The sequence below is a fragment of the Aquarana catesbeiana genome, unplaced genomic scaffold (genome assembly GCF_042186555.1).
Source record: "Aquarana catesbeiana isolate 2022-GZ unplaced genomic scaffold, ASM4218655v1 unanchor224, whole genome shotgun sequence".
In the NCBI taxonomy this organism is placed as follows: Eukaryota; Metazoa; Chordata; class Amphibia; order Anura; family Ranidae; genus Aquarana; species Aquarana catesbeiana.
Window position 1 is genome coordinate 898650 of NW_027362651.1, and position 144179 is coordinate 1042828.

Consider the following 144179-nt stretch of genomic DNA (forward strand, 5'->3'; position numbering starts at 1 on the left):
TGATATATGCAGCTAGAATATCTGATATCTATTTTCAGACTGGAGGAAGTGGTATATGACGTAAGCACTCAAGCGGAGTGTGGGGGTCGATTCTGTTACATTGGTGGCATACAGTGAGATGCTTCCTGCAGTCTGGTACATTCAAACCTCCACCTGGATCCAATGTCTAGATAGCAGGAGAGGAGAGATACAGATACCAGCCACCATGGAAGAGGAATTCGGAAGGAGGTTGCGAGAGATACAGCACAGAGGACCAGTGTCAGAGCAGGCCCTGCTGGGATGGTATGATTCTGTCCGCTGGGAACTCTGCAAGAAAGCGCTAGCCCGTGAGCAACGACACTGGGGAAACAATCTCTCCTCCTTCCAGGAAAGGTACTGGTCACAGTACAAAGTGCGCACAAAGAATGGAAAGCTGAGTTAACCAGGCTGGTCCAGGCGGAGATGCAGTTGGACGAGACCTACAGAGCCCTCTGCTGGTATGTAGCCCAAGTCTGCCTGTGGACAGCAGACAACACCCCAACAGAAGGCTTTGGCTACGGCGGTCTCGGGCTGTTTTTAGAGAGGCTGTCTGAGGACCCTGACTTTGGGAGAGATTTGGAGTGGCATTTGGAGGTAATCTTGGAATACAGAGAACGGAAGCTGAATGTCTCGGAAGTTCTCTGGGCACTTTTGGAGTTTCTATCCAATGAGGAATGGGAGCTGGAGATCGCCTACAGACGGCTGCTAGACTCTGCTCAGCAGCAGGTCTGAGCACCCTTTGCCTGGGACTATCAGGAAACACCAGATGATAACTCTGATATCCCGGCTGAGTCGTCAATGTGGCATAGTAATGCAGAGGTCTTATGGCGGATGCAGCAAGTACTGATTGACCTTGACGATCTTGTTTCTGCATGGGACGATCTTGGATGGAGGAATGCGTCCATCCAGCAGCCGGATGAGGGTAATAGGAGATGAATCAATTGGCTCATGTCTCCAGCTACAGATCACAGAATGTATCAGTTTAATTGATTTTTCATCTGTGGATGTTATGGATTATGAGTCACCTGCCAAAGTGTTGGCACAGGGCCCAAGTGCCACCAACCCGTGTCCTGGATTTTCAGAAATTCCTGAGACTAGTGATTTAATTGACTTTTCAGCTGAGGAAGAACAACCAGGTGAGCTTCCAGCAGAAGAGCTAGCATCAGGGCAGAACATCACTGAGCTCTGCCCAGCACCAATAACAGATTCAGCCTTCATGAGAGAAGAGATAGTCAGCCTTTGTCCCACAACACTGATAGAGACATGAGATTTCCTGCCAGCAGCAGTTGTGGAGTTACAAGAAACTTCTCCAGCTGAAGCTCTGGGAACTGGACAGAGGGTCAAAGACCTCTGCCCCACACCTGCGGCAGTTCCGGAGGCCCAGGGTGAGAAAGAGACAGTAACTTTCCAGCAGCAGATCAGGATCCAGGGGGAGAAGGGAGAGGAGGTTGTTGTCCACCCTTTCCAACAGTCAGACAGAGTGGAGGAAATTGTCTTCACTCCCCAGCCAGGATTTGTGCACTTGGGAGACAGTGACAGAGAAATGTCATCCCAGCAGCCAGACGAGGGAACAGAAGAGGAAGCAACCAGCTTATCTCCCCAATGGTGGATACTTAGTTTGAGAGAGATGGAGGTCATCCTTCCTCCCCAGCAGCAGATCCACAGTCTGGGAGTGAAGGAAGCCGGCCTCCCACCCCAACGGTTAGCCAAAGCGGATGATGTGGAGTCCCCAGCAGAAGTGCTGGCAACAGGGCAGAGTGCTACCAACCTCTGCCCAGCACCGGCAACAATTAAGGAGTTCTAGGGAGCTGGGGCAGTCGACCCCTCTCTCCAGTGACTAGCTGATGTAGTGAAGCTACTACTCCCAGCTGAATCACTGGCAACAGGGAAGAGCACTCTGTTTAGCACCTACTGTGCCTCCACAGCTTCAGGAAGCTGGGTTAATCGGCCCCTCTCCCCAGCAGCAGACCAAGTCCCGGAATGTTACAAACCACCCAGCTGAAGCGCTGGCAGCTGGACAGAGTCAATGACCTCTACCCCACACTTACTGACGACAACTATTCCTTGCACTATTCCTTGCAGCCAAGAATAGAGATCATGCAGACTATGTGAATTCTCTCTGCCTGACTAACACATGTCCAGACCAGGTGGAGGTCTAGGACCTTGTTAGTCGACGTTTGATGGGGGAGAAGTGTGATAGACCTAGCTGGGACATGGGTTTTTGGAGAGGACTGGGAGCAAGCCTCTTACCCACTGACTATGGGCCCTGGCATTTAAGGGAACACTACTCTTTGGAAGGTGTATGCCTGGGAGATCCGTGGAGTGGTCTTGTTACTTTGTATTAAAGTCTATGTCTCCCCAAGACACATAGACACATAGACTCTGGGACTCTAAGCCAGGGGTCCATGTTAGGGGCCTAGATGCCACATTTCCAACAAGGACTGCTCCACACTATGGAACTCATAGCAGATGTTGATGTCATCAGCAAGCCACCAGTTATAATGTGTTTATTGCAAGTAGATGTAGTGTGCTTCCTAAGGGTCTTTCAACCATTATTAATTGTGTTAATTAACTCACCTTTTGTCTGTCTGCTAAGCAAACCATTGTGGGTTGTGTTTATACTTGTGTAGCACTGACCCCGAAGGAGCTGCTGATTTATTTGGGCCTGTACTCTGCTTTGTTTCCCCTTTGAATATCTCAGTCCCCCTGACACAGCTGTGGTGTAATAGTGTGCAGTCAAAACGAAATCATAAAGGCAAGTTCACAATACTCAATATAATATACCTGTCTGTAGTTATCTTACCCTCCTCTTGGCTGGTGATGAAGAGAAAAACAACATTCACACAGTACATACTTGAATAATAACCTTATTTACTGTAATTGTTTTAGAAGGTTTTAACTACAATGGTTGTACTGTCAGACCAACATAGTCTGACAGTCAATTGAACTTTATATTACAAAGATACAATACAGGTATAAAATGTCTGAAATAATATATCAGTGGTGTAGCAAAGTAAATTGGATAACCGTCAGAGTGAATTTATCTCACTATGAGCACTATCCTATTTCCTGCGTGCTTTATTACTATACTAAATCAAAGACTAACTTGATAAAGTGTATTACAACAATTACAGAGCTCCCTCATTTAGTATCATACTACCCCAATATAGTAAAGAGACACAAGGTCTTGTGTTTTACTAAACAGTCCTTCTTTTCTTCTTTTCTTCTGCCAGCAAAAACAAGGTAGATTTGTAATCCAAAGGGTTAATGACTCCTGATCAAAGTAGACTGAAAATGTGAAAGTAAGGTTTTGGTGCAGCCGCACTATAACTAACTTTGATGCCAGGGACTCAGTACTAAATCCTCTTGACTTTGCTTGTGGGACTATGGGTCTCAGCAACTCTGTCTTGTGTAGACGGATGTATAAAAGTGCATCAAGAAACTTTCGGGCAACAGCCCTCTCACCCAACCAGGACAGTGTTGTCAGAAGACTCCGTTCTGATGTACAGGGTTCTGTCTCTGGCCAGCCGGCACTACTGCACTGCTCTGCTCCACAGTTGAAGATGCTCCGAAACTCCCAGATGACTCCGACAGGCTCCTCTGGCTCCTTCCCAGTTCTGCCCCATCGTCAGTCCAGCTCTCTGGTATGTCACAGTACTGCTGCTTGGATCGCTCTTCCGTGGAGGTAGGCCGCGCTGTGCTGGAGACCTCACACAGATCCTCCCAGTCTGACCATGCGTGTCCAAGAGCCCTAAGATGGCCGCTCCCAGGCCTTTTATAATCTTCCCACAATGCAGTTCTGTTCACTGAGGTTTGTGGGAGTTAATGAGCATTTTGGGTAGGTCAAGTTAATGTCCCAATGTAAACAAACAAAACACCTCCATGTCAACTTCTGAATAATAAAAGAATAAAGATGCAGTCTTTTTATATTTTGGCCACTAGATAGCACCAAATACCAACTTATCAACATTATAGTATTACATAGAATCAGAAGCAAAAATTGTCAGCGCTACACTTGTAATAATGTGTATTGTCCAGTACACTGTATTCAGTATTGTAGAAGTCTGACCTAGAATGAAACCTCTGAGTCATCCAGATGGCTAATTAGCATAATGTTTATCGTATATGTCTGCTGTTCTAATTATATTTCTGTGTACAGTTTGTATTGTTAGGATAATATGATCAGAAGAGGGAGGTCCTCCTGTGGGGTATATATTAAGTGTTAGTTTGTTCAAATAAAAAAGTTACAGCTTTGCAGCCAAACGAGTCCTACCTTGTTCTTGGTTACAATATGCAGCTATAATATCTGATATCTTTCTGCAGACTGGAGGAAGTGGTATATGATGGAAGCAGTCAAGCAGAGTGTTGGGGGGGCGATTCCGTTACATTGTCTATAAATATTTATGTTTTTGTAACTTCTGTCCTGTCTCGCCAATGTATGATCCATGCTTGCACTTGCTGCATTGAATGAAGTACATCCCATTACTGGTGGCCAAGCTGTATGATCCTGTAATACTGAAGGTTCCTTTTGTTTATGTGACAATGTTTAATGCATTTATGTAGATGCACAGTTTGCAGCATTAATTGTTGCAAGGTTTTGTTCCTTTTTTGAGTCCCTGTCCTCAGAATGAAGCTTCCTGCTGATTAATGTATGTCTGAGGTTGGGTGGTTGCCTGAAGGTCAGCACTGGGGGTTGTTGGAATATTCCTTTCAGGGTTCTGTCCTCTGTTATGATAGGTTTCATCTATTCCATTATCTCTCTCATCCCTTCTAGTGCTGGATTGTATGTGGTTATTAGAGGTACACGGCTATTTGTTTTCTTCTCTTTGTATTGTAGGATATTTTCTCTTTGGACTTTTAAGGTAGCGTTTATGCTTGTACTGATAGTTTTGTTGCTGTAACCTTTCTAATGCAAGGATTCTGCTAGTACTCCTAGATGTCTATTTCTGTCTTCTGGTTCGGAGCATGTTCTGTGGTATCCAGACTAATGAAGGGCCACCTTCTGGAATGGTCCATGTTTTTCCACCAAGGTATGCATTCTACATCGTACACACCAGAAGCTTGGATTTCTTATACTATTATATCTGTAGTTTTGCTCTTAAATAGTTCATATTGTTCTATATTATCTTAGGTCCCAAGGGGTCGATGCTCTGAGGAATGTCTTCCAGGGTTCAGAAAATCTGTAAGAGAAGGCTATCACCCATGTTGTTATAATTGTGCTCCATGTTCAGAAGGAGAAATATCAAACCATTCTGGTAAGCTTGATTTTTTTAATAGAAACTCTGATATTTGATTAGAAAATGAGAACTTTTAAAGTCCTTTAAAGTGATTCTGTAACCACTTTACACTTTGCACAAGCAACAAGAACCATCTTCCTCCTACTGTCTGTCTGAGAAAGCCTCCAACATTTATGTAAAACTAATGGTCAGGAAAATGATTACACTGAAGAGGCCAAAACTGTCAAATAGTTTCATTCTCAGTATACTATGCTTAATGTTATTTTCACTTATTTTCACTCTACAGACAGTGAACTCTGCAAGAAGTGTCCTGAAAATGAATGGCCCAACAAAGCTAAAAATATTTGTATTGACAAGATCAATGAGTATTTATCATACGAGGAGGACATTCTAGTTTTATTTTTTTCTATAACTTCAGTCATATTTTCTACAACATCTCTCTTTATACTTGGACTATTTGTTTGGTTTCGGAGCACTCCCATAGTCAAAGCCAATAACCGAAACCTCAGCTTCATTCTGCTCCTCTCCCTCATACTGAGCTTCCTTTCTGTATTCCTGTTCCTTGGGCGTCCTGTGGATATTACCTGTATGCTGCAGCAAGTCACTTTTGGAATTCCCTTCACTATATCAGTATCTTCTATCCTAGCCAAAACCATCATGGTCTTCATTGCTTTCAAAGCCACCAGACCTGGAAGCTCTTGTAGAAAATTGGTGGGAGTCAAACCTCCCAATACAGTCATGTTATTCTGCTCATCCATTCAGGTTATGAATTGCATTCTCTGGTTGTCCATCTCTCCACCATTTCAGGAGTATGACATGGACTCCTATCCTGGGAAGATCATCATTCAGTGTAATGAAGGGTCAGTTATCGGGTTCTACTTTATGTTGGGTTATATGGGGTTTCTGGCAGCTGGAAGTTTTGTTCTGGCTTTCATGGTGAGGACATTACCGGACAGTTTTAATGAGGCCAAGTACATCACCTTCAGCATGCTGGTGTTCTGCAGTGTCTGGATTGCCATGATCCCGGCCTATCTGAGCACCAGAGGGAAATACATGGTGGCTGTGGAGATATTCGCCATACTGACCTCCAGTGCTGGAATATTATTGTGTATGTTTTCTCCAAAACTGTACATTTTGCTTTTCAAACCTGAACTGAATACACAGAAAACAATGCTGGGGAAAAGAATGTTGTAAATATAACACATTGATACAATGTATAATACTGTAGATCAGATTAAACAAATTCAGCCATATTGTTAAATCTTCATCATCATTATGAATGACTTTATCTTTGTCATTATGATTTTTGTGTATAGTAACTACCTTCTGTCTGCCTATTGTACATATGTGGATGGAAGGTGGATGTTACAGGGTGGGAAACTATATCACAGCTTCATTTTTTTCTTGCTCTTACATGCCCCCTAGCCTGCACAAGCAAAGTACTGTGACTGCACTGTCCATTGGATGGTGCCAATCACAAAAATATGCTATGACCAATCAAAGCATCACACAATGTAAAGGAATTACATCCATATCACAAGACAACATTGAATTTATGAAGCTTTGTAACAAGCAAAGCACTGTCATTCTCGACATGTTTCACTGCGTAGAGTTTCTTCAGGAGATTGATGGTGTGACTTTTGTTATATACTGAGAATGAGCAAGGCATAAATAGGTTTCTCATTAACATATTCAAAAATACATAAACATATCCAAGATATACAATTATAGCATATAAAATCTATGTTTAGGTTACTTGAAATATTGAAGCACAAGGACATCAAAAAAAAATCAAAAACAAACAAAACAAGAACCAACCTTACCAGAACTGCTTCAAAACAATGATTGGTATGGATGTAGCGATAAAATCAATACATATAACGTCCCTATTGTCCTGCTTGGGCACCTTATCTGAAGCACTAACAGGGTAATATTTCTGAAATATATAAAACAAAATTCTTATTAGAAAAATGATGAGGGATGGCCAGGGCAGTGGGTATCTAAAGGTACCTTTCCACAAGCCAAAAACATGAAAAGTGAATGAATTACCTTGAGGTAATTAAAAAGGTAGAATCAATAGGGTTAAACTGGTCTTGCTAATGGTCAAAGACCAAAGGTATTCGCCCTTGGTGCCCGATTAAATTAAATTTCTCCCATAGACTTTTAAAGGGTGTTCCGTGGCTTTCGAATTTGCCGCGAACATCCCAAATTGTTCGCTGTTCGGCGAACTGGCGAACAGCCGATGTTTGAGTCAAACATGAGTTTGACTCGAACTCGAAGCTCATCCCTAATCCAGACCCATCATGAAGGAAATTTTATATATATATATATATATATATATATATATACAGTATCTTACAAAAGTGAGTACACCCCTCACTTTTTTGTAAATATTTTATTATATCTTTTCATGTGACAACACAACACAACAGATGTAGGAGCTCAAGGTCTCTTACATCCACCAGTTCTGTGATGTCATCATAGAGGAGTGGAAGAGGACTCCAGTGACTACCTGTGAAGCTCTGGTGACCTCCATGCCCAAGAGGGTTAAGGCAGTGCTGGAAAATAATGGTGGCCACACAAAATATTGACACTTTGGGCATAATTTGGACATTTTTAATGTGTACTCACTTTTGTTGCCAGTGATTTAGACATTAATGGCTGTGTGTTGAGTTATTTTAAGGGGACGGAAAATTTACACTGTTATAGAAGCTGTACACTCACTACTTTACATTGTAAAGTGTCAAAGTGTCATTTCTTCAGTGTTGTCACATGTAACCTATAATCTAACATATAACCTTCCAAAATGGAGGGTCAAACAAGGTCCGATGAGTTGGACGACATTCACTGTACAAGCATCAAATACTCACATAAAAGAACACAATGTCATTCCAGTTTTTAGCAATTACCATCCTGTATAAAAGTCCCCATCATACTAACTTGTGTCCTCATTAACCTGACTTAATGATATCCTAAAGTTACACTAACAATTTCCACAAACCATTTTCTTCCCCGGCGTTCATCGTATCACCGAAAGGAGAATATCGCTCTCTGAAAGTAAAGCACGGGTCTTCACTTTGAGCTTTATTATTCCGATATGTCATATAAAAGTCACACTGGTGTGATATCATTTTAATTAGCAGACCCTGATGATTATTTTGTGGGGTAAATTTATGAGGGTGCGCAAATTTTTTAATTGTTGCTTTGGGAAAAGTTACAAAAAACTCACAGAAAAAAATCCCCTTTTCTACTTTTTTAATATTTATTCCCTGTAAAAAAAAAAAAAACAAGGAAAAAAAGATGTGTATCCAGATTTTCTACCAAAATAAATCTCTGTCCCCAAAAAACGATGATTCAATAATACAATAGGGAAGACAAGAATTGAAAGATTTAATGTACAGAATTGAGACATTGTGGAAACTTTTGGGATTTGGGGAGAAAAGGTCTGGAGGATCAAATGGTTACCATGGTCACCACAAAGAGACAAATTCTAAAAATACAATAAAAGTTCAAATCTACAAAACAATTGTCCCCAATCAATGACTTTATTGTGTGACATTGGGGAAGTCATAAAGGGGCTCCTAATTTCCTACAAACATCACAAAATCATGTAACCGTCTTTTCAAAAGAGTAGAGACTGCAAAGAGGGGGAGGGGGGCTCTGTATTAATGATCATATGAAATGAGATGTCCAGTAATCTCTGATAGGTGTGATGTCTGAAAACCACTTACCATATAGTGTGTGGCCACTAGAAAGGGATTTGTCGGAGGACATAGGTGGGGGATGGGAATTGAAGGTGGCCACATTTAGAGGAAGAGTTTGGACCACATTGTAATGTTCTTTTATGTATTAAATATTCCAATCCATCTCTTCCATATGTCCCATCACCTGCCCCTCCCCCGCACAGCAGTCTAAGGGGTCTCTACAGTGAAATACAGAATGATTTTTAACATTCAGCTGATGATGATTTCTGCAGAAGATTCTCAGTTCATAGATCTTCTTCATCAGGAGATATAGGAGGAGGAGAGCCTCCAATATTATAGAAATACTGACATAACAATGTCATAGAAATGATTTACAAACTTGAGACACATTATCATATGTAGAATATTCCATACAGTATCCACCAATTACTCCATGAAGAAGAGACTCTCTCCTACCCACAGGAGACTGTAGGGGGTGTACAAGGGGTCCTGGAGAACAAATCTTATCTATGTTTGAGTCACTCAGCACTATTCTGTCTGGTGAACCTGAAAATAAAAAGACACGTATGGGAGTTGTTACATAAACAGAGCTCAGAATCCCAGTTAGGACCACTGCGGTGTAATGACCCCAACTTGGTAATTCACCAAACTTCATGGTTTTTATAGAGCCAAAATTATATCCTCCCCTCCCCCGTGTGTGGGGACATCATCCAGGGCTATAAATCGAAGATCAAACTCTGAATGTCCAAGTTCTGCAAAATCCCCAGATACTGGCAGAGAAGGTGATTGGTTCTCGTGGAATATCTATGGTGGGTGATACGGTTCTTACATTTTTGGGGTCATTTCTCAAACATAGAAAAGATTGCTTGGGCTTGTAAGTGCATGGATGACGTGTGAGGAAAGGTATGTTAGATATTCCATACCATTCTGGGGGGGTGGGGGGTAAAATCACTGCCTTTGACCATCATTTTGCATTGAATATATGTGTCACGTACCTTACAGCGGAGCCCGAAATGATGAGGGTGGCCTCTTGCACGGTTCCGGTCCAAGCACCCCTGGTGGTGGGTACAGGGAGTGTGAGGGCAACGAAAGGGTGCAGGTGCCTGCAGGCAGGAGGCAAGAACTTGGAGATACAGGAACCTCTGCTGAGGAGATGTGGAAACTATTCACCAAACTTGTTCAGCGGGGGCCAGATCAGGATCAACTGCAGAATCAGGAACAGGCAGGAGTCGGCAACAGGCTGGCAGCGGGGTACCAAGTAAGAAGGCAAAACCGTAGTCAGGAACAGGCAGGGGTTGGCAACAGACGGGGAGCAGGGTATAGAATCAGGAGGCAGAGCCGTAATCATAAGTTCAAGCCAAGGTCAGTATTGCAGGTAGAGGCAGGTTCAGCAGGCAGGGGAGATCCAAGAGAATGGTCAGAAGATAGTCGGGTTTTCAGGAACAAGGTCAATCAGGCAGAGTAACAACAGGAACACAGGAACAAGCTGAAGACAATCCAGCACTGATGCTAGGCAGACTCTCTGTTTATATAGGGTGCTGTGTGCCAGGATTCACGCCAGCGTGCGTGCGTACATGCATACGCATTAGCAACTTAGCACATTGGCACATGCGCGTTAGCACATTGGCACATTGGCGCATGCGCGTTAGCACGTTAGCGCTTTGGCACTCGCGGGCACGCGTTAGTGTGCGTGCGCGTTTGCATAGAGGTGGCATTGTGCATGCCCACCCTGGATCTCATTTGTCTCTGGCTATGGTTCCGTGCATGCACCTTGGCATTAGCAGAATGAGGATTGGCAGCTGCTGCATGGAGACGGGTGCTTGCTGTGTAAGTTCTCTGACAATATGTTAGCAATGGAAAGGGAGCCAGTCAGTTTTGTGCCCAAAAACATACATTTCACCATGTAGCACTACCCCCGAAGAAGCCACTTGGTAATTTTGGTTTTCTGTTCTTCACCTCGACTCCAAGAACAACCTCAGCCCCTCTGACACACCTGATTGGATGAAAGTTACTACAAGCACTTATAGGAACACAAGTGTAGAGACCTTTAACTTAGTTGTGAATTAGTACCAGGAAATGGACACAAGACCCTTTAGTGGTAAATATTGGTACAGGTTAGAATTAGAGATGGGTGAACGGTTCGGCCCGAGCATGAGTTCAGGCCTAACATTGGCTGTTCACCTGAATTATCTGGGTGTTTGACAGTTTGTTCAGCCTGCCGAACAACCACAATGCACTGCACCACAGTACATTGGAAGCCCTGATTGGCTGAAGCAATGAAAACTTTGCTCAATCAGGGCACAGAGCACTGTCAGAGACATGATTGGAGAAAGTAATGATGACTGTGTCCAATCATGGCTCATTGCTCCTAGTCCCACCCCACAGTATAAAAATATTCTCCTCATAGCCGCCATTTGCAGTGTGATATTGGCATGGAGAGAGATAGAACAGGACTCTGTTCAGTGCTACTAGTGAGATTGTGTGCTATTGTGATTGTATTGTCAGTGTAGAATATGAGTTTAGTGTGAATCTAGTGCAGTGTGAGTGTAGTGTGACCGTTCATGTTTACTTTAGTGTCATTTTATATTGTCAGGGCAGGTTTCCTGCAGTAAATGTCTGTGTTCTAGTGCATGTTTAACGCAGTATATTGCAGTGTGTCAGTGCAGTTTTACTGCAGTATAGAAATGTGCAATTCATTTAGTTCTGAATTTTTTTTTCCTAAATTTCAAAATTTCTGAATTTTTCAACTTCAAAAATTTAAAATTTACGGATTTCGAATTTACAAATTTACGAAATTACGAATTTCATATTTCCGAATTTTCACATTTTCGGAATTTCAGGATTTCTGAAATTCGGAAATTCGAAATTTTGGAAATAGGAAAATTCGAAATTTCGAAAATTCTGAAAATCGGAAATTTGACATTTCTGAAATTCGAAAAATCTAAATTAGGAAATTTGAAATTAGAAAATTTGAACATTCAAAATTTCATAAATTTGAAAATTCGAAAATTTGAAAATTCGAAAATCCAAAAATGTGAAAATGTGAAAATCCAAAAATTTGGAAATTTGAAAATCCACAAATAAGAATGAAAATGCAAAAGAATAAAAATCTGAAAATTCAAAAACCTGAAAATTTGAAATAATACCTAACTAATAATAATTAACTATTAAATTATAGGTATTGAATTTCTTTTCAAATTTGGCTGTTAGTGAAGATAACAATCCAAAGTTATGAATTATTTAAAATAACAAATGCTGCATCTAAACGAAATGCAACAATCTAATAAACATAAATAACAATAATAATAATAATAAAACCTTTTATTATTATTTATTATTAATTTGTTCCATTCCATTTGTTTAGATGCAGCATTCTTTATTTCGGATAATTCGTAACTTCAGATAAATTTGTATTCATTACGTTCACAAACAGCCAAATTTGAAAGGAAATTCCAACACCTATAATTTAATAGTTAATTATTATTAGTTAGTTATTATTTCAAATTCTACTGATTCTCTTTCTTTTTTTCATATTTTTGAATTTTCTGATTTTCCGAAGATTTTGAAATTCAGAATTCGAAAATTTAGAAATTCGGGATTTGAAAATTTGGAAATTCAGAATTCGAAAAAATTAGAAATTCAGAAATTTTGAAAATTCGGAAATTCGAAATTTGAAAAAATTCGGAAATTCAAAAATTTGAAATTTGGAAATTCGAAAATTCGGAAATTTGAAATTCAGAAATTTGAATATTCGAGAAATTCAGAAATTCGAACATTCAGAAATTCAAAATTGGGAAATTCGGAAAAACAAAAATTCACAAGTTTGAAATTTGAAAATTCGGAAATTCAAATTTCGAAGTTTGAAAGTTAGAAAATTCTAAAATTACCAAATAAGAAAATTAGAAAATCTGAAAATTAGAAATTCAGAAATCCGAAAATCCGAGTTTTCAGGTTTACAAATTTCAAATTTCCGAATTTCCAAATTTTCAAATTTTCAAATTTCCGAAAAAAGCAAAAAAATTAATGAAATGAAAACGAAAATTAACAAATTTTTTGTCAGTACACATGTCTAATAGGGCTCCCCTTAGCCACTTCAATACACTATATTATATATTGTACACTGCACTATATACCCTGCACTGTATTATATATTATTATTAAAATTACATATATATATATATATATATATATATATATATATATATATATATATAATTTTATATATACAATTATTAAAGCCTTGTTTTACCTAATCTACTACCCTTAGAGCGGCGCTGCCTTTTTTCTGTTTTGTCTTTCCCATATCACAGAGTCCCATCTACTCTGAGAAGCTGGCTGCCGCTCGTCATATATACTAAGACTGTTTTTAACTGTTTGTTACCCCCTGGATATACCCTATTGCCTCCTCCCCTGTTCCACACTACTGCCCCATACCTGTTCAACAGCGGCACCTGTCAGCGCTCCATTCCCCCTCTGTTTCTGTATTATATATACTACACTGAGGGCACTATATACTCTGAACTGCAGTATATATACAATATGGACTGCACTATATACTCTGAACTGCAGTATATATACTATATGGACTACACTATATACTCTGAACTGCAGTATAAAAAAACTATATGGACTGCACTATATACTCTGACCTGCAGTATATATACTATATGGACTGCACTATATACTCTGAGCTGCAGTATATATACTATATGGACTGCACTATATATACTTTGAGCTGCAGTATATATACTATATGGACTGCACTATATACTCTGACCTGCAGTATATATACTATATGGACTGCACTATATACTCTGACCTGCAGTATATATACTATATGGACTGCACTATATATACTTTGAGCTGCAGTATATATACTATATGGACTGCACTATATACTCTGACCTGCAGTATATATACTATATGGACTGCACTATATATACTCTGAACTGCAGTATATATACTATATGGACTGCACTATATACTCTGACCTGCAGTATATATACTCTATAGACTGCACTATATACTCTGAACTGCAGTATATATACTATATGGACTGCACTATATACTCTGACCTGCAGTATATTTACTATATGGACTGCACTATATACTCTGATGAAGAATTGGGTCTTAGGTGTTGGTGGTGGCAGAACACGGTGACCCCTCACAGATACTCTTGTTGGGCTCAGGAACGATCCCGGCTGGTAAATATTATTTCATAAATGATAATTATGAACATGGAGCTCATCTCTAGTCATGACTTCATATTGTGTGCGAAACATCCACACACTTTGTACTCAGAATTCTCCATACTTTACACTTTAAAAGTCTTTATTTGTCAGTTTAGTTACTTTTTTGTCTTTATTATTTGTTACTTTTTTATATATTTTTTCTCATGTATCTCTTGAATTGCACAGAAGAAAGATAATGGGGTACAAATAGTTGTGTATGATCGGCTTCCCTGGACACTTCTGTTGTCGGTGGGTTACTATCAGACATGTGCGCTTCATTTCATTCCCAATAGAAATTTGGAGGAAATTTCTGTTATTCGGAGATTCGGATGTGTCTGAATTTTACAATTACAGTAATAACAAATTTCAACCAATCCAAAATAAGGAAATTACATTTTTCTGAAATAACAAATTATTTGAATAGAATTAAATTTGAATTGAATTAGAAAACAAATGTAAAATGCAATCTCATTGCTTGCTGACTATTAGGCCGGGTTCTCACATATGTGGATTTCCTCGCATCCGATTCACATGTCAGGAGAGTGTGACCGGCTCTCAATGGAGCTCCAGGGGGCCGCGCTCCACATATAAAAAGGGTCCTGTGTGTCTTCGGTTCAGATTCAGGTACAAATTCAGACAGAAATGTCGGATCCGATTCACACCTGAATTGGTGAGCGGGGGACGCACCGGACCCCATGCTGTGCTCCGCGGCTGCAGCGTATGTGACCCGGATTACTGATCTCCTCCATAGACTGGGTGTGTATTAGTGGACCTAAAAGATCTGATGAGGTTTTGGAGACAAAGAATATTCAAATATTGATTGGATTTGGATTTTTCTTCTCCTCGCTCACTCTGCATTTTATAAATGGATAAAAATAAAGAAGTAAATCTGTAGATATGAAATCATTTGTACTTTACATTATTTCTTCACACCTGCCTAAAACTTTTGCACAGTTCTGTACATAGAGACACAAAATGTTGAAGTCGGATGTTTCTTTTATAACTTAGAAGACGTCACATATTGGGAATAAATCTTATTATTAATACAAATAAGATGAACGTGTCTTGGATGAAACGGACAGTTTTTCTGGTGAATGGATGATTTTCTCATCATACAGATCATTCATAAATCCCCCTTCACTTCTCTCAGGGTTGTTATGTTGCCCCCGGATGATACTACAGATGTTCCATTCATTCCAATAACTGTTACTGATATCAATCACCGTAAACCATTTCATTTCTGGCTTCAGCTTGGCAATCATTTCAGGGTAAGCTGCTATCACCGGTGCCATAGTTTTAGCATATTTGTTTAAGGCCCGGTAATCTATCGTCAGACTGAACGACCCATCGGGATTGATGACTGGCCAGGCTGGTGAATTACATATTGGTGCGCCCCTTTTTCATGTTCCTTGCGCCTCCAATTGTTTTATAGCTTCTGTTATCGGTTTAATGGCCTCTTTTGGAACTGGGTATTGAGAGGTGCCGGATCAGATCCTTCCAATAAAATCATTGTATTCATCCTACCAATATCGAGTTTATGTTTAGCCATTATGTCTTCAAATTCCCCCATCGGACTATCCCAACAGGGGTCCCGATCTCCATGTAACACACCGACGGGCTTTACTGCTGCTGTTACCAATTCCATGGGAGGATGCCACACATGACCCAATCCGTCATTTCCAGACATCATCCACAACTTCATGTTTGTAAGGTCAACCACCAGACCCCGCTGTACACAGACATCAGAACCAATCATGTCCTGATTCTGACAAACAACGTCACACTCCCACTTCTCTCCCCCGATTTACATCTCAGCACCAAAAGGGGCTTCAATGGGATGTCCAGTGACACCTGTTATTGTCATCTTCTCATTTCCTGGGACAACTGATTTACTAAAACCAATAGCTGCCCCCCTATCTAACAGCGCATTCACACGAGTTCCCCCTAATGTTACATCAACAGTGGGCCGCCCCCAGGAGTCTAATGTTAAATCAGTTAAGAATCGGCAGGAAGGGGTGTGGGGGGCTCGGAACCCCTAACAATGACTGGTAGAGGGAGACACAGCACTTTCCTTTCCTACTGCTGATACTTTGACCCCGTTTTATTTTTATCATTTCTTCTTGTATCTTATATAATTCCTCCTGCAAACGATCTCTCTCCCTTCTCATTTCACTAAACGCCACCCAAGACTGATGACTAGGCTTTACTCTGGATTCTGGCCTCCTATAACTACCTGAAGTGTTAGAAGATCTTCCTCTCCATGGTCCTCAATCATCTCTGTTTGGCTGACCCTCAACTCTAAAAATTCAACCGCAAGACTGTCCTCTCTGCACTTTCTCCTCCACACATTATCCGCTCTCTACAAAATATCACTATAATCACCAGGATCAGATAAAATGTCTTCCCTGACATCACCATCCCATGCTTCTAATAACATTGTCCTATCAACCAAACCACCACATTCAAAACCGGGATTCCCAGTCATCACCTATTCCATCACACTGCTAATTCTATCTGCAAGTTCATATGGGCATTCATTCTTCATTTGTCTCATTTATACGGACAAGGACACATTTGTCGTCACACCATACAATGCTTTCAATAATTCCTTTGTTCTAAATTCCTATCTAAATCATTTGAAAAAAAAAAAAATTTTGAAAAAAAAAACATTTTTGAAAAAGCATTTTTGAAAAAAAAAAAAATAATTTAAAAAATAATAATAAATATTTTTTGAAAAAAAATAAATAATTTTAGAAAAAAAAATCTTTGAAAAAAAAAAAATTTTTGAAAAAAAAAAAAAATTTTTGAAAAAAAATCATCTGGAAAAAAAAATCATTGAAAAAAAAATAATTTTTGAAAAAAAATAATTAAAAAAAAAATATATATTTTTGAAAAAAATGTTCAGCTCTTTCAGCTAATGATGGGACTTCTTCAACTTTTTTACTACTATTTATACTTTTTAAAATATTAAGCTTTTTAACACTTTTCACAGTAAATCCAGCCACTCCAACCACACAACAGTTACTCAAGCCACTCCACTCCACCCAGTTACTCCGCCCACTCCAGTTGTGGAGGCAAGAACACTTTTCACAATTTCCCCAGAAATTGTAGCTTTTCTAGTTATTATTATTATAGCCAAATTTACCACCCTAACTCTTTCCACAGTTTTTACACTACATAGACAAGTAATATACCGAAACGTGTGGATTGTTCCCGATCGGTGTGCTATTACTTTGTGGAATGTTTCGCCGAATGGTTCACAAAATATCGTAGTTTTTGCGGCAAAATTAGTCCCATAGGAATGAATGGCGAAATGTTCAATGTCATTTAATTGGTGTGCTATTACCTTGTGGAACTTTGTGAAAAGCTGAAAAATACCAGTGTGAATCCGGAATCAATGTCATTTAATTGGTGTGCTATTACTTTTTGGAACGTTTCACCGCATGGTTCACGAAATATCGTTGTTTTTGCGGCAAAATTGGTCCCATAGGAATGAATGGCGAAATGTTCAAAACTAGAGTGGGAGGTGACAAAAGCTGACAACCCCATGATCAGCCGAAACATTATGACCACCCCAGGATCAGCCAAAACATTATGACCGCCCCATGTAAAAAAAAATAATTTTTGAAAAAAAAAAAATTTTTGAAAAAAAAATATTAAAAAAAAAAAAATCAATCATTTTTGAAAAAAAAATCATTTTTGAAAAAAAAAAACATTTTAGGAAAAAATGTTCAGCTCTTTCAGCAAACAAATAAAAACCAACACAAAAAACAAAAACCCAGAAAGAACTAAGCTTATCTGATTATAGTGTTTATAATTGTTGTTACTCTTTTGTTGATGTGGAATTCCACTTCTCAGTACAGGTGTCTGAAGTGAATATATTTGCTCGTATTGTTCAATAGGGTTACAATACCGGTAATAGAGGGGGGTGGTGATAGTGGCTAGAAGAGGTTTCAAAGGGGTGAGTGGTTTCCTCAAAGCTCCTTACAGGGGGTAAGAAGAAGGAAGGAAGGTCCAGAGTTCTAAATTACAACAAAATGCATTTATTAATATAGCCAGAAACATCTACATACAATATAATAAAGTGACCCTGACATTAAAATACATTACAATCAGCTTATAAAAGAAAATTTTTAATATTTATCTCCCGGGAAGGTGGTGAGTGAAATCTTCCCTCTCTTGAAGAGTGATGGGTGTCTCTGGTATCTGACACTTTAGGATGATTTGGATACTTTGCCCCCCCCTCTGGTCACTGTGGTTCCTCCTCACTAACTGACTACATTGTTCTGTAGTGATGTAACGGCTGGTGGGAGGAACCACTACACCCAGCAGGGGGCAAGGTTTCCCACAAACACAAAGTGTCTGATACCAGCGGTGTCCAGAGCAAAAATGTAACTCCTCATCCAAAGGAAAGGTAAGTATTAAATATTTACATTTAACAATGTTCATTCTCAATACACTAGCAAAATACTAAAATTAACAACAATAGAGATAATGCCATTACTACTGGTAACCCAGTGTTGCTCCATATATATTAGTGAATAGCTGCTTTTATATTCAGGTCAGGTCTGAGCAGAATTATAAAACATTTTGGGAAAAATATACAGCCAAGAAGTCCAGAACTTGATGCTATTATAGCAAAAACATTCACAGCCACCATGTATTTCCCTCTGGTGCTCAGATAGGCCGGAATCATGGCAGTCCAGACACTGCAGAACACCAGCATGCTGAAGGTGATGTACTTGGCCTCATTAAAACTGTCCGGTAATGTCCTCACCATGAAAGCCAGAACAAAACTCACAGCTGCCAGAAGTCCCATATATCCCAGGACAGAGTAGAAGCCGATAACTGACCCTTCATTACACTGAATGATGATCCTCCCTGGATAAGAGTGAGTGTCCTGATCCTGGAAGGGGGGAGTAATAGACAACCAAGTGACACATATTATGACTTGAACCAATGAGAAGACACAAATGATTGAATTGGGCAGTTTGGCTCCCATCCATTTCCTCCAGATACTCCCAGGTTTTGTGGTTTTAAAAGCAATACACACCATGATACTTTTGGCAAGTAGAGAAGAAACGGCAACTGAGAAGATGACACCAAAAGAGGTTACACGCAGCATGCAGGTCACATCTACTGGATGGCCGAGAAACAAGAAGACACAGAGGAAGCTCAGCATGATGGAGACCAGGAGAAGATAGCTCAAGTCCCGGTTATTAGCTTTAACAATGGGGGTGTCCTGGTAATGTATAAATATCCCCAATACTAAACCAGTCAGAAGACAACAGAGGATGGAGACAGCTGAAAATACTGCAACAATGGGATCATCAGTGTAGGAGAGAAATTCCACCACTCTTGGAACACACCGATCCTTCTTCTCATTTGGCCATTCATCATCAGGACATTTCATGCAGTTTTCACTGTCTGCAGGAAGAACAATACAAACACAATGAGCTTCGGGGTCAGAGCTTCTGAAGCAATAAATTGTCTTGTGTTGTCTCACAGCTAGCAATGGGATTTCTTTTAGTGCATGTGGGGAGACTTAAAGCAGAGGTAAACCCACCCATAAAACAGTTTCATTTACGGCATGTGCCGGAAATGTAACACTCCCATCGGTTGTGCTTTCAACCTAACTGTCAAACCATCCAATGGCTGGTGTCATAACTGATCACACGTGCAGCATCATGGCAGTTGTAGATTAAACAGAGGCAACGATGGCAGCTTCCTTGGCTGAAAACGATAGGGGGGTTTACTTACACTTTAAAGTATTTGTAAAGGTTTGTTTTTTATTTTTTTTTTAAATAACAAACATGTTATACTTACCTGCTCTGTGCAAGGGTTTTGTACAGAGTGGCCCCGAACATCCTTTTCTAGGGTCCCCGTCTGCGCTCCTGGCTCCTCCACCTCAGCGAGTGCCCCCACGGAGACCCGCTCTCCCAGGGGTTACCCGTGTGGGCACGCTCCCGAGTCCTGCTACTGCATCCATTGACACAGACAGCAGGACTCGGCCCTGCCGCCGGCTGTGCCACTGGATATGATTGACAGCAGCAGGAGCCATTGGCTCCTGCTGCTATCAATCTATCCAATGAGGACCCGAGACAACGACTGGAGCTGCTAGGCTTGTCCGCAAAGCTGGAATGATCAGGTTCAGGTAAGTAAAAGGGGCTCTGGGGGGCAGCTGCATCACAGAAGGTTTTTCATCTTAGTACATAGAATTCATTAGGGTGAAAAACCTTGAAACTTTACAACCCCTTTAAGCCTAGTACATTGAAAAAAATGTTCATTCAACCTGCTGGGTTGAATGAAAATAAAATCTGTTAGTACAGCGATCTGCCCCACTGAAGGGGACAGTCCCCGCCAGATCACTCCAATCAGCACTCTCAGCCATTGGCTGAGAGCGTTGATCGGAGGCAAATTTGGGGCTGATTGGCACCTGGCTTCTGTTGGATTGGCTGCCTTACACATGGCCTGAATGTCTGCCATTTTTTTTTTAAACTTGAGTTTTATTGACTTGTTTTTTTTTTGAGGAGTTCCGAGTGAGAGTAGATATACATTGTATAAGTGAGCTGTTAAAGTTAGGTACATAGCTTAGGTAACAATAAATAGAATGATAGATATATACTTTGCTATAACTGAGAGTAAGCAGGGTGATATAAGCCACCCCAGCACTGGGCTGCTCTGGAGAGGGCAGATCAGGTAAAGCATAAGTTAGGTTGGTAACATAACTTAAACTCTAGTAATAACATAGACTGTGTTGCCCAACTGATGTTGGAAAGTGGGTATCTTAGGCATAAATAACAAATCAGTTACAAGTTGAGGGCTAGAGGGATGATAGTCCCTCCAAATGTTAGGTGGTCAGCTTCGTTCTCCCCCAATGCAAGGTGCAATATGGGAAGATATAATCATTTGGGGGGAAAAGACAGACTACATCCCCGAAATCCGATGATGAGCTTTATTGTCAAAGGCCAGTAAGCACAGAGAAGTCTTTGCTGGGAGTGAGGTCAAGAGATGTATAAGTGAGAGTTAATATTAGCTTCATGTGATAATAACCTTACATCTCGGGTCTTGTAGCCAGGGGGCCCAGTGAGCTAAAAAATTTGGTAGGGAAAAGTGAGCTTTAGCATACATAAATTCCATGTGGGAATTCTGAGTAAGTAAAGACAGGAAATGTTGGTTGGTGGGGGGGAGAACTGTTTGTCCAGTGACAGGCAAGGGCTAGTGGCGCTCCAGGTTTGTTGCTGTGAGCATACCAAATGAGGTGGAGTCTCTTGATATGATAGTCAAATGTTGAGTACGGAGATCCTCTCTTAATTTACGTAGAGCTCATGTGTGGGAATAATCAGGATTTTGTTTATTAATCAGTTCAAATTGTCTAATTTGTTGTAGGAAGGAGTTAATTTGCTCTGACCGTTTGCACTTCTCATGGGCACCCAGCTTAAGAAAGAGGCCTCTAATATAGGCTTTGTGTGCATTCCCAAAGATTACTTCACTAGAGACAGTTCCTAGATTGAGAGCAAAGAATGATTCTAATTCTTTCTTAATCTGTTCCTGGTACTCTGGTTTAGAAAGATTGGCAGCGTTCATGCGCCAAGTAGATTTTCGAGGAGTCTTAGGACCGTATTCAAGTGTGATGGTTACAGGCGCATGGTCTGACCAAGTGATTAGGCCTATGGTAGCCCTTGGGATGGAGAACAGTTTTATGTACCAGGAAGAGGTCAGTCCTGGAATAGGACTTTTTAGCTGCAGAATAGAATGTATAGTCCCTCTCTGGGCCGTGTAAGCAATGCCATGGCTTCAGACAAGATCAGGGAGGAGAGGGCTGTGTATCTCTTTTTGAGGGGACTGGAATAGTCCAAGGACGTATCAGGGAATGTCATTGAAGTCCCCACATAAGATTAATTGTTCTTTGGGGAATGGTTGCAGTTTGACCATGACGGTTTTAAAGAAATGTCTGTGCTTAGTGTTGGGAGCATAGATGTTAGCTATCACTAGAGGGGAGTTATTCATAGAGGCAGATACAATTGAATATCTACCCATTAGGTTAATGTCTAATGCAGCGTACACACGGGCGACTTTTCGACTGGACTGGTCCAACGGTCTATCCGACGGACTTTCGGCGGACTTCCGACGGACTTTCTGAACAAAAGGACTTGCCTACACACGATCACACCAAAGTCCGATGGATTCGTACGTGATGACGTACGACCGGACTAAAATAAGGTAGTTGATAGCCAGTAGCCAAAAGCTGCCCTAGCGTCGGTTTTCATCCATCGGACTAGCATACAGACGAGCGGACTTTTCAATAGGAACTGGGTCCGGTGGAGTTCCGACGTAAAGATTTGAAACATATTCCAAATCTAAAGTCTGTCAGATTTCCGACCAAAAAAATCCACTGCAGGTCCGATGAAGCCCACACAAGGTCTAATTGTCCGCGGGACTTGGTCCGTCGGACCAGTCAGGTCGAAAAGTCCGCTCGTGTGTACGCGGCATTAGTGGTGAAGCTGGAATGTTACTGAACTACGAATATCAATCATAACTCCTCTGGTCTTTTTAGGTGCATTGGTAAAGAATGGATGGGGAAAGAGTCTGTGTCGGCAGGTGGAAGCTCTAGCGTGGGCAAAATGTGTCTCTTGCACACATAATATGTCAGATTTTTGTGAGATTGCTTCCCTCCATAGTCTAGAGCATTTGAAGGGACTATTAAGTCCCTTTACATTTATAGTAGTGATATTGAGTGGCATTGTGATTGGATATGGGCGTTGCTCACCAGGCTCAGAGAAGGAGCTTTAAGGGCACCAAGGAATGAATATCCACGTAAGATACCAAAGACAAAATCAATAACACTTGAACGCTTCACTATCCTAGAAAAAACAGAGTGTAACACACTGAAGTATATGTTCTAAATTAGTAATTCAGGCAATGATAAATAACAGGTCTGGGAAGGCCAGGCTTCCAGGGTGACCTTAACCACTTCAGCCACGGAAGATTTTACCCCCTTCCTGACCAGAGCACTTTTTGCGATTTGCCACTGCGTCGCTTTAACTAACAATTGCGCGGTCATGCGACGTTGCACCCAAACAAAATTGACATAATTTTTTCCCACAAATAGAGATTTCTTTTGGTGGTATTTGATCACCTCTGCGGTTTTGATTTTTTGCACTATAAACAAAAAAAGAGTGACAATTTTGAAAAAAACGCATTATTTTTTACTTTTGCTATAATAAATATCCCCCCAAAATATATTAAATTTTTTTTTCCCTCAGTTTAGGCCGATATGTATTCTACATATTTTTGGTAAAAAAATTGCAATAAGCATATATTGATTGGTTTGCGCAAAAGTTATAGCGTCTACAAAATAGGGGATAGATTTATGGCATTTTTATTATTATTTTTTTTTAATTAGTAATGACGGCGATCTGCGATTTGTATCAGGACTGCGACATTATGGCGGACACATCGGACATGTTTGACACTATTTTGGGACCATTGGCATTTATACAGCGATCAGTGCTATAAAAATGCATTGATTACTTTGTAAATGATACTGGCAGTAACCACTAGGGGGCAATGAAGGGGTTAAGTGTGTCCTAGGAGTGATTCTAACTGTGGGGGGATGGGCTTCAAGTCACATGTCAGCAATCACTGCTCTCGATGACAGAGAGCAGTGATCTCTGTCATGACAGAAGCCAGAACGGGGAAATGCCTTGTTTACATAGGCACTTCTCCATTCTGAGGCTCCGTGCCACGATCACCAGGAGACCGGCGGACATCGAGTCCGCCAGTCCCGTGGGCACGGTCACGCTGTACACTGTGGCGTGCGTGCGCCTGCTATCCCCGGCTTTTAAAGGGTATGTACAGGTACGCCCATTTGCCCACCGCTGCCATTGTGCCAATTTATATTGGCGTGCTGCAGTCGGTAACTGGTTAAGCAGTGTGAGTCTCCTATGGAAGTAAGCCCAACTGTAGACTTAGATTAAAATCTAGGGCGGAGATGATCTTTGGGTTTTGTGATCAGGAGGTTTCCAGGAGGGGGTAGGGACAAGACCCCAATTGTGAGCTGCTTGAAACCCTCTTTTTGAGAAGTAATAGCCACTTGTTGACTTTGATGAGTAACTAGTAACTTGTTTGGGAAGCCCCATTTGTAAGTTATTTTGTTATCTTGTAGGACCTTAGTGACAGGGGAAAATTCCCTCCTTCTTTGCACAATGGCTGCTGAGAGGCCCTGATAGAGTGACACTCCTACATATGGAGAAGGAAGTGTGCGAGCATTCCTGGCGGCTTTATATGATAATAATGGACATGGGTCAGGACATCCCTGGTCACTGTGTCAGAGACATAAGCTGGTTTTGGTATTCTGTGGGGGTGGTCCACAAGGAGATCTCTAGGTGATAGATCAGGCAGAAATTTGAGGAATAGCAGTTTTAGATATGGAATAAGCTCTTGACTTTTGACCGTTTCCGGGATCCCCCAAAATGTTATATTATTGTGAATCTATCCTCCAAATCTGCCACTTTTAGTTGGAGCTTGCAGATTGTCTCGGCCTGTCCCTCGTTTACATCAACCACCTCATTGTGAGCCGAGAAGAAGCTACGCCATCTGCACGGTGAAACGCGTTGACGTCACAATGCAGCCCAGTCTGTGGACGCCACGGGCAAGGTGGAGGACGTGAGACAGCGGAGCATCAACCAGGAGCAATTGATCGGCGTGTTAACCGGGGAGAGTGTAACAGCTAACTATGCCGCTATCACCCTGCATGGACCATCGCCTCATCTAAGACACACTGCAATCAATGCGTTAATAATATGGGACTGAACCCCCTGTGGACTTGAGGATAGCGGTGAACCACACAGTGCAGCTCCAGGCAAAGACGGCAAAGTACGGTAAAGTACTAATCCATAGGGTACTTGCCAGCATATACATCTATATTGTCAGTCAGCAGCTGTTAGCTCACTAAGAAGGTGTTGGTACTGCAATAAGGACGAAGTTACCTGCAATTACTGATTTACTTACTCACAGTCTGAGAACAATTCTTAGCATACACATGCAGCGGTGATATTGTCTTTATTATTGGACAGTTTACTCTCAACAATGAACATCTGGGAAACTGGGGATCTGTGTGATTGACAAACATGATTTATTCTGTGAATAAATGCCATGTGATGAATAATTAGAGTATCCTCTTCAAGGCTTCAATCATGGGACTGATTATCCCTGGATATGAAATATCGTTTTCCGGAATCACTCCTGATCATCACCTGTAGTTACTTTGCCCCTTCCTCTATAAACATAAGCAGCACATCAAGTGCAATAATTATACATCAAGTTTTCTGCTCATGCGCTCCTCTTCTCTCTCTCTCACTCCACCTCTATGTTGCTTTGAACCACAGCTGACCCAAAATAAATAAATTGATTGATTAATCTGTATCACCAACCAATAGGCTAATTGGCAGGGTCCCAGTGGCACAAAGCAACAACGCCCGGACTGGGCTAGCTCCACATTCTTTTAACATGTTAGTCTTGTCTGTCTTGTGTATGTCCATGGCCAGCAATTGTTGTTAATTCATGAGTTATACATGCTACAATATTTTGTGATTTTTTTATATTGGGTATTTCAAATAAAGATTAATTTTAAGAAACAATCCTATGACAATCCTGTTGCCTAAAGTAACCCCTGCTTCAGCCCATCTATAGGGCTTCCCTCCTTCCCCCTTCCCCTTGTGTTCTTAAGTACCTAATTATGGTTACAGCAACAGTACCTCAACAGGTTAAGGATTGAGTACAGGCCCCAGCATTTCTTTGGGCTAGCACCGGTGGAAGCCACCCACTCCAACTCCCCTTTCCCCTTCCCCCATTCCAATATTTGATGCCACCATGATATTTGTTGTTTCACCTGAAGCAGTTTTTCCTCCAGAACAGCTGCTCTGGTAGATAAATGATTAATTGAGGATCTAAGTTCAGTGCGTAGCCCCATCTGGAGGGATAGCAGCATGGCTTTAAGGGTTGCCTCAGTGGCTGGGACATCTGCAGGGAAGGCAGATAATGTGTCAGGGGAATTCTCCTTATGGCCAGGGAGTGCAGGGAGAGGGGCCCAGAACTGCTTTTTAGCAGAGGGTAGGTTAGTATGGGAAGATGCTGGGGATTCAGCAGCCCTCTTACCTCCCTCAGATGAGGGGGAGAAGGTGGTCTCCTGTGCTGATTCCTCCATGTCAAATCCTGGGTCTGCCAGAGGGTCACTGTAGAGAGGCTGTGGAGAGGGAGATCGTCCGCTTCCCGTGGCACCACCTTGGCTGGCTGTGTGCTGCAGCTTCATGAAGAAGTCCGTTAGGCGGTGGAGACCCTGTATCTGTATTTTCCTTCGGGTCATACTCCGATTTCATCCAGGAGTCTTCCCCTCACTAGCAGAGGGGAAATCGGCAAGCTGAAGTGCTGTGAGCCACGTCTGTCACCCTGGGAAGCTGAGGAGCTGGGAGTCAAGCAGTCATGTCACTCAGCAGCCAGGACACGCCCCTCTGCCGGACTTTTTTTTATTGGACTGGCCTAAGTAGTCCTACATTTGGCCTGTGTGTACTAGGCTTAAAGGAAAATATAATAAAATATATTTGTAGTCAGAGTCTTCGAGTGGGAAATGCAATACATCTAAGAACCAAGGCCTGAGGTGTGCCATGGCCTAGCTGGTCAGTATGCCTGAAACGAGGGCATACTCTGAATGTAAAATAAGAAAAAGTACTATGAGTATGTAAGAAGGCTGGGGGAAACGGGTGGGTGGGAACCCAGAACCTCTGACAGAGGAGGAGGGTTAAATAGCCCTCTCAAACTCCTCCCACAAATACAGGCTAGCCTCTGGCTAGCCTTACACTTGTAGTCAGAGTCTTCAAGTGGGAAATGCAATACTCCTAAGAACCAAGGCCTGAGGTGTGCCATGGCCTAGCTGGTCAGTATGCCTGAAAAGAGGGCAAAAAGACACAACTTTAGGTGAAGAAGGGAAGGTAACAATCCATCAAGTGGAGAAGCATGCGCCCGGATGGTAACAGTATGTATCCGCTGTGGTAGGAGAAACCCACCGACTCCTGACTTGGTGATGAGAAGGAACCCCCCCTAGAACCTGCAAAGCTGCCCAGAACCCAACTGACCGTCCAGTGAAAGATTGGATTGAGCTTGATGCCCGAGACAACCCAGACCTGAGAATGAAACTGCTTGAGAATGAGGAGCCCCTGCAAAATGATGGTCGAGAAGATCGAAATTCTTGAAACGGACACCAGCGAAGTAGCTCAGTGAAATGCCCCCAACCCCTGGCCTACCCATACTTGGACTGGGGAAGTGAGAGGGTGAGTGCAAAAAGACAACTGGCAGGAGTGCGAAATGCTAAATACCTGATGGATGTGAAGAAGTAGGCGGATAAGGCTCATGCGCTATGGTAATAAGCATCGTCAAAAAATGGAGAAACCATGCCAGACACAGAACACTGGTCCCACCTGATACGATTGCGTCGTGCTTCAGCCTGTGACCTGACAGCTGAGACTGAATCCTGAACCGAGGAAGGAAGGCCAGACTCCATCCCGGGGAAATAAGTCCCATGGCATGATACAGTCATACCCAAAGTGACTGAAGCCCCCCTACCTGGAACAGAAAATATGACTGGACTGACGTCCCTGAGCAGTTCTCCAGGCAACATCCTAGACAAGAGATCAGAGCCGAGAGTGGAATCCAGAATCATGACGACTTTTGCCCAACCTACCACTTGAGGACCGACAAGAGGATGTGGCTCAGCACATACCTTGAGATAGACTATAAATCCCTGGGCGGTAACCAGGGCCTCTAAGCAACAGGATGTCAACTGAAAGAAGATTGATGACTGCTTCCGACCCAAGGGTGAGCCCAGTAGCGAAACAATATCTGCACCAAACAATTAGCCCTAAAAACGGGCAGGACTGATGAAAGTGAGAGCAAGCATGGTTGATAATGGTATGGATGCCAATACAGCCCAACCTGAGAACACAAACTAGAGAAACGACAGACAACCAGACATGAGAACAACAATGCCCCTCTGTGCCTACCTAAGTATGAAAACATGAACAGAAATGTCAAGACCACTGCGCGTGAATGAACCTGATGACGGACCCCCCCCTACATGTAAGTAGTAAGTGAGCAGTAACCTGCAGCGCAGAAACAGGTAATTAACTGAAAAACTCAGGGCTGGTGTACCCACAGACCATAGTGGGTAGTCGTACAGGTGTGGTGAATGTACGTGCATCGTATGACGTATAGTATACGGGCGAGAAGATTGTGGTCAACAATCATTAACAAACGAAACCTCAACCCGTATGGATCTGTAGACATGACAGATCCTGACATGTGATCCCTAGCTAACTGACCCAGGTACAAACATGAGCAAAGATATGATGAGACATGACAACCAACGAAGATAAAAAAAAAAAAAAAAGCTACCGGAGTATGCCGTGACTGAACAACAATGCCCCTCTGAGAAACGCTGTGACAGGAATGCTGAGACTGAACGCTGAGGTAGAAACGCTATGACAGAAATCTTGGGGCAGAAGCACATGGACAGCAATGTTGACATAAAACCCTACGACAGAAATGCTGAAACTGAAAGCTGAGGCAGGAACATGAGAACCGAAACCCTGGAAAGAGCGTAATGACAGAAATGCTGAGACTGAAATCCTGGTGCAGAAATGCAATGGCAGAAATCCTGGGGCAAAAACGCTATGACAGAACGCTATGACAGAACGCTGAGGCAGAAATGCTGAGGCAGAAAAGCAAAGACAGAAATCCTGGGGCAGAAACGCAGAGGCAGAAATGCCATGATGGAAATCCTGGGGCAGAAATGCTACGACAGAACGCTAAGGCAGAAATGTAATAACAGAAATCCAGGGCAGAAACGCCAAGACAGAAAAGCTGAGACTGAACGCCAAGCCAGAAATGCTGGGGTAGAATGCCGCCACAACAGAAGGACGCCATGACAGAAATCCAGGGCAGAAACGCTATAACAGAAATCCTGGGCAGAAACGCTGTGACAGAAATCCTGGGCAGAAACGCTATGACAGAAATCCTGGGCAGCAATGCTGTGACAGAAATCCTGGGGAAGAAACGCTATGACAGAAAACCTGGGGCAGAAACGCATTGACAGAAATGCCGAGACTGTGCGCAGAGACAGAAATGTTGGGGCAGAACATTGTGACAGAAATGCTGGGGCCGAACGCTATGACAGAAATGCTGAGGCAGAACGCTATGACAGAAATGCAGGGGCAGAACACTATGACAGAAATGCTGGGGCCAAACGCAATGACAGAAATGCTGGGGCAGAACGTGTGACAGAAATGTTGGGGCTGAACGCTATGACCGAAATGCTGGGCCTGAACGCTGTGACCGAAATGATGAGGCAGAACGTTGTGACAGAAATGTTGGGGCCGAACGCTATGACAGAAATGTTGGGGCCGAACGCTATGACAGAAATGCTGGGGCCGAACGCTATGACAGAAATGCTGGGGCAAAATGCTGTGACAGAAATGCTGGGGCCGAACGCTATGACAGAAATGCCGGGGCAGAACGCTATGACAGAAATGTTGGGGCAGAACGCTATGACTGTGCGCTGAGACAGAAATGCTGGGGCAGAACGTTGTGACAGAAATGCTGGGGCCGAATGCTATGACAGAAATGCTGGGGCAGAACGCTATGACAGAAATGCTGGGGCAGAACGCTGTGACAGAAATGCTGGGGCAGAATGCTATGACAGAAATGCCGGGGCAGAACGCTATGACAGAAATGCTGGGGCAGAACGCTATGACTGTGCGCTGAGACAGAAATGCTGGGGCAGAACGTTGTGACAGAAATGCTGGGGCTGAATGCTATGACAGAAATGCTGGGGCAGAACGCTATGACAGAAATGCAGGGGCAGAACGCTATGACAGAAATGCTGGGGCAGAACGTGTGACAGAAATGTTGGGGCCGAACGCTATGACAGAAATGCTGGGGCAGAACGCTATGACAGAAATGCTGGGGCAGAACACTATGACAGAAATGCTGGGGCAGAACGCTATGACAGAAATGCTGGGGCAGAACGCTATGACAGAAATGCTGGGGCAGAACGCTATGACAAAAACGATGAGACAGAAATGCCGGGGCAGAACGCTTATGATGGAAATGCTATGCAGAACACTTTCATTTAGATTGTGATACATTTCCCTGAAGAAGACTTTTTCTCTGAATTGAGCATGTTGAAACGCATTGGAATTTCACTATTAGACACCACGGTTTCTCATCTGTGGTGATTGTATCGGGTAGTGTTATGTATCACTTTCTCTGATTCTTGTTCTTTGGTTTCTATATGAACGCACTTTTTTAATATTCTGCTATGTGTTATCTTCAATTATTCTATTGACTTTTGTACCTATTTATATATATTTACAATAAACATTTATTTTATTATTCTTTAGTTTTCATTGCCTTAAAAATAATTTTAAAGGAGGCAATTTTCCCTCGTTTGAATAGGTTAGTTGTCTGCATTTGGGTTAGCAGATGAGGAAGCTGATTCAGAATGGTTCGATACTTATATAAGATCATATAATTGGCGTATTATAGGAGCCAGTTTTAGTCCTAGGTATGGGATGGAATGTTTTGTCCAGGTATAGGGGAGACTTTCTTTTAGGAGAGATTCCTGTCTGTTTGTGAGGTTTAGTGGAAGGATTAGGGATTTAGAGGAGTTTAGCTTGTAAAAGGAAGCCATGCTAAATTGGTAGAGGATATATTGGATTGCCGGTATGAATTGGAGTGGAATATTGATCATAAGTATAATGTCATCAGCAAAGAGACTTATTTTATGGTCAATATTATTGCTTGTGATACCCGAAATGCAATCGTCCTTCCTTATTTTCGCTGCCAATGGCTCCATTAGCAGCGCAAAAATAAGGAGAGACAAAGGACATCCCTGTCGGGTGCCATTGGTGATCTCAAATGGGATAAACAGAGTTCCATCCATCAGGACTCGTTTTGGAATAAAGGGAAAGTATTGATGATTGGAACTAGCCTTTTATGCCAAATTTGGTGAGTACTGCTTTTAGTAAGCCCCAATGCACCCTATAAAACGCCTTCTCTGCATCCAAGGAAAGGAGCTGAGAAGGTGTTTGCTTTAGGGTGGACGGATGGATTAAGTCAATGACCATCCTTGTTGCATCTGGAGCTTGTCTGCCGGGTATAAAGCCAATTTGGTCCGGATGTACAAAAAACAGAAGATACTTTTATAGTCTAGTTGCAAGAACTTTGGTGAATATCTTAATGTCTGTATTAAGAAGCGACATTGGTCTATAATTAGTCATAGAGGTAGGGTCTTTATCTGGTTTGGGGATGATAGCAATAATTGAACAATTAAATTTTTTCATTTAAAGGGGCAGCTGCTGTTGTAAAATAAGTTTCATTGATTTCTCTGTAATGTTTGGCGCCGAGTCCATCACATTGTTTATTTAGTAAAAAAAAAAATTTCCGGATTCATGGAGTATGAGTGTTAAAGTGGTTGTAAACCTCAGACAAGAAATATGAACAAAGCATATCCCTCTATAGCGTGTGTCTCACTCCAGAGCACTAAGTGTAATTTCTATCTGCTGTCTCCTTTCTATCTGCAGGAGTCCCTATTGACAAGTTTTTCTGGCACTGAAAGATAAAAGGTGACAGGAGAGGGACCTCCAGCACACAGCCTGTGATTGACAGTCTCAGCTCTGTTCCTGTGAGCTGTGGGAAGGGGGTGTGTCCCTTTCCCTCCAATCAGCTCTCAGAGCCCTCCTCACTGAGCTCTGCAGAGTATAACTTCAGCTCTCCACCCCCAGCCCTGGGAGATCCTGTGTAAAATCTGGACTTTCAAAGGACGTAGAGAAGAGAATGCTGCAGATAAACAGGTACAACTTATGTAGGGTGATTTTGTTTCATCTCTGTGTATCCCCCGAGGCCAGTCACTTCACTGGGTTTATTAAAGGGTTTACAACAAATGTAAAGTGAAAGTTTCATTAACAATACCCTGTTTCCCCTAAAATAAGACCTAGCGTGATTCTCGGTGATGGCTGCAATATAAGTCCTACCCTCCAAATAAGCCCTACCCTGTTTCCCCGAAAATAAGCCCTACCCTGAAAATAAGACCTACAAGGACTTTAACTAGGGCTTATTTGGGGGGGAGGGCTTATATTGAAGCCATCACCGACAATCACGCTAGGTCTTATTTTAGGGGAAACAGGGTATTAATGTTATAGAGGATGGAATTAAGAGCTCAAGTTATAAAGTTACAATGTTGCAGTTTGATCATTTGGGGGAGGAGACTGAGGAAATGCTTCCTCCTGCCTGAGGCAGACCAATGACAGCACCTTAACCTAACAAAGTCACTGACTGGAGCTCAAGGATGACTTGTTTATGATAAATGTGGAACTTTAGGGGAAAACATGATTCTGTTGCTGTAGATTTTGGGAACTGATTCATGCAGAGTTGTAGGGCTAAGAGAGATCAACGTTAAATATAATGTGTGTATAGTAGTAGCAAAATAGAGCTGGGCAGAGCTGACACCATTTCTTGTGATTTCAGTACAAAACAAATCCTGCTTGTGTCAGCTCACAACAGGAATTATGAGCTGACTGCATTTCTGGCAGGATCAACAGGTATACTTGCAGGGTCTTTAGAAGGATAAACATGGTGAAATGTGCACACATTGCAGAGATGTACTTCATATGTCTTATATCCTGACACACACTTTAACCACAGCGGTACCTTCTGTCCAGTCCAACAATAACTTACTAATAAATACAAACTCTACCGGAAATGTTGGAGATCTCTCCTTCTGGACATGGGACGCACTCATGGCAGCATTTATGAATTGAAGAGCCAGACTTTTTTCTGCTTCCAGGTAAACAGAGTTTTGAGCATCGAGCTACTGGAATCTGAAATCAGATAATATTATTATTATTATTATTATTATTATTATTCTTTTTCCATCATATCTCATGGGGCTATACAAACTAGGTGCTACAAATACAAATGAGGTTCTTATTTTCCTCTACCCAGGGCCAGGGCAAGGAGTGGGGGGAGGGGTGGCTGCCCTGGGTGAAATGGTTTACTGTACAGATTGGGACGCCTTCCTTCTGTTACAAGGCTGACAGAAGTAGTGACAGCGACATCACTACTCCTGTCAGTCCAGTGCTGGGTGTGGAGAGGAGGAGAATACCGGGAGGTGGTGTGGGCTGTGTTCTCTCTCCTCCTCCCAACACAGTCCTACTGCACCTGGTGTACATCTACCCTCACAAATTGTTGTAAATAGCACATTTTTTTACATTTAAAGAGACAACATTTGCTCAATAATTAATTAAAGAAAGCACTTCCAGGTCAATGCAAGACCTGACTGACAGATCAGGAGCTGCACAGAGATTCTGACAAGCAAGTGACTGCTAGACATAGGATCCTGTAAATCTGCACATCATGAATGGGGTGGGGGCACATTTTGGCATCTTTGCCCCGGGCACCGGATGTCCTTGTCCCAGCATTGACTCTACCATGAGTTCACTTGATCATCAATTAATCATTGATTGGTTTGCGCAAAAGTTATAGCGTCTACAAATTAGGGGAGCTGTGATCAATGTCCTGTCACTAGGCAGAACAGGGAAATGCTTGTTTACATCAGCATTTCCCTGTTCTTCCTCTCTGTGAGGCGATCGCGGGTATCCCCATGGACATCGAATCCGCGGGACCCGCGGTACCACTCACGGAGCTCGCACACCCACAATGCCAGGTCTTAAAGGCAATGTACAGGTACGTTAATATGCCTGTACGTGCCCTTCTGCCGACGTATATCGATGTGAGCTGGTCGGCAAGGGGTTAATAGGACCTTTATTTTAGGCCAATTTTCCGCTTTCATCACTGTCACACTTTAACGACAATTGCGCAGTCATGCAGCATGTCATGTACCCAGATGGCATTTTTATCATTTTTTTTCCCACGCAAATAGAGCTTTCTTTTGGTGATATATTTTTTTAACTCTTTTTATTGAAAAAGATACATGACAATGACTGTAATCAAATGTGCGGAACATGAGCGTAGAAAACAGTAAGGTCCATCTACAGAGCAATAATAAAAAAACATTTCTATGTCTGTACAAGTAAACTGCATTTCTCAGTATATCAATCCCAATATACATGTTATAAAAAACATCAAAGAGCCACAAAAACAGTAATAACCATTTCCCAAATCCTTCAGTGGCATTGTCACATGCTGGTTATAGTAAGGGTGAAGAACACCGAGCATCCCACACTTTATTATACTTAGTTGGGCAGCCCCTGTGCTCAAAAATACGTTTTTCATAGGGTAATACTTGATTCACTAACCTGAGCCATTTATGTATAGATGGAGGTATGGGCTGGATCCACTAAAGTGTTACAGCTTTACGAGCCATAAACAGTGTTTCCAGTAGCACGGTTTTAACATGTCTTGGCCATTTCTCCTCATCCAGAACCCCAAACAAACACACCAGTGGGGTACATAGAACAGGAATTGATAAGAATGCAGACAATATCTCCGTCACCTGATACCAGTATCTCTCTATAACCGGACAGAGCCACATAACATGTGTGAAATCCACACGTGGACAAGTGAACCTAGTGCAGGCGGAGGTAGATACACGGTGCATTGCATGCAGTCTAACAGGGGTCAGGAATGTTTGATGTAGCATATAAAGGTGGATTCATTTGTTGTTGACTGCCAGAGATACAGATAAATGGGCGGAGCATACCTCCTTCCAATCCTCATCAAATAAATCGGGGACAAGTTGTTGCCACTTGGTGCGCACCTCCAGTGGTGCCCCGCTAGTCGTGGCAGAGAGTAAATGGAGATACAGAGTAGAGATAAGTCTCCTAGGGCCCTGAGATCAAAGCACTCCTATTAGTGGGTAGTCAGAGAAGTCAGTGTCATGGGTACCAAATGGAGTATGTAGCACACGTCTAAATTATAGATACCTATAAAAGGGGGATTGGGGCAACTCATATTTCCCTCAAAAGAAGCCAATACATTTCCATCATAGATATTGTCCAAAGAGACCATTCCCCTACACTCCCAGAACCCATAGTCCGCAAATAGCTTTAAATGGGGGAACATTTGATTGTGCCGGGGTGGTAGCGCCTCATTAGTACCTGGAAAACTTGTAATTTTCTTGGCCTCCCTCCACACTGTATGAACCAATGTCAGTATTGGTATATGTCCCTCTCCCAGAGCGGCCAAGGGTGCCTCCAGTGATATCAACAGGTGTTTGATTTTAAGGACATAGTCTGAATATGCCTCAACCACCGCTGGTGTAGCTGATCCCAACCAGTCCCTCAGATGGTGAAGCTGCCCAGCCAAATAATATAAAATTAGGCAATGCCATTCCAGCATCAGCCTTAGGGCACTGTAGAGTGGAGAATTTAAGTTTCTGCCTATGATTAGCCCAAATAAAGGTGATAAGTAACATGTCTAGGGTTTAAAAAAAATATTTAGGCACTGATGCAGGCATGTGAGATATCACATACAGACACTTGGGCAGAAGGATCATCTTCATGAGATTAATCCTGCCTGCCATGGACAGGGAGAGCTTGGCCCATACATTAAGTTTAGCTTTAATCATGGAAACTAGACGTCCAGATATGCCTTGAAAGCTTCTAATGGAGACAGTGTAATAATGATTTCCAAGTATTTAAACAAGGTCACTACTTTAAGAGGGCATGGTGGATCACTGCATGGAAGAGCCTGCGAGGAAAAGGGTATCAGTGCCGACTTCTGCCAGTTAATTTTAAGGCCTGAATATGTGCCACATTTGTCTATGGTGTGCATTGCTATTGCTAATGATGCAGAGGTATCTTGCATATATAGAAGAATGTCATCTGTGTATAATCCTATAGTGTCTACTCTATCACCCATAGTAATACGTTTAAATACAGGAGACTGCTGAAATCTCAGTGCCAGGGACTCAGTAGCAACCGCAAACAGCAGCAGAGACAGAGGGCACCCTTGTCTGGTACCTCTACGAAGTTGTATAGACAGAGATAGGAGACCATTGACTAAAAGGTTAGATGTGGGATCTCTATAAAGTGTAGTGACCGATTGTTGGAATTTAGTGCCAAATCCAAAGGAGCGCAATGCAGCCATAAGAAGTGGCCATTCTATTGAGTCAAAGGCTTTTGTGGTGTCCAGCGAAGCCAGCGTACAAGTCTCAGGTAGACATTTTTTAAGTTGTTGAGCTATCAGTTGTGTCCTGTGTATGGTAATGGAGGTAGACTTTCCAGGCATAAAGCCAGTTTGGTCTGGATGAATTATACTAAGAATGACTGCATTGAGGCGTTTGGCCAGGATCTTTGCCAGTATTTTATAGTCAATATTCAATAAAGAAATTGGTCGATGTGACGCACAATCAGCCGGATCCTTCTCAGGTTTAGGAATAAGGACTACCATGGCAGAATACATAGATGGTGGCAATCTCCCCTCCTAAAATGCTGTTCTTTTGGTGATATTTAACCACCTCCTGCCCGGCCTATAGCAAAATTTACGGCTGGGCAATGGTTGCCTTATCCTGACTGGGCATCATATGACGTCCAGCAACATAAGCCGCAATTGAGCGCCCACTGACACACCGCAACTCTGATCATGGTAAAGAGCCCATGACATAGGCTCTTTACCATGTGATCAGCTTTGACCAATCACAGCTGATCCCAGTGTGTAACCAGGAAGTGCTGGTAAATGGCTTTCCTCGGTTCACGCACGATCTGTGGCTCTCCTGTCAGAGGGGGTGTGCACTGATAATCAGCACATTGATTATTAGCGCAGCCCCCATCAGAGATGTCCACCACAGATGCCAATCAATGCCCATCAGCTTCCATTCACTATACACCAAAGTGCCAGTCAGTGCCCATCAAAGTGCCAATCAGAGCCCCTCATTAACACCTGTCAGAGCCCTTCACAGATGCCGAACAGTGCCCATCAGTAATCACTGTCATTATTGCTGCTTATCAGTACCATCTATTAGTGCTCATCAGTGCCGCCTGTCAGTGCCAATCAGTGAAGCCTGTCAGTGCCCATAAGTGCCGCCTGTCAGTGCCCATCAATACTGCATATCAGTGTCGCCTATCGGTGCCCATCAGTGCTGCATATCAGTGATGACTACCAGTGCGCATCAGTGCTACATATTAGTGCCTTCTCATCAGTGCCCATCAGTTCCACCTTATCAGTGCCAACTCATCAGTGCCCATCAGTGCAGGAGAAAAAAATTTTATAACACAAAGAAAAACTTTTTTTTTTTTAAATTGGTCTTCTTTTAGTTTGTTTAGCAAAAAATAAAAACACCAGAGGTGATCAAATACCACCAAAAGAAAGCTCTATTTGTGTGAACAAAATTATAAAAATGTAATTTGAGTACAGTGTTGTATGACCGCGTAATTGTCATTCAAAGTGTGACAGCGCTGAAAGCTGAAAATTGTCCTGGGCAGGAAGGGGCGAAAGTATATTGAAGTGGTTAATAAAAAAAATGCATTTTTCTTTGTGTCTCTTATAAAATATTGCAAAAAATAATCCTTCTTCTGAAATGTAGACCAAAATGTATTCTGCTCCATTTCTTTGGTAAAAATAACCCAAATCAGTGTATATTATTTAGAAGTATTGAGTCCACAAACTATGGTCTATATATCTGAAAATTGATCAATCCTGATCTCATTTCTCAAGGACAGTACAAATACCCCCAAATTGATCCCAAACTACCAATCTTTAGTTCTCAAGTACAGTAAGGGATCATTTACACTTGCTTTGGCTTCAACACACATTAACGGCTAGTTTACACTTACTTCAAAACAAGGCTTCGGACAGGCTTTGTTAAAGCTCTCTGAATGCCAGTCAAAGCCCCTGTCACTAAATAAAATGGTTAGCTTACAGTCCTGTTTACACCTTGCTTTGGCTTTGCTTCAAATATTATACTCCATGTAGCTTTAGTGGTGCTTCAAAGAGTCTTAACCACTTAAGCCCCGGACCATTTTGCTGGCCAAAGACCAGAGCATTCTTTGCGATTCGGCACTTCGTTGCTTTAAATGACAATTGCGCGGTCGTGCGACATGGCTCCCAAACAAGACTGATGTCTTTTTTTCCCCCACAAATAGAGCTTTCTTTTGGTAGTATTTGATCACCAAAAGAGCAAAAATTTTGAAAAAAACTCATTATTTTTTGCTTTTGCTATAATAAATATCCCCCAAAAATATATAAAAAAAACATTTTTTTCCTCAGTTTAGGCCGATATGTATTCTTCTACATATTTTTAGTAAAAAAAAAATTGTAATAAGCGTTTATTGATTGGTTTGGGCAAAAGTAATAGCGTCTACAAAATAGGGGATAGTTTTATGGCATTTTTATTAATATTTTTTTTTTACTAGTAATGGCGGCGATCAGTGATTTTTATCATGACTACGACATTATGGCGGACACATTGGACAATTTTGGCTCAATTTTGGGACCATTTACATTTATAGAGCGATCAGTGAGGTTAAAATTGCATTGCATTGATTACTGTGTAAATGTGACTGGCAGTGAAGGGGTTAACACTAGGTGGCACTGTAGGGGTTAAGTGTGGCTTAGGGATGTGTTCTAACTGTAGGGGGGTGGGCTAGCTGTGACACATCACTGATCATAGCTCCTGATCACTAGGTAGAACGGGGAGATGCTCGTTTACATTAGCATCTCCCAGTTCTTCCTCTCTGTGAGACGATCGTGGCTATCCCCGCAGACTCGATGACCCGCGATCCTACTCACGGAGCTCCAGACCAGCGCACGCGCACCGCCGGCGGCGTGCATGCAATGGCGCGGCGGCAAATTCAAAGGGACGTACAGGTACGCCCATCTGCCTAGCCGTGCCATTCTGCTGACATACATTGGCGTGCGCCAGTCGGGAACCGGTTAAAAGGGAACCGGTTAAAAGCCTTCATAGAAGTCTATGGCAAAGCTTACTTGAAGCCCTACTGAAGCCCCACCAAAGCCTTACCGAAGCTCCAGCAAAGCCCCACCAAAGGCTCATTGAAGCCCCATCAAAGCCCCATAAAAACTCTACCAAAGCCTCATCAAAGCCCCACCGAAGGCTCATTGAAGCACCAAGCAAAAGCAAGGTGTAAAAAGGACTGTAAGCTAACCATTTTATTTAGTGACAGGAGCTTTGACTGGCATTCAGAGAGCTTTAACAAAGTGTGTCCGAAGCCATGTTTTGAAGCAAATGTAAAGTAGCCCTAATAACCTTCCTCACATTAATCATTGCCGATCCCAACCACAAAATCTGCCTGTAAAAATAGTAACACTGGAGAGAGATATAACCATAAGCAAAATGATCGCCTTGATAATATACAGCAAAAAGATTTCATCAACCAGAATCATATAATGCCTGGACAATGATTTATGAACTACGGAATGGTGGGTATAATCCCTTTCCAATGGCTTCATATGTCTCCAGGTATTGATAAGTACTGTGGAGGACATAAAACACAAAGCTGATTGTCCCTGGGGATAAATTTAAGGAGAACTCCTGTGAGTAATTTCCAATTCTCTATGGGTTTACTCATTGCATTGAAATCTTCTCCTACCACAATTTTTGACTCTAGAGGATGAGAATGAATTTGTTTTATTAGTGTTCAAAAGAAACCACTATCATTAACATTTGGGCCATACTGTACATACGATAAATAGTAATGGAGTTAGTATGTGTTTGGGTAGTAGCAGTTGCCTTCCTCCTCTTCATAGAATCACGTTCCTTCAAAACCACTTGGCAACCAATATGTTTACGAAACTAGATAATCGTATGGTCTTTACAGCCCTTAGCAGCTCCACCACCAGACCAACCGACTCTTCTTGACCTAAAAGGATCTTTTGTAATAAAACAATATCTGCATGTAAATTTTTTGAGATAGTGAAGAATCTTGGAAAGTTTATTTAGTGATCAAAAACCCCTGAAATTACAAGACATAATATTCTTGCAGGGTTAAACTGAATTAAAGTGCTACCCAAACTTGCCTGCACTGTGGATGGCTGTTTGAATGCACTGCTCTGCACAAGACCTGGGTTTTAACAGCTTTACAAAGCAGTGATTGGCCGGGGGCCGGCACTACCAACAGGTAGGCGCTGGCCTAGAGCGCACGTCAGTCGGAGCGCCACCACCTGTAAACAGTGCGGTGCAACCCGCACCGAGTGCAGGCTCAGTAGAAGCGTGTTGTCTAACACAGCGATGTCCCGCACAGCCGCAGTACCTGACATTTCAGTGACAGCCAGAGATCTGTGGGAGAGCAAGTCTACTCCCTTACTCCTCCCATATTATAGAGCCGGGAGGACTTAGAGCTGGCCCTATTATTAACTCCTCACTGGTGTAATGACAGAGGTGGGAATGTCCTCCTCAGCACACTCAGTTAAGTCTGGTTGTACAGGACATTGTCTACAGGAAGTTCGGTCATTGAACTGTTTTATGATAGAACTCCCTCACTATGACTGCAACCACCCTCCGCGCCTTCTCCGAGCCCCTCAAAAATTGCTAGTCCTCTGATGCCTCCCCGGCTGTGCTAGGTGTTCCCAGTGGCAGTGGTCTGTTTTGACAGAGACAGACAGAAGGAGGACAAGGCGGAGAATGAGGACACAAGGCTGGACCAGGCTGCTGAGGAATGGGACAAGGTGAACCTCCCCCTCCCTGTACAGTGCATGACAGCCAGGAACATTCCTTCCATTCATTTCCAGCACCATTGTGGGGTGACCATGGCTGACAATATCATAACAGCCCAGGCATGCTGAGATCTGTAGTCCTGGGAGCTTTTCTCTTCACACTGTGTACTGCTGTAACCTATCCACGTTGATAAGCATTCTTTTTTGTGTGGTATGGATTTTAAGGGGAATCCCGAGCCAAAAATTAGAAAAAAAAAAAATGGTGTGGGGGTCCCCCCAAAATCCATACCAGACCCTTATCTGAGCATCTGAGCATGCAACCTGGCAAGCCACAGGAAAAGGGGGGAAGAGAGAGCGCCCCCCCTCCTGAACCATACCAGGCTACATGCCCTCAACATGGTGAGGGTGCTTTGGGGTCTTCACAACCTTTGCCCGGTGGTTGTGGAGGTCTGCGGGTGGGGGGCTTATCAGAATCTGGAAGCCCCCTTTAACAAGGGTGCCCCCAGATCACGCCCCCCATGTGAATGGGTATCGGGTACATTGTACCCCTACCCATTCAAAAAAAAAAAAAGTGTCAAAAAAGTAAAAATGACAGGAGACAATTCCTTTATTAAAAAAAAAATAAAAAAATAAGTGTCCCGCAATGTCCATTCATCTTTAATCACAGCGCTGATGACCCGAGAAAAAGAAAAACGGAAAAAACTCTGCTTCCACAGGAGACGTCCCCGCGACTGCTCTTATATAGCGGAGGGTGGGGCCACCCGGTGACATAAATGGGTGACCCCGCCCTCTTTTGATATCACATGGCCATCAGGGTGATCCAAAAGGTCTAACTGTCAAAAGGTATCTATGTGTTAAATTTACCAACAAGAAGGGGGGACTTTGACACTATTCTCCTTCAGAAGGAGAAAATGTGGATATATAATTTAGAATCTTTAGTTCCACATGGTTTGAATAAGGAATGCAATTTACAACCCTTCGTGGAGGCATGATCTGTTTTATCCCCTCTGGTCCTTTATTTAAATATGTGAGGATTATTAGGGATAAGGGATGGTCCTAATGTTAAGTCTGTGGGTCTCTTGCATCCTGCTTCTATAATTATATTTATCTTATCTTTACTTCTGCTCTTTTTCTGTCTGCTTATGGGTGTTGCAACTACTGCTTCCATGGTTCCTTTTCTTTCCTTTAGCTTCTTCCCTTCAAGTTTTTGTATTTATTGCTACTCCTGTCTAGAAATTTATTTTAGTTAATGTCTTCCTTATTTTTGCAAAGCTAATTCCCCCCATTTTTAGAGCTCTAGTTAGTGTATTCAATGAATTGTGATTGTAATGTACTCGGTGGTATTTTAAACTATTGCCAGCATGGTGAATGATTTTGAGGGGATGCGAGAATGCATGACATCTAGTGGCAAGTAGGTAATATTACACTGTGTAATGATATTTAAGCCACTGTCAACAGGCCCCTCCTCAATCTGAGGAAGTTAGCATTGAGTGGCGTCATCACACACGTGACATCTCTGGCGGGATGTTAGCAAGCAGGCCAGTACAGTCAGTGAGGTGGCCGCTATACCTAGCCTCGATGAGGAGACCTGCTGATGTCGGCATTCAATAGACCTGAACAGAGTCATATGATTCCATACACTGAAGTGGAATGGGAAATGGATGTGCGCCAATGGTGGTGAGACCTCTTATATGAACTGTCCATAGATCCACTATTTTGGCAGACATAGGTCTCTCCCCAGCTGCCAGAAAGAAAGATAAAATATGCGCCCAATCACCCCCATGTCCAGCTTCTAGGAATAAGTTAGGAAAAATTGCTGGCTGTACAGCTGCTCCAAAGCTGGTGGCTTTGATGCCTGTGCTGTACCAGAGTGGCCAACTCCCATCTGCCATTTCTTTTTTCCATAGGTCCATCTCTGCCCTCTATCATTATGTAGATTTGAATGTTTCAATATTACTGGACAATTAGTCAGTGCCAGGGTCTGCATGACTATAGACATATGGTCCAGCAATCATGGGGAGGAACCTTATGTCTCCTTCAAGGCCTACTTGGTAACTGTGATGACAGCCCAGTGAGGTTATAGGACAGGGCACACCACTGGAGCTGATAGTGCTGCCCTGCATCCTTAAAACTTGATAATGGTGACAGATCAGTCAACTCCACTCCCTCCTTCTCAGTGGTCATTGGTAGTCAAATCTTTAAAGTCAGTTCTGACTAATAGGCAAGGGATTGTCAAACACATATCATGGGGGATGGGCACTGACCTGGGGGATGTGTAATATTAAAATATAAAATACCAGTGGTGGCTTTTAATAATACATAAGCAAAGCACAATTTGTTTGAGGGATGTCCTAAACTTGTCTGTGAAATGGCAGACGTGTAAAATGTATACAATGTACTACATGAAAGTAACATCTACAAGGAAAACATACCATTAAATTCAAAGATAAATTGCTTTTCTCTGACAGCTTGTTTTTTTTTTTTTTGTAAAAAAATAATAAAAAAATAACCCCCAGAAAGGTAATATCATTTATACTACTAGCTGCTGAGCTTAACATCACTAGACACTGAAAAAATGAAGTTGGCACCCAACTTCTCTGAGGGTATAGCTACCATTGAAAATCATTATACTTATGAAAGAATGCTAGCTCTTAGAACAAATTCACTGCCTTCGTTTGAAATTGCATGGCGGCGGTGGGTCCAATGGTATATTAATTAATCTGTTGGAATGTATATGTTATGACATTTATATTTCTTTCTATGATTTGGTGAATGTTATATGCATATGTTACCCTGCGCTGGTATCTTTTTATGTTTTTTTTTACTTTCTTTGACTTCTCCTGTTTTTCAAATAAACTCAATAAAAACGTATTTGAAAAAAAAATAAAAATCTCATGAACCCCCAAAATACACACCAAACCCCTACATGAGCCCCCCCCACCCCCCGCAAATATCTTTTTGACCCTTAAAGATGTGTGTCACCATTCAATTTTTTTTACAAAAATCTGGCAGTAAAATGTAATTTACTGTCAAAAGCCAGCAATAGTTTTTTTCCTTGTAAATGTTACTTTTTCTATATCCTACATACAAAAAAAATGGTGTGAGTTCCCCCAATATCCATACAGACCTTTATTATATCATGCAGCCTGGCTGGCCAGAAAAAGAGAACAATGAGTGATACCCCCTCTGGAACCATACCAGGCCTCAGCATGGGGAGAAAACATTTCCAGGGGGGCCCTCTGGTAAATCACCCTGTCCCGACATTGGGTCTCTTCCCTACATCCCTGGATTATCATAAATGGCTAAAAGCTGTGCTCCAAATTTTGACATTTTTTTGGCCTTCAGTCTCTGCAAAAAGACAATTATTTTTTTATCTCCGAATGAAATCTGTGTAATCTCTGCCCTTAAAATCTCATGCTAGAAAAATAAGTACATAGGGTCCAGCAAATCTGTACAATGTTGTGTCATCAGTCTCAGAAAAAAGACAGAAATCTTTAATTTCCAAAAAAAAAAATTGCTCTCTTCCTCTGGAATTGCATACTAGTAAAAGTAACTACATACTGTGCTGCACATTTGCAAAATGTTTCTCTTTTTTTCTTTCCAGATAAAATCTGTCTGCTCTCTGCTGCCTTCATTCTCTGGTCACCCATTATCTCTGGTCAGTTGGTTTACATACAGCAGCTGGCTGGAATCTGTCAATTTGCAGTGGATGAGTTAACATCATGATGCGATGGATTATCGTGGTGGTGGGTGGTGGTGGTGTCAGATAGTTACTGGACAATGTCATTGAAATTGGTTTTCCATTAGAAAACATTGTTTGTTTGTTTTTTATATTTTTAGTATTAATAAAGGACTTTTCTATGGTGTGGGTGTTTTGATTTACTTTGTCCTTTTTATTTGTAAAGCAGGATACTATATACTCTGCAGTAATTGACCCAGGGGCTGGGGTATCTGAGAGCATCCTTATTCCAAAGGGAACATCCAGATTGTGATTAGTTCTCCTGGAAAACCCATACCTTTTTGGGGCAATGGATGTGGGAATTAGGTCCTTGTTCCCCCAATGAGATCATTGTCTGCCTTTGCTGCCTAGTAAGGGAGGCATATGTAGTCTGGCGTGGTTTCTTCCACATTCCTGGCCACCCAGACTGTAAGCCTAGCTAAGGTTCTGGTATTGATTTTTAAGGGAGGGGCATACTGTTTTTTTTAAGCACAGTACACATTTTTGGGTAAACAAAGTGCACTGTCCCTTTAAGAAAAAACATTGAAAACATTGAAAAAATGGCATGGTGTCCCCTGTAACCCTCTGCATTTAACCTGGGTGACCAGGGAAGGGAGGGCAGAAAATGTGCAGTTCTCCTCTCTGGCCTTGTCCAGCTCAAGCTTCTCCGCAGCTGTTCTGTCACTGGTCTTCTTATGAGAAAAAGTAATCTCTCTGCTCTCATGAGATCAGACACATCAGAAATGATTTCTTATAGATAACAATGATGATCCTAATAATAGTGGTATATGTGCAAATTGATAAGATATCTGAAAAAAGTACTTGGTAATGGAGGTGAAGAGATTCCAGGACCGATGCAGCTAAAGAGTCAGGTACAGCTGAAAGGTCCGGGATCCATCTGGAGGGAACAAGCTTTGTTGAAATAGCCAGAAGCCTTATGAACCCGGAGGGCAGGAGAGCAGGTTATCCCACAGGGATGGATGATCGGTAGGGATGGATGATGGGAGGGATGGATGATGGGAGGGATGGATGATGGGAGGGATAGATGATCGGAGGGATGGATGATGGGAGGGATGGATGATGGGAGGGATGGATGATCGGAGGGATGGATGACGGGAGGGATGGATGATGGGAGGGATGGATGATCGGAGGGATGGATGATGGGAGGGATGGATGATCGGAGGGATGGATGATGGGAGGGATGGATGATGGGAGGGATGGATGATGGGAGGGATGGATGATGGGAGGGATGGATGATGGGAGGGATGGATGATCGGAGGGATGGATGATGGGAGGGATGGATGATGGGAGGGATGGATGATCGGAGGGATGGATGATGGGAGGGATGGATGATCGGAGGGATGGATGATGGGAGGGATGGATGATCGGAGGGATGGATGATGGGAGGGATGGATGATGGGAGGGATGGATGATGGGAGGGATGGATGATCGGAGGGATGGATGACGGGAGGGATGGATGATGGGAGGGATGGATGATCAGAGGGATGGATGATGGGAGGGATGGATGATGGGAGGGATGGATGATCGGAGGGATGGATGATGGGAGGGATGGATGATCGGAGGGATGGATGATGGGAGGGATGGATGATCGGAGGGATGGATGATGGGAGGGATGGATGATCAGAGGGATGGATGATGGGAGGGATGGATGATGGGAGGGATGGATGATCGGAGGGATGGATGACGGGAGGGATGGATGATGGGAGGGATGGATGATCAGAGGGATGGATGATGGGAGGGATGGATGATGGGAGGGATGGATGATCGGAGGGATGGATGATCAGAGGGATGGATGATGGGAGGGATGGATGATCAGAGGGATGGATGATGGGAGGGATGGATGATGGGAGGGATGGATGATCGGAGGGATGGATGATGGGAGGGATGGATGATGGGAGGGATGGATGATGGGAGGGATGGATGATCGGAGGGATGGATGATGGGAGGGATGGATGATCGGAGGGATGGATGATGGGAGGGATGGATGATCAGAGGGATGGATGATGGGAGGGATGGATGATCGGAGGGATGGATGATGGGAGGGATGGATGATCAGAGGGATGGATGATGGGAGGGATGGATGATCGGAGGGATGGATGATGGGAGGGATGGATGATCGGAGGGATGGATGATGGGAGGGATGGATGATCGGAGGGATGGATGATGGGAGGGATGGATGATCGGAGGGATGGATGATGGGAGGGATGGATGATCAGAGGGATGGATGATGGGAGGGATGGATGATGGGAGGGATGGATGATCGGAGGGATGGATGACGGGAGGGATGGATGATGGGAGGGATGGATGATCAGAGGGATGGATGATGGGAGGGATGGATGATGGGAGGGATGGATGATCGGAGGGATGGATGATCAGAGGGATGGATGATGGGAGGGATGGATGATCAGAGGGATGGATGATGGGAGGGATGGATGATGGGAGGGATGGATGATCGGAGGGATGGATGATGGGAGGGATGGATGATGGGAGGGATGGATGATGGGAGGGATGGATGATCGGAGGGATGGATGATGGGAGGGATGGATGATCGGAGGGATGGATGATGGGAGGGATGGATGATCAGAGGGATGGATGATGGGAGGGATGGATGATCGGAGGGATGGATGATGGGAGGGATGGATGATCAGAGGGATGGATGATGGGAGGGATGGATGATCGGAGGGATGGATGATGGGAGGGATGGATGATCGGAGGGATGGATGATGGGAGGGATGGATGATCGGAGGGATGGATGATGGGAGGGATGGATGATCAGAGGGATGGATGATGGGAGGGATGGATGATCGGAGGGATGGATGATGGGAGGGATGGATGATCAGAGGGATGGATGATGGGAGGGATGGATGATGGGAGGGATGGATGATCGGAGGGATGGATGACGGGAGGGATGGATGATGGGAGGGATGGATGATCAGAGGGATGGATGATGGGAGGGATGGATGATGGGAGGGATGGATGATCGGAGGGATGGATGATGGGAGGGATGGATGATCGGAGGGATGGATGATCAGAGGGATGGATGATGGGAGGGATGGATGATGGGAGGGATGGATGATCGGAGGGATGGATGATGGGAGGGATGGATGATCGGAGGGATGGATGATGGGAGGGATGGATGATCGGAGGGATGGATGATGGGAGGGATGGATGATCAGAGGGATGGATGATGGGAGGGATGGATGATCGGAGGGATGGATGATGGGAGGGATGGATGATCGGAGGGATGGATGATCGGAGGGATGGATGATGGGAAGGATGGATGATGGGAGGGATAGATGATCGGAGGGATGGATGATGGGAGGGATGGATGATCGTAGAGATGGGTGTAAAGGTGAGTCAGAGGTTGAATTACAGTGCAGCAGTGTTCATCAGATCTGGGAAGATCCTCATGGGTTTGCAGGAAACAGTGAAAGTGGCTATCCATTTATTGCACAACATAAGTAAACACTTACATTCAATTAATCACAGTTCTGCTTGAGCTTGGAACAGAGGAGAGCTGAGTGCAGCACAGCCAGTAAACTGACAGGCCGCTGTCATGCAAAAGATTCTGGACCCGCCAAAATGATGCAAAGACAGCGGCATCTACAGGCTCCTAGGACTAAGACAGCAGACATGGGAAAGTTTCAAAGGCCCTGCCTCCTTTATCAAGTATGCCCGATAGTGAAGCAAAGTTTTCTTTTATACTGAAGACAACAAGCCACCTGCCATATTGGTGAGACACAAAGACATCAGTCACTGTTCAGAATCTCCCACCAACTGCCATATTGTATGATGTCACTGGATACAATCGGAGTCATTTACTATAACGCCAATATGCGATCCCGCAGTCCATGAAAACAGCGCCCAATTAAAGTCTCAGTCTCAGAAACTGGGCGGACATGCAAATGGAAAGTTTCGCTATTGCTGGTGAACATGCCTGTCAGATCGCATATGCGGGAATTGTGGAAGTCAATGGGGCTCAAACCTGGAAAATCCAAAGTCCTCATTGAAGGCTTGCATGCAAGTTATTTGTCATAAAAAGTGTATGAGGACCCGAGTACTGCCCCAGGGGACATGTATCAATTAAAAAAAAAAAAAATGTGGAAAGCGACTGTTTTTTCAGGAGCAGTGATTTTAATAATGCTTAAAGTGAAAAAATAAAAATGAAAATTTCCTTTAAATATTGTTTTATATGGTTTTTGGGGTCTGCGGGTGGGGGGCTTATCAGAATCTGGAAGCCCCCTTTAACAAGGGGGCCCCCAGATCCCACCCCCCATGTGAATGAGTATAGGGTACATTGAACCCCTACCCATTCACTAAATAAAGTAGTGTCATGTGACAAAAGACAATAGCTGTTTTTTTACAATTCCTTCATTAAAAATGTCTTTTTCCTCCCCGCTTCTTCCTCCGGGCTTCCTCCGTTTTTTTCCTTCCTCGCATCTTCCTTCTGGTTTCATTTCAACATGAAAAGGATTTATTTGGGGAAATTAAAATTGTACCATTAGAATCAATGACTGAACAAGGAAGAAATACGTGCCTGCTATAGCTGTAAAACCCCTATAAGAACTAACCTGCTGGTTAACTGGGAGTTTTCAAGGCTTTTTACCCCCCCCACACCTGTTGTGTGGGAATAGTTAACACTACAGCCGCTGGTGGTTGGGTGAACTGTTGATTCTTAGAGCTATGCCATACAGAGCAATATACATTAAGATAAAAATTTACTGCCTTCTGTACTTATACGTTAAAGTGCTAGAATATTTTTCTTTGCCTTGGAATCTGATTTTATGTCTACAGATACCCAAATATTTTCTGAAAGGAGAAATTAAATATAATATAGGGAGAGGGGGTTTTTCTCCTCTTCCAGATGTTATGTTGATGTGCAACCTGGGAAACCTAATGAGAGATATGCTGGCCTGGTCAATGCTTCTAAAACGGGATGGGGATGGCTAAATTGACCATTGTGACTTGGAATGTCAGGGGACTGGGAAATCCAGTGAAACGACTGGCGGTTCTTAGACATCTCAAGTCGCTGAATGCGGGGGTAGTCTGCTTACAGGAGACTCATTTCTCTGCAGATCCTCCTCCCAGTCTTAGCCCGCGAATATATATGAACCAGTTTCATGCAACCTACTCCACCTATTCAAGGGGAGCGAGTATACTGATCCGGAAGGATGTTCAATTTAATTGTATTAGAAAACGCATAGACCCGGCTGGCAGATATGTATTTCTTTTATGTACAATTTCAGGCCTAAGATGTATTCTTGCTAGCATTTATATACCCCCACCGTATAACTCGGAGATTATTAGACACCTGGCGAGTTTTATGGCCCAATACCCAGAGGTACCCTTACTGGCAATGGGAGACTATAATAATTTTTTAAACTTCCTCAAGGACAAATTACCTGTACCTGCTGCTAGAGCATGTCAGACAAAAAGTAGCACCCCCTTCGCTAGAATACTGGAAGAAATGGGGCTGATAGATGTGTGGAGGTCTAAGCATCCTTATGACAAAAAATACTCCTGTCATTCAGCCTCATATGATGGGTTATCTAGAATAGATTTGGGCCTTGGGAATGACAAGATGCTCCACCTAATAGAGGAATCAGGATATGCAGATAGGCATATATCTGACCATTCTGCCTTCTGGGTGACCATTTCACTACCAAATAGGATCAGATGCCCAATATGGAAACTTAATCCCTTCTGGCTTTCGCTGTTTACTGAACCAGACCCCATACGAGGTACACTCAAACTGTTTTTACAGGATAATATTGGTACGGCTAAACTGGGGGTGGTCTGGGATGCAGCAGGCCTTTCTGAGAGGACAGCTTATCAAAACAATAACACAGATCAAAACTGATACCAAGGCCTGGGAATTATTGATACGGAATAGGGTCACCGAGACTGAGAACAATTACATTAATGACCCCACAGGAGACACTAAGAGAGCATGGTTGAGTGCACAGACAATGTCCGGGCAGCTGGCATTGCAGCTGGCGGAGAACAAACGTTTTTTTCTGCAACAATCACATTTTGAGGAGGGGGAGACGACTGGTCATATGCTTGCTGTAATGGCTAGATCTCAGCAATCATCCTCTCTCATCTCCGCCATCTGCAATGCACAGGGAACTCTGAGATGCTCTACTCCCGATATCCTGACAGTTTTTGGTGATTTCTATGCTGATCTTTATACTTTAAAGTTACACCCACTGACATTGCAATAGAAGATTTCTTAGGAAGCTGTGAGCTCCCCAGTCTGCCAATAGAAGATAGGACCATGCTTAATGCCCCTTTAACAGCAGAGGAACTAGACATTGCCTTATCTCAAACTAAAAACAACAAATCACCAGGTGTAGATGGTCTCCCGTCAGAGATATACAAACGCTATGCTGACTCCATGCTTCCTACATTACTGAAAGTTTATAACGAGGCACTAGAAGAGAGCTCATTGCCAAATTCGATGAACGAGGCGATCATTATTGTTATATTAAAACCGGGTAAGGATGAGAACTCCCCTGGATCTTATAGGCCCATTTCACTGCTCACATCCGATATTAAGCTGCTGGCTCGGATGTCAGCAAATAGACTAGCCAAAGTAATTCATAAAATAGTACATAGAGACCAATCTGGGTTCATCCCCACGAGATCCACGGCCCAAAATATAAGACGATTATTCCTGAATCTACAACTCCCAGTGGACAATACGGGCAATAGGGCAATTTTTTCACTTGACGCAGCTAAGGCCTTCGACAGTGTCGAGTGGCCTTATCTGTGGAAAACGTTACAGAACATGGGACTAGGGGACACTTTTAATCGCTGGATACAGCTTCTGTATGCTGCGCCCACTGCCAGGATACGGATTAATGGGGAACTTTCAGAACCTTTTCCATTATTTAGAGGCACCAGGCAGGGGTGCCCATTGTCGCCCCTGCTATTTGCCTTGGCCCTGGAACCCTTGGGAGCAAAAATTAGAGGAGACTCAAGAATAGCAGGCTTCCAAAGGGGTATGAATAAGGATGTAGTGTCTATGTACGCAGATGATACCTTGCTTTATTTAGGGGACACAAGAGATACACTACAAACAGTCATGTCCCTCATTAAGGATTTTGGAGAATTATCGGGCTTTTCCATTAATTGGGATAAGTCGGTGTTAATGCCGCTTGATCCTCTGAATACTCCACTGCCCCTAGGTGCAGAGATGATACAACAAGTAAGTTCGTTTCGCTACCTGGGGATTCAGGTGACTCCTAATCCAGCCACTTATATTGACCAGAACCTAACACCTCTATTAACTAAATTCCGTGAAAAGTGCAGGGCTTGGTGTAAACTCCCCCTATCTGTAGTTGGTAGAATTAATCTTATTAAAATGGTCTGGGCACCACAACTGCTATATATTTTTAATAACTCCCCGGTATGGATACCTAAAAGATGGTTTGATAGGATAGAGACCCAATTTAGAGAGCTAGTGTGGAGGAAAAAAATAGCGAGGATAAAACTATCAACATTACAGCACGGCAAGGAGGAAGGGGGACTTGCAGTCCCTCATCCCAGAATGTACTATTTGGCATCCCAATTGCAACAACTAGGAGGATGGGGCTTGCTGGATCCGAAGGACCCGATTCGTAGACTTATAACACTAGAAGAAAACAATTATTCAGCACTGGCAAACTTGGAGGCGGGATTCTTGCATTTAGACCTGGAAGCTCCTACGATTATATTGTTGATTTTAATTTGGTCCTATGTCAAGAAACTGCTAGGAATTATGGGCTTTTTATCCAGCACGCCTCTCTGGCGAAACAGACAACTTAAAGAAATACAAAAACTAAAAGGCTGTAAGAACTGGGATGACGCAGGCATCAAATATATCTCACAATTATACCAAGATAACACCCTTAAATCATTTCAGCAGATTCAAACAGAGTTTGGGATCCCACATAGTCATTTCTATAAATATCTCCAACTGCGTCATGCCTTACAAACCCAGAATAGAACTGCTAGGATCCAACAAACAGAACACCCGATTATACAGGATGTTTTTCTGGAGGAAGTTAAAAAGGGTATGATATCTAGATGTTATAACGCTCTTCTCGCACGAATACAAGACCCCTCTAGACTACCATGCAGACAGCGTTGGGAGGAGGATATTGGAACGATAGACGGAGACAGTTGGGATGTATGCATTGTAAACGCCCCTCTGGTATCAATATCTGCGTCCCAGAAACTCTCACACCTCTATTTACTACATAGGGCATACAGAACCCCCCTTCAACTTTATAGGTGGGGAATTAGAGATTCACCCCTGTGCCCAAAATGTGAACGCGACCATGGGGACTTGCTCCACATGGTCTGGAAATGCCCCAAGCTGTCCAGATACTGGAAGGAAGTACTGGATACGATCTCGGAAGTATACATGATACCTCTTGAGAGAACTCCAGTGGTCTGTCTACTGGGGGGAATAGATGAAGAGTTAGCACCCCCACCCATTCGCATAGCGCTTATTCGCTTTTTATACATGGCGAGGAGACTAACTGCCCAGTGGTGGATTACTCCGTGAGTTCCCACCAGGAGGCAATGGATAAACAGTGTCAACAGGCTCCTAATAAGAGAAAAGGTTGCTTACCAACATAGGAAGGTCACACAAAAGTTCCTATCAATATGGCAGGCGTGGTTAGACGTGCCTGGTTTGGCCCCACACCAATTAGTTAAAGATAGGTTACTCTTGGGTTGATGTAGACCATACTATTGTATGGAAATTGAGCACATGCAAAGGAGAGGGAATTATAAGACGAGACATTCCCTGTGGGGTATATGGCAGTATATGTGATATTGTAATGTATGGCAAGGTTTTGCTTAGTTTTATCTCTATTCTTCCTTTTCTCTTTTTCTTTTCCTTTTCTTTTTCTTCTTCTTTCTCCTCTATTTTATCTTCTCCTTTACTGATGAATATTATACTGAGTTAAATATAACAAACTTAAACAAGGTCGATAGAATCATAATGTAGCGGAGTTGATCTCAATGTTATTGTCAAACGCTTGATGTGTTTTCCATATTTATACCCTAAGGCTATCATAGATCACTGGAACTCTCAACATATAAGGGTAACATTATTGTAGTTGGTATTTGCTTATACTACACTTCATTTGGATATATACTCCTTGCGAGCTATATTATATATTAGATCTATTATTAATAAAAGATAACGGTATGCTAGGTGATATTCCTGATAGAATGTAGATAGAACCGTCTTATAATAACCTTAGGTAACTGATAATTGTATCCATAAAATGATGTGAGAGAACTCCGAGATATGTATACGTTATGTACTTTTACCTGTATGTTATACATATTTGTTTCCTATGCAAAATAAAAACCCTTTTGATTAAAAAAAAAAGAATCAATGACTGAAACTTGCATTGGGCTACATAACGCTCATTTTCAATCCCAAAAAAACGCTCTTTAACCCAGCGCTCATTTTGGTATTTACTATAACTCTTGGTAAAAAAGCCATGGGAGGTAAAATGAGAGTTGTTTTCAGGTCTGAGCATGCTCAGTTGTACTGGCACCTAGTTGTAAAAAGATGGGGAATTTATCTCTTCTCAGACTTTTAAAGATATTTCAGTGTAGAAATCACTTTTTCACAGTTTAAAAGCAGATTATTTTTAAATAATATACCGCATATTTCAGTATCATTTAGGCAATAATATCATGTTCTAAACATTATTTCCATGTGCAATAGTCATGGTCCTAACAAAAGTCATGGTTTGGGCACCATTTGTTTTCAGGGAGCTATAGTAAATTCGTTTTTGAGAGTATTTTTTGCACCAGCGCTATAGTGAATACCGGTTTATCGCTAATTACCGCGATTAGCGCTAATTCATGGAAATTAGTGAAGCAAAGTTTTCTTTTATACTGAAGACGACAAGCCACCTGCCATATTGTTGAGACACAATGAGATCAGTCACTGTTCACAATCTCCCACCAACTGCCATATTGGTGAGACACGATGACATCAGTCACTGTTCAGAATCTCCCACCAACTGCCATATCGAATGATGTCACTGGATACAATGTGTTACCAACTGTCACTCCTAAAAATATCCCCCCAACTGTCACACCTAATAATATCCCCCAACTCTCACACCTAATAATATCCCCCAACTCTCACACCTAATAATATCTCACAACTGTCACACCTAATAATATCCCACAACTCTCACACCTAATAATATCCCCCAACTCTCACACCTAATAATATCTCACAACTGTCACACCTAATAATATCCCACAACTCTCACACCTAATAATATCCCCCAACTCTCACATCTAATAATATCCCACAACTCTCACACCTAATAATATCCCCCAACTCTCACACCTAATAATATCCCCCAACTCTCACACCTAATAATATCTCACAACTCTCACACCTAATAATATCTCACAGCTGTCATACCTGATAATATCCCACAACTGTCAGACCTAATGATATGCCACAACTAGGGATGGGCAAACAATTCAACCCAAGCAAGAGTTTGTAGTGCGACCATTCATCTTTACATTAGTGTGAATGTAGGGATAGTTCAGTCAATGTGAGTGTAGTGACTGTTTAACACAGTATATTTTATTGTGTTACTGCAAGTTCAACACCATATATTTCAGTTTGTTACATGCCATTTAACGCAGTACATTTATGTGTGTTAGTGCACACTTAACACAGTATAGATCAGTTGCATTACTGCAAGTTGAACGCTGTACAGCCCAGAATGAAAACAAACAGGCCTAGCAACCAGCCAAGCCTGCTTAAATTCACCTATTCTCTCTAGCACACTACTAGAGGGTGCTACATTAGATTTTTTTAATTTTATTTATTTGATATGTATATTTTTTCACAGTTGTTGGTCTATTTTATTTATACATTAAAAAATAAAAAGCCCAGTGGTGATCAAATATCACCCAAAAAAGCTCTATTTGTAGGAGAAAAAAAGTATAAATTTCATGTTGCATGACCGCGCAACTGTCAGTTAAAGTGGCACAGTGCTGAATAGCAAAAAATGGCCTGGTGATGAAGGGAGTAAAATCATCTGGATCTGAAGTGGTTTAGAAAATCTCTATAAATCTGAATTACAAACCTCCTCAGCAAACAATATAAACAGAAAATAAAGTGATTTCTTACTTTGCCTTCTGTCCAGAAGTATGGCTCACTCATATTGGGAAATGGTCCGGGCACATAATCTGGGCTTTGCATAGTGGAAATTTTTCTAAAGAAATAATGTGTTTTGTTAAAAAAAAACCAACTGTGTAAAGTAATATCGGTTGGAACTTCTCTTCTCTCATTAAAGTAGATCTCGCCTTCATCTGGGTCGGTGTAATGAACATTTCTCACATATTTGTTCAGCTTTCCATGGAAGACAGAAGAATACACATTACTATATACAGTTATAAGAGTTCTGCAATTATAGTTTGATTAAAAAAATACAAAATGTGATCTAGTTAGATTCCAGCTACTAGGTGATCTTTCTATAAACAAGAATAGGAATAAATGAATCAGAAGAATCCCATCAATTCAAGAGAAACAGAAATATCTGGTAACGGCACATCAAATACATCATTACCTATAGGAGATTGCATTGTCATATATTTCACATAAGGAGCCTGTGACTCTGCAATTATTCCTTGCATGTTCTCATAGCTGTATGTCTGTGGGTCATCCTTAACTGCTTGTCAACCAGCCGCCGTCATTATACTGCGGCAGGTCAGCACCATCAGTTCCCCGGCTTGCCACTGCACCGCCAGGGAACCGATGCACGTGACCGGTGGTTGCGATGACTGCCGGGCACGCGCGATCACGGGCACGAGAGCCAGAACAGGGACGTGTGTAAACACACATCCCTGTTCTGTCAGGGGGGAGAAGACAGATTGTGTGTTCTTACTAAGGAAGAACAACGATATGACTCCTCCCCTAGTCATTCACATTCCCCACAGTTAGAATCACTCCCTAGGACACACATTTAACCCCCTGATCACCCCCTAGTGTTAACCCCTTCCCTGCCTGTGATATTTACACAGTAACTAGTGGCTATTTATATCACTGATCACTGTATAAATGTCAATGGTCCCAAAATAGTGTCAAAAGTGTCTGATCTGTCCGACGCAATGTTGCAGTCTCGATAAAATGATTGCCACCATTACTAGTAAAAAAATAATAATAATAAAAAGGCCATAAATCTATCCCTTATTTTGTAGACGCTATAACTTTTGTGCAAACCAATCAATAAACACTTATTGCGATTTTTTTTTAACAAAAATATGTAGAAGAATACATATCGGCCTAAACTGAGGAAGAAATTTCTTTATTTAAATTTTTTTTTTGGATATTTAATATAGCAACAAAGTATAAAATATTGTAATTTTTAATTGTCGCACTTTTTTGTTTATAGCACAAAAAATAAAGACTGCAGAGGAGATCAAATACCACCAGAAGAAAGCTCTATTTGTGGGGAAAAAAGGACTTAAATTTTATTTGGGTACAACGTCACACGATCGTGCCATTGTCAGTTAAAGCGACGCAGTGCTGTATCACAAAAAATGGCCTGGTCATTAAGGGGGAAATTCTCCCAGTCCTTAAGTGGTTAAAGAGGATCTTCAGTCACTTGTTAACTGCAAGTTAATTACAAGTCAGCAGCAACCAAATCTGTAGCTGTTGACTTTTAATAGACCAATGAAAGATAAAAAAACAAAAAAAAAGCTCCCTCCTCAGAAATGTATTAAATTTAAAAAAATGCCAGGTGGGAACTGGTTAATATTGTTTGTCTTCATTTTTTCATTGAGTCGGGTGGAAGTCATATGATGCCCTCCCAGATCGTGCCTTGTGCATGACCACGGTGCCGTGCTGCAGTGCAATCTGTCATTGGCTGTGTCCATCATACAGAGCCAAATGACTGATCAGTGTATCCACTCGCTGCCGGTACCATGTGATCACTATGACCAATCACAGAAGATCACAAGACAAATATAAACAATGAATGGCTTCCTTTCATGCCATCCATTGTATATTACTGTTGCTTTGCTAGCTGTGATTGGTCACAGTGATCACATGGTACAGATGGGCTTGATTATGGGGTAAATTGTACCCCGACTCATTCACCAAAAAAAGTGTCAAAAAGAAATAAAAACACAGACAGTTTTTGACACTTCTTTTATTAAAAATAAAAAAAACTATGTCCCCCGATGTAGATCCATTGTCAATCATGATGCCCACCGCACCGCCTGACCTGAAAAAATAAATAAAAGCTCCGCCCATGACAAAGGTTAACTGCCTGCTCCGCTGTCTGATAGTTCTTATACAGATAAGTGGTGACATCACCTGGTGACATCACCCCATGTGATGTAACCGGGGGGTTGAGGTGGTGGGGGGGGCTCAGGGGGAATGGTGATCTCTGTTTGGGGGGGGACTTGGGACTTGTGATGATGTTTAACCAACTCAATACCGGGCACTTACAACCTCTTCCTGCCCAAGCCAATTTTCAGCTTTCAGTGCTGTCGCTGTTTAAATGACAATTGCGCGGTCATGCTACACTGTACCCAAACAGAATTTTTATCATTTTGTTCCCACAAATAGAGATTTCTTTTGGTGGTATTTGATCACCTCTGGTATTTTTATTTTTTGCTAAACAAATAAAAAAACCCTAAAATTTTGAAAAAAAAGTTTTCTTTTGTTTCTGTTATAAAATTTTGTGAATGAGTATGTTTTCTCCTTAACTGATGGGCACTGATAAGGTGGCACTGATGGGCACTGATTAGAGGGCACCGATGAGGTGGCATCAATGAGGTGGCACTGACGATAGGCACTAATAGGCGGTAATGATGGGCACTGGTAGGCTGCACTGTTGAGTGCCACTGATATGCAGCACTGATGGGCATTGATAGACAGCACTGATGGGCACTCATGGGTGGCACCAGTGGGCACTGATGGGCACTGATAGGTGACACTGATGGGCACTGAAAGGCTGCACTGATGGGTACTTATGGGTAGCACTGATAGGCAGCACTGCTGGGCACTGCTGGGCACTGATAGGTGGCACTGATAGATGGCATTGATAGGCATCACTGATTGCACTTGCACTGGCAGGCATTTGGGAAGGGCACTGATAGGCAGCTGCCTGGACACTGTTTGGCATTTCCCTGGTGGTCTAGTGTGGCATACCTGGTGGTCTAGGGTGGTGCCAATCCCTGGTGGTCCTGGCGGCATGCTTGTGGTCCTGGGTGGGCATCCAAGGGGGGGCTGTGCTGATAAACAATCAGCGTAGACCCCCCTGTCAGGAAAGCAGCCGATCGGCTCTCCTCTACTCACATCTGTCAGACGCGAGTGAGGAAAAGCTTATTAACGGCTCTTTCTGTTTACATCGTGATTAGCCATGATTGGGCACGGCTGATTATGTGGCCGTTAGAGGCCCTTTACAGAGATCGGTGTAGCGGTGTTTCTGACTGATACACCGAACCACCGATTGCCATGATGCGCACCCCCAGGGCATGCAAGAGCGGTCGTTCTGGGTGGACATCATATGACGCCCACCCAGAACGAGAGCTTTGCCGCCTGGCCGTCATCTGATGGCCGGCGGACATGAGGTGGTTAACCACTTCGCTTTTATAAAATTTTGCAAATAAATAATTGTTCTTAATAAATTTAGGCCAAAATGTATTCTGCAACATTTATTTGGTGAAAATAACCCAAATCATTGTATATAGTTTAGCCTGTAGGTAAGTTATAGAGTCCACAAACTATGGTATACAGTATACCGTATCTGAAAATTGATCAATCCTGGATGTACTGACGGTCAATCTCATTTATTGAGGCCCAAAAATGTCAGAACAGTACAAATAACCCCCAAATGACCCCTTTTTTGGAAAGTGGACAGTCAAAGGTATTTAGCAAAAGGCATATATTGTTTACACAAGTTCTCGTATGATTGTATTATGTTTTTATCATATATCTGTCCAATTGTTGTTAATTTTTTCTGTTTCCAAAATTTATTTTCCTGGCCCATCCTCCGTCAGCACATAACGGGTTAACACCTCCTTTGGAGCCCCCAATGACCACATGTTCCAAGCTGAATATAAAAGACAGCCCCTCCCCCAACTAAGATGTTTTTTTTTTGGTCCAGGCCACATGCTGATTGCAGTTGGTAAGTAATTTGTTTGCTGCATCCCCCCTGCCGAACCTACCCCTCCATGTTCAGCCTCTCATGGAGTTGGAAGACCCAAAATGCTTAAAGTAAATCTTTCTAAAAACTGAGGTGCCTTGTGCCAAGGCTGTGGGCAAAATGATGCTTAAACAGCATTGATATATTGTGCAGGTGGGTATTATAAGAGCTCTGCAATGTCATCATTGCCTCTCCCTTTGGTTTTTTCCTGTCTTTTTATATGTAGCGCACCGCACTGCTCTCCTGGCTTTATTGTCAGTCTGAGAGCGGCTGTGAATGGTGTCACAGAGTGTGGGGGGATGGGCGGCACAAAATGGGAACTGCCAGATGCCATGCAATGATGTAACTGATTGTGGAGGTCTGCAGTTGGGAGGGCTTCTCTCCCTCTCTCTCTCTGCAGTCCTGCCAGGTAAAGGACTTACCTCGGATTCTGTCTCCTGTCTGTCTTTGGATGTGCTGTCCTGGCTCCTCTGCTATGCTGTGTACTTCTGTGGGTTTGACAGTCTGACTGGTTTTTGTCTCTGACTATGTCTGCTGTCTGCCTTTGGAGATGCTGCCTGAAGCTCACCTGCAGAGACTTCTGTGGTGAGTGGATGAAGGCAGATGGCTCTTAAAGAGACAGGGTTGCATGTTTTTTGGTGAGAGGTAATATGCTTTTCTCCATATATTATGTGCAAATATGAGCTTGCCACATCTGTTAGTGGCACAGAAGATTAGCAAAGGTAGGAGGAGGCGACGTGGGACATGGTTCTTAAAAGAGTGCCCAAGGAAAATATGCAAATTAAAGTGTTTTGCACTATTTTAAGAGCAGAAACCCTGAACGCAAAAGCTCCAAAAATCATAAGACCCGCCAACGATCGCAGGATGACGACACCTAACAGGTTGTCACATTCATTAAGCATGTGGTCAATACACTCTAAAGGAGTTGTTTCCACTTACCCTGTGAAAGGACAGAATCCAGGAAATTGGCACATGCGTTTATGCCAGCATGATAGAAGATGCCTTGCCAAGTTCAGGGTGCATTTTGGGCCTGCATGCAGTCTGCAGTGGCAGAGCAATGAAATTGTACAGGATGCCTCACGAGGATGGTGGTTGTGCAAAATTCTAAGACCTATTAAGGCGGCAATAGCAGAAAGTATGCTGCAAATATCCACGCCACAAGCAACACCCATAACGATATAGCGTAAATCGCTCATTCATGAAAGATGGTCTTTTCCCATAATGGCAGAGCGTAAATCGCTTGTTCATGAAGGATGGCCTTTTCCCATAATGGCAGAGTGTAAATCGCTTGTTCATGAAGGATGGCCTTTTCCAATAATGGCAGAGCATAAATCACTGATGGAGGATGCCCTTTTCCCAGAATTGCAGAGCGTAAATCGCTCATGATGGAGGATGGCCTTTTCCCAGAATTGCAGAGCGTAAATCGCTCATGATGGAGGCTGGCCTTTACCCAAAATTGCAGAGCATAAATCACTCATGATGGAGGATGGCCTTTTCCCAGAATTGCAGAGCATAAATCTCTCATGATGGAGGATGGCTTTTTCCCAGGATTGCAGAGCATAAATCACTCATGATGGAGGATGGCCTTTTCCCAGGATTGCAGAGCATAAATCACTCATGATGGAGGATGGCCTTTTCCCAGGATTGCAGAGCATAAATCGCTCATGATGGAGGATGGCCTTTTTCCCAGAATTGCAGAGCATAAATCTCTCATGATGGAGGATGGCCTTTTTCCCAGAATTGCAGAGCATAAATCACTCATGATGGAGGATGGCCTTTTCCCAGAATTGCAGAGCATAAATCTCTCATGATGGAGGATGGCTTTTTCCCAGGATTGCAGAGCATAAATCACTCATGATAGAGGATGGCCTTTTCCCAGGATTGCAGAGCGTAAATCGCTCATGATGGAGGATGGCCTTTTCCCAGAATTGCAGAGCGTAAATCATTCGTTGGTCGTTGGAGGATGGTCTTTTCTCATAATGACAAAGCGTAAATCGCTCGTTGGAGGATGGTCTTTTATCATAATGACAAAGCGTAAATCGCTCATGATGGAGGATGGACTTTTATCATAATGACAAAGCGTAAATCGCTCATGATGGAGGATGGACTTTTATCATAATGACAAAGCGTAAATCGCTCGTTGGAAAATGGTCTTTTCCCAACAATGATAGAGCATAAATCGCTCATGATGGAGGATGGTCTTTACTCACAATGACGAAGAGTAAAATGCTCATTGGAGGATGGTCTTTTCCCAACTATGATAGAGCGTAAATCGCTCGTTGATGGAGGATGACAGAGACCTTGTCAGAAGACCAATTTACAGTAACAGGTTCCCTAAGCTTTATCCAGATAAAATGGCTGCTGTATGTTTATGCACTGCACTTCCAGGGGTGGTTGCTGCCCTTGTGTGTCCTGGGCAGCAAGTGTCTTTGCCTTTTTATAATTTGGTTGCCTTCAATGGACTTGTTCACACCAGATGCAGTCCAGTGCGTTTTTATTTCTGCATCAAGAACGCATGGATAGTGTTTAACTTTGATTTCAATTACCTAATTCACACCAGTACTGCGCATTCTAATGCCATCAACAAGAGTAGAAGGTTGCATTGTTTCTTTATAGGAACACATCGGGAAAGTGGCAAAACGCATGTAGAATGCATTAAAAACACTTATGCAGAAACACATCTGGAATGCAGAAACACTGGTGATCTGGCCATCAGGCTTGCACAGACTCTATACAGTGACAGATTTTGCTTGCCAACCAGCAACTTCGATATATTAACTTCAGAAATGATATTACATTCAACATTGGAAGCTGCAAGATTTGGCACAGTTTCTGGAAAGAGTGGAACCTGGCAACTGACTTTTGGTTGATGCTTTTAACAGACCTAGTACAAGCGCTGGCGCACTCAGTCACTGCTCGGAGAGCATTGTGGTTACGCCACTAGTGGGCAGGTGGAACCTCTACACAAGCCTTCGACGTTTCCTCTAATGGGAGGTTATTGTTTGGCCAAACACTGAACAACGCAATTAAGCGAATGACAGGAGGAACAGTCTGGATTGTAGCCACAGACTAGTAAGAGGAAGCTGCCATCCTTCACTCAAGCCCACTGAACTTCAAAGCGGGCAGGAGGCCAAATCTTATAAGACAGGCTGCAGATTTAATAGATCACAATGGAGGTATCTCAAAGTTACTTTTGACATGAAATAAGTCCAGAGCAAGCTGCTAAGATGGCTGGAAAGTCTCTTTTAAAGGTGCGCCCAACCAGTCTCTTCCAGTTGGCCTAAGTGAAGTAGATGGTTGTAGCTTCCTTCTGGAGGGTTTGGACAACAATTGCCAAAGACCAGTGGGTCCAGAAGACAGGTGGGTGGACAATGGAGAACAGATCTCAGAAGAGAAAATGTTTGCAAAATTTTTATACTGCTACAAGGCCATCAAGCCAGTGATGCCAAAAACATAGAATCATCTGGGGGCCTTTTTCCCCAGTTTTTCTAGTACCTAAGGCAGGAGCCTCCTGACTAGGGATGAGCTTCGAATTCGAGTCGAACATCACCCGTTTGCCGAACAGCGAACAATTTGGGGTGTTCGTGGCAAATTCGAAAGCCGCTGAACACCCTTTAAAAGTTTATGGGAGAAATCAAAAGTGCTAATTTTAAAGGCTTATATTCATGGTATTGCCATAAAAAGTGTTTGGGGACCTGGGTCCTGCCCCAGGGGACATGTATCAATGCAAAAAAAGTTTTAAAAATGGGCGTTTTTACGGGAGCAGTGATTTTAATAATGCTTAAAGTGAAACAATAAAAGTGTAATATGCCTTTAAATTTCGTACCTGGGGGGTGTCTATAGTATGCCTGTAAAGGGGCGCATGTTTCCCGTGTTTAGAACAGTCTGACAGCAAAATGACATTTCAAAGGAAAAAAAGTCATTAAAAAAAACTACTTGCGGCTATTAATGAATTGCCGGTCTGACAATACACATAAAAGTTCATTGATAAAAATGGCATGGGAATTCCCCACAGGGGAACCCTGAACCAAAATTAAAAAAAAAAAATGACATAGGGTTCCCCCTCAAAATTCATACCAGACCCTTCAGGTCTGGTATGGATATTAAGGGGAACCCCGCGCCAAAATTTAAAAAAAAATTGGCGTGGGGTCCCCCCAAAAATCCATACCAGACCCTTATCCAAGCACGCAACCTGGCAGGCCGCAGGAAAAGAGGGGGGGATGAGAGAGCACCCCCCTCCTGAACCGTACCAGGCCACATGCCCTCAACATTGGGAGGGTGCCTTGGGGTCCCCCCCAAAGCACCTTGTCCCCATGTTGATGAGGACAAGGGCCTCATCCCCACAACCCTTGGCCGGTGGTTGTGGGGGTCTGTGGGCGGGGGGGCTTATCGGAATCTGGAAGCCCCCTTTAACAAGGGGACCCCCAGATCCCAGCCCCCCCTGTGTGAAATGGTAAGGGAGTACCCCTACCATTTCACAAAAAACTGTCAAAAATGTTAATGACAAGAGACAGTTTTTGACAATTCCATTATTTAAAGTCTTCTTTTTTCCATCTTCTATCCTCTTTCTTCTTTCTTCTATATTCCTTCGGTTTCTTCCTCCATCTTCTTCTTCCTACGATCCTCTGCTTCTTTCTCCGGTGTTCTTGTGACAGACCTAGCCGGGAGAGAGACTTTTGGAGGGGACTGAATGCTAGCCTCTTGCCGATCGATCGTGGGCCCTGGCATTTGGGGGAACGGTGCTGTTTGTGAGCTGTATGCCTGGGGACCCTTGAGGTGGTATTACTGTGGATTCAGGTCCTGGTCCCCCAGGACACACAGACTCTGGGGACCCTGGATTTACCATATTAGAAATACTGGCTGATTCATAATGCTGGGACAAATACTGTTAGGAGATGCTGATGCCAATTCTAGCCACCTGTCTGTCTGTTGCCTGCTAGAATGTGTTTTGTAAATAAGTCTCTAGTATGGGATCTAAGAGTCATTAGATCCCCATTGTTGTTTGTGTTAATTAACTCTGCTATTGTGTGAAGAAGAGTTCTGTGTTGATTTGTGATAATGTTGATTGGGTTTTCTCAGCTACAAGACGGCCAGTCTGGCCTAAAGGTCATGTCTGAGTCACCTGGGCTGTCTAAAGGGATTAGTTAATTAGCCCATGTTAATTAGGTTTCTGGTCACAGGTAGGGATGAGCTTCGAGTTCGAGTCGAACTCATGTTCGACTCGAACATCGGCTGTTCGCAAGTTCGCCGAACAGCGAACTATTTGGGGTGTTCGCAGCAAATTCGAATGCTGCGGAACACCCTTTAAAAGTCTATGGGAGAAATCAAAAGTGCAAATTTTAAAGGCTTATATGCAAGTTATTGTCATAAAAAGTGTTTGGGGACCCGGGTCCTGCCCCAGGGGACATGGATCAATGCAAAAAAAGTTTTAAAAACGGCCGTTTTTTCATGAGCAGTGATTTTAATAATGCTTAAAGTGAAACAATAAAAGTGTAATATTCCTTTAAATTTTGTAGCTGGGGGGTGTCTATAGTATGCCTGTAAAGGGGCGCATGTTTCCTGTGTTTAGAACAGTCTGACAGCAAAATTACATTTCAAAGGAAAAAAAGTAATTTAAAACTACTCGCGGCTATAATGAATTGCCGGTCTGACCATACACCTAAAGGTTCATTGATAAAAACGGCATGGGAATTCCCCACAGGGGAAACCCGAACCAAAATTTAAAAGAAAAAATGATGTGGGGGGTCCCCCTAAATTCCATACCAGGCCCTTCAGGTCTGGTATGGATATTAAGGGGAACCCCGGCCAAAATTAAAAAAAAAAATGACGTGGGGGTCCCCCTTAATTCCATACCAGACCCTTCAGGTCTGGTATGGATTTCAAGGGGAACCCCGTGCCAAAAATGCTTCTTCTTCTTCCTGCTCTGCACCCATGCTGGCATGGAGGGAGGCTCCTGCTGCGTGACGCGTCTTCTCTTCTGACGGTTCTTAAATAATGGAGGGCGGGGCCACCCGGTGCCCCTGCCCCCCTCTGACACACGGTGACTTGACGGGACTTCCCTGTGACGTCACGGGGAATGCCACAGGGAAGTCCCGTCATGACCCGTGCGTCAGAGGGGGGCGGGGTCACTGGGTGGCCCCGCCCCCATGTTATATAAGAACCATCAGAAGAGGAGAACCGTCACACAGCGGGAGCCTCCCTCCATGCCATCATGGATGCAGAGTGGCCCGGAGAAAAAGGGAAGAAGATGAAGAAGAGAAGAAGATGAAGAGAAGAGCGGGAGCCTCCCCCCCATGCCATGGGTGCGGAGCGGCCTGAGGAGAAGAAGATAGAAGATGCTGCGGAGGAGATGCTGGACGAGAACACCGGAGGAAGAACCAGAAGAGCCAGAAGAATCAGAAGAGCCAGAAGAAGATGAAGGAAGATAGTAGAAAGAAGAAGCATTTAAATAAAGGAATTGTCAAAAACTGTCTCTTGTCATTTTTAACATTTTTGACAGTTTTTTTGTGAAATGGTAGGGGTACTTTTGTACCCCCTTACCATTTCACACAGGGGGGAGGGCCGGGATCTGGGGTCCTTTGTTAAAGGGGGCTTCCAGATTCTGATAAGCCCCCGCCCGCAGACCCCCACAACCACCGGCCAGGGTTGTGGGGATGAGGCCCTTGTCCTCATCAACATGGGGACAAGGTGTTTTGAGGGGCTACCCCAAAGCACCCTCCCAATGTTGAGGGCATGTGGCCTGGTACGGTTCAGGAGGGGGGGTGCTCTCTCATCCCCCCCTCTTTTCCTGCGGCCTGCCAGGTTGCGTGCTCGGATAAGGGTCTGGTATGGATTTTTGGGGCGACCCCACGCAATTTTTTTTTTTAATTTTGGCGCGGGGTTCCCCTTAAAATCCATACCAGACCATTCAGGTCTGCTATGGAATTTAGTGGGACCCCCCATGTCATTTTTTTTTTTTTTAATTTTGGTTCGGGGTTCCCCTGGGGGGAATTCCCATGCCATTTTTATCAATTAACTTTTATGTGTATTGTTGGACCGGCAATTCATTATAGCCACGAGTAGTTTTAAATGACTTTTTTTCCTTTGAAATGTCATTTTGCTGACAGACTGTTCTGAACATGGGAAACATGCGCCCCTTTACAGACATACTATAGACACCCCCCAGGTACAAAATTTAAAGGAATATTACACTTTTATTGTTTCACTTTAAGCATTATTAAAATCACTGCTCATGAAAAAATGGCCGTTTTTAAAACATTTTTTGCATTGATCCATGTCCCCTGGGGCAGGACCCAGGTCCCCAAACACTTTTTATGACAAACCAGCCTGCAGGAGAGCCACGCTGAAAGACTTACTTGAGAGCCGTGGAGGGAATGGTGGGATTGTGCTTCCTTGCCGTGAACACATCCAAACCATCACCTGGATCCAAGGTCCAGATAGCAGGAGAGGAGAGGTACAGATACCAGCAACCATGGAAGAGGAATTCAGAAGGAGGTTGTGAGAGATGCAGATACAGCACAAAGGACCAGTATCAGAGCAGGTTCTGCTAGGATGGTTTGATTCTATCCGCTGCGAACTCTGGAAGGAAGCGCTAGCCCGTGAGCAGCGAAACCAGGGAAAAGTTCTCCCCTCCATCCATGTAAGGTACTGGTCGCAGTATGTAGTACGAATGCTGTTATTGGGGGAACAGCCAAATCAAGAGTGGACAGCCGAGTTAAGCAGGCTGATCCAGGCAGAAATGCGGTTGCACGAGAATTACAGAGCCCTCCAGTGGTATGTAGCCCAAGTGTGCCTGTGGACAGCGGATGACAGCACCACGGAAGGCTTTGACTATGATGGCCTGGGATTGTTATACTGGAGGCTGTCCAGGGACCCTGACTTTGGGAGTGATCGGGAGTGGCGTTTGGAGGAAATAATGGAGCACAGAGAGTGAAGACTGAATGTCTCAGAAGTGCACTGGGCACAGGAAGATTTGGAGTTTCTGGCCGTTCAGGAATGGGAGCTTGAGATGGCCTACAGACAGCTGCTAGACTCTGCTCAGCAGCAGGGTGGGGCTCCCTTTGCCTGGGACTATCAGGAAATACCAGTTGACAACTCTAAAATCCTGGCTGAAGAGTTGACAATGTGGCAGAGTAACAGTGTGCTTTGCCAACCTGCCCTCGCAGCTATGGAGGCGGAGGTCTTATGGCGGATGCAGCAAGTGCTGACTGACCTTGATGAACCTGTTTCTGCATTGGATGATCTTGGATGGAGGAATGTGCCTGTCCAGCAGAATGCCAGAGAATCGGCAGTGGAAAATCTGGAGATCGCTATCCCCAAAGTAGAAGTGCTGACAACGGGGCAGAGCTCTGCTAACCTCTGCCCAGCACTGATAGCATCTTCTGGGTTCCACGGAGAGGAGATGGTGAACCTTTATCCCCAGACACCAGTTGCAGAGACAGGGGATTTGATAGACTTTTCTGCTGAGGAAGAACAACCTGGTGGGCCTCTAGCAGAAGAAGAGCTGTTATTAGGGCCAAACTTCACTGTGCTCTGCCCAGCACCAATAGAAGTATCTGTGAAGTTACAAGGAACTTCCCCAGCTGAAGTGCTGGCAACCGGACAGAGGGTCCAAGATCTCTACCCTACACCTGCGGCGGTTCCAGAGGCTCAGGGTGAGAAGGAGGTGGTCACTTCCCAGCAGCAGATCAGGATACAGGGGGAGAAGGGAGAGGAGGTGTTCGTCGTCCCTCCCCAACAGTTGGCCAGGGTGGAGGAAGCGGTCTTTCCTCCCCAGCAAAGATCCATGCACCTGGGAGACAGTACCACAGACATATTGTCCCAACAGCCAGATGAGGGAATGGAAAAGGAAGCAGCCGGCTCACCTCCCCAATGACAGCTACACAGTTTGGCAGTGGAGGAAGCCAGCCTCCTGCCCCAACAGTTAGCTGGAGCGGAGGATGCGGAGTCCCCAGCAGAAGTTCTGGCATCAGGGCAGAGTGCTACCAACCTCTGCCCAGCACCGGCAACAACTACAGAGTCCCAGGGAGGTGGGGCAGTCGGCCTCCTTCCCCAACAGTTAGCCAGAGCAGATGGTGTGGGGTTTTCAGCAGAAGGGCTGGCAACAGGGCCGAGTACTGCTGGACTCTGCCCTCAACTAACAGAGGATAGATTTCCTGTGAAGGTGGATGGGACTTCAGTCTCCACCTGTATACCCCAGGGATGCTGGGCAGTGGGCCCAGATCCCCAACAACATGACGGAGTGAGCCCAGACACCCTGTCTTCTCTCCAGCAGCAGAAAGGACTCCAGGGAGAAGGGCCAGTCCAGGCCTCTCCCCAGCGGCAGATATGTTCTATGAGAGAGGCAGAGGTTGGCTGGGTGAGTAATGCTTTGTTTGGAACAATTTGTTTGGGGTACTGTGTGGATATTAGCATTGGGGGACTTGAACCCGCCTGTGTTAGTCTCCTGCTGAAAGGGAAGAAATGTGACAGACCTAGCCGGGAGAGAGACTTTTGGAGGGGACTGAATTCTAGCCTCTTGCCGATCGATCATAGGCCCTGGCATTTGTGGGAACGGTGCTCTTTGTTAGCTGTATGCCTGGGGACCCTTGAGGTGGTATTACTGTGGATTCGGGTCCTGGTCCCCCAGGACACACAGACTCTGGGGACCCTGGATTTGCCATATTAGAAATAGTGGCTGATCCATAATGCTGGGACAAATACTGTTAGGAGATGCTGATGTCAATTCCAGCCACCTGTCTGTCTGTTGCCTGCTAGAATGTGTATTGTAAATAAGTCTAGTATGGGATCTAAGAGTCATTAGATGGCAGTATGTACAGGAGAGGAGTGTGGAGGGTATGACAGAGGGCAGTATGTACAAGAGAGGAGTGTGAGGGGTGTGACAGAGGGCAGTATGTACCGGAGAGGAGTGTGGAGGGTATGACAGAGGGCAGTATGTACAGGAGAGGAGTGTGGAGGGTGTGACAGAGGGCAGTATGTACAGGAGAGGAGTGTGGAGGGTATGACAGAGGACAGTATGTACAGGAGAGGAGTGTGGAGGGTATGACAGAGGGCAGTATGTACAGGAGAGAAGTGTGGAGGGAATGACAGAGGACAGTATGTACAGGGGAGGAGTGTGGAGAGTGTGACAAAGGGCAGTATGTACAGGAGAGGAGTGTGGAGGGTGTGACAGAGGGCAGTATGTACAGGAGAGGAGTGTGGAGGGTATGACAGAGGGCAGTATGTACAGGAGAGGAGTGTGGAGGGTGTGACAGAGAACTGTATGTACAGGAGAGGAGTGTGGAGGGTATGACAGAGGGCAGTATGTACTGGAGATGAGTGTGGAGGGTGTGACAGAGGGCAGTATGTACAGGAGAGGAGTGTGGAGGGTATGACAGAGGGCAGTATGTACAGGAGAGGAGTATATTACAACAAGGATTTTGTATAGAAGAGAAATGTGGAGGATATGATGGACTGGGATGGTGGCAATGGGAATGAATTAAAGCTCATTTTTCCATCAGAGCTGGGGTAGCAGAAGGGAACGTGGTGGGAAGTATGTTTGCCTGGAGGAATGTGAGATACCAGGAAAGGAGGTGAAGTTCTGTAGTGAAAACACTGATTTGATCTTCTATAAAATGACACCTGTGGACATTTTGCTGACAACTACAACTATGTTATCACTGTAGATCGCAGGGTGATGGGCGGAGCTATGATGATGTCACATACAGTTAGGTCCATAAATATTGGGACATCGACACAATTCTAATCTTTTTGGCTCTATACACCACCACAATGGATTTGAAATGAAACGAACAAGATGTGCTTTAACTGCAGATTTTCAGCTTTAATCTGATGGTATTTACATCCAAATCAGGTGAACGGTGTAGGAATTTCAACAGTTTGTATATGTGCCTCCCACTTTTTAAGGGACCAAAAGTAATGGGACAATTGGCTGCTCAGCTGTTCCATGGCCAGGTGAGTGTTATTCCCTCATTATCCCATTTACAAGGAGCAGATAAAAGGTCCAGAGTTCATTTCAAGTGTGCTATTTGCATTTGGAATCTGTTGCTGTCAACTCTCAATATGAAATCCAAAGAGCTGTCACTATCAGTGAAGCAAGCCATCATTATGCTGAAAAAACAAAACAAACCCATCAGAGAGATAGCAAAAACATTAGGTGTGGCCAAATCAACTGTTTGGAACATCCTTAAAAAGAAAGAATGCACCGGTGAGCTCAGCAACACCAAAAGACCCGGAAGACCACAGAAAACAACTGTGGGGGATGACCGAAGAATTCTTTCCCTGGTGAAGAAAACACCCTTCACAACAGATAGCCGAGTCAATCACCTGACCTGAATCCGATTGAGCATGCATTTCACTTGCTGAAGACAAAACTGAAGGGAAATTGCCCCAAGAACAAGCAGGAACTGAAGACAGTTGCAGTAGAGGCCTGGCAGAGCATCACCAGGGATGAAACCCAGCATCTGGTGATGTCTATGTGTTCCATACTTCAGGCTGTAATTGACTGAAAAGGATTTGCAACCAAGTATTAAAAAGTGAAAGTTTGATGGATGATTGTTAATCTGTCCCATTACTTTTGGTCCCTTAAAAAGTGGGAGGCACATGTACAAACTGTTGTAATTCCTACACCGTTCACCTGATTTGGATGTAAATACTCTCAAATTAAAGCTGAAAGTCTGCAGTTAAAGCACATCTTGTTCGTTTAATTTCAAATCCATTGTGGTGGTGTATAGAGCCAAAAATATTAGAATTGTGTTGATGTCCCAATATTTATGGACCTGACTGTATTTCTGGATTTCTGTAGTAATGGCGGCTGGGTTTAGAAATACCGGATTGGACTGGCTCAAAGAACACAGAAGACTGCCAATGATGACATCACATTCTTGATTAAAACTTAATTAGGCCAATTAAAGACACAGTATTGTTCCCACCTGAAGACCACCCCTCTCTGACATGTTTCACCCTCATGGGCTTAGTCCTAAGGACAGGGGCGGTAGGGAGAAGGATCCTCATATACGGCACATAATCAATATGCATCAAATCTTTAGAAACAGCCTGAATACAGTTCAGTCTTTTGCACTTTGATTTTTGTAGAACCTGAAATGTATATAAACATAATCATAGACAGATACATATCATCAATAAATATATAGAATATAAAAGTATATAGAGTGGAGATAACTGTCCATTCACCTAATTATTATATAATATAGGATGGGATGATAGTAATATAAACAGTTATTATCCATCTTACTCTGTGCCGGAATCCATGTTGTTCTGATGTATTCTTCTTCATGTACATTCCATGTAGAGCATGGGCCAGAATATATACAGCCCTGTATATATAGGAGGGCAGATCTTTACAGACAGACCATACCCATGAAACATCTTGTAGATCTGTACAAGGTTTATTAGGTCTCAATTGTTTATAATAGAGATTTTTGTCTGGGTTTGAAGAAAGGCATCTATATGAATCAATCCCGATATCTTCCAGTATGGGGTCATTTGGGCAGTTGGAGAAGTTGACACCATTGGGATAAAATTCAATGTTTAGGTTTTTTTCTCGTGGCCACAGAAATATGAAGCTACAGTTAATATGTACACCATATAAAGTATCAAAATCAACAAACCTAATCCATGATGGTGGGAATATATATGTGAGTTTTTTCATATCAAAGTATAAAGAAGTTTGTAAATAAAGAAAGTTTATTAAGGAACTTCCGCACAATATGACAACCTTAGCTGTGGATTCCTTAATCATTTGTATTTTCTGATCATTAAATGTATCTGGATTGAGTATAAAAATATATTCTGTACAGATCCCATGTTCTCCCATCATATTACTCAGTTCTTTGGCCTCCTCATCTCCGCTTCCATCAAATGATGTTATTATTCCAACCCAGTTCCACCCACAAAGCTGCAATAATTTAATAATGGCTGCAAAGCGGACTCGATCGTCTGGTGTCACACGGAATAAAGTTGGATATATTTTTCCATCATTGAGTGGGGGGTCAGCGACTCCATAAGTGATCTGGATGATATGTTAGGAAATATTTTAATGGGTTGTTATTATTCAAACAATGAAAATATGAGAAATGTAATATATAAATGGTACACAGAGATCTCTTTATCATATTTATTTTTTTCTGTTTTAATAAAAATAACTAATTGTCAGAAATGTAATCATAGAGATCTAAGTATATGACAGCACACAATGTCTACTTACCTTCTCCACCCCTCACATCTACCCCTTAAATTGGTTGTAAACCCCTCACATATCCCCAGTGATGTGACTGGCTTCAGGTGATACACAGAGATGAAACAAATTCTCCTACATAAGTTGTACCTGTTTACCTGCAGTCTTCTCTACATCCATTCAAAGTGCTGAATGTATGCAGCTTGTCTGGGAGTTCAGAAAAAATGGGGTAGAGAGCTAAAGTTATACTCTGCAGAGCTCAGTGAGGAGAGCTCTGAGAGCTGATTGGAGGGAGGGGACACACCCCCTTCACACAGCACACAGGAACAGAGCTGCAGCTGTCAATCTGCTGGAGGTCCCTCCCCTGTCACCATTTATCTCTTGGGGTCAGGAAAACTTGTCAGAAGTGACTCATGCAGCTAGCAGAGGAATGAAGCAGCAGGCAGAAATGACACTTAGTGCTCTGGATTGAGACAAGTACACACTATAGAGGGATATGCTTTGTTCATATTTCAAGTTTGAGGTTTACAACCACTATAAAGTATTTGTGAACCCTTACCTGATAAAACAACACAATTCAGTTTAAAATTGAAAAGCAAGACAAAACATATATATATATATATATATATATATTACACACAACACACACAGTATCTAGTGAGTGTACAGCTTGTATAACAGTGAAAATTTGCTGTCCCCACAAAATACCTCAACACACAGCCATTAATGTCTAAACCACTGGAAACAAAAGTGAGCACACCCCTAAGTGAAAATGTCCAAATTGGGCCCAATTAGCCATTTCCCTCCCCGGTGTCATGTGACTCATTAGTGTTTCAAGGTCTCAGGTGTGAATGGGGAGCAGGTGTGTTAAATTTGGTGTTATCGCTCTCACTCTCTAATACTGGTCACTGGAAGTTCAACATGGCACCTCATGGCAAAGAACTCTCTGAGGATCTGAAAAAAAGAATTGTTGCTCTACATAAAGATGGCCCAGGCTATAGGAAGATTGCCAAGACCCTGAAACTGAGCTGCAGCACGGTGGCTAAGACCATACAGCGGTATAACAGAACAGGTTTCACTCAGAACAGGCCTCGCCATAGTCAACCAAAGAAGTTGAGTGCACATGCTCAGCGTCATATCCAGAGGTTGTCTTTGGGAAATAAAAGTATGAGTGCTGCCAGCATTGCTGCAGAGGTTGAAGGGGTGGGGGGTCAGCCTGTCAGTGATCAGACCATACGCCGCACACTTCATCAAATTGGTCTGCATGGCTGTCATCCCAGAAGGAAGCCTCTTCTAAAGATGATGCACAAGAAAGCCCACAAACAGTTTGCTGAAGACAAGCAGACTAAGGACATGGATTACTGGAACCATGTCCTGTGGTCTGATGAGACCAAGATAAACCTATTTGGTTCAGATGGTGTCAAATGTGTGTGGTGGCAACCCGGTGAGGAGTACAAAGACAAGTGTGTCTTGCCTACAGTCAAGCATGGTGATGGGAGTGTCATGTTCTGGGGCTGCATGAGTGCTGCCGGCACTGGGGAGCTACAGATCATTGAGGGAACCATGAATGCCAACATGTACTGTGATATACTGTACTGAAGCAGAGCATGATCCCCTCCCTTCGGAGACTGGGCAGTATTCCAATATGATAACGACCCCAAACACACCTCCAAGATAACCACTGCCTTGCTAAAGAAGCTGAAGGTAAAGGTGATGGACTTGCCAAGGATGTCTCCAGACCTAAACCCTATTGAGCATCTGTGGGGCATCCTCAAACGGAAGGTGGAGGAGCGCAAGGTCTCTAACATCCACCAGCTCCGTGATGTCACCATGGAGGAGGGGAAGAGGACTCCAGTGGCAACCTGTGAAGCTCTGGTGAGCTCCATGCCCAAGAGGGTTAAGGCAGTGCTGTAAAATAATGGTGGCCACACAAAATATTGACACTTTGGGCCCAATTTGGACATTTTCACTTAGGGATGTACTCACTTTTGTTGCCAGCGGTTTAGACATTAATGGCTGTGTGTTGAGTTATTTTGAGGGGACAGCAAATTGACACTGTTATACAAGCTGTACACTCACTAATTTACATTGTAGCAAAGTGTCATTTCTTCAGTGTTGTCACATAAAAGGATAGAAGAAAAGATTTACAAAAATGTGACTGAGGGGTGTACTTTTGTGAGATACTGTGTACATACATATATATTTTAATAAGTGATCACATGAATTCTGAACTCTACATAAATGATTTGGAGGTTGATTCACTAAGAGTTAAATAACAGCAAAAAAATTTGATAAATCGGTTGTGAAAAGTAGATTCACTAATCATTTAGTTTAAAATAACGACAGTGGTATTCATTTGATTGTGCGGTAACTATCACATTTTCTCATGCGGTAATTTATTGCGCATGTTAGTGGTCAAGAGTCGTTCAAGGTCTCAAGGTCATTTACTGTGGGCAGAGCTGGGTGTTGCATAACTTCTGTCGGACCTGACCAAGAGACATGAGGAGAAGCCAAACATGGTGTACCTGGTGGAGCACAGGGTGTGACGGACCCCCGTACTCAAGAAGAATATGTCTGCCATATCAGATTCCCTTACCTGCTACCAGCACGATCCAAGATCCCTTAGCCAACCCAGTCACTTATCAAGACATCAGTGTAGGGTGGAAAAAAGCATACAACTATTTATTCAAACACAGGCACAAAGAGATATACACTCAGGGGACAACCCCCCTTCTTTGCATAATGACACAGGGCGGGGTAAACTACATTCAGTAACAAGAGACACACAGACAGCCTTTAGGAAGGGCTGCAGGAGAAATCCCCCCTCCTCTCTAGAAGCTCAGCCTTATACACATACTGTATACATCCCATAATAGGTTGCTCCCAAGGCAGACAAAAACAATAGAACAATGGGATACAACCACACCTCAAACGATCCGGTAAAAAGACTGCAACAGTCTATGAGTCCAAGCACATACAATATTCCAGCAGTCTGAAAGGTGGAATTTATCTTCAAATATTTCTTGAGGGATATTGTTCAGAAATATTTCTGTCCCAAGTGAATGAGCCCCTTCATTCTTTCTACACAAACCACTCATATAGAACCCAGGAAAACAGGGGTGACACAAAATGCTGAGTACGGTGTGGTTGAAGAGTGAGTCTGGTTAGGACAGACCCCACTGGTTCTCAGTCACATTGTGCCCCTAATAGACACAGGGTTACTTACACATAGGAGGGGCTGGGGAGCTGGACAAGGAGTTTCCAGAGCACTCTAAGGTAAGCTGGGTTCCATAAGCCCCCCACCCAAAGTGAATCCCATCACAGAGGGTGTTACTCCAGTACACTCTCTGACAACCAACTCTGCATTGTACACTGTCATGTCTGCTCCAGCATGCTTTCCAACTGCAATCTCTGCATATATGTACACCGTCATGTCTGCTCCAGCATGCTCTCTACTACAATCCCTACATATATGTACACCATCATGTCTGCTCCAGCATGCTCTCTACTACAATCTCTACATATACAGTATGTACACCGTCATGTCTGCTCCAGCACGCTCTCTACTACAATCTCTACATATACAGTATGTACACCATCATGTCTGCTCCAGCACGCGCTCTACTGCAATCTCTTCATATATGTACACCATCATGTCTGCTCCAGCATGCTCTCTACTACAATCTCTACATATATGTACACCGTCATGTCTGCTCCAGCATGCTCTCTACTACAATCTCTTCATATACAGTATGTACACCATCATGTCTGCTCCAGCACGCGCTCTACTGCAATCTCTTCATATATGTACACCATCATGTCTGCTCCAGCATGCTCTCTACTACAATCTCTACATATATGTACACCGTCATGTCTGCTCCAGCATGCTCTCTACTACAATCTCTTCATATACAGTATGTACACCGTCATGTCTGCTCCAGCATGCTCTCTACTACAATCTCTTCATATACAGTATGTACACCATCATGTCTGCTCCAGCACACGCTCTACTGCAATCTCTTCATATATGTACACCATCATGTCTGCTCCAGCACACTCTCTACTGTAATCTCTTCATATATGTACACTGTCATGTCTGCTCCAGCACACTCTCTACTGTAATCTCTGCATATATGTACACCATCATGTCTGCTCCAACACGCTTTCTACTACAATCTCTACATATATGTACACCGTCATGTCTGCTTCAGCACAAACTACTGCTATCTCTACATATATGTACACCGTCATGTCTGCTTGTTGTGGAAATTTATTGAAGATGTATTTTAATATGTATTGTCAAATTGTCTCCCAGTGTTAGTTCTCCCTCAATCCCACTCTGAAGAGCTGACAGGGGCAGACTTATGCTGGTTGAGATTCGTTAGGTAATGGAAAACGTCCTGTTGTTTGGAGAGAGGTGATTGTGGAGTGAGGATATATCTGCCGGCGAAGCACAGACATTCGTCAGGGGGATGTGTTCACTCTGCAAAGTCATGATCGCTTTAGCGGATGTAGGCTTGTGTCACCCCTGTATACCTGATCAACATATTTATGGTGCCATGAGCATACACCTGCAGATAATCTCCCATCAGCAGGAATTGTAGTCATTGTTTCATTGGTTGTTGTATAAATGAATTTTTTCTGTGTTGACATTCACATCCTGTGTTGTTACATCCTGTGTTGTCATATCCTTATTTGGTCATATCCTGTGAGGTCACATCCTGTGTAGGAGGTGATTGGCTGTTGGAGGCAGGACTTCCTGTTTGTGATTGCTTTTGTTTTGTTTGAATAAAAGAGCCAGTGCACTGCTCGGTGGGGCAGTCGTGCTGAGATGTGGACGTAAGCTGTGGTAATGTCTGTTTACTGAGCAAAGGGGGAGACATGGGTTATTTAAGGATGCATTATACCATTATGCTGAAAGGGTGCTTGATAGCACAAGAGTATAGTGGAATATCCACGACAGTTAAGATGGCGAGTCAGGACCTTAGGAGTGAACAGAACATCCTTAACAATCTGTTCATTAGGCTGTATGATGCGTAAAGGGAGGTTCTGCTTTGCAAAAGAACAAACGTTTCATCTTTTGGTATAATGCTGGAATTTTTATTGTGTTTGTTATGTGTAAGTAACTGTATGTTGTGTAATAAGTATTGTGATTACAAGTAGATTGCATGGGTCGTGTAGATTGTTTAACTGACTCAAGACACAGATGGTTTGTATTGAAGTAGTTTTGAAAGCTTGGTTTGAAAATGGCTGCTGCATACTCAAGTGGCCCTGTGGCTGAACGGGGGAGGGGCAACCAGTATTGTTGATGGTCCTGTGTATCTGTTGACTTTCCAACGTTCAGAACAAAGTTATGTGTAATGTGTTTGTGATGTATATGAGAAATAGAAATGGATGAATTGTGATTATTACCTTTGTATGGGACCAAGACACATGTCCCCATAAGTGTAAAAATATTTTTAAGTAAAGGGTTTGTCTTTAAGTTGCTCTTGAAAATGGCTGCAGCATATTCAAGTGGCCATGCGGCTTTGGGGAGGAGCGGCCAAGCATTGCTGTCCCATCATTTACAATAGTAAAAGTTGGTTACTTCCAGTAAACAATAGCATGGGGGAACACTTTTTGTTCTAGTTCCTATGAGTTGCTGATGCCAGAATAAGTGTGTGAACTTTGTGTGGGAACAAGAGTGTATGTTTGAGCCGTGTTATTGTGTGTTATATGTAACATTGTTGTGTGCCAAGGTCCCTAGTGGAACTGTTCCTAAAATGTTTGTAAGTGTTCATGTGCTGTCTCAGGTGTGTGGCTTTGTGGAAATTTCTTGATCATACATCACAGGACACAGAGTATCCATTACATAGTGGGTTAGATAGGCACCATCGGTGATTGGAAACTGGTTAACCCCAATAAAGGAGAATTCCTCCCCTATATAACCCCTCCCATACGGGGAGGACCTCAGTTTTTTCACCAGTGTCTAAGGTGGTTGGTCACGTAAAACATGTGCTTGAAGAAAGCTCCAGTTTGGTCCCTGCGGGGGATTAAAGGGCTATGCTGACTGGATCCTTATCTCGGGCCGATATTTTGACTCCCAAGATGGTATGGTACCCGGGCCTCATCATCCGAAGAAGCAAGGTTTTGCCTGTAAGTCTCTCTTTGGAGGACTGGGCTCTGAGAAAACCAGGCTTGGTGTACTATTAAAACAGTGGCACGAAAGTTTCTGGCAGAGTCTTTTACAGGTCCAGGTAAGAGGTTTCTCTGAGTAGAAACCCAAAAAACCCTGAAGGTTGGCACAACGCTACCCGCCGTGATGGGTGAAGGCTGGAAACTGTCTGTTCTCAGCAGTTCCTGCGGCAGGGACAGGTAAGAGAAGTTAATCTTATATATATATTTATATTACAAATGGATTTTCTTCAATGAGTAGTTGCATGTCTTACCTGATTTCCACCACTAGAGGGAGTAAGGAGCAAATATACGTGCCTTTCAGATACACACTCAGTGAAGCTGGTGTCCAATCGCTCACTTCCTCCACTGCAGGTGTGCAGACGCCAGGTGGCTAATTTAAAGCCCAGAGCGTTCAGAGCTCTGTAAACAGATGGACACAGACTGTGGGCAGTGAGCATCCTAAAGTGGTCAGGATCCTGGCTAAACCTAAGACACCTACTCGGCATCAGGTTGTGCGGTATTAAGCATATATGTATATTGTGAGATTTTTAGTAAAACAGTGATTGCATATGTACTAGTACCTCTGCTTTGTAGCTTGGGACTATGTCTCCTCGTAAGAGGGTCTCGGGGGAGGTAACAAAGGCACAAGAAAGTCACCGCCTGTGTCTAGGGGTCCTAAAGATGCCTGCAGATTACCATCCCCCCCTGCAAGACTGGAGCCAGCCTCACAGGATGAGTCAGTGCCCCTGTCAGGTTTTGCAGCCTCTCCTAATGTTACAGCCCCAGCGTATGTCACAGAGGATTCCCTTAGGGCTACTTTGGAGGGTTTTGAGGGAAGAATTATGAATTTTATTTCAGCTTCCTTAAAAGATAGCAGAAAAAGGGGTAGATCCCCTCCCTCTGCTGCACTTTCTCTTTCAGATGATTCTTCTGACAATGAGGAGAGATCCCTATCTAGAGATAGGGATCAAGAGCAGTCTGAGGATTCAGAGGAAGAGGAGAGAGCTTCTTCCTCTCAGGCACTCAAGAAGCAGGTCCAGTATTATACTGAAATAGTGCGTTCCACATTTAAAATGCCCTCTGCTGAGGCCGCTACATCCTATGTTTCTTCCCTGGGGGTCAGAAGGATCCCACCCACAGACTGCCTTTTCCTTTCTAATTCATCCTTTAATGGATAAATTGTTGTATGAGGACTGGGGACATCCCGATAAACTGTTTACTCCTCCTAAAAGGTTTTCTATGCTTTATCCTCTGGAGTAAAGCTTCACCAAGAAGTGGGAGGTCCCATCCGTGGATGCGGTTGTCTCTTGTGAGAATAAAAACCTGACCTGTCCCTTGGACAATGCTCAGGTGTTTAAAGATCCAACTAATAAAAAGCTGGAAACTTTATTAAAAGCCTCCTTCTCCATGGCTGGCACTGTAGTCCAACCTACAGTCACAACTTTGGGTTTGTGTCAATTCCTCAAGGAACAGGTTAAGCAGATGCTTGGCCTCCTTCCCAGTGAGGAAGTGGAGAACTATGCAGACCTTCCACAGGTGCTGTGTTTTATGATTGATGCCATTCTGGATTTTGCCCAGCAAGCATCTCGTTTGTCTCTCCTGTTGGTACACATGCGCAGGTCCCTTTGGCTTAAAAGTTGGGCAGCAGAGCTTTCATGCAAAAGATATTTAGCTGGCTTCCCATTCAAAGGGGAATGCCTATTTGGGGATGACCTAGATAATTTTATCCAAAAAATTACAGGTGGTAAATCTACACTCCTACCAGTTAAGTGGAGTAAACATCCACCATTCAAACGGTCTCTTTCCCCTTCCCCTGGAACATCAGGCTCTAAGCAGTGGCGACGGCCTTCCCAATCTACTTTCAGAGGAAGGGCCCAGGGTCACACTCAAGGGCAGAAAAAGGCTTGGGGACAAAAGCCTGCCAAGCAGAGCCCCAAAACATTCCTGTGAAGGGGCACCCCCACCTGGCCAAGTGGGGGGAAGGCTCCTACAGTTTTCAGGAGCCTGGTGGGAAGAGGTTCAAGACAAGTGGGTGGTCTCTTCAGTATCTCTAGGTTACAAAATAGAGTTCCTAGAGCTTCCACCAGCTCGTTTCCTAAGGTCAAGAGTACCCAAAGATCCAGTAAAGCGAGAACCGCTACTACTGGCCTTAGATTGCTTACTATCCCAGGGAGTGATAATAGAAATGAACCCAAAAGATCAGGGTTCAGGGTTCTACTCGAATCTCTTCACCGTTCCAAAGTCAAATGGAGATGTCAGACCCATCCTAGATCTAAAGGATCTGAATCAGTTTCTACACATTCGATCCTTCCGAATGCAGTCAGTTCATTCGGTGGTCTCCACCCTGCAGTGGGGAGAATTTATGGCATCAATAGATATCAAGATTGCATATCTTCATGTGCCGATTTTTCCCGCTCTCCAAAGATATCTAAGGTTCGCGGTAGACCAGCGCCATTTCCAGTTTGTGGCCCTTCTTTTCGGTCTCGCTACAGCTCCTCGAATTTTTACAAAAATTCTAGACCCTCTCTTAGCAAATATAAGAGCTCAGGGCATAACTGTGGTAGCTTATCTAGACATTTGCTACTCATAGAGCAATCGGTGGCACACCTGAACCGCGCTGTCTTCAAGACAGTAAGACATTTGGAAAGACAAGGCTGAATAATCAACCTAGAAAAGTCTTCTTTGCAACCTTCAGCAAGGTTAGAGTATCTAGGCATGATCATAGACACCGCTCAAGGCAGGGTGTTTCTACCAGAGCCAAAGGCCAAGGCCGTAAGAGCTCTAGTCCGCTTAGTATTAAACAAAAAGAGTCCATCCATTCGGCTATGTATGAGACTGTTAGGAAAGATGGTTGCCACTTTCGAGGCTGTTCCATTAGTCCAGTTTCACTCAAGGCCCCTGCAGAGAAGCATTCCTCGCAGCTTGGAACAAAAAGATTCATGCCTTGGATCTTCCGATGTGCCTATCCCCAAGGATATGCAATCTTTTGAAAGGCAAAGCCTTTTTTCCACTACAATGGAAGATCGTAACCACAGATGCCAGTCTGACAGGCTGGGGAGCAGTTATGGAAGAAACATGCATGCAGGGAATATGGTCTGCAACAGAGAGACGCTTGCCCATCAATATTCTAGGAATTCGGGCAATTTACTTGGCCCTCATGGACTGGTCTTACAGGCTACAGGGCCATCCTATTTGGATACAATCTGACAATGCCACGGCTGTGGCTTACATCAATCACCAAGGAGGCACCAGACGTCTGGATGCCCAAAGGGAGGTGAATCGCATTCTTGTATGGTCAGAAAGCCATGTTCCCTGCCTGTCTGCGGTATTCATCCCAGGAGTGGAAAATTGGCAAGCGGATTTCTTAAGCCGCCGGCAATTATGCCCAGGAGAATGGTCCCTACACCCCGACATATTCCAAACCATATGTCAAAGGTGGGGAATACCAGATGTGGATCTATTCACGTCCAGATTCAACAGGAAGCTGGATAAATTTGTGTCCAGAACAAGGGATGTACTTGATCAGGGGTCAGATGCTCTGACAATCCCATGGGATCAGTACAATCTAATGTATGCCTTCCCTCCGAACCCACTTTTTCCGCGGTTCCTGGGAAGGGTCAAACGGGAAGCAAAGTCAGTCTTTTTAGTAGCCCCGGCTTGACCCAGACGACCTTGGTATGCAGAGATCGTAAAGATGGCAGTGGGCAGGCTTTGGGTCCTCCCATTCCAGCCAGATCTGCTCACACAGGGTCCAATTTGCCACCCTGCTTTACGAAGTCTAAATTTGACGGCTTGGCTGATGAAACCCACATTTTAAAAGACCGTGGGCTCTCGGAGTCAGTCCTTTCCACTCTGGTCAATGCCAGAAAGCCGGCCTCCAGGCTTATTTACTACAAAATCTGGAAGGCATATGTTTCCTGGTGTGAACCCAGGGGATGGCATCCTAGAAGGTATATGATTAGCAGAATCTTGACCTTTCTTCAGTCAGGCCTAGAAATGAGATTGGCTTTGAGCACTATCAAAGTCCAAATTTCGGCTTTGTCTGTATTTTTTCAGAAGCCAATTGCTTCACATTCCCTGGTCCGGGCCTTTATTCAGGGGGCACTGCGGTTGAATCCGCCAGTCAAACCTCCAGTATGCCCATGGGATTTGAATTTGGTGTTGTCGGCTTTACAGGGACAACCCTTTGAGCCACTGCACCTGGCTCCTTTAGCGCTTTTGACTAAAAAATTAGTCTTCTTGATAGCCATATCCTCTGCTAGGAGAGTATCAGAATTGGCAGCTTTTTCTTGTAAAGAGCCATATTTAATTATTCACAAGGACAGGATTGTTATGCGTCTTAATCGTTCCTTCTTACCTAAGGTGGTTTCAGGATTCCATTTGAATCAAGATGTAATCCTACCATCCTTTTTTCCAGATCTGCAGTCCACAGGGGAAGAATCTTTGCACACTCTTGATGTGGTTAGAGCAGTCAGTGTCTATCTACAGGCAACCGCTCAGATACGGAAAACTGATTGTTTGTTTATTCTGCCAGATGGTCATAAGAAAGGCCAAGCAGCGTCAAAATCCACTCTTTCTAGATGGATTAGACAGGTTATTTTTCAGGCTTATGATATAAAGAGGAAGACTCCTCCTTTTCATGTGAAAGCGCACTCAACTGGGGCTGTTAGTGCTTCTTGGGCAGTGCATTACCAGGCCTCCATGGCTCAGATCTGTAAGGCTGCGACTTGGTCTTCAGTCCATACATTCACCAGATTCTATCAGGTGGATGTAAGAGGGCAAGAGGATACCGCCTTCGGGCGCAGTGTACTGCAGGCTGCAGTTTAGTTCCTCTGGTCCATTTGCGGTCTATATTTTCTGATCTGTGTCTCCCTCCCCTCAAATGAGCATTGCTTTGGGACATCCCACTATGTAATGAATACTCTGTGTCCCGTGATGTATGATCAAGAAAATAGGATTTTTAAATACAGCTTACCTGTAAAATCCTTTTCTTGAGAGTACATCATGGGACACAGAGCTCCCGCCCTTCTATGGGTTTTACGTTGTTACCTATTGCTTTGCTACAAAACTGAGGTCCTCTCTATGGAGGAGTTATATAGGGGAGGAATTCTCCTTAATTGGGGTTAACCAGTGTCCAATCACTGATGGTGCCCATCTAACCCACTATGTAATGAATACTCTATGTCCCGTGATGTACTCTCAAGAAAAGGATTTTACAGGTAAGCTGTATTTAAAAATCCTATTTTCATGTGTTGATGTTTTAGTGTGGCCCTTTTGTCATCGGCCATTTTGTGGTCGCCGTGCGGCCGTGGCTCGATGTTCATTTGTTGCAACTACCATTTTGTGTTTTATGTAACATTAGCTTTTTCGGATGTGTTTGGTTGGAGAGCCTGTGTTTGAGGCCTGCCAAGGTCCCTAGTGGTATGTAGAATGAAATGTTTGTAAGTGTTCATTTGGTGTCTCAAATGTGTAATTTTTTGGGGAGAAGTTTATCTTCCTAGTGAAGAAATCTCGATTTTGGTGGGATCAACAACTGCATTTCATGTGTTAATGGTGCCATTTTGTTGTGGCCTGTTGTGGTCTGGCTTTCGTCTGCTCTTTTCTTTTGCTGCTGTCTGCCATGCGGCCATTGTTGTCGGCCATTTTGAGAGGCGCAGTTTAAGGATTTTGTGCTGTTTGGCCTGTGGGTCATCCTAGAGGGGAAGCTGCTCAATTCCTTTGTGTGTGTAGCCATGCGGTCTAATTTGCACTGAATTTACTAGCTTTAACTGAGTTTTTGTACTTTTAAAATGGTGTGTGTTATTTTTAATTGTTTGGCAGTTTTCAGAGGGCAATTCATGCCCCCGCCCACCTATTGTTTTGGGTTTTTAGAGCTGAGGTTTGTATTGTATAGCCTGCAGTTTTTAATGTCTTGATAGACATAATATGAAGCTATTCAAGGCTTCCCCTCCCCCTCCCTCTTCCTGTTCAGGTGTGCAACAGGGAGTTGGTGGGAGGAGCTTGGGGCCTTTTAATTCATGTTTGGAAGGACAAAATCACTGTGGTTTTTAAATTTAATTCAAGTTGTTTTTTCTAAGTTTTATACTGTTACAGTTTTGGCTAGAAAGTAAACAGGAGGCATCCAAGTTATTGTTGTAATATCTAGGTACAGAAAGAAATCACATTGTTCTGTAGAGAAAGTGGGAGTAAGAGTTCTGTGCAGTTTAGTCTGACGATGCAGTGTACGGTCGTACAGCGCAATGCACTTGTGTATGCATGCACTGTGAGGGGTAGAGACATAATTTGGGGGGTGATCTGTGGTTGTTGACGAATCATTTGGCATAGTTAAAAGTTGGCTGTTAAAAGAGTGGTACTCTGTAGTTCTGTGCCAAAAGTGTTGGGACAACAAGCCACAGAGTTGACGCCTAGGTTAGGGTTTCTAGTTGGGGGACTGGACCAGGTATAGTGGTTGTAGTCCGTCGATCCACCCTAAAAGAAGGAACCAGGCGGTGCTCTCCTAAATGGGTGCAATGGTTTCCCTGGACACAGGGGTAAGACGATAAGCCGAATCAAATCACCATGGGCAATGGCAGTCCGTGCAAGGGAAGAAATGCAAGGCTTCCCGCAGTCAAACAGTTGCCATTAAACCCCTTAAAGTGGATGTAAACCCAATATCATCCTTTCTAAACTACTGCCATGGGGGTTATCTATAAGGATATACATGCCTCCTGCATGTATCTTTACCTGTCAAATGTCTCCCTCCTGTCTGTTATTAGACCCAAAAAACTGCATATTCTGTGGGTGGGTCTGTTGTCTGGAGCTCGGTGGGTGGAGTTGTGATGTCAGTAGACTCCCCGCCCACCTCTACACTCCCCTTGTCAATATGCATTTTCTCCTGTTTATTTCTAACACTGAACTTCTGCTGAACTTCTGCTATGATCTCTAACATCCAGTGAAAAGACAGGAAAGTAACCACATGACTTCAGCATGCCAAATCATGCTGAGGTGTGGAACAGCCAATCCTTGCAGAGCTGCTGAAGAAAGGAGTGGGGGAGGGAATTTAAAAAACAATGCCTGTGTCTTAGGCTGTCACTCACAGCAAGGGGGAGTATTTGACAAAGTTTTTCTCAGTTTGTCAAGATTTTTCTCACGGAACAATAAAAGAGGATTGCTCAGAGATGGATTAACTCTGTGTGGCAAAACTGGGCTCAAATGATAGGAATTCTTATACTCTACAGTATGATAAAACAAATAAAAAAATTTCGGGTTTACATCCACTTTAAAGATTGCCAGACATGGTCAGAGTGTACAGAAATGCTGCGTACACACCATCAGTTTTGCCGTCGGAATAAACTCCGAAGGCTTCTCCGACGGAACTCCGACGGAATTCCGCTCAAGCGGTCTTGCCTACACACGGTCAAACCAAAGTCCGACCAAAGTCCTACCGTCCAGAACGCGGTGACGTACAGCATGTACGACGGGACTAGAAAAAGGAAGTGCAATAGCGAGCGCACCTCCCTTTGAGCTCCTTTTGCTAATCTCATGATAGTAGAAGTTTGGTGAGAGACGATTCGCCGTTTTCAACTTTCATGCTTTTCAGTTCATTACTGCTTTTCAGTTTGTGCTTGTGGGTTTGTATCTGCTTTTCAGAGTGTGTAGACAGTTCGTATCTGTATTTTCAGTGTGTTTTTGTCCGCTCGTTTCTGATTTTCAGTTCACTCTTCACAGGCCTTGCTGTTCTTCAGTGCGTTCTGTTCAGTCATTCTGACCAGCCGACCATTTTGAAGCCATGTTGCGGGGACATACTTATCGTAGAGTTCATGCTATCTGGGTGCTTGGTGTTTGGGTTCATTCTTTGACCCAAGCCCAGTCCATTAACAGGATGGGGTGGAGTTCATGGACCAAGAATTAGTTACTCCAGCGTGACCAATTCTCTCACATGCCTTTGCTTCCTGAGATCCAGGAGAATAATCCTGATGATTTCAGGAACTTTCTCAGGATGACGGACCCTATTTTTCACCGTTTGTTGGCTTTGCTGACCCCTTATATTAGCAGGCAGGATACCTGCATGAGCCAAGCCATCACTCCAGAGCAGAGGCTAGTCGCCATGTTGCGGTACTTGGCAACTGGGAGACCTCTACAGGACCTCAAGTTCTCGACAGGCATCTCCCCCCAGGCTCTGGGGATCATTATCCCAGAGACCTGTTCTGCTATTATTCAGGTCCTGCAGAAGGACTATATTAAGGTAAATTTTCTCCTTTAACATCACATTCTATGTATTTAATGTTTGCTAATGTTTTCTATTTCTTTCTTCATTCCATATTTACCATGATTGTGATATGCTGTGAATGTCCCCTTTGTTCTCATGCATGCTGTAATCGTTTAGAATGCTGCTTTTTTGTCCTTCATGCATATTTCCCTTCACTAACCTCCCCAGCATGCTATCCTGGGCCCATATACACCTGTAGCCTAGTCACTTAACAATGTATTTTGTCAGCTCCATTGTAGTGCTTTATCCCAAACACCCCCTAAAATGTGTCCAAATGTTACTGTTTTGTCCTTAAATTCATGCAGAGTGCCAGAGGCTTTTTTTGGGGTCCCAAACTCAGCTCAAACCCTCCCCTAAAATTTTTACAATGGGCCATCAGAGGGGGGAGGAATCTGATAAGTAGGCCTTATATTTTTGTCTTTAAATACTCCTTAAAATGAATGTTATACTGATGTTGGCCAAGAATGTTTGTGTCTAAGCTGCTTGCAATGTTATGTGCAAAAGTACTAATATATTTTTTTGTCTGTTTTGACTCCACAGTTTCCTTAAATGCCACAGGAATGGCAGACTGTGGCATCCCATTTTGTCGACCGTTGGGACTTTCCCAACTGTGGAGGGGCTATAGATGGGAAGCACGTCCACATCATGCCACCACCCCATTCGGGGTCTTACTATTATAACTATAAGGGGTTTAATAGTATAGTGTTAATGGCGGTGGTGTTGGCACAATATGAGTTCCTCTATGTGGACATAGGGAAGAATGGCTGGATGTCAGATGGAGGAGTCTTTGCCCAGATGGAGTTTTACCAACGTCTCCAAAGTGGTGGCCTGGGATTGCCACCTGATGCAGACAACAATGAAGGACTCCTGTTTGTCTTTATTGCTGATGAAGCATTCAGTCTGGGCAAGCACCTGATGAAGCCATTCCCTCAGAGGACCCTCACCCTGGAGAGGAGGGTTTTTAACTACCGGCTGGCCAGGGCAAGAAGAGTCGTTGAGAATACCTTCGGGACAATGGCCAGCTGGTTCCACCTGTTTCTGACAGCCATACACATGGAGGACTACAAACTGAACCACATAATCTTATGCTGCTGCATATTGCACAGCTTTTTATGAAAAAATGCACACAATTGTATTGCCTTATTTGGGCCTGAGGCAGGACTTCCTGCTAATCCCCTGACGGGCCTGGATACTGGACGTCCTGGCTTGGCACCCCAAAGCGCCCATGTAGTTCGGGAGAAATATGTTAATTATTTTACAGGTAGGGGGGCCATTGCAATGCCAGACAATGTCTAAATATTTTTTTACAAATATAAAAATTATATCTGATAAAATCTTGCGTTTTCTTTTTTGCTTGTGTTTCTTTTTGGCTGTCTCCTAAAGGTTCTGCTAGTGCACTTGTAGTGCCAAGTGAATTTTACTTTAGTAAATAAGCCCCATTGTCACTGTAAACACAAAATTACTTACAAAACTGGTATTGAGCATTGAAAGAAGAAGCCACACATTGTTGATTATCAAAATTTTTACTCTGTGCACATTCACATGTGCGTTCAAAAATTTTGTAGAAAATTAAATTTTTGTTTTCTCAATTTTTTTTTTTTTTAGAAACAGGAATGTTTTAAATCATGACATACAAAACTCTGGAACTTACAAAGTTCAACGTATAAAAACTGAAGGCCATATCAGACATTAGTGTCAAAAATGTCTTGATATTGCCTTCATCAGATGAGGTGATGTCACCCCTGTAAAAGCCAAAATTTGAAGCTACACACAAATTGGGAGTCAAAATGGGTATTTCCCTCCTGATCCCATGCCTAATCTCAACATGTGCTATCTCCCATCATGGGGGATCAATGGATGTGTTTTGGGTGTGCAACCCCTTCCTCACCTACTGGAGTTACGAGGAAGGGGTTCCACCCACAAAACGCATACATTGAGATCCCCTGATAGCACATGTTGACACACCGTGTGCATCTTCAAAATTTGGCTTTTAAAATGTACAAAAAAAAATTGGTTTAGTCCAACAAATGGGAAAATAGATGGAATTTTAAAGGAATTTATATTCTCCCCTAGACATCTATCATGTTCTTCATTTGTTGTTCCATAACATTCAGTTTCTTCCTTTTAATGTCTATTTCCCCATTCCACATCATGATGTCGTGAATGAGCCGTTGGCCACTGTCACTTGTGAAATGTTCAGCTTGCTTTTCTACAATCAGCACAACACCTAAAATTTGCTTAAAAAACATGTATTATGAATATGCAGGCATACATATATTACCTGAAGCTGGGGTGTCAGACACTCACCTGTTTGGGTGTCAATCTCGCCCACTTCCTCCACCTCTCCTTCATCCAGATCCTCGGGGGGTCTTGGTCTGATTTCCCCTTCTTGGTGAGTTGGAGGGTCCCTGGTGTCCTCTGATGAGTGGTGTCCTCCGAGTCTTTTCACCCCTTTGAGAATGAAACAAAAAGTATACTTAGCACACAGATATTTCTTTTTTTTTACTTGGAAAAAAACAACTTTATTAATATAAAAACATTTTACAAGTCAATCGGGTACATATAGCCACAGAAGGTCAGATACATATTGTAACATCACAATTAAATATGCAGGAATATTACAGGGCATACATTCAGATATATTCACATGTGCCGTAAGTTATGCAACAGATTATTCCAACTTATAAATATACCGTGTTTTTGGTGTAGGGGAATGCTGCACTGGATTTGGGACCATTATACACAGGTCTTTGTGTGGTATTTGTCCACCTCCACATCTGGCAATAGCCCCAAAATACATAGCTTAGGGTCCAGCACCACAGGGGATCCCATAATATCATGGAGGAAACGGACAACCTGCATCCAATATGTCTGAACGTGTGTGCAGCTCCATATGAGGTGGTAAAACAAGCCCGGGTCAGCTGTGCACAGGCGACACGTCGGCGTGTGTTGGAACTTTGCCAATCTCACCAGGGTCAGATAGGCTTTGTGTACTATATACAATTGTGTGTCGGACAGCTTGGGGGACACCGTCTTGGTTCCCTCTAAAGTATCAGCCCAGTCAGTGTTATCTATAAGTCCTACGTCCTGTTCCCATACCGTTTTGGCCTTGTGTGAAACAGCAGCTGCACCCCGTTGTCTAATTGTGTAATATAAATGTGATATAAGCTTAGAGGGGTCATTTCCCACAACTATATTCAGCACAGGGGGAGGCTCCATCTCTACATCCAAGTCCGGCAATTGGGCTCTAAGTGCGTGGTGGAGCTGCAGGTATTTAAACGCTAGTTGATGTGGAAGGAAAAACTCCTCCTTGAGAGTCTGAAACTGCTTGAGCCCAGAGGTGGACAGAACCTGATGGAGATACAATATTCCATGTCTAGCACAAACTATCGAATTTGGAACTGTTTCCAGTTCCGGCATATGACTTTTAAGCCACAGTGGGGTGTGGGACTGAAATTTCCCCACATTCTGCTTCTTTAGAGATATTTCCCATACCCTTTGGTGATGTAGCAACATGCCCGCATTGTACCGCGCAGAAGGACCTTGTGTTTTTTTCCCCCGAAGTATAGCCTGAATGGGTGTATACGCCGGGTGTCCTGGTTTGTCACACAAAGATCTATAGCGTTGCATTTCCGACGTATGGAAGTGGTATATGTGGGAAAGCTGCGAGGCTAAATAATAGTCCTGGAGGTCCGGGAGAGATACACCCCCCATGTCTGTGAGGTTTTTAAGGGTTTGCCAAGCTAGCTTGTGTCCACTATTTCCCCAGACAAACAAATTTAGGATAGCTTCCATCTGCTTAAAGATTTTTAGGGGAATATATAGGGGGGCGTGCCATATCAGATAAAGAATTTTGGGTAGTATGATCATTTTAATTAAATTTACACGCCCCATCACCCCTAATAACAATCTGGACCACGTCTGTGTTTTATTTTTTAATAAGTTAAACAAAGGGGTTATATTCAGGGGTGTATAGTCTACCAGGTCCCTGGTTACCTCCACCCCCAAGTATTTAATCTTGGATAGTTAACAGAATAAAGTGTAGGGCTAATAGTGTGTAATTCAAATGCAAGCAACCTAGGGCTATCGCCAATGACAATGTATCAAACCCATAAATATTCGCACTGTGCAAAAGGATAACAGTCACAAATCTCACATACAAAGTAAGAGGTGTACCTCACATGCAAATATGACACATCTAAGGTGAATGTGCATGTGCATATCTCATCATATTAATGAAATCTTATCATAATATAAATGAAACAACCCTCTTATATGAGTGAGTGTGGATAACCAATCAAGCCTGGCTGCAGCAAATTAATCAATAAAGTGGAGTAAGCAATATATGCAATGTGCAAAGTGACTGATGAAGGGGAGTGGCTGTCCTGTCACCACAGCTCGTACGCCCGGCAATGCGTCGCTCGACCAGTGACGTCATCACTCCTCGCCGTATGTTTTTACCTTCCATGCTCTCTGCCGTGTTTTGTGATCTGTCACCTCTGCGGCCGGCCTCACATCTCAGCGGTACCTCTCCCCACACACAGACAGAGCCTCCAGCCAGGAGTTGTTTTTGACTGACCTGACTTCTTGATGGATGATGATCCCTTCAGAACCTGCTCACATCTATATGCTCTTTTGATGACTTCAAAAATGTGAGTTTGATCACTATTCTTTTATAAATAAAAAACAGTTTTTAGTCTACACCCAGAGGCGCCTCTCTCTTCTGTTTTTGCAAAGTGAAACAGTGCTGACATCAAAAAAATTAAATATAACTCAAATACTGTGATCTTATTCTCAAAACAAGTTCAAAAACTCATATGAAGTGACAGTCCCATAATTTCTCATATAATGTTCAAACAAAAATGATGGACCAGAGATGAAATAATATTCTTCCCAATAGAGATCCTAAACATAGAAGAAGGCGGGGTAGTCTTACCAGCACCGGTGGACTCACAGGCCAAGGGCGGTGAGTCATCAAGGCTTAGGCTGTCATACACCGAATGACAATGTGAGTGCGGTCTGTAGGGACAGGATCCTCCTCCTAGGTTGGGGGCCAGGTGTCTGCCCGGATAGCTGGGGAGATCCTCTGACTCAGCAGTGTGAACAAGCCATAATCACCATATATAAAAAAGAAAAAAAGGGAGCCTCCACATAGTGTAAATCCAAAAAATCAATTGGAGTTTATTGGACAAAACAGAGTCATCAGATGATCAATAAAAGCATATCAAATAGAATCGAATAAACAAGTATTAAAAAAGCGTGGTAAACAAGTGGCTGGGTACAGCAAAAAAACCCTACGCGTTTCATCTAAGACTTCTGCTGGGGTATGTACCAACCTGCCACTACCACGCTTATATACAAATATTTAAATTACAACACATAAACAACTGATTTCACAGCGTGCGGACTGACTTTGTCAGGAAGGGCATGCCAGCACCCAAGATGGCTGCCGAAGAAGACGACCTGTTACCTCTGCCTGTCAGGAAGGGCATGCCAGCACCCAATATGGCTGCCGAAGAAGATGACCTGTTACCTCTGCCCCTGTCAGAATTCCATTGGTGCACACACACCCCGTGACAGCTTTTTGACACTCAAACAGGCTACTTAAACTCAGTCAGTTTCCAGACTCAGTGCTGTCTGCTCTACAGCGTTCCCTGTGTATCCTGCAATTACCTACCTGACTTCCGTTCCTGTTGTGACCCAGCTTGCTTCCTGACGTTCCTGTTTCCTGCCTGCATCCGACCCCGGCTTGTCCTCTACTCTGCATCTGCCTGCTCCTTCTGCCACTTTGCTGCCAGTCTGCTGATGACCTGGCCTGTAATCTGATTCCGCTTCCGCTTCAGCCTCTGTTCGTGACATGCCCGTTTGTGTATGACCCAGCCTGCCTGTACCTGCCTTCTCTTCAGCCTCGAGGGTGCCACCATCCCTTCTGCTGCACCTGCACTTCTGCCTGTGGGGACCGGTTGTCTACTCACTCCAGCTACCTGCCCACCACTGCTCTGGGATTCCTACAGACACCTCTACAGCCCAGCCGAGTGCTCCGATCCAGCTCCAGGTTCAGTGATCCCGCCAGGCACTCGTGCGACTCTGCATCTTGGTGCTTCCTGTCAGCTCTATCAGGGGCTCCAAGTCAGAGTTGTAAGAGAGGCCATCCTCTGCATATCAGGCTCCATCACTAGGTACGTCCCAGTAGCAGACAGCCATGTCTGAGCCTGTGCAAGGACCCTCTCCTATGGAGGAACTCTGTCAACACCTAGCCAGATTAACACAAGCTGTAAAGGACTTACAACAGGGTTATACCCAGCTGGAAGGCCAAATACAGACCTTGTCTGCCTCTGTTGCTCAAGCACCTTCCACTTCTGGGATGCCAGCAGCTCCTGCAGTCGTTATTCTACCACCTGAACCCAGAGTCCCAACTTCTGAAAAGTTCCACGGAGAACGCAATGAGTTCAGAGCCTTCCACAATGCATGCAAACTCTATTTTTCGCTACAACCACGAACCTTCTCCCTGGAAGCCACCAAGGTCGGGTTTGTCATTTCCTTGCTTCAGGGGGAACCACAGGCCTGGGCTAACCAACTCCTTGAACAAAAGGACACATCTCTGACGGACTTAGCCTCCTTTTTTGGAGCCATGGCTCAGTTATATGAAGACCCCCAGCAAGCCGCTACTGCAGAAGCCACCCTTCACACGCTTCAGCAGGGTCACAGGGCCGTGGAGGTCTATGTTTCAGAATTCAGGCACTGGAGTTCCAACACTAACTGGAACGATGCTGCCCTGCATTACCAGTTCCGCATGGGCCTTTCTGATAATCTCAAGGACGAGCTAGCACGAACAGGTGTCCCCTCCACCTTGGAGACACTTATAAATTTGTCAATCCAGATTGGCCGTCGCTTAAGGGAACGTAGTTTGGAATGAGCCACGACCAGTCCCGTCCAGTATGGATGCTTCCACGAGTGTCTGGTTCTTTCAGTCCCGCTTCACCTGCTCCTGCCGCATCCGCTTCAGACGCACCTGAACCCATAAAGCTTGGTCTCCTCCATCCTTCTCTGACTACAGAAGAACGCCAGCGCAGACGCCAGCTAAATCTTTGCCTGTACTGTGGAGGATCAGGACATTATGTGAGGTCTTGTCCGGTCAAGATCCGCAAGTGCCTCTCAGTTACATCCGCTTCTCCTCCATCTCTACCCAATCACTCTGCTCATCTTGCTCTTCCCATTTTGTTACAGCTCCCAGGAGGAACTATCCAGACCCCCGCTATAATTGACTCTGGAGCTGGCAGCTGTTTCATAGATTTAGCTTTTGCTGCCAAACATCAAATTCCTCTATTACCCAAGGCTCAGAGACTTTCTGTACATCTGGCAGACGGATCCACCATTAAATCTGAATTGGTTACTCATGAAACCATCCCATTATCTACCACCATTGCCGAGAACCATCAAGAGCTTCTACGCCTAGATGCAATCGCTTCCCCTCTGTTCCCAATCTTTCTGGGTATGCCTTGGTTAAAAGCTCATAACCCTTACATTAACTGGGTTACAGAAGAAATCAAGTTTCTTTCCCCCTATTGCCTTCAGCATTGTTGGCAAGAGAATCATCAGGACCAATCTCCCCTGCTGTGCATCGATTTGGAGTCCGAAGCCTGCCAAGTCATTCCAGTAGCATATCACGACTTTCTGTTTTCAGCAAAAAAGGGGCAGAAATGCTTCCTCCTCATAGGGCTTATGACTGTCCAATTGAGCTCCTTCCTGGGGTTGAAGTTCCTTTTGGCAGGATCTTTCCTCTATCTGAATCTGAACTTGTTGCTTTGAAAGACTACATTGATGACAACCTTAAAAAGGGGTTTATTCGCCCCTCCACCTCTCCTACCAGTGCGGGGATCTTCTTTGTAGAAAAAAAGGACCACTCATTACGGCCCTGTGTGGACTACCGTGAACTTAATAAGATCACTGTAAAAAAACATTACCCTCTTCCACTTGTGCCTGAATTATTCCAGCGACTCGGTACGGCCACCATTTTCACAAAATTGGATCTTCGGGGTGCTTATAATCTGGTTCACATACGAGAGGGGGATGAATGGAAGACGGCGTTCCGCACACAGTTTGGGCATTTTGAATACCTTGTGATGCCCTTTGGACTTTGCAATGCCCCAGCTACCTTTCAGCACTTCATCAACGATGTCTTCCGAGATTTCCTGGATCTATTTGTTGTTGTTTATCTTGATGATATACTAATCTTCTCTCCCTCTCTAGATCACCACCGTAGTCACGTCAAGAATGTATTGAGTCGCCTTCAACAACACAGACTTTATGCAAAACCAGAGAAATGTGTATTTGAACGCCAAAGCATCCAATTCTTGGGTTTAATCATTTCCACCGAAGGCATCCAGATGGATCCCCAGAAGGTTACAGCCATCCTGGATTGGCCTGCTCCCAGTGATAAGAAGGGTGTCCAACATTTCGTGGGGTTTGCAAATTTTTATCGAAAATTCATCAGAAATTTTTCTGCAATCATATCCCCCATTACAAGTTTAACCAAACAAGGTACAAGATTCTCTTGGTCTCTGGAAGCTCAGAAAGCTTTTGACACCCTAAAAAGACTTTTCACATTTGCATCTGTCCTGAAACACCCTGACCCAGCCTTGCCCTATGTCTTGGAAGTAGACGCCTCAGAAACAGCGGTAGGAGCAATATTGTCTCAGAAGCGGGGAGCTAAGGCCCTACTGCATCCAGTTGCTTTTTTTTCCCGCAAGCTGTCAAATGCCGAAAGGAACTACGACATCGGGGACCGTGAACTTTTGGCCATCAAAGCCGCCCTGGAGGAATGGAGGTACCTTCTAGAGGGGGCCACACACCCAATCTTGATCTATACCGATCATAAGAACCTTGAGTATTTAAGAACAGCAAAAAGATTGAAACCCCGACAAGCCAGGTGGGCACTATTCTTTTCTAGATTCACTTTTCACTTAACATTCAGGCATGGATCCAAGAATGCAAAACCCGATGCGTTATCACGCATGTTCAGCAAACCTGAAGAAATCTCATCTCCGGATACCATTCTATCCCCTGGGAACTTCCTGTTACTTCAAGGAGAGTTAATAAAACAAATTAAACAAACTCTAGTAAGGAACCCTTCACCAGCCGGGGTCTCTCTACTGGCAAAGTATGGGCTACTTTGGCATGAAGACAAGGTCTTTGTGCCGGAAGACCTCCAAATGGCCATCCTGGTGCGATGCCATGATCATGTGCTGGCAGGTCATTTTGGCATTGGCAAGACAACTGAATTAGTACAACGGACATTTTGGTGGCCTGGGGTGGAAAAAGATTGTAGGAAATATGTGGAATCTTGTACCACTTGCATTTGCATTAAAACCAGCAGATCCAGAGCCTGGGGTCTGCTAAAACCCTTACCTGTCCCCAGTAGACCTTGGAAGATGATCTCAATAGATTTTATTCTAGAACTTCCCCCATATGAGGGCCACAACACCATTTTTGTAGTTGTCGGTAGACTATCTAAGATGGCACACTTCCTGCCCATGAAGGGCACACCATCTGCTCGAGAAACAGCTCAAACCTTTGTCAAGGAGATCGTAAGGCTTCACGGGATTCCGGCCAATATTGTGTCCGACCGTGGGGTGCAGTTTACATCCAGATTCTGGAGAGCCTTATGTGATGCACTTGGGATTGAACTTTCATTTTCTTCTGCATATCACCCACAAATGAATGGGCAGACAGAGAGGACTAATCAAACCCTCAAACAGTACCTGAGATGTTTCTCCTCATTTTCTCAAGACGATTGGGCTTCTCTGCTTCCCCTGGCCGAGTTTTCTTATAACAATTCAGTACACTCTGCTACAAAGCAATCTCCATTTTTTGCAAACTACGGTTTCCACCCTTCTTTTTTGTCTAATACAATTCCAGATTCCCCTGTACCAGCTGTTTCCGAAACTATAAATTTCTTCAACGCCAATAACAAACTGCTACAGGAAACAATGGCCAAGACACAGGCATACAATAAGGAAGTTTTTGACTGAAAAAGAAGGGGAGAATTGATCTTGAACCCTGGTGACCAAGTGTGGCTAGCAACTACTAATTTGAAACTGGCCTGTCCCTCGAAGAAACTGGGCCCTAAATTTATAGGACCATTTCTGGTGAAGAGACAGATCAATGAGGTTGCGTATGAATTAGAGTTGCCTGAGTCATATAGAATCCACCCTGTGTTCCACATAACCTTGTTGAAACCTGCCATTCCTGACCCATTCCCAGGACGAAGTTCCGGCCCGTCTGAACCTGTAATTATTGACGGGGAGGAAGAGTTTGAGGTGGAAACAATCTTAGACTGCAGGAAGATAAGAAATCAGATCCAGTTCCTGATAAAATGGAAAGGGTATGGGCCAGAGGACAACTCCTGGGAACCTGAAGATAATATCCATGCCCAAAATTTGGTTCAAGCTTTTAAGAACTCCCATCCTGACAAGTGGGCCAGGTTGGGCATCCGGAGGTTGCCCTTTGGGGGGGCAGTGTCAGGAAGGGCATGCCAGCACCCAAGATGGCTGCCGAAGAAGACGACCTGTTACCTCTGCCTGTCAGGAAGGGCATGCCAGCACCCAAGATGGCTGCCGAAGAAGATGACCTGTTACCTCTGCCCCTGTCAGAATTCCATTGGTGCACACACACCCTGTGACAGATTTTTGACACCCAAACAGGCTACTTAAACTCAGTCAGTTTCCAGACTCAGTGCTGTCTGCTCTACAGCGTTCCCTGTGTATCCTGCAATTACCTACTTGACTTCCGTTCCTGTTGTGACCCGGCTTGCTTCCTGACATTCCTGTTTCCTGCCTGCATCCGACCCCGGCTTGTCCTCTACTCTGCATTTGCCTGCTCCTTCTGCCACTTCGCTGCCAGTCTGCTGACGACCCGGCCTGTAATCTGATTCTGCTTCCGCTTCAGCCTCTGTTCCTGACGTGCCCGTTTGTGTATGACCCGGCCTGCCTGTACCAGCCTTCTCTTCAGCCTCGAGGGTGCCACCATCCCTTCTGCTGCACCTACACTTCTGCCTGTGGGGACTGGTTGTCTACTCACTCCAGCTACCTGCCCACCACTGCTCTGGGATTCCTACAGACACCTCTACAGCCCGGCCGAGTGCTCCGATCCAGCTCCAGGTTCAGTGATCCCGCCAGGCACTCGTGTGACTCTGCATCTTGGTGCTTCCTGTCAGCTCTATCAGGGGCTCCAAGTCAGAGCTGTAAGAGAGGCCGTCCTCTGCATATCAGACTCCATCACCAGGTACGTGACAGACTTCCTGGATATACAGCGTGCGTACAAATGCAGGATCATGTGTTCCCGTATCTATCCAATAAAGGTAAAGCGCCTATCTTACACAACCAAGCCTCAATGTGACTCTCCAATCTGACGGCGCTCTCATTCATTAGGAACGTCAATTCCTCTGCAGCCAACCAGATGCCAACCGGCAGGGCATATGGCGTGCACGTGACCCACGTCATGTATCGACGTCCGACGTACCTGGGGTGCGTGTGATCATTGAGAACCAGGAACCGGAACACGACCGTGAGGTCGCTGGAACGCATATGCACTCCAAATGAGTCATCAAGGCAGGAAGTGGAACAGAAAGGTTGACTGCAGTGTTTTAAGCTTGAGCAGCCACAAATTATATCTATTATAAGTGAAAACTTATCTGTAGACCATAAATATAAGATCTTGGGTATTAATCAAGGAAGTCAGTATGCCAATCTAAAAGCTTAATCATGCAACAAGAAAGGTTATAAGAATGCAAAAAGCAATATCAGATGTGAGATACAAATATGACTATAGACAAAAACCAAACAGTGAATTGGTAATAAATAAACCAGACCTATCCCTGTTAATATTATATTAAGGGACATGTAAGACTGAATGCTCAAAACATATGTAACTACGAATATGTGCCATCCAATCCAAAGTTGAACATAAAGAGAAATAGAAATAAAAATAAAAATAAACAATGTAAAAATTGTAATACAGGAAACCAAGACCATCTACAATAATCTAAAAATTATGACTGATTAATAAAAGAATTAATGTCCCACTCCAAGTTAAGTCCATGTGGCATGTAACATCTCAGCTGGTGTATCCAAAAAGTCTCGAGCCTGGATACTCCTCTTACATTCGACTCCCCCCTCCAATGAGGTACAAATTTGTCTATAATTTGAAATTTAGTACCTATTGGATTCTGATTATGACAAAGCAAATAATGATTGGGTACGCTATGATTAGTGCGTCCCTTCTTAATAGCCTTTATATGTTGATTAACCCTTTATGGCAAACGTACGTATGGTCCGACCCACGTACTGTTTCCCGCAGGGACATGTGATGAGGTATATAATATACCTCGTCGAACATGTGACGAAATGTTTGATGTCATATTCTTTGCCAGTAGTAGTTGATCCGAAGGTCTCAATTTTTCCAGGTCGGTGTGCATTGTGTTTGCACACCCTGCACCTCATGGAAAGAAACCTTTCAGATTATGAAAAAACGAGGGGGGACTGGGGGGATCTATTATGTTGTGCACAATCTGTCCTTTTAAAGGCATAGCACCCCTATAAACTATCCCTGCATGTTCAGGAAGGGTAGGACCCAAAATTGTATCGTTCTTCAGTACCTTCCAGTGCCTATGAATGATGTCCTTAATCTGTTTATACTGAATTGAAAAATTGGTAAGGAACGACCACTTATGTTTATTATCATGGTTACGTTTAGGTTGTTCTGAAATCAAAAGATTCCTATCTATCTTGGATACTCTAGCAAGTGGTAATGGGGAGTTGTGAAAGGGGGAGGGAATACATTTATTGGAAGAATCTGAGACTTGTCCCAATTTATACGTAATCCCGAGTATCCCCCATTTGTTCAATAAGTCTTAACGCTGCTTGGAGTGATGGTCCCTGGTCTGCTAAGTATAGTATGGTGTCCTCAGCATACATTCCTATTTTATTGACCGTAGGGCCCCAGCGCAGACCTTGAATATCAGGGTGTGCTCTGATGGCAATGGCCAGTGGCCCCGCTGCCAGCGCATACAGTAAGGGAGAGAGGAGACACCCTTGTCGAGTACCCCTCTCAAGTGTAAACTGCTCAGAGAGCCATCCATTCACAAAGATTTTCGCCTTGGGTGTCTGATATAGAAGCTGTACCCATTTTATAAAGCGTGCCCCAAAGCCATAATTATGCAAACATTCCCACAAAAATGGCCATTCCACAGAGTCAAAGGCCTTAGCTGTATCTAACGCCACCACCACCCTCTTCCTGAGTTATCGTGTCGGGCTTGGATATTCATATAAAGTCGCCTAATATTCATGGCTGTATTTTTTCCCGGCATAAAGCCCGTTTGGTCCGTATGATTTAAAGTCAGGATAACAGTGTTTAATCTAGAAGCCAGGATTTTAGCTAAGATTTTAATATCTACCTGCAGGAGTGAGATAGGCCTGTAGGATTCAGGGAGATGCAGGTCTTTTCCTGGCTTGGGGAGAACCATGATTTGGGCTTCTTGCATAGACTCAGGGAGTAAGTTCTGATCAAATATAGACTGGTATAAGACTTTCAGCTTGGGGACCAATATGTCCGAGTAAGTGACATAAAATTCCAGAGGCAAATTATCCATCCCTGGAGCTTTAGATTTAGCCAGTTGTGCGATTGCTTCCGTGATGTTGTGGTCGGTAATAGGTGCATCAAGAAGCTCAACTTGTTCTCGATTCAGCTGGGGGAACTGTATGGAAGATAAATATGATTGAATTTCCCTTTGCGTGTATGTGTGTTGGGATTTATAGAGATTGCCATAGAATTGTCTAAATTGCTCTGCCACCTGTTCTGGGTTGGTTATATTACACCCGTCTGGGTCAACAAGCGACACCACGACTGGGGGCTTATCGTCCATGTGAGCCAGATAGGCCAGCAGTCTCCCCGCCCTTTCACCCTGCTCATACACCCTCTGCCTGTTTAGCCTTCTCAGTGTGCAGTTGCGTGACTAGTCAGGTCTGCAGTTTCACTCTGTCCAGGTTTTCCGGGTTAGAACTATAGGCCTCTTCTAATTCTTGTAGTTTGTCAGATGTGAGTTGAAGTACAGTGTTGGACTCTCGTTTTAACTTATTTATTCTGGAGGATAATATTCTACGGGCATGATTTTTAAAGTCGTCCCAGTGTATAGTGAGGGCAAGGGGTCCCTGTATACCCTCCAAAAAAGAAGAGCAGCTCCCTGGCAATGGAGTCATGGTCTGTAAGAAGTAATAACCAATGAGGGTTTAGCTGCCAGCACCTCGTGGAAGGAGCTACTCGCAAGGATGCCGTCAACCAGCGCGGAGAGTGGTCTGACAGGGTCCTAGGAGCAAATCCTGAGCCCGTGACTTTTGGCAAAAGGGCCCTAGAAATGAGTATGTAGTCTATCCTGGACATGGTGTTGTGACTTATTGAGTGGCAAGTGTATGCTCTAGTCGTGGGGTTAGCATGTCTCCTCACGTCAAGATGGGCAAACTCATTCAGTGTACGGTACAACCTAGTATGCAGTGGTTCATCAGGTCTGGTTTCAGCCCGTGCCGGGCGGTCAAGGGATGGAGTCATCGTGTGATTGAAATCCCCCATCCACACTACTGGTATGGATGGGTACAACGCTATAAATGCAAGACCCTCTGTGACCACATCTGCCCTATATGGAGGGGGGATATAGCTAGCCAATATCAATAAGGGGTGGCCCCCACAATTGCATGTAGAAAGAGGTACCTGCCTGTCGATCCAACACCATGGAGACCAACTCAAAAGGTGTAGATTTTGCAATCAACACTGTTACCCCTCTAGACATATTTGTGTGGGTGCTATGGTAGGCCCACCCCACCCAAGGACGCTTCAGGGCCACCTGTAAGTGACCCGTGACATGTGTCTCCACCAATGCGACAATATCCACCTTTTGACTTTTCAAATATTGTAACACTGCTGTCCTTTTAATCTTATCCCGCATGCCCCGCACATTCCACATCATAAATTTAATGTCAGCCATGGTGTTCATATGCACATATATCGTATGTGGATCGGCAGGGCATCCTCTCCTCCCCAAACCAAGGCAGCACACCCATCCCGCAAGTAAACCAACACATTGCATATGTAATAAGTATTTGTTTAAGAACATTCCAAGTAAAGAACATGTGCACAACGGTGCTAACATTCCCAATGCTCTGATCAAAAGATCCAGCATTTTCCTTCCCTCCCAACTTCTCGCACCCCCAACTTGGCGGAAGCATACATTCCCATGCAACCCTTATTTAGATCATCTTCCAGCCAGCAACATTAGCTGGAGGTACAACACTTAGAATATAATGAGCAAAAAAGTACAAAATAGTAAGAAAAAGAAAAAGGGAGTTGCAAACATGATGGGGGCGGTTATTCACTGAGTGAAGCAAGGTTAGGGCACAAAACATGACCTTTGTCTCTTTCTCCATCCGAGTGAGGCTCTCGCTGCAAGGATATACAGTCATCCTGATGTATCAGAGTCCAAGTGCCTCCACCCCACAGTATCCCCATGTATATGCTGTGAGGGCAATGAGATGCACAGGGTGATAAGCTCTATGGTCCAAAAAAAGCTCCAGGCCCAAAGCCGAGTGTCCAGGATTATCAAGAAATCAAACTCCTCCCCCCCAAGGGGGGTACAAGGATCGGGCCCCCAACTTCAAAAAAGGAGGTAATCTCCGCTCCCACATTCAGTAATGCGAGTGTTATAAAGATGGGGGGAGTAGAAAAAAGGCAAATGAAGAATTAGGAGTACCCCCACAACGGAGGGGACATTCAGAAGAAAGAAGGGGCACGCCAACAAATAACAATAGTGACAGTACTCACAGTAACATGTTGCATACCCGTTCATCCATCCGGACGTCCGTGTTGATCCAGCCAGTGTACTGCCGCCTTCGGGTCTTTAAAAAATATGGTTCTGCCATCTTCCTCCACTCTGTCTGGCCGGGAACAACATGGCATATTTAAGGTGCACCGCCCTGAGCCGCCTCTTGACATCTTGGAACTGTGCTCGCTTTCTTTGGATTTCGTTAGAGAAGTCGGGAAACACTGCGACATGGCCGTTGCCCAAGGTGATGTTACCCTTCTCTCTGGTTAGCAGAAGGATTTTATCTCTATCTCTAAAGTTAAGAAACTTGGCAATAAAAGTTCTGGGGGGGGCTTCCACAGGAGGAGGCTTTGCTGGGATGTGGTGTGCCTGTTCCACTGCAAACATAGCAGAAGAAGCCTGTTGAATCAGGAGGGATTCCAAGTATTCAGCGGGGTTGGTGCCCTCAGCCTTCTCTGGTAAACCGATAAACCGGAGGTTGCAGCATCTCAGACGATTATCCATATTATCTTGGTGAGCTGCTGAATATGGTGCTGCAGGTCCTCCGTGGTGTGTCTCAGGGGGTGCAAGATGTCTTCCGCTGCTCCGATGCGTGTCTCAGCTTCGGTAACCCTATCCTTTACCTTAGATAGGTCTTGGGGCAGCAGGGAGATGTCGATCTTGACCTCATCTATTTTGGCGGTGAGCATCCCCTGCAGTGTTGCAATGGCATCCAGGACCTTAGCTGTGTCCGCGCCCTGATGGTCCGCCGCTGAGCACGTGCCCTCGTCATTTTTTGCGGGTCTTGGTCTTGATGGCGATATTTTGCCAACTTATCCACCGCCTCGGAATTCCTTTTCGTTGGGGACATGTTCCCTCTCTGCTCTGGAATGCAGGCAGCCAGGCCATCCCCAGGTAATGCCAGATGGTCGCCGCTCCGGAAGTTAGGCCTAAGTCTCGTCCCCAAAGCCGAAGCTGGATGTACTTGTACCTGGACAGAAGTCACAGGCAGCCCAGAGAACGTTTTAGGAGGGGCAGGGGCACAGGACACTTAGAATGCTCAGGATATCTCCCTAAGGCCGCCGTTGGGTGTAACAAGATGGCCACCACTCCTGAATACAGGCCTAAGCCGCGGCCCGTCTCAGGGCAATTATTGTATATAAAAGGTACCCCTACCGTGGCCTCAGGTGTTTTGGAGGGTCTTACAGGAGAGGGCCGAGTTCACAGCCATCTGGGAGGTCCGTGGGGTGTATTTCGGCCTCCGCCGGGTGCAGCAAGATGGCCACCACTCCAGGAACTAGGCCGAAGCTGCGGCCTTTCCTAGGACCAATGCCGATCCGGAGGTCCGTGCCACAGCGGCCTCGTGCAGTGCTCCAGCGGGCTGATAGGCTCCAAAATCAGCATAGGAGGCAGGAGGGATCCCCAGGTGCAAGGTAAGGCATAGGATGTGCAGGATTCAGTCAGGATGGTAAATAGGAGTCTGGGACAGCGGAGCTCTCACTATTTGCAACCTACACCATTGCTGTCCAGGCCACTCCCCTAGCACACAGATATTTCAGTCCAGAAATCGGAATATGAAACATTGCTGGGAAGTGGGGTACAATTGTCTGTTTTGGGCAGAGTTCCAAGCTGAAGACATGATTTTTTACCTTACCAAAGCTGAAATACTTACCTTTTTGCGAAAATTTTCACATATGGAGATACCCCAAGTATCCACTGGAGCACCTGTGTGTGACACCCTAAAAAGTTTGTTCTTGTGTCCCACATTAGTGCTCCTGAGTCCAGATGTGTAAACAGCTGCTGAGTGTCCTCTCCTTACATTACACTGAATCAAGCTTGCATTTCATTCTAGTTACAAACACATCTAGACAGCAATTTACAAAAATTAATTTCATACAAATAGGCATGACCAAATTTATTTAACCTGTATCTGCCCAAAACATCGTATTTAATGAGCGAACAATGTTTTGTATGACCAATTACTGTGCCCACGAACATGAAAGTAGCCATTTTAAACTGTACAGCAGTAAAGAAAAGCACATGGAGCAGCATGTAAGTAATAATAGTGATATGAACACACAAGTACTTACTTTTTAGAAGCACTTTCTTTATTCTTCTATACTGATCCAACTCCCTCAGTTTCAGGTCAGACCAGCGTTTCCTTAATTGATCCTTGGAGCGTCGTACCCCAAAATTCTGCCGCAGACTCTTCACAACTTTTGTCATGATCTTGGCCTTGGGCAAATTAGGGTTGGTGTACGGTCCATGCTTCCCATCATAGTCGTCCACCATCTCTATAAAGGCCATATTGGAGGCCTTAAATCTCTTCCTCCGGGATCGGGTCATTTTGGGCTCTGGGCTTTCCTCCTCGGTACTGCACCTGCTTTGTCTCCGCCGAAGAAAGAAGGGGCGGGGAATATTTGAGCAAGAACATCAGGGGTGGATGACATAGGCGGAGTTTCACGCATGCGCAGTGTATATCAAGCTAACACACATGTGTCGTACGTACGATCTGTGTGTGGAGGACAAACAAACGGAAGTGGTGAGCGTCCTAAACGAAGGTAAAATTTGAACTTGGCCCATCACAGTGGCCAATACTGCTTCAAGATTGAGGCCTATATTGGATATGATAATTTAGGCTGACATTAGTGTTTTTGTCTTGTGTATTGTCTTACAGCAAAGATGAATCACTTTAAGGACCCAGAATTCATGGCCAGTTTCATAGACAGATACAGGGAGATGAGGAATTTGTGGGAGGTGAAAAACATCTTATATTATAATAAACAAGCTAGGAGGACAATGCTGGAGAAACTTCTGGAATTTGTGAAGACTCAGGTCCCCAATGCAACCATCCAGTTTTTGGAAAGTAAAATTGGGATCTTGAGGAACATATACAAGAAGGAGCATAATGAGATCCAGAAATCACTCAGATCAGGAGCATCAGCAGCGCAAGTGTATGTACCCAGGCTATGGTACTTCAACAAACTGCGGTTTCTGGATGACCAGACTGAAGGCAGGGAATCACTTTCTACCCTTCCCTGTAGCCTTCCCTCCACCCTTCCCTCAACCCCAGCAGAGTCTGACGAGGAACAACCTGGGCCTTCCTTCCTGGAAGAAGTGGATGCGCCCAGCTGGAGCCAGGTATATTATTTTACTACAGATTTATTGTCCTAATATTAATGATATTAACTAGATGTTATAATTGATAACTAATTAATGATTTAAAAGCAAGTGATTTACATATCAATAGACAGTAGTGGCCAAAAATGATTGGGACAAGAATGAAAAATGCTGGGGTCAGAATGATAGTCTTTTCTATGTATTAACATTTATTTTGCAAGTCATGAGCTAAAAATTGTGTGTGATTGATGAACCAAAAACTAAAACTATGTTGCTTTTTTATACACAGGATGAGCTCAGCCAGGAGGAGGGTCTGGAAAATGACAGTCAGGAGGAGGCCGTGCCCAGTGTCAGCCAGGAGGAGGCTGTGCCCAGTGTCAGCCAGGAGATGGCCATGTCCAGTGACTACCAGGAGGTGGCTGTGCCCAGTGACAGCCAGGAGATGGCCATGCCCAGTGACAGTCAGGAGATGGCCATGTCCAGTGACTGCCAGGAGGTGGCTGTGCCCAGTGACAGCCAGGAGGTGGGCAGGCCCAGTGACAGCCAGGAGGTGGCTGGCCCCAGTAGGAGCCTCACCCAATCCCAGGTGCCTCCCCTCTGCCTTCAAACAAAAAGGCCCAGGAAGGGGACGAGGACGGAGGCGGCAGCACTGGGCCTCATTAAGAAAGCGAGTGATGTTCTCAGAAGCCAAACCAATGCTGAAGAGGCCTATGGCTGCTATCTAGCCACAAGATTGTTGAAATTGGAGGAGGGCCAATGCTTCCTCTGTGAGGCAATTATTTTTGAGGCCATTCAGAAGGGGTTGAGGGGCCAGCTGACAAAGAACAGCCATATATATGATCTCACACATCCTCCTCCTCCTGCCTCAAGTCCACCACTAGAGCCACAGCCTCAAGGAAGGCTGCAGGGAAGGCTGCAGGGAAGCGTGGAGAGAAGCCTGCAATGAAGAGAAGAAAGTGATAGCCTGGGTTCAGTCTGTTCTGACAGAAGACGCAGGCTGGTGTAGTACCACAGCCTGGGGACATATGTTATCTGCTGCTGGTCCTGATCTCTGGAAGTCCAGGACCAGATTGGGCTCCAAATTATATGGACTTCTCAAGATAACAATTTTTTTTACACAGACTTGATGTGTGCCCTGGGGCCAATAGGCTTCACAAATTACAAAAGTTTCTCCAGCATTGCCTTCCTCTTTATTTTGTTACCCAGAATAAATGGATAGTTTATTTTCTTAAAATACTTGGCTATGTGTTTTTATAAAAATAGGACAGATTGTTTTTGAATATGCAGGTACACAAAAATACAGTGTCAAATTAACAAGGGACACCAACCAACCTCCTTGAGGTTACAAAATACAAGATGATAATGTTATTGTGGTAACTTGACACACCAAAAAAAATAATTTTTCAATAATACAAAAAAAGAGGAGATCTTGATAAAATAAAAAATTAAAAAAAACATGACTGAAAAATATTTCAAAAAATTATTCTGGAGATCTGGCTTTAAAATAATAAAATATTATTCATGAGATCACGAGAAATAATAAAGAAAGAAGTTTGTGAGAACTCTGTGTGAATATCAGCAGCAAAACAAGTTCATTCTTCTAGCATTATAAAGCACAAAAGAATGCGCTGCATTAAAAGATCACAGAATTTGCAGCGTGAGGAATGTGCTATCTTCATTATGAACGCTAGTTTTACCAGACCAAGCGCTTCCGTCTTGTACTTGCTTTAGAGCATGCATTGTTTTTGGTACCTCAGCACAGCATACAGACAACCGGGTTTCCTGATAGTAATTAGTTCTGTCAGAAAAATTTAGAACATGTTCACTATCTAAGTCCGTCAGAATTTTCGATGGAAAAAGTCAGATGGGGCATACACACGATTGGAATATACGATTAAATGCTCCCATTAGACTCTCTGTTAGAAATTCCACTCGTGTGTAAGGTGTATTCTTTTGGAGGGTACTTTTGATGTCTGGAGGTAAGAGACCCCAGAATAAAAATACCTTGAAAGTAGTTCAGCTGTGGATTCAGAAATCTGTAATGATGAGTGAGTTGATGGATGTGTAGTAAAAGTCTCAGGCCTGTTTTTGAACTTTGTGTGGTTGGTCCATGCAAGATTCTGAGATGTTCTTGTGTTTTTCCCATTGTATTTTTTTCTATCGCTAAAAGAGTGAAGGTAGCATTCCATCTGGTTGTTTTGTTTTTTTCATTTTTGTTTTGGGAATTATGAAATATCTCCCCCACATTTGTATCTAAATGTTTGTTTCATGTTTTAGTCTTCTCATTGTTTGTATATAGTAACAAGAACACGTTTGAACCTACCGCGACAGCCCTCTTACGTGTCGTGGGTGTTGTATTTTAGTAAGAATGTGAAAGTAAGGGTTATAGAGGGTTTAGTTATTGTGGGTCTTGAGGAATGTCAGTGACAATTTACCAATATACACAAATGTTGAATTGTTTTCCATTCTTTGCAGGTTAAATATGAAGGATAGAGTAATAACTTTTGTTTATAAGTATATTTTCAGGTCCAAGGAGTTTCTGAAAGTGTATGTACATAGAAAGCAGGTACATAAGAAAGTAAAAGTATCATAGGCTATTTCACCGTTTCATTGTTTTTTTTTTCTGCACCATACTAAACCCCGCATGTCTTCCTCAAGTTTGTAATGAGGAGGAAAAGGAGGGATGATAATGGTGAGAATCACAATTTTCAGACCAATAATACTAACCGCTCTAATTCTAGCCAAGTTTGTGACAGGTGAATGGGCCATTGTAAAGAAGCTTGAAGGACGGGACAACTGGGTCCACACCAGCCACTGCAAGAAGCTGCTCAACTAAGGATAAGGAGTATCTTTGTTTATTTATATTTTTAAAGTGTGTTTTGCAACTAGCTAAGAAAGCGAACAGGACACATTGTTGGGTCTACTCTGAATCTCCACTGAACTCTAGTACCCCAGTGATGACAGCGGTACATATATGTGATGTTCATATTGGTATGAGGAGCTTTGACAAACTAGTAAAATCCAAACAGACACTTGTCAATAGAATTTAATGATACATTTCTAGAGAGTAAATTTAATTATAATTTTAACAATAGCTCTGGTTCTTGCCAGCTTTGGTGTCAGGATAACTAGGTAGCCCACAAGTGTACTTCAACTTTTTTTTGGTATTAATGCGGATCTACAGTTTATAAGGTAATTCCTCTAATGCAAGAGGTTCATGTGTGCTGGTGAAACTCGTCCGAGCATCTTATGTCGTGGGCGATCGTGAGGATCTGATGGCGCAAGAGAAGGTAAGAATGGCAGGGACAGCTGGAAGGGAATTGCTTGTACACGGTGGGGGCTTGATCTTATGAAACAATTGAACAATTTCTCATCCATTGAGGATTAGGGATGGGCCGAACACCCCCCCCCCGGTTCGGTTCACATCCAGAACATGGGAACAGACCAAAAGTTTGCGCGAAAATTCGAACACCGTTAAAGTCTATGGGACTCGAACAAGAGAAATCAAAAGTGTGAATTTTAAAGACTAATATGCAAGTTATTGTCCTGAAAAGGGTTTGGGGACCCAGGTCCTGCCCCAGAGGACATGTATCAATGCAAAAGAAAGTTTTAAAAACTGTCGTTTTTCCGGGAGCAGTGATTTTAACCACTTGCCGACCGCCTCACGATGATATACATCAGCAGAATGGCACGGGCAGGTAGAATCACGTACCTGTACGTGATCTGCCTCCCGCGGGTGGGGGGTCCGATCGGACCACCCCCGGTACCCGAGGTAGTCGGCTTTTGTCCAGTGGAAATCGGAGGTGAGGGGGAGGCCATCCATTCCTGGCCCCCTCCTCGCGATCGCTGCCGGCCAATAGAATCATTCCTCTGCTGCTGTATGCTAAACAGCAGCAAAGGCAATGATGTCATCTCTCCTCGGCTCTGTATTTTCCGTTCCGGCGCCGAGGAGAGAAGACTGCAATGTGAGTGTAAAACACACACACAGTAGAACATGCCAGGCACACAAAACACCCCCTTTACCCCCCGATCCCCCCGATCACCCCCCAATCACCCCCCCCCCCCGTTACATTGACACCAAGCTGTTTTTTTTTTCTGATTACTGCATTGGTGTCAGTTTGTGACGGTTAGGGTGGTAGGGCAGTTAGTATTAGCCCCCTTTAGGTCTAGGATACCCCCCTAACCCCCCCTAATAAAGTTTTAACCCCTTGATCACCCCCCATCGCCAGTGTCACTAAGCGATCATTTTTCTGATCGCTGTATTAGTGTCACTGGTGACGCTAGTTAGGGAGGTAAATATTTAGGTTCGCCGTCAGCATTTTATAGCGTCAGGGACCCCCATATACTACCTAATAAATGTTTTAACCCCTTGATTGCCCCCTAGTTAACCCTTTCACCACTGATCACCGTATAACCGTTACGGGTGACGCTGGTTAGTTCGTTTATTTTTGATAGTGTCAGGGCACCCGTCGTTTATTACCGAATAAAGGTTTAGCCCCCTGATCGCCCGGCGGTGATATGCATCGCCCCAGGCAGCGTCAGATTAGCACCAGTACCGCTAACACCCACGCACGCAGCATACGCCTCCCTTAGTGGTATAGTATCTGAACGGATCAATATCTGATCCAATCAGATCTATACTAGCGTCCCCAGCAGTTTAGGGTTCCCAAAAACGCAGTGTTAGCGGGATCAGCTCAGATACCTGCTAGCACCTGCGTTTTGCCCCTCCGCCCGGCCCAGCCCAGCCCACCCAAGTGCAGTATCGATCGATCACTGTCACTTACAAAACACTAAACGCATAACTGCAGCATTCACAGAGTCAGGCCTGATCCCTGCGATCGCTAACAGTTTTTTTGGTAGTGTTTTGGTGAACTGGCAAGCACCAGCCCCAGGCAGTGCCAGGTTAGTGCCAGTAGCGCTAACACCCATGCACGCACCGTACACCTCCCTTAGTGGTATAGTATCTGAACGGATCAATATCTGATCCAATCAGATTTATACTAGCATCCCCAGCAGTTTAGGGTTCCCAAAAACGCAGTGTTAGCGGGATCAGCCCAGATACCTGCTAGCACCTGCGTTTTGCCCCTCCGCCCGGCCCAGCCCACCCAAGTGCAGTATCAATCGATCACTGTCACTTACAAAACACTAAACGCATAACTGCAGCGTTCGCAGAGTCAGGCCTGATCCCTGCGATTGCTAACAGTTTTTTTGGTAGCGTTTTGGTGAACTGGCAAGCACCAGTGGCCTAGTACACCCCAGTCGTAGTCAAACCAGCACTGCAGTAACACTTGGTGACGTGGCGAGTCCCATAAGTGCAGTTCAAGCTGGTGAGGTGGCAAGCACAAGTAGTGTCCCACTGCCACCAAGAAGAAGACAAACACAGGCCCGTCGTGCCCATAATGTCCTTCCTGCTGCATTCGCCAATCCTAATAATTGGGAACCCACCGCTTCTGCAGCGCCCGTACTTCCCCCATTCACATCCCCAACCAAATGCAGTTGGCTGCATGAGAGGCATTTTCTTTATGTCCTCCCGAGTACCCCTACCCAACGAACCCCCCCAAAAAAGATGTTGTGTCTGCAGCAAGCGCGGATATAGACATGACACCCGCTATTATTGTCCCTCCTGTCCTGACAATCCTGGTCTTTGCATTGGTGAATGTTTTGAACGTTACCATTCACTAGTTGAGTATTAGCGTAGGGTACAGCATTGCACAGACTAGGCACACTTAACAGGGTCTCCCAAGATGCCATCGCATTTTCAGAGACCCAAACCTGGAACCGGTTACAGTTATAAAAGTTACACTTACAAAAAAAGTGTAAAAAAAAAAAAAAAAAATATATATATATATATATATATATATAAAATAAAAAAAATAGTTGTTGTTTTTTTGTTCTCTCTCTCTATTGTTCTGTTCTTTTTTACTGTATTCTATTCTGCAATGTTTTATTGTTATTATGTTTTATCATGTTTGCTTTTTAGGTATGCAATTTTTTATACTTTACCGTTTACTGTGTTTTATTGTTAACCATTTTTTTGTCTTCAGGTACGTCATTCACGACTTTGAGTGGTTATACCAGAATGATGCCTGCAGGTTTAGGTATCATCTTGGTATCATTTTTTTCAGCGGTCGGCTTTCATGTAAAAGCAATCCTAGTGGCTAATTAGCCTATAGACTGCTTTTACAAGCAGTGGGAGGGAATGCCCCCCCCCGTCTTCCGTGTTTTTCTCTGGCTCTCCTGTCTCAACAGGCAACCTGAGAATGCAGCCGGTGATTCAGCCAGCTGACCATAGAGCTAATCAGAGAGCAGAGTGGCTCCAAACATCTCTATGGCCTAAGAAACCGGAAGCTACGAGCATTTCATGACTTAGATTTCGCCGGATGTAAACAGCGCCATTGGGAAATTGGGAAAGCATTTTATCACACCGATCTTGGTGTGGTCAGATACTTTGAGGGCAGAGGAGAGATCTAGGGTCTAATAGACCCCATTTTTTTCAAAAAAGAGTACCTGTCACTACCTTTTGCTATCATAGGGGATATTTACATTCCCTGAGATAACAATAAAAATGATTAAAAAAAAAAAAAAAGAAAGGAACAGTTTAAAAATAAGATAAAAAAGCAAAAAAATAATAAAGGAAAAAAAAAAGCACCCCTGTCCCCCCTGCTCTCACGCAAAGGCGAACGCAAGCATCGGCCTGGCGTCAAATGTAAACAGCAATTGCACCATGCATGTGAGGTGTCACCACGAACGTCAGATCAAGGGCAGTAATTTTAGCAGTAGACCTCCTCTGTATATCTAAAGTGGTAACCTGTAAAGGCTTTTAAAGGCTTTTAAAAATGTATTTAGTTTGTCGCCACTGCACGTTTGTGCGCAATTTTAAAGCATGTCATGTTTGGTATCCATGTACTCGGCCTAAGATCATCTTTTTTATTTCATCAAACATTTGGGCAATATAGTGTGTTTTAGTGCATTAAAATTTTAAAAAGTGTGTTTTTTCCCCAAAAAATGCGTTTGAAAAATCGCTGCGCAAATACTGTGTGAAAAAAAAAATGAAACACCCGCCATTTTAATTTGTAGGGCATTTGCTTTAAAAAAATATATAATGTTTGGGGGTTCAAAGTAATTTTCTTGCAAAAAAAATGATTTTTTCATGTAAACAAAAAGTGTCAGAAAGGGCTTTGTCTTCAAGTGGTTAGAAGAGTGGGTGATGTGTGACATAAGCTTCTAAATGTTGTGCATAAAATGCCAGGACAAATCAAAACCCCCCCAAATGACCCCATTTTGGAAATTAGACACCCCAAGCTATTTGCTGAGAGGCATGTCGAGTCCATGGAATATTTTATATTGTGACACAAGTTGCGGGAAAGAGACAAATTTATTTATTTATTTATTTTTTTTGCACAAAGTTGTCACTAAATGATATATTGCTCAAACATGCCATGGGAATATGTGAAATTACACCCAAAATACATTCTGTTGCTTCTCCTGAGTATGGGGATACCACATGTGTGAGACTTTTTGGGAGCCTAGCCGTGTACGGGACCCCGAATACCAAGCACCGCCTTCAGGCTTTCTAAGGGCGTAAATTTTTGATTTCACACTTCACTGCCTATCACAGTTTCGGAGGCCATGGAATGCCCAGGTGGCAGAACCCCCCCCCCCCCAATGACCCCATTTGGGAAAGTAGACACCCCAAGCTATTTGCTGAGAGGTATAGTGAGCATTTTGCAGACCTCACTTTTTGTCACAAAGTTTTGAAATTTGAAAAAAGAAAAAAAAAAATTTCTTGTCTTTCTTCCTTTTCAAAAACAAATGAGAGCTGCAAAATACTCACCATGCCTCTCAGCAAATAGCTTGGGGTGTCTACTTTCCAAAATGGGGTCATTTGGGGGGGGTTTGTGCCACCTGGGCATTCCATGGCCTTCGAAACTGTGATAGGCAGTGAAGAGTGAAATCAAAAATTTACATCTTAGAAATCCTGAAGGCGGTGATTGGTTTTCGGGGCCCCGTACGCGGCTAGGCTCCCAAAAAGTCCCACACATGTGGTATCCCCGTACTCAGGAGAAGCAGCTAAATGTATTTTGGAGTGCAATTCCACATATGCCCATGGCCTGTGTGAGCAATATATCATCTAGTGACAACTTTGTGCAAAAAAAAAAAAAAAAATTGTCACTTTCCCGCAACTTGTGTCAAAATATAAAATATTCCATGGACTCAACATGCCTCTCATCAAATAGCTTGGGGTGTCTACTTTCCAAAATGGGGTCATTTGGGGGGGTTTGTGCTATCTGGGCATTTTATGGCTTTCAAAACTGTGATAGGTAGTGAGGAGTAAAATCAAAAATGTATGCCCTTAGAAATCCTGAAGGCGGTGATTGGTTTTCGGGGCCCCGTACGCGGCTAGGCTCCCAAAAAGTCCCACACATGTGGTATCCCCGTACTCAGGAGAAGCAGCTGAATGTATTTTGGGGTGCAATTCCACATATGCCCATGGCCTGTGTGAGCAATATATCATTTAGTGACAACTTTTTGTATTTTTTTTTTTGTCATTATTCAATCACTTGGGACAAAAAAAAGTAATATTCAATGGGCTCAACATGATTCTCAGCAATTTCCTTGGGGTGTCTACTTTCCAAAATGGAGTCATTTGGGGGGGTTTTGTACTGCCCTGCCATTTTAGCACCTCAAGAAATGACATAGGCAGTCATAAACTAAAAGCTGTGTAAATTCCAGAAAATGTACCCTAGTTTGTAGACGCTATAACTTTTGCGAAACCAATAAATATACGCTTATTGACATTTTTTTTACCAAAGACATGTGGCCGAATACATTTTGGCCTAAATGTATGACTAAAATTGAGTTTATTAGATTTTTTTTTATAACAAAAAGTAGAAAATATCATTTTTTTTTCAAAAGTCTTTTTCCGTTTATAGCACAAAAAATAAAAATGGCAGAGGTGATCAAATACCATCAAAAGAAAGCTCTATTTGTGGAAAGAAAAGGACGCAAATTTCTTTTGGGTACAGCATTGCATGACCGCGCAATTAACAGTTAAAGTGACGCAGTGCCAAATTGAAAAAAGTGCTCTGGTCAGGAAGGGGGTAAATCCTTCTGGGGCTGAAGTGGTTAATGATGCTTAAAGTGAAAAAATAAAAGTGAAATATTCCTTTAAATATTGTACCTGGGGGGTGTCTATAGTATGCCTGTAAAGTGGCACAGGTTTCCCATGCTTAGAACAGTCCCTGCACAAAATGAAATTTTTAAAGGAATAAAAGTCATTTAAAACTGCTTGCGGCTTTAATGTAATGTCGGGTCCCGGCAATATGGATGAAAATCAGTGAGACAAACGGCATGGGTACCCCCCCCCACACAGTCCATTACCAGGCCCTTTGGGTCTTGTATGGATATTTAGGGGAACCCCGCACACAAATTAAAAAAAGAAAAGGTGTTGGGCCCTCAGGCCCTATATACTCTGAACAGCAGTATACAGGCAGTGCAAACAAGACAGGGGCTGTAGGTTTGTTCTTAGTTCTGTAGTGTAGCACTTACGCCTGAAGGAGCTGCTGGTTTAAATTGGGCTTACCGTTACCTCACCGTTACACCATGTCCGTCACAAGGGTCCCATTAAAGAGAAAAGATTCAATGATGTCTGCACCAAACACTTATGCCCCGTACACACGGTCGGACTTTGTTCGGACATTCCGACAACAAAATCCTAGGATTTTTTCCGACGGATGTTGGCTCAAACTTGTCTTGCATACACACGGTCACACAAAGTTGTCGGAAAATCCGATCGTTCTAAACGTGGTGACGTAAAACACGTACGTCAGGACTATAAACGGGACAGTGGCCAATAGCTTTCATCTCTTTGTTTATTCTGAGCATGCGTGGCACTTTGTCCATCAGATTTGTGTACACACGATCGGAATTTCCGACAACGGATTTTGTTGTCGGAAAATTTTATATCCTGCTCTCAAACTTTGTGTGTCGGAAAATCCGATGGAAAATGTGTGATGGAGCCTACACACGGTCGGAATTTCCGACAACAAGGTCCTATCACATATTTTCCATCGGAAAATCCGACCGTGTGTACGGGGCATTAGATTCTTTTTCTGCAATTCTTTTATTCTTCAATGTCAGATAGAGGGATTGATGGTTAAGGGGGATTCAGGTACCTTGTATTGCTGATCAGGGTATTTCTTCTATCTAGAGGACAAATGGTTTCCTCAACTGGATATAGCATTCCCCGGATACGTCTCTCTCACTGATCTAGCAGCCGGTGCAATGCTCGGACACAGTCTCTGCCACAGACTTGAAGAGAAACAATAATCATTGCGGTCGTTACACAATCCTCTGCCACAGGACGGTGTAACCAAACTTTTGCTAGAATTAAAGCTTAACTGCACAGTACCAGTTTCTTTCAGCCGATCCGGGGCTACTGTGAGATAGGTGATCCAGGTTGCATCCTTCGATTGAGTTTCCAGGCTCCTCCTGAGATACCAGCATAATTTGCTCGGTCACCTCCAAAGAAGTCCTCCCCTAGTCTCCTCCAAATGATCGGTTTCTCCCCGCAGGTAAGACAGCACAGGACCACCCTTTGGATCAGCAAGTCCCAGAGCTTCTGGGCCTACTTCTGTAGTAGCAATGCCTCGAGCCAGCCGGCCCGAGGCAGCAGAGCTGCCCCAGCGCCCCTTTGGCCAGGAGGGCCTTCAGGTCAGGGACAACGATAAAAAGAGACCCGACCAATTGGCGCCTGTACCTTAAATACCCTCACCCAGAATGCACAGTGAGTGAACCACTCCCACCGGCTGTTTATGAGTAAAAAGGGTACCCAATGCATCCAACCTGTTGCATTTCCAACACTTACCGGGGGCCACAGCGACACCCGCGGTCAAGTGGAAACTGACGCAATCCAGCTGAACTGATACAGAAACCAATAAATTTACCATAATTAGTCTGAGCTAAACTACAGCTTCAGACAAACTTAAATTTACACAGATAGCACCTGCCCATCAGGAGCAGGGCGCTACAGTAGTAGAATCTGTTTGTAATTTGGAACAGGTACATTTTTAAGTGTAGCTCCAGCCAAAAAATCTATTTTAAAACATGGGGAAGGGTTATCACCCATGTAACATTTGTTTTGCTGTCTGTGCCCCTGTTCAGAAGATTTCACCTCACTTTCTGTGCCAAAGACAATTGGATTTTAAGAAAATTTGGGGTTTTTAAGGGAAACCAAGATTGGTGATAAATCAGTGGAGGAGACTCCTTTTTCCCATATTAACTCTTACAGGAGATAATTTCCCTTTCCTCTCACTGCCTGTTGTCTCCCTCCATTTGTAAGTAGGAGTCCTTTGTAAGTCGGATGGTTGAAAGTAGGGGCCTGCCCTATATACTCTGCAGAAAATTGGGCCTTAGGTGTTGGTGGTACCAGAACACTGTAAGCCCTCACAGTTACTCTTGCTAGGCGCTGGAACGGGCCCTGCTGTGAAATATTATATCAAATATTGTAATTACATGTCCCTGTTGAACAGGGTCATAAAAATTGGGCCTTTGGTGGTGGTGTGGTGGTGTTGCCACAACACTGTAAGCCCTCACAGTTACTCATGGTGAGCGCTGGAACAGGCCCTGCTGTGAAATATTATATCAAGAATTGTAAATACATGCCCTTGTTGGACAGGGTCAGAAAAATTGGGCTTTAGGCACTGGTGCTGGTGCCACAACACTGCAACCCCTCACAGATACTCTAGTTGAGTGCAAGAATGAGCCCTGCTGCAAAATATTACAGCAAAAATGTTAATTACACGTCTCTGTTAAACAAGTGCAGAAAAATTGGGCTTTAGGCACTGGTGCTGGTGCCACAACACTGTAACCCCTCACAGATTCTGTTGAGCGCAGGAACAAGCCCTGCCTTGAAATATTAGATTTAAAAATTGTAGTTATGTGCCCCTGTTAAACAGGGGCAGAAAAATTGGGCTTTAGGCACTGGTGCTGGTGCCCAAAACCAAAAATGTTCTTAGTAGCTATCAACGTGAACATTGAGGAGGAATAGGATAGTCACTCGGCATAACAGGATAGTCACTCAGCATCAGCATAGGCAGTCTTCAAGGGATCTCACATTCATAAAAAATGTATTCGGTTACATCAGCATCAGGTGCTTGGTAGCTGGTGATCCAAGACTGATTCATTTTTATGAAGGCGAGCCGATTAACCAAGTCGGTGGACAGGCGCACTCTGTGATCGGTTACAATGCCTCCAGCAGCACTGAATGTGCGTTCCGAAAGAACGCTGGATGCAGGACAGGCTAGTAGCTCAATTGCAAACTGTGCAAGGTCTTCTGGACAGTGATCCATCCTCAAGACCCAGTAACCCAGTGGATTTTCGGTTGGAAAGGTCTCCAAGTCTGATCTTGCCCCTAGGTATTCCTGCACCATGTACAACAGACGCTGGCGATGGTTGCTGGAGCCGATCATATCTTGGAGCTGCGGACCAAAAAGTTGTCTGAACGCATCGGTCAGACGGCCACCTTCTCCACCGCTCCTTCTGTGACTGACCGAAGCCTCAGCAACACGTTGTCCAGGACCAGAAACGTATACCCTCTAAGGCTCTGGAAACGCATTTCACAAACCTTTTTGCAAGGCCTCCCGAAGATGTTTCATCCTCTGCTCCCTCTGCGATGGCTGGATAAGTTCCGCAACCTTACCCTTGTAACATGGATCAAGCAGGGTTGCCAGCCAGTAGTGATCCCTTTCCTTGATCACACGAATCCGAGGGTCCTTTCGCAGGCTTTGCTGGATAATGGAGGCAATGCAGCGTAGGTTTGCTGAGGCATTCTATCCGGAGTCCTCTGGGTCACTAAGGATGACCTGATCCGTGGCCACCTCCTCCCAGCCATGTACAAGTCTATGGGTTTATGGGGACTGTAAACGATCCCTTGAAGACTGCTGCTGATGCTGAGTGCTAGGCTCTACCTCCATGCTAACACAATCCTCATCCTCCTCCTCCACCTCTTCCTGTGAGATTGGCAGGCCCGCAGGAATACTGTCTGGATAAAGGGGGCCTTGAGAGGTAAGGAAGCCCTCCTCTTCCTCCCTCTGTTCTGCCTCAAGTGCCCTGTCCATTATTCCACACAGCCTGTGCTCTAACAGGTAGACAAGAGGGACAGTATCACTGATGCATGCACTGTCACTGCTCACATCCTTGTGGTCTCCTCAAATGGTGACAGGACAGTGCATGCATCCTTGATCATGAGCCACTGGCATGGCGAAAAAAAGCCAAGCTCCCCTGACCCTGTCCTGGTGAAATACTCGCACAGGTACTCGTTGATGGCCTTCTGCTGCGTGAGCAGCCGCTGCAGCATGGCCAATGTTGAGTTCCACCTGGTGGGCATGTCACAGATGAAGCGGTTCTTGGCCAGGTCGCATTCCTTTTGAAGGTCATCCAGCCGAGCACTGGTATTATATGAGCGGCAGAAATGCCCACAGACTTTCCTGGCCTGCCTCACGATATCCTGTAAGCCCGGGTACCTGCAAAAGAACTGCAGCACCACCAAATTAAGGACATGAGCCAAACAGGGCACATGGGTGAAGTGTCCTTGTCGGAGGGCAGAGAGGAGGTTGGTGCCATTGTCGCAAACCAAAATCCCTGGCTGAAGCTGGCATGGCATCAACCACCTCTGAGCCTGCCCCTGCAGAGCTGACAGAATCTCTGCCCCAGTATGGCTCCTGTCTCCTAAGCAGACCAACTCAAGCACCGCATGGCATCTTTTTGCCTGAGTGCTTGTGTAGCCTCTAGAATGCCTACAGAGCACTGCTGGTTCTGAGGACAAATCTGCACAGGAAGAGGCCATAGAGGAAGAAGAAGAGGAGGGGTGGAGGAGAGAGGTGTGGCAGAATCACCACTACCAGAATTTTGGAGGTGTGGTGGCGGAACAAGCTCCAACAATACTGCACCCTGTCTTGCATGCTTCCCAGCTGCCAGCAGGGTTACCCAGTGCACCGTGAAAGAAAGGTAACATCCCTGTCCATGCCTGCTGGACCATGAGTCAGCGGTAATATGCACCTTACCGCTGACCACCCTGTCCAACGAGGCCAAGAAATTGCCTTCCACATGTCGTTAGAGAGGGTCTACCAGCTGAAAAGTCAGCTTTTGGAGTGCTAGCAATTTAGCCAAACTAGCATTCAGCCGCTGAGCATGTGGATGGCTGGGACCAAATTTCTTCTGACGGGGTAAGGAAATTTGCCTGCTACAATCGGACGTTGGTGTAGCGATAGCAGATTGCCCGCAAGTACTTGGCACACCTAATTCTACACCTTAATTCCTGTCAGTGCTGGTTTCTGAGAGGACTGAAGGTATAGTGGGGTTGGAGATCCCAGCTGATGAGGAGCAAGGAGAGGTCCACCTTGTTCTTTGGTGTGGGTCTTTTAAGTACTGTTGCCAACGGACTGCATGGGAGCTCCTACATATGTCTGGTCAAGCATGTGGTGCCCAAGCGGCTGCTGTTTTGGCCGCGCTTGATACGCTTAAGACATATGTTGCAAACAGCAGCAGTGCAATCTGCTGCACACGTCTCAAAAAAGGCCCACACCAAAGAACTTTAGGAAAAACATGCAGAGTCAGCAGCGCCCTACACATGCGGAGCTCTGCGGTGTGATGCAGTTGGTTGGCTGCCCTTAAGCTGGCCTCTGGAGGGCATCCTGCCTTGTTTGAGATGTGCCTCCTCCTCCTCTCTTCTATCAGGCACCCACGTAGAGTCAGTGACCTCATCATCCCCTCCCTCCTCGCCACTGGAGTAAACCTGGCAGTATGCTGCACCCCCTCTTCTCTCTGGGCTCACGTTACTGCCTTCGTCCTCAACCTGGTTACCATCATTAGAGCCTTTAAAACACTGCGCATCCTCCTGCAGCATGTACCCTACACTGTGGTCGAACAGTTCGGGGGACTCCTCAGGGCATGATGGTGGGGCTAGGGAAGGAGTGACTGATGACATTGAGCCGATGGAAGAGGCCGCTTTGGCAGCTACATTGGCAGACAAAGTACCCTGAGCCTGGGTGACAGAGGATGAGGAGGATGAGGACGGCTTGGTCATCCACTGTACTAACTCTTCTGCATGTTGTGGCTCAACACGGCCAGCTGACGAAAAAAAAGGACAAGCGTGCCCCACGGCCACGTGCTGAGGATGCACCGTGTGCACGACCAGCACTGTTTACTGTAGACACAGAGCCTGCTTGCCCTCTTTTAGTGGCCTGTGAGCGTCTGCCTCTCCTTGGTGGCCTTCCAGACATACTGTACAATTAGATTAGCAAAATAATGCCTGAAGTTTACTAAAAACAGTACACCAGGAATGGCCTACAGTCAGGTATAGGCTTGGCTGGACTACAATGCAGTGGATATATATTTTAAGAACTGCAGCTCAGTGAGTCACCTGCCTGGCTGAAAGTGTCTTTGAACACGCACTCAGGCAATGGCCTAGTCAGGTATAGGCTTGGCTAGACTATATATATATATACACAAGCCTGTATATATATATATATATATATATATATATATATATTAAATGAACTGCAGCTTAGTGAGTCACCTGCCTGGCTGAAAGTGTCTTTGAACACGCATTCAGGCAATGGCCTAGTCAGGTATAGGCTTGGCTAGACATATATATATATATAATAATATATATATATACATACACACACACACACATATATATATTAAATGCACTGCAGCTCAGTGAGTCACCTGCCTGGCTGAAGTATATTAGCAACAGTACACCAGGAACGGTCTGCAGTGAGATGAAGCTAAACTGTATACAGTGTATATATATATATATATATATATATACAGTATATATACACAAAGCCGGGATGTATATATATTAGAAGGCCAGTATGCTGGCCTGAATTTATGGGAGGAGCCCGGAGGGTATTTAAGCTGACCACTTCCCCTTCCTCTTTGTCAGTTCCAGTGCACGATACTACACGTCACTGGGCTGACTCTTCCCAGCTCACCTCATGTTCATCCGCCCGTCCGTCCGTCCGTCCGATTACACGTCTTGCAGCTTCTCCGTGCGTGGTGTTTGTCTGCGGTTCGCATTTGCTGTTGCAGGTAGGGTTCAAACTTTTTTGTTCATACGCAATGTTGCGATTTGTTATGTTTCCTATCCTGCATCCCTTTCGCTCTTAGCTGCCTCTGAGTTGTTGTAGGTCATGTCCTGTCATCATTCGGCACAGGTGTAGTAGATTCACATGTTGCTACAAATACACGCATCTTACCATTTACCCATTTGCAATCACTGCAAAACATGCATCTCAGTATAAACTCCTTGCAATCGCTGCAAAACATGCATCTCAGCATATACCCAATTTTGCAATCGCTGCAAAACATGCATCTCAGCATTTACCCATTTTGGCAATCGCTGCAAAACATGCATCTCGGTATATACTCCTTGCAATCGCTGCAAAAACACGCATATCAGCATATACCCATTTGCAATCGCTGCAAACATGCATCTCAACATATACTCCTTGCAATCGCTGCAAGCACACTCAGTGGTGCTCATACAGCCCACTTCATTTTTTAGTGGCACTTAATCGGTCACTCATCTCCAGTGGCATTCATACTAGCCACTCATCGTTTTTGTCTGTCTTTTCTCCCTCAGGTCAGTCGAGTTCAGGTTCCATCCTGTACCAGGTTGGATGTTATTTCCCAGGTAAAAAAAAAAAAAACGCTATGTTTGCACTCTAACCAGGGCCAGTCGCATACAAGGCAGACGCATAAAAAAAAAAAAAAAAAAAAAGAGTAAAGAAATCTTGTTTACTGCAGGTGTTCCCGGTCGACCGAGTTTAGATCATAACCAGATCATAACCAGGACCTCGCTACTAGAGCGTCAGTCAGGGCCTAGTTCAAGGGCTTTTCTATCACATCATTCTGCATCACTCTTTCACTATACCGTTACTTCACATACATCATTGGACGTGATCTCCAGGCGTTAGTTCTGTCACATATGTCTATATATGACTCTGTTTTTGAAGGGCAACCCTTCACCTCGCAGACAAGGTCACTTAACAGTAGGCTTGCTGGCAGTGCAAGTGTTAGCAGGCCAAGCACGCGTCACTCCCTACAGACCGCAAAATTCCTACATAGGCCATACCAGGCTTCTACTTCTCACCCCAGTACGCCCTAGGGTTCTGGTCTTCAGGTTTGTGCTTGCCACAAACAGGCACCCGAGCTATCGGTTATCTGGCCAGTCACCTCCTGGCCCACCTCGGTCGCCACGCACTCTTCTGAGTTTTCTAAATTTCCACTCTACATAAGTTCTGCACAACAGAACTCTGTCAGCTCCTGTCTATGCCTATCATTCTTTTTTTCTGTACTTCTCCCTTTTTCCTCCTCTCTGAGTTTTCTCTTTACCACTCCACTCTCTATCCTATGGCTATGACTCCTCTTAAATATGAGCACCCCGCCCCCTTTTGTCTTCTGGCTGGAGCCATATCGCAGGCTGTCAGCGAGGACTTCACACACGCCCCTCTGTTACCCCCCCCAAGCGGGCTCAGAGTGTGGCTGCCTGCAGTCCCTCAGGGGACGGAACATCTCCAAACTCATAGCTGAGCTGAGTCACAGGGATATTCCCTTTCCCGCTACGGCCAGGAAGGCAGAGCTCTTCAGGCTCCTCTTCCCACCTCCAGCTGCAGCTGGGCCCAACAGGCATCCCTACAATCCATCCGTGGGGCCCAGCTGCACTCTTTGGTCTCCCCCTTAGCCGCAACAGTTCAGACATCCAGACCAGAGTCACACCTTTGAAAGTTCGCCCACCCATGGCCCTCCCTGACCTGGTCATGGTCCCGATGACCCTGCACCTATCGTCCTCCCCACTCATCTTGTCCCGACCAGCGTCGGGGAGGATATATTCCTCTTTGTCAGTTCCAGTGCACGATACCCTCCCTCCCATTCCCCTTTTTACAGCACTTCTCTGGAAATTCTCCTCCACAATCATCCATTACTTATCTTGGGTATGGCCCCTTTTCTTGCCATACCTACCAGACGACCAAAAGTCACACCTCAGGTCTATTTATGTTGTGAGTCTTGTCGCATGCTTATGTGATCCACATTTGTCTTGGTCTTAGGGCCATGACTATATATATATATATATATATATATATATATAGATATATATATATATATATATACACTAAATACACTGCAGCTAACTGTCTCGCCTGCCTGAAGTATATTACACCTGGAACGGTCTGCAGTGAGATCTAGCTAAACTGTATACAGTTATATATATATATATACATATACACACACACATACACACACACACACACACACACACACACATATATATATATATATACACACACACACACAAAACCGTGATGCATATATATACAAAATACACTGCAGCTATCTAACTGTCTCGCCTGCCTGCCTAAAGTATATTAGCAACAGAACACCAGGAATTGCCTGCCTGCTCAAACTAAATGAAATTACACTCTCTGTCTCTCTGAACAAACGCCACCAACACACTACAGGAGGTCGATGTGCGGGCGGCCTTATATAGTGTGGGGCGTCTACTTAACCCCTTGAGCCATAATTGGCCACAGGCACCCTGCCTGTGGCCGAATATGGCTCTCCTCGCTGACGGTGCTGTGAGTGGCCAAAGCATGCGGGTCATAGTGCATGCTTGGCCAATGACGCAGTGCATTTTGGCCTGTGACATGGCGCTTGAATTTGTTGCGAATGGCCCATAATGTTCGAAATTTGGCGAACAAGCGAACAGCCGATGTTCGAGTCAAACTCATGTTCGATTCGAACAGATAGCCCATCCCTATCAAGGATGTGATGTTTCATGTAACTGTTGAAGCTACAAGGAAGTTCCCACAGTCCAAGGGGGGTTTCTGGGAATTCATAAGTAAAGATTGTTATACCTGGATCGGGGATACTAGTGCTAAAGTTCAGGCCCATATGGATAAGGTTTAGATCCCTGCAAGGCAAAGCCAGAGCTATAGCTAGTGAAAGTTGAAGTCTTTTTAAGGGTCTGGGAATATTTGGGGATTACATTTTTTATTTTGCAGCGGATCATAGTTGAAGAAAGTAGGGGTATATATACTCATGTTATTTTTGTTTCTATTCCTTCTATATGCCGTGATGAGGTACTACTGTTGTCTGATTGGATGAGTAAACAGAGCCCGAGCAGATGATGATGCCCTGAAGCCCAACCCAAGTACAAGACACAGAGGATCCCAGAACAACCGGCCTTCATGTCATCCTCTAAGCCATCCCTCCTGAAGAACAAAGTCTACACGTCAAGCTGTGTTTTCCTTTTTATGGACTCATGTGGACTGTAAGGACTGATTCATTTCCAGGTATAAGAAGAAGATCAAGATTCATCGAGGGACACTTGGGAGCATATGACAAGAGGAGGGACTGTTGTGGAAATTTTATGAAAATGTATTTTAATATGTATTGTCAAAGTGTCTCCCGGTGTTAGATCTCCCGCAACCCGCTCTAAAGAGCTGACTGGGGCAGACTGACGCTGGTTGAGATTCGTTAGGTAGTGGAAAACTTCCTGTTTGGAGAGAGGTGGTTGTGGAGTGAGGATATGTCTGCTTGTGAAAGGGCCCTGTGCGATGCACAGACGTTTGTTAGGGGGTGTGTTTGCTCTGCAAAGACATTATCGGTTTAGTGGATGTGCTCTTGTGTCACCCCTGTATGCCTGATCAACATATTTATGGTGCCATGAGCATACACCTGTAGATAATCTCCCATCAGCAGGAATTGTAGTCATTGTTTCTTGCATAAATTCATTTTTCCTGTGCTGACATTCACATTCTGTGTTGTTACATCCTTTGTTGTCATATCCGTATTAGGAGGCAATTGGCTGTTGGAGGCAGGACTTCCTGTTTGTGATTGCTTTTGTTGTGTTTGAATAAAAGAGCCAGTGCACTGCTCAGCGGGACAGTCATGCTGAGATGAGGTCGTAAGCTGTGGTAATATCTGTTTACTGGGGAAAGGGGGAGACATGGGTTATTTAACCACTTCCCGCCCGGCCTATAGCAGAATGACAGCCTGGCGGTGGTTCAGTTATCCTGACTGGGAGTCATGTGACGTCCTTCAGGATAACAGCCGCCGCGAGCTTCACGGTGATCGGTGGAGCGGTGTGTCAGTCTGACACACCGCTCCACCGATCTTGGTAAAGAACTTCCGGCGGAGGCTCTTTACCACGTGATCAGCCATGTCCAATCACGGCTGATTATGATGTCAATAGGAAAAGCCGTTGATTGGTTTTTCCTCACTTGCATCTGACAGACGCGAGTAGAGGAGAGCCGATCGGCGGCTCTCCTGACAGGGAGGTCTGCGCTGATTGTTTATTAACACAGCCCCCCCTCAGATGCCCACACTAGATCACCAGGGAAGCCGCCAGGACCACCAGAGGAGTGGGCAACATGTGGATGGCCAGGTATGTACCCCATGGCCATCCACATGTGCCCAATGTGCCCAATCTGTGCTCAATCTGTGCCAATCAGTGCCCACAAATGGGCACTGACTGGCACCATTATAAATCAGTGATGCCCAACGATGCCACCCATCAATGTCATCAGTGCCACCAATCAGTGTCCATCTCTGCCACCTATCCGTGCCCATCAGTGCCCATCCGTGCCACCCATCAGTGCCCATCCGTGCCACCCATCAGTGCCACCCATAAGTACCCATCAGTGCAACCTATGAGTGCCCATCAGATCAGCCTATGAGTGCCCATCAGTGCTGCATACCAGTGCCACCTATCAGTGCCCATCAGTGCTGCCTTATCAGTGCCCATCAGTGCAGCCATATCAGTGTCCATCAGTGAAGAAGAAAATGTACTTATTTACAAAAATGTTTAACAGAAACAAAGAAAAACTTGTTTTTTTCAAAATTTTCAGACTTTTTTATTTGCTGCGCAAAAAATAAAAACTGCAGAGGTGATCAAATACCACCAAAAGAAAACTCTATTTGTGGGAACAAAATAATAAAGAATTTGTTTGGGTACAGTGTTGTATGACGGTGCAATTGTCATTCAAAGTGCGACAGCACTGAAAGCTGAAAATTGGCTTGGGCAGGAAGGTGTCTAAGTGCCCGGTATTGAAGTGGTTAAGGATGCATTATGCTGAAAGGGCACTTAATAGCGCAAGAGTATAGTGGAATATCCACGGCACTGCTCCAATAGGTTCTCTACTGCAATCTCTACATATATGTACACCGTCATGTCTGCTCCAATAGGTTCTCTACTGCAATCTCTACATATGTGTACACCGTCATGTCTGCTCCAGCACGCTCTCTACTGCAATCTCTACATATATGTGTACCATCATGTCTGCTCCAGCACGCTTTCTACTGCAATCTCTACATATATGTGTACCATCATGTCTGCTCCAGCACGCTCTCTACTGCAATCTCTGTATATATGTACACCATCATCTCTGCTCTAATACGTTCTCTACTGCAATCTCTACATACATGTACACTGTTATGTCTGCTCCAGCATGCTCTACTGCAATTTCTACATATATGTACACCATCATGTTTGCTCCAATACGTTCTCTACTGCAAGCTCTACATATATGTACACTGTCATGTCTGTCCCAATATGTTCTCTACTGCAATCTCTACATATATGTACACTGTCCTGTCTGCTCCAGCACGTTCTCTACTGCAATCTCTACATATATGTACACCGTCATGTCTGCTCCAGTATACTCTCTACTGCAATCTCTACATACAGGTACACCATCATGTCTTCTCCAGCATGTTCTCTACTGTAATCTCTACATATATGTACACCATCATGTCTGCTCCAGCACGCTCTATTGCAATTTCTACATATATGTACACTGCCATGTCTGCTCCAGCACTTCCTCTACTGCAATCTCTACATATATGTACACCATCATGTCTGCTCCCGCACATTCTAAAGCAATCTCTTCATATATATATACATTGTCATGTCTGCTCCAGCACATTCTCTACTGCAATCTCTACATATATGTACACTGTCATGTCTGCTCCAGTACATTCTCTACTGTAATCTCTACATATATGTACATTGTCATGTCTGCTCCAGCACGCTCTATTGCAATTTCTACATACTGTATATGTACACTGTCATGTCTGCTCAAATACGTTCTCTACTGCAATCTCTACTGTAACGACACCCCAAGTATGAAAGGGGTTAAAGCTGTTTAGGACATTCCATACCCAAACACAAAGGCAGCTACCGAACACTTCAATCAGCCGAACAAGGAACCCATACAAATAATTCTCCCCCAAATACGAGACAAGGTTTTGTCTTGAGGTTCAAGCAGGAAAGCATTTTTATTGAAACAAACACAGTTTTATATACAGTAAAAGGAGGCTCCTGCTCATATTACTCTGAAAATACACCTGTGACCAGACCTAATTAATATGAGCTCATTAACTAATCACTTCAAGAAGCCGATGTGACTCTGTGCCCTCCTGGGCATTGTATGATTAATCAGGATTTAACTACAGGTCAGACTTGTTGTCACCGAGCTGCACACATTAGTATAAATACAGGACTCCTTCATACAATTGCAGGGTTAATTAGCCCAGACAACAACGGCTGAAAGAGAAGCCACACTAGACTCATTTACATTATAGAAGACAACATAAACAGGTGGCTGGAATTGACATCAGCATCTCCTCACAGTATGTGTCCCAACAGTATGAATCAGTCACTATTTATAATATGGCATATCCAGGGTCCCCAGAGTGTGTGTGTCTTGGGGGACATGCACCCAAATCTAAAGTAACGCCACCTCAAGGGTCCCCAGGTATACAGCTCACAACGAGCATCATTCCTCCAAATGCCAGGGCCCATAATCATTAGCCAAGAGGCTAATATTCAGTCCCCTCCAAAAGCCTCTGTCCTGGCTAAGTCTGTCACATCTACATATATGTACACCGTCATGCCTGCTCCAGCACGTTCTACTCTAATCTCTACATATATGTACATTGTCATGTCTGCTCCAGCATGCTCTATTGCAATTTCTACATATATGTACACCGTCATGTCTGCTCCAATACGTTCTCTACTGCAATCTCTACATATATGTACACTGTCATGTCTGCTCCAGTATGCTCTCTACTGCAATCGCTTCATATATGTACACCATCATGTCTGCTCCAGCATGTTCTACTGCAATCTCTACATATATGTACACTGTCATGTCTGCTCCAGTATGCTCTCTACTGCAATCGCTTCATATATGTACACCATCATGTCTGCTCCAACACATTCTACTGCAATCTCTGCATACATGTTGTCATGAAGCTTGGAATACTGAAGTATTTCCCTTTGATTCTATTACACAGTGGGGGGGATCTGCTGCCCTGTTTTAAGGCTAACCCCCTCCAGACGGTTCCATGGTCTGGAAGGAAGGCATTGTTCTGTGTTTGACTGTTGGTTTATGTACTTTAACCACTAGCCTACCGCCCACCATCATATGACGGCGGGATGGTAAGCCTCTTGTTCTGGGCGGATGTCATATGACGTGAGCCCGTTTTAATAGGGCATGCGCGCGATCGTGAGCGCGCAGCCCTGTACTGTCAGTGGCGGCGTGTCACAGAGACACCGCTCGTCACCGACAGGGGTGAACAGCCACTGGGCATGGCAGTTTACCACGTGATCGGCCGTGATGAAGTCACGGCCGATCACGAATGGTAATTTCCCGCATTGCACGGCGCATGCGCGTGATCGTGAGCGAGCTGCGCGTGCACATCGGTGGCGGCGTGTTCCCGGAAACACTGCTCGTCACCGACGATAGTACACAGCCATTGGCCAGGGCTGTGTACCATGTGATCGGCTGTGATCCATTCACAGCCGATCACTAACTGTAAACAAAGAGTTGTCACTAGCTGTTACTAGCTCTTCTCTCCTCACACACCGTTTCCAGTGTAAAGAGAGAAGAGCCAGGAGCAGTGAGTTACAGATCTATGTTTAGTAGTGTCTGCACCAACACCACACCTGTCCCATCGCCCCCCCAATTGTCATCTGTCACCCAACAGTCACCCCATAAAAGTGCACCTGTCACATAAGAGACTGCCATCAGTGACCACCAGCGGTGCAACTGTCACCCATCAGTGACCTGCCCTGTCACCCGTCACCCACCAGTGACCATGCCCTGTCACCTGTCACCCATCAGTGACCGTGCCCTGTCACCCATCAGTGACCATCAGTGGTGCACCCGTCACCCATCAGTGACCGTGGCCTGTCACCCATCAGTGACCGTCGCCTGTCAGTGACCGTCGCCTGTCAACCATCTCTGACCATCACCTATCACCGTCCGTGGCCTATCACCCATCAGTGATCATGCCCTCTCACCCGTCACCCATCAGTGACCGTGCCCTGTCACTCGTCACCCATCAGTGACTGTGCCCTGTCACCCATCAGTGACCATCAACGGTGCATCTGTCACCCATCAGTGACCGTGGCCTGTCAACTATCTGTGACCATTACCCGTCCCAGTCCGTGGCCTGTCACCCATCAGTGACCATCGCCCATCACACCATCATCACCTCTCAGTGAACGTCATCTGCCACCCATCGCACAGCCCATTTGTCACCCGTCGCACAGCTACCCGCCACACAGCCATGTCCAAAAAAGGATATACTAGTGAGGAGGCATTCCAGATCCTCTCTCTGACTGATGAGAGCACCGGGGAGTTCTCATCAGATTCTAATTCTGATTCTGAATCAAATTCAGCATTTGAACCGATTGAGAGTAGTAATGATTCCGATGAAGAATGGGTCCCTCCTAAAAGGGCACAACACTCTGGAAACCAGGAAGCCGCCAGCAACCAGGATTATATTCCCAGGCCCAGTACCAGCGCTGCCGCCAGAAATAGGCTCCAGGAACAAAGGCCCAGTACCAGTGCTGCCGCCAGCAATAGGCCCCAGGAACAAAGGCCCAGTACCAGTGCTGCCGCCAGCGATAGGCCCCGAGCACAAATGACCAGGCCCAGTACTAGCGCTGCCACATCACACCTGAGTACCAGCACAGGAAATTCAACTCCCCCAACTACTGGAGTGTCACGTCCCCCAAGAGCCAGGGCCGCTACATACATGACAGATGGTCTTGCCAACCCAACATGGCTGCCTTCCAACTCAGGATCACCAATTATTCCCCCTTTCACAGCACAGCCAGGTGTGCAGGCCAACACCCAAAATTTCACAGAGATCAATTGTTTTCACCTGTTTTTGCCCGACACTTTGCTACAATTCATTGTGGACCAGACAAATTTGTATGCCCAGCAGTATATTGCCAGCAACACCCAATCATCTTATGCCGTCCGTTTGAGTGTGAGAGATTTGAATTTGGAGGAGTTCAAATTGTTTTTGGGCCTCACCCTAAACATGGGGCTTACAAAAAAAAATGAAGGACATACCTATTGGTCCACCAACCCCATCCACCATACGCCCATGTATTCTGCCGCAATGTCTAGGTCCCGATATGAGATGATTATGAGATTCTTCCATTTTAATGACAACACCCAGTGCCCTCCCCGCAATCATCCAAATTCCGATAAGTTATACAAGATTCGCCCACTGATAAATGTATTTTCCCAACGATTTGCAGGACTCTATGTCCCCGAGAAGAATATATGTGTGGATGAGTCCCTGGTACCATTTTCAGGCCGGCTAGGAATAAAACAATATATTCCTAGCAAAAAGGCCAAATATGGAGTAAAATTTTACAAGCTCTGTGCGAGAGCCACGGGATATCTATATGCGTTCCGCATATATGAAGGAAGAGATTCCCAGCTCCAGCCCCCTGAGTGCCCAGGCCTACATGGGCACAACTGGAAAAATCGTATGGGACCTGGCTTACCCACTTCTGAAAAAAGGATATCATATATACCTGGACAACTTTTATACCAGCCTGCCCCTTTTCAGACACCTATATATCGAAAAAACCCTGGCCTGCGGAACCTCAAGAAAAAATAGGAAGGGCTTCCCACAATCCATAGTGAACAAAAAGCTGCAAAGGGGGGAAAGAGCAACACTGAGATGCAATGAAGTGCTGGCCTTGAGGTGGAAAGATAACAGGAACGTGCACATGATGTCCACCATTCACGATGACACTACAGTTGTAGTTCAGCGAAGACAAGGTCCCTTTGAAAAACCGACATGTGTCCAAGACTATAATCTCTACATGGGGGGGTGGATTTCAATGACCAAATGATTCAGCCCTATTTGTCAATAAGGAGGTCCCGATTCTGGTACAAGAAGGTAGCAATTTATCGAATCCATTTGGCCGTTTACAATTCCTACATAGTCTACACAAAATCCACAGAAAGCCCCGCCCCCTTCCTTAAAATCATAGAAGTAGTAGTCACGTCCCTCATCTATCAACAAAGACCCCCCAGAAGACCTTCGCTCTGATGCTGTTAGCCGACTTCATGAACGCCACTTCCCGTACAACATTCCACCATCGGAAGCAGGCCGAAGACGGCAAAAAAGATGTCACGTGTGCAGCAGAAGAGGTTTTCAAAAAGATACCAGCTTCCATTGTCCCCAGTGTCCCTCCCAACCTGGCCTTTGCATTGGTGAATGCTTCGAACTGTATCATACATCCCTAAATTATTAGCCCATATTTTCCCCATTTTCGCTGATCATTTTCCATGCTTCCCCAAATAACCATGCCACTGCCTTCCACATGAACTGACCCTGGCCTGCTTTTTGACTATGCCTCTGCCTACCGTTTGGACTGCTTCCACATGAACTGACCCTGGCCTGTTTTGACAATGCCTCTGCCCACCGTTTGGACTGCTTGCTCGTGAACTGACCCTAGCCTGTTTTGTGACCATGCTTCTGCCTACCGCTTGGACTGCTTGCACGTTAACTGACCCTGGCCTGTTTTATGGACTATGCTTTTGCCTTGGACTGATCTGTTGCCCTGCTACTATAGTACACAGGGGTCTCACATATGTGAGGGGCTCCAGAATAGTTTTTCCGGATGGAGAAAACAATTTTTTTTGTTTTCTCCGGGTTTTGTAATTTCCGGATTAGGGTCTGGAGTCCGGAGGCTTCATAGAGATTTGGGTGGGTCGAAGCCTCTACCCCTGTGCACAGGTCTTACCCGATTGCGGCCCTGAGCCTGCTGCTGACTTACTGCCATCATGCCTTTGCCTGCTGCATGAACGGACCACACCTCTGCCTGCTACCTGGATTATGCACATAATTAGCTGTAGCAAGAGGCAGTATGTTTATGAAGGGCTGGAGAGCGGTACAATAATGTGAGTCTGCAGGTAACAGTGTACCAGGACCAATATTATGGCTGTGCTGGCTGTCTCTGCCTGGACAATTTCTATGGACAAATGCTTTGGCTGTGCTGACAATATCCTTGTGCTGACTATAGACAATATTCCTGCCTGCTGCCTTGATAATTACTATTGCTGTCACTAAGCACATCCCTGACTGCTGCCTGGACCAGTGCTCTCTTCTGTGGACACTACTAAAAGCACAGGTAATATATTTTTTTTACCCTTTCCGCAATAGAATTTATTTTGGATTTTAATTCTTGGTATGTACATGCTATGTGTTAGAAATATAAAGGGCCTTCAAAAATGATAGGTTGCCAGGAAATGATCTATGTAATGTATGCTCCTAGAACGCCTGATGGTGCTACTTGGATGTTGGGCCTCTGTATGTGGCCAAGTTGTGTAAAAGTCTCACACATGTGGTATCCCCATACTCAGGAGGAGTAGCAGAATGTATTTTGGGGTGTCATTTTTTTGCTATGTGTTGGAAATATCTTATAAATGGACAACTTTGTGTAAAAAAAATGCGTTTTTATTTTTTTTCCACATTTTCCAAAAACTTCTGGAAAAAAAATTAACCATTCAAAAGACTCATTATGCCTCATAGATTATATGTTGGGGTGTTTGCTTTCCAAAATGGGGTCATTTTGTGGGCAATTCCATTGTCCTGGTGCTCCAGGGCCTTCAAAAGTGTAATAGGTGGTTGAGAAATGAGATGTGCAATTTATGCTCGTAGATCGCCTGATGGTGCTACTTCAATGTTGGGCCTTTGTATGTGGCTAGGCTGTGTAAAAGTCTCACACATGTGGTATCGCCATACTCAGGAGGAGTAGCAGAATGTATTTTGGGGTTTCATTTTTGCTATGTATTTGCTATGTGTTGGAAATATCTTATAAATGGACAACTTTGTCTGAAAAAAATGCGTTTTCATTTTTTTTCCACATTTTCCAAAAACATCTGGCAAAAAAATAACTGTTCAAAAGACTCATTATGCCTCATAGATTATACATAGGGGTGTTTGCTTTCCAAAATGGGGTCATTTTGTGGGCAATTCCTTTGTCCTGGTGCTCCAGGGCCTTCAAAAGTGTAATAGGTGGTTGAGACATGAAATGTGCAATTTATGCTCGTAGATCGCCTGATGGTGCTACTTCAATGTTGGGCCTTTGTATGTGGCCAGGCTGTGTAAAAGTCCCACACATGTGGTATCCCCATACTCGGTAAGAGTAGCAGAATGTATTTTGGGGTGTAATTTGTTGTATGCATATGCTCTGTGAGAGAAATAACCAGTTAATATGACAATTTTGAAAAAAAAAAATCTTCCTTTTGCAAAGAATTGTGGGAAAAAATTACAACTTAAAAAAACTCACCATGCTACTTACTTAATACCTTGGAATGTCTACTTTCTAAAAAGGGGTCATTTGGGGGGTATTTGGACTTTTCTGACTTGTTAGTACCTCAAGAAATGAGATTCACCTGATGTACTGAAGGCCTGATCAGATGTTTTCAATTTTCAGTGATTGACACCATAGTTTGTAGACTCTATAACTTTCACAAATAATATACACTAATTTGGGTTATTTTTACCAAATATATATAGCAGTATAAATTTTGGCCAAAATTTATGAAGAAAAATTACTAATTTGCTAATTTTTATGACAAAAACAAAGAAAAAGGCAATTTTTCACAAAATTTACGGTCTTTTTTTATTTATAGCACAAAAAATAAAAAACCCATTAGTGATTAAATACCACCAAAAGAAAGCTCTATTTGTGTGAAACAAAGGACACAAATTTCATTTGGGTACAGTGTTGCATGACTGAGTAATTGTCATTCAAAGTGTGAGAGCACCGAAAGCTGAAAATCTGGGCAGGAAGGGGGTTTAAGTGCCCTGTATTGAGGTGGTTAATTACCCCCTGGGGCTTCTCTGTGTCATTACACATATCAGTCCTCCTATTCAAGCTATCGGACCAATCCCTGCTGACCCTGTTTCAAGTCCTCATTTGCATGGCCAAGAGGACCCGAGTGAAGACTAGAGTGTACTTTACAATTGACCAATAGGAAAGTGGTTGTTGGGGGCGGGATGTTCAAACTGCTGTGTATAAAAGTGTGTTGTGTGCATCAATGAAAGTGAGATTCCTGTTTGAACTTACATACAGCCTGCCTGGTGTTTGTTCTGAGCTATCACAACTGGATTCGAACGGCACATAGCTGTAGTTCGATTCCCGGAGCATCGGATGACCGAACCATCAGATGTTGCGATCTGCAATCTGATTCAATAGCCACAGAGGAGTGTCAGGAGAGTAGAACTGAGCGAGCCGGGGCTCGTTACATTGGTTGGCAGTGGTGGGATTTGCTCTCCAGTTACTGGGACACTCCAAACCAGCCTGCAGGAGAGCCACACTGAAAGACTTACTTGAGAGCCGGGAGGGACCGGTGGGATCGTGCTTCCTTGCCGTGAACACGTACAAACCATCACCTGGATCCAAGGTCCAGATAGCAGGAGAGGAGAGTTACAGATACCAGCCACCATGGAAGAGGAATTCAGAAGGAGGTTGCGAGAGATGCAGATACAGCACAGAGGACCAGTGTCAGAGAAGGCCCTGCTGGGATGGTTTGATTCTATCCGCTGCAAACTCTGGAAGGAAGCGCTAGCCCGTGAGCAGTGAAACGAGGGAAAAATCCTCCCCTCCATCCATGTAAGGTACTGGTCGCAGTATGAAGTGCGAATGCTGTTATTTGGGGAACAACCGAACCAGGAGTGGACAGCTGAGTTAAGCAGGCTGATCCGGGCAGAAATGCGGTAGGACGAGAGCTACAGAGCCCTCCAGTGGTATGTACCCCAAGTGTGCCCGTGGACAGCGGATGATAGCCCCACGTTAGGCTTTGACTACGATGGCCTGGGATTGTTGTACTGGAGGCTGTCCAGGGACCCTGACTTTGGGAGTGATTGGGAGTGGTGTTTGGAGGAAATAATGGAGCACAGAGAGCGAAGACTGAATGTCTCGGAAGAGCACTGGGCACAGGAAGATTTGGTGTTTCTGGCCATTCAGGAATGGGAGCTGGAGATCGCCTACAGACAGCTGCTAGACTCTGCTCAGCAGCAGGGTGGGGCTCCCTTTGCCTGGGACTATCAGGAAATACCAGTTGACAACTCTGAAATCCTGGCTGAAGAGTCGACAATGTGGCAGAGTAACAGTGTGCTTTGCCAACCTGCCCCCGCAGCTATGGACTCATTGATGTTGTACGTCTTGCCTTTGGTGGAAAACTGTTTCTGGCTATGTTCCACAAATTCGCAGGTTTTGCACAGAGCTTTTCTGCACTGAAACAGGCCAAGTAGTGGAAGTAGGCATAGGCGTGGGCTGTGCAAAACCTACAAATTTGTGGAACATGGCCAGAAACAGTTTTCCACCAAAGGCAAGACGTACAGCATCAATAAGTTTTACAATTGCTCATCTGATTTTGTGGTCTACTGTCTATACTGCCCCTGCCAGCTACTATATGTAGGCCGCACCATTCGCCCTTTAAGACAAAGGTTTGGCGAACATTGTAGGAAGATTGAGGAAGGGAAAGATAAACATAGTGTCCCTCGCCATTTTTCAAAATGTCAGCAAGGTTCCACTCATGGCCTAAAAGTGTGGGTTTTAGAAAAAATGACGAAAAACCTTTCTGAAGCAGAAAGGTTTTTTAGGCTGTGTGAACGAGAAACATACTGGATATATTCCCTCGAAACTTTGTCCCCAGGGGGAATCAATGAGAAAGAGGGGGGGCCGAGTGGGACTTTAAATGAGGCAGTAGACAGATTGGGGTGAGAAAAAAATGTTCAAATTTATTGTGTAAAAAACATCCTGGTATATGTCACATGTAAAGGGTTACGTGTGCATGTGCACAGAACATGACCTACATAATTACATGCATATACAAACAGTCATACCAATAAATAGCTGTTACAAATTGTAATGTACAAGAATTACATGTATACTGGGAAGCACAAGACACATGATATAAAATGAGTATCAGGTATAAAAATGTGAGATGCATCAAAAGGTAGATCAGGGTAAAGTCCTATACATATATATATATATATATGGAACTTTATTCACTTTAGATCCACATTAACTCCTTTCCCCCTTTTTCTTTTCCCCTTCCCATTCCCCTTTTATAATTATTATTTTTACCTAGTTAGAGTCATGGTACATGCTTATTATGCTTCATATTGTTTGTTGCAAAAATGGTTTATATTTCTTACTTATCCATTCTGCCATGTCCCTCATTGTTTTTATCATTATGTCTATTAATTATTTATATACTACTCTACATATAATGTCTCTGCAGAGGTCAGTGTATATATTTGCATACATTTTTTTACCGGTTTCATATATAACAAGCACAACAATTTTTAATTCTCATTTTTATTTCCCCAGGGCCTCCCCTTCCCTTTCCCCCCCACCGCCCCCTCTCCCTAAAATTTTTTTCCCTTGCCCCCCCATCCCCCCCTTTTTTCCTTATTCCATAATATTTTTTTCCCTCCCGTCCCATTCCCCTTTTTTTCCCTTTGCCATCCAGTTTTTAATAGTTCATGTCATTGTCGGTGGAGTTTTTCTATTGGGGGTGCGTAATGACACGCAATCTCCACTAGATGGCTCCCCGCATTGGGCACATATAAGGCTCTTATGAGCCTTTATCCTCAATGCTAGAGGAAGGCGCGCACCTGTGATATACAGTGCGCATTCGCCGAAACGTTGTCGCATCACTAGTGACATCACCGCACCGGAGGCCTGCGTTCCATCACTCACACGGGCCAAGCCTTGTTCTCATCCTAGGGACGGAATACATACAACCTGCTGGACGGGATTGTCTCCCCTCTCTCCCCTGGATTTGAGCCAATTTGCAGGCATACACGCAGTGACAACACTACCAGAGGGATCTGTGCTCAACTTGCCTTTTTTCCATGTAAGTGGACAAATTTGTTTTGTATAATAAAGCTTTTAAACTGATTCTGACCTGAAGGCGCTTCTCTTCTGCTTTTTCTCTTACATGTTTGGAGCCTGCTTCATGCTTCCCTGGACAGCTTGCCCTGGAATACAGACTGTTTTCGAGCCCATGCAAAATGTTTTTGTTCATTCATTTTTTATCCCATTGGGTCGTTGTTTACCAACCATTTATTTTTTCAGAGGACATTTGTATTGTAACTATTGCATTAATAGCAACAGCGCTACTTACCCACATGTTCTTACTTTGTACAAATTAGGGCCAAACTTCACTGTGCTCTGCACAGCACCAACAGCAGTATCTGTGAAGTCACAAGGAACTTTCCCAGCTGAAGCGCTGGTCACTGGACAGAGGTTCCAAGACCTCTGCCCCACATCTGTGGCAGTTCCGGAGGCTCAGGGTGAGAAGGAGGTGGTCACTTCCCAGCAGCAGATCAGGATACAGGGGGAGAAGGGAGAGGAGGTGTTCGTCGTCCCTCCCCAACAGTTGGCCAGAGTGGAGGAACGGTCTTTCCTCCCCAGCAAAGATCCGTGCACCTGGAAGACAGTACCACAGACATATTGTCCCAACATCCAGATGAGGGAATGGAAAAGGAAGCAGCCGGCTCACCTCCCCAATGGCAGTTACACAGTTTGGGAGTGGAGGAAGCCAGCCTCCTGCCCCAACGGTTAGCCAGAGTGGAGGATGTGGAGTCCCCAGCAGAATTGCTGGCAAGTGGGCAGAGTTCTGCTGGCCTCTGCCATCAACTAACAGAAGAGGGAGTTCCTGTGGTAGTGGATGCGACTTTGGTCTCCACTGACACAACCCCAGAAAATGGTGCGACACTGAGACAGGAGGATGTCAGCCATGCTTTGCATGCACTGTGGGGTTTTCACCTACTAAAAGTGGATGGGACTTCAGTCCCCACTTGTATACCCCAGGGATTCTGGGCAGTCAGCCCAGATCCCCAACAGCATGACGGAGTGAGCCCAGTCACCCTGTCTTCTCTCCAGCGGCTGAAAGGACTCCAGGGAGAAGGGCCAGTCCAGGCCTGTCCCCAGTGGCGGGCATGTTCTCTGAGAGAGGCAGAGGTTGGCTGGGTAAGTAATGCTCTGTTTGGAACTATTTGTTTGGAGTACTGTGTGGGTACAGGCATTAGAGGACTGGAACTATGGACTAACTTCAGAGTAAATCCGTCTGGGGTCTCCTCCTGTGTTAGTCATCTGCCGACAAGGGAGAAATGTGACAGACCTAGCCAGGACAGAGGCTTTTGGAGGGGACTAAATGCTAGCCTCTTGTTGATCGATCGTGGGCCCTGGCATTTGGGGGAACAGTGCTCTTTGTGAGCTGAATGCCTGAGGACCCTTGAGGTGGTGTTACTTTGGATTCAGGTCCATATCCCCCCAAGAGACACAGACTCTGGGAAATTGTATTTGCCATATTACAGTGTGACCGTTTCATACTGTTGGAACCTTAAGACTACTTTTCCAACATCCTTGAGTTGACCCGTTCAGGGTCCCACTGTGGCTGTTGGACTGTTTTCCAGGGGGGAGTATTGTCATGAAGCTTGAAGTATTTCCCTTTGATTCTATTACACAGTGGGGGGGATCTGCTGCCCTGTTTTAAGGCTAATCCCCTCCAGACGGCTCCATGGTCTGGAATGAAGGCATTATTCTGTGTTTGACTGTTTGTTTATGTACTTTAATTACCCCCTGGGGCTTCCCTGTGTCATTACACATATCAGTCCTCCTATTCAAGCTATCGGATCTCTGCTGACCCTGTTTCAAGTCCTCATTTGCATGACCAAGAGTGAAGACTAGAGTGTACTTTACAATTGACCAATAGGAAAGTGGTTTGTGGGGGCGGGGTGTTCAAACTGCTGTGTATAAAAGTGTGTTGTGTGCATCAATAAAAGTGAGATTCCTGTTTGAACTTACATACATAGTTACATAGTTACATAGTAGGTGAGGTTGAAAAAAGACACAAGTCCATCAAGTCCAACCTATGTGTGTGATTATGTGTCAGTATTACATTATATATCCCTGTATGTTGTGGTCATTCAGGTGCGTATCTAATAGTTTCTTGAAGCTATCAATGCTCCCCGCTGTGACCACCGCCTGTGGAAGGGAATTCCACATCCTTGATGCTCTTACAGTAAAGAACCCTCTACGTAGTTTAAGGTTAAACCTCTTTTCTTCTAATTTTAATGAGTGGCCGCAAGTCTTGTTAAACTCTCTTCTGTGAAAAAATTTTATTTCTATTGTAGGGTCACCAGTATGGTATTTGTATATTGAAATCATATCCCCTTCTCCAGAGAGAATAAGTTCAGTGCTCGCAACCTTTCCTCATAACTAAGATCCTCCAGACCCTTTATTAGCTTTGTTGCCCTTCTTTGTACTCGCTCCATTTCCAGTACATCCTTCCTGAGGACTGGTGCCCAGAACTGGACAGCATACTCCAGGTGCGGCCGGACCAGAGTCTTGTAGAGTGGGAGAATTATCGTTTTATCTCTGGAGTTGATCCCCTTTTTAATGCATGCCAATATTCTGTTTGCTTTGTTAGCAGCAGCTTGCCATTGCATGCCATTGCTGAGCCTATCATCTACTAGGACCCCCAGGTCCTTTTCCATCCTAGATTCCCCCAGAGGTTCTCCCCCCAGTGTATAGATTGCATTCATATTTTTGCCACCCAAATGCATTATTTTACATTTTTCTACATTGAATCTCAATTGCCATGTAGTCGCCCACCCCATTAATTTGTTCAGGTCTTTTTGCAAGGTTTCCACATCCTGCGGAGAAGTTATTGCCCTACTTAGCTTAGTATTGTCTGCAAATACAGAGATTGAAATGTTTATCCCATCCTCCAGATCGTTTATGAACAAATTAAATAGGATTGGTCCCAGCACAGAACCCTGGGGAACCCCAATACCCACTCCTGACCATTCTGAGTACTCCCCATTTATCACCACCCTTTGAACTCGCCCTTGTAGCCAGTTTTCAATCCATGTACTCACCCTATGGTCCATGCCAACGGACCTTATTTTGTACAGTAAATGTTTATGGGGAACTGTGTCAAATGCTTTTGCAAAATCCAGATACACCACATCTACGGGCCTTCCTTTATCTAGATGACAACTCACCTCCTCATAGAAGGTTAATAGATTGGTTTGGCAAGAAGGATTCTTCATGAATCCATGCTAATTACTGCTAATGATACCGTTCTTATTACTAAAATCTTGTATACAGTATAGTCCCTTATCATCCCCTCCAAGAGTTTACATACTATTGATGTTAGGCTAACTTGTCTGTAATACCCAGAGATGTATTTTGGGCCCTTTTTAAATATTGGTGCTACATTGGCTTTTCTCCAATCAGCTGGTACCATTCCAGTCAGTAGACTGTCTGTAAAAATTAGGAACAACGGTCTGGTAATCACTTGGCTGAGTTCCCTAAGTACCCTCGGATGCAAGCCATCTGGTCCCGGTGATTTATTAATGTTAAGTTTCTCAAGTCTAATTTACATACATAATTTACATACAGCCTGCCTGGTGTTTGTTCTGAGCTATCACAACTGGATTCGAACGGCACATAGCTGTAGTTCGATTCCCGGAGCATCGGATGACTGAACCATCAGATGTTGCGATCTGCAATCTGATTCAATAGCCACAGAGGAGTGTCGGGAGAGTAGAACCGTGCGAGTAGGGGCTCGTTACATATGTACACCGTTGTGTCTGCTTCAGCACGCTCTATTGCAATTTCTACATATATGTACACTGTCATGTCTGCTCCAATACATTCTCTACTGCAATCTCTACATATATGTACACTGTCATATCTGCTCCAATACATTCTCTACTGTAATCTCTACATATATTTATACTGTCATGTTGGCTCCAGCACGCTCTACTGCAATATCTACATATATGTACACCGTCATGTCTGCTCCAGCATGCTCTATTGCTATTTTTACATTTCTGTACACCGTCCTGTCTGCTCCAGTAGGCTCTCTACTGCAATCTCCAGATATATGTACACCGTCATGTCTGCTCCAGCATGCTCTATTGCTATTTCTACATTTCTGTACACTGTCCTGTCTGCTCCAGTAGGCTCTCTACTGCAATCTCCAGATATATGTACACAGTCATGTCTGCTCCAGCACATTCTCTACTGCAATCTCTACATATTGTCAGGGAAATTAGGCTGTACGCTATGTGCACACCATATCTCCTGTGCTAATAAGCACACATTTCATCTAATGATATAATGCATCTCACCTATAGCTCTATTTCCCGTATATCCCCAAGTAAACAGGAATCACCATAGCTTACGTTCTCAGCTCCATCAGCATGACTGCCGCCGAGCAGTTTACTGCTTCTTTTATTTTACACACAAACAGGAAATCACAAACTGGAAGGCTTACCTCTAACAGCCAATGGACTCCTACACAGGATGTGACCTCACAGAATATGACCAAATAAATGTAGCACTAACTCTCGAAGGAGCTGCTGTATTTTATTTGGGCCTGTACTCTGCTTTATTTCCCCTTTGAATTCTCTCAGTCCCCTTGACACAGCTGTGGTGTAATAGTGTGCAGTCAAAAACCTTAAAGGTAAGTTCACAGTACACAATGTAATATACCTGTTTGTCTTTTCCTTGGCCTCTTTGCTTGATGATGCAAAGGAAAACAACACTCACACAATTGTTCTTAAATAAGAACTTTGTTTACTGTAATTGCTTTAAAGTAAAACACTACAATGGTTGTACTGTCAGACCAACGTAGTCTGACGGTCAACTGACTTCAGCTTACAAATATATTATACGGATATAAAGTGCTAATGTGCTAAAGAAAATAGGATAAATGGCAGAGTGAATTGATCTCACTATGAGCACTTTCCTATCCTATGCACGCTTTGTAGCTATAACTAAATCAGAGACTAATTTGATAAAGTATAGTACAATATTTAGGTATCTCCCATTATTTAGTATCACAGTAACCTCAATATGGTAAAGAGACACAAAGCCCTGTGTTTTATTAGACAGTCCTTCTTTTCTTCTTTCTTCTGCTAGCAAAGAATAAAGTGAATTTGTAATCCAAGGGTTAACCTCCCTGGCGGTATTCCCGAGTCGGATTTTTCATACCAAAAGCGGTATCCCCGAGCCAGACTCGGGCTTGCATCGCAGGATCCAGGAAGAGTTTACTTACCTTGTCCCCTGGTTCCTGCGATGCCTCTCCGCTGTGATCGGCGAGCCGCTGTGTCTCGCTCGATTCACAGTGCCGAGCTCCGTTCCCTGCGAGCGTTGCGACGCACGGGGACGGAGTTCGGCGGTAAATTCAAAAGTGAAACACACAGTATAGATACAGTATACTGTAATCTTACTGATTACAGTACTGTATCAAATAATGACACATCCCCTTTGTCCCTAGTGGTCTGCCCAGTGTCCTGCATGCAGTTTTATATATATAAAAACTGTTCTTTCTGCCAGGAAACTGGAGATTGTCCATAGCAACCAAAACTGTCTC

General features: G+C 44.2%; 1 protein-coding gene across 1 annotated transcript; it reads right to left on the bottom strand.

Moving 5' to 3' along the window:
* Window positions 1-18724: 18724 nt before the first annotated feature.
* Window positions 18725-101331, bottom strand: LOC141121536 (vomeronasal type-2 receptor 26-like). The gene is made up of 3 exons (XM_073611157.1): window positions 100864-101331; window positions 32999-33122; window positions 18725-19617 (listed from the first exon to the last, which is right to left on the bottom strand). Exons 1-3 carry the CDS (start codon window positions 101329-101331, stop codon window positions 18725-18727), a joined length of 1485 nt encoding a protein of 494 aa, XP_073467258.1.
* Between the last annotated feature and the right edge of the window lie 42848 nt (window positions 101332-144179).

Bases quoted from the DNA above. Each gene is read 5' to 3' on its own strand.
- LOC141121536 (XM_073611157.1), bottom strand. From the start codon at position 101,331: ATGGACGATAAGCCCCCAGTCGTGGTGTCGCTTGTTGACCCAGACGGG. The intron at 33,123-100,863 runs GTAGATATTAAA...ATCTGATTTCAG, and splicing joins GGCCTATCTCACTCCTGCAG to ATTCCAGTAGCTCGATGCTC. The intron at 19,618-32,998 runs GTAGAGTTTGTA...TTCTTCCTGCAG, and splicing joins AGAGATCTCCAACATTTCCG to ACAGTGAAAACTGCATGAAA.